This window comes from Streptopelia decaocto, assembly GCF_964273445.1.
Source record: "Streptopelia decaocto genome assembly, chromosome: 15".
NCBI classification, from domain to species: domain Eukaryota; kingdom Metazoa; phylum Chordata; class Aves; order Columbiformes; family Columbidae; genus Streptopelia; species Streptopelia decaocto.
Genome location: NC_138670.1, coordinates 10,229,904 through 10,350,511, shown reverse-complemented (window position 1 = coordinate 10,350,511; position 120,608 = coordinate 10,229,904). Strand labels below are relative to the sequence as shown.

Below are 120,608 nucleotides of genomic sequence, written 5' to 3'. Positions count from 1 at the left end.
TTACTGCCTTTCCTACTGAGGGATATTCAAACTCTGACGAGTTTAGACACAAAATACAGATGGACAATGAAACACCTGCAGCTTGCGCCAGGTCAGACCATCTACACATGCTCAGGATTCCCCTCCAGTCACACCAGAACGGGCACACAGCAAGGACCTGCCCCCACCGCCCATCGGTGCGTCCGGGCAGGCGGGGGAGTCAATACAAGGGGCAACAAGCAGTGATGGTTGCACAGTTCCCGAACAGGAAAACATACCTTCATTTCCTGGGAAAGCAAGGAAAGATGCCATGTGCTGTTTAATGGCCTCAGGGCCTTTGAGGAGAAGCTTTCAAAGCTCACTCCACACTTTTTGTAGAACAGAAAGACCAAAGATTATAGCAAGATCATGAGCATCTCACTGTCACGCAGAAACAAGGTTACCAATCCCAGCATATTCTTTTATTCACGTTTGAAACTAGAATAGCAACTAAACATTTGAAAGCATTAATTGTGGTTTTGCCAATTCTCCCTTTCCCAGGAGAAAAAAACAACAGCTCTACGTAGAGCAGTAGAGCTCAACCCTGACTCGCCACCCTCCACCTCCAGATGCTGGACAGCAGAGGAGACAGAGCCTCGGAAAAGATTTGGCAGCTTGTAACCTTTATTTTTAGTTTTTTTAAAATTATTTAAAAAGCATAATTAGAAACTTTCATTACAGACATAATCCTAGCAAACCAGTTAGACATTCCATTGCTCGACATATAGGAAACTTCACATCAGCACCACTAGAGACACACTCCCCACCCCTTCCAGTTGAATAGTCAGTGGTGAGAGCAGAGAGGTAACGGCTCCTGTACAGCCAGCTCTAGGAAAACACGAAAAATATATCCCACCTTAAGCCAGGAAGCTGGACACCTGGATTGGCGGAGTTCAATCCATGGCCACAAAGACCTGGACTCAAAGAGGACCAATCTTGCCATACAAGAGAACACTCCAGGCTTGGGTGCACCAATTCCTCATTTTATTGCATCATTTCCAGTAAATTCAGACATTTTATTTACTCCTGCCTGTAGGAAGTTACTCCTCCTTAGATCTGCACACACGCTACCACAGGAGTCCCAAAGTAATGGAAGCGGTGACCATCACGGCAGAGCTTCACCAGGCAGGTGTGAAGACCGACCAGCTCCCCCCTCGTGCACACACCACAGCCCACACCAGTAAGCAGATGGGATGGACTGGTGTCACCTCAGCCACCGCTTTCCACGGCCGCTCGAGTCTTACAGTGACCAGAGCTCACACTGTCATCCCAGCTCACTCTTATTCTTGGGTTACCAAGGAAAGATATGTGAAGAAAAGAGACGGGTGAAGGCAGCTGGGCACACACTCCCAGCACCTGAACTGATTAAAAACAAAAGTGTCACACATTCATTGTTTGCTTTTTTTAAAAAGTCTTTAAAGTGATTGATCGTGATGTGATTGTATGATTAGGGCTTTTACCGCAACCTGTAAAATCTAAAAAAAAATGCAGGCAAGATAAGTGACTAAAATTTAGCCTCTCCTGGGGGAGGAAGGGAGAGAAGTGGGCTGCTCCAAAGCCCGTGGACCTCGGTGAATCACACCCTACCGAACTAAGGCCAGCAACTCCACAGGGCCACGTCCTGACAAACCGAGTACGTCCACCTTCAAGGTCTTAAAGGAAGTCATACCCTCTATGCCTTTTAGTCATTTTAAGGAAAAATTCTTTTTATAATTATTATTTAAGCAATTATTCAGGCGCTGAGCATGTACTTTCAGCCCAGACATTTGATATTTTAGTTACACGCGCATACACTCTCCACCTTTAACTACATCTACTCAGGCTGATGAACTGAGCCCTTGTTTGCCCAGAGCGGCCGACAAGGACCAGGAAACTGCTGCTGAGCACAGCGAGACCAGTTTGTTTCCAAGGGTGATCCTCCACCACCACATAACCCAAGCAAGCAAGCTTTCCATTTCTTGAAGTTAAAGAGCAGTCTGCCTTTCTAACAGAAGAATCCCGGGAAAGATCCTGCAGCAGCTTTCATATTCAGACATCAATCCAGAACAGCTGGATTCATTTTCATGCCTTTTCTCTCTCAAAAGCTTTGCCACCAAAATTCACATTCAAGTTCAGATCATGTATTTGTGGACAACGGGGCAACATGAACAAGTTTGGGTTTTTTTGGCAGAATCACATGTTTTTTTGTTCTCAAAAGAAATGGACCCTCACTAAGGACCCTGGCAGAACCAGAAGCAGAGGTCAAAGGAGTTAAACTTTGCTTTAAACAAACAAACAAAAAGTTTTATCCAAATAAATCCCACTTCTGCAGGTCAGTTTGTTTTTCAGGATCTTGATACAAACTAAAGGAGAGCACAGTTACAGCTGGGCCGCAGCACAAGAAGGTGAAACCCAAGGACCCAGCCACAAACCTGGATCGTGGCAAACAAATTCAAGGCCCCAGCAGCAGCACCCGCTGCCAGCCCAGGGGCTGGTGACGTGAAAGCCCAGGCTCCAGCAGCAACACCTGCAATCCTGGTACCTAGAAACACAAAGCCTGAGCCCCAGAAAAAGCCTGGAACTCCAGGTGAAGCCGCAGGCCCCAGGGGTACCAGTTGCCAGCCTGGAGCCCAACAGAAACGAAGCTGGAGGCCCCAGGAAGCAGTTGCTGCCAGCCCAGGGCCAACTCGAATTAAGAACTTGGAACTATTTCTTTAAAAAGATGAACTCTGCAGTCCATGATTGGTTGACATTAAGAAGGCATAAGCCAAAGCGACAACAGGGAGGCGAGGCTGGTTAAAGCAATATACATTATATACAAACTCTTGGGTTAATTAGTCCACTTGGTAGGCAACGTCCTTTCTTGTCTACAAGGCGCACTGGAATGAGCAGGGGAGGAGAGGGGGGCAAGATTCCATCCGATACCTTCTTGGCACTGAAGTGGTAAGGTGCCAGCGCCTCTTGATAGAAAACATGGAGAAAAAAATAATCTTTAAATAACAGCACAAAACTGAGAAAGTCCTCCCAAAGCCTGCCCCAGTGGAATTGCCCGAGTCTAGCTGGAGGGGCTGATCTGTCTGAGAGCAGAGTCTCTGCAGCGGGGAAAGGGCATTAGCAGCACCGCTTCTTCCTTTTACTGTTCTTCGTTAGCTTCACCACATCGTTCTGTTGCTGCTGTTGCTGCTTTGCTAAGTTTTCTTTCTTTGCTCGCAGGACTAGCTCTGTAATGCAATTAAACATCTGCAAGAGAAACAAGCAAGTTCAGACCACCCAGGAACCCAGGCCAGCTTTTGTGGGAGTTGCTTCAACAGAACAGATATTCAATAATGATTCACAGGTCTTCCCCAATCCACTACAGGCTAAGCAAAAATCCAGTATCTTCCCCACCCACTCCCAAGCTAAATCAATCATCCCTCTATCCCCTTTCCATAACCAGTAAACAAAAACCAGTTGGTTTGCCAGCTGAGGCCAGGAGTGAAGACTGGGCAGTGCTCCCTCCTAGAAGCATCCTCCCTAGTGACAAAGGTTTCCTGAGCACATCCCTGATACGTCAGCACTGTAAGCCTTGTGAAAATGCAACGTCGGCTCCTCCACTTCACTTCCCCAACCCTTCCAGGCACAGCTGGATGCCTCTTCTTGACATTTTACCTACTCACAACTTGTACAAAGGATTCTATCTTTATTCCTCAATGCAAAGAATGTAATTCTTGCTTTTTCCCAAACCATTATCCCCAAATCATTTTATCTGTACTCTTCTGTGTATTATATTACCTCTTCCACATTAATATTTTCTTTGGCGCTGGTCTCAAACAATTGGATCTCCATCTGCCCTGCAAATTTATAGGCATCTTCTGTTTCTACCACTTTTCGCTCTGGGTCATCATTCTTATTCCCCACTAAAAAATGAAAGGAATAAAAAAAAGGTCAGTTTGGTACTTCAGCAGGTCAGCCTGTTGGAACCCTCTGCTCAGACACTTACCCAGTATTCGGCAGACGTCATCACAATTTTGATTAATTTCATGCAACCACCGTTTCACATTCACAAAAGATTCTGCACTGGTTACATCGTAGACAACAATGACCCCATGTGTTCCTCTGTAATACCTATGGAGCAGGAAAAGACAATAAATGTTAACTCAAGCTCTTTCTCTTTCACTTAGCTCCTACAAGACTCCTAACAAATCCCCACATTACAGCAACCAAGTGCCCCCATTTTCTTTCCACTGGGAGCCATTTAATTCTTTTACAACAGCTAGATCACACACCATTCCTCTAAACCTACAGAGTTCCCTGCTTGTTCAGCCATACAAGTAGGTTTCGAAGTCCAACGGCTGCTGTTTACTTCCTTGTTCAGGTTGTCAAGCCACTCCAAGATTAATGCTGTCTTCCAGGCACAGGAGCAAAGGTAGCGGTGACCCCAGTGTGTCCTCAGAACTGGCCGTGGTGTGAACCTCTGTGTCGTACAAGCCACAGCGAGTTTTCACAGTGATTTGGTTCTCTGTGAAAGATGACTTACAGACCGAAATTTCAGCAGATCTCCAAATACACTCAACCCTCAGTCACAACTCTCTTGAGCTCACAGAGATTCGTCTTGTTGAGCGACCGTGTTCTGATCACACCTTCCTACTCAACAGATCGACTCGATATGTGCATTCAAAGCACTCTGCTACCTTTAGCCATTAAAAATAAGCTTCATTTCAGTTTATTGCTATTAGTCTTGGGCAACCAGCACCTTTAAAATGTGATGAGCAATTCTGATACACAAGAAAAAAATCTGAATTAAAGTTCCAACATTATCACCTGCATGAACCTACTGAAGGCAGCCAGCATGCACACCATGAGAATGCTACACAAAAAAAGCAAGCTCCACCTTCTCTGTTCCCAGCCACATTCACAGGGCTACCAGGTATTTAGTGCAAATGAGGCAGCTTTGACCAAAAAAACCCAAACAAACCAAAAAAAGAAACAGTTGACAGTGAGGTCTTTGCCAGCATCCTGTTTTTATATGTTCTGTAGCTTTATTCTTTCCCTTTCATTTCCTTCTCTTTCTTATAAGCAATTTTAGGATTTCTAATAAAACAAATTCAAGAACTCAACACATTAAAATTGAGGATTTTCCCTTAAATTGTGACAGCATTTCTGGACCTTGATCTCTCACCACAAGCACCTCTTGCAGCACTGTCTCTTCCACTGCACTTTACTGATCTCCATTGTGGCCACTCTGGTTCTCTTTGATCATTCATTCCAAGTCAGTGAACACATCTTTGAACTTCAAAGCCTTTTAATCAAATCCGAATGCCCTACCTTAAGGAAGCTCTCAAAGCTTCGCCTCACTTCTGCTACTGATGTGCCTGAGCACTTTAAGAAGACAGGCAAGTATTTCTTCCATGCCATGTTTTACCAGTAATTTATGCTGTACATTCACTTTCCTTGGCAAGAACTCACTCAAGTAAGCATTATTTACTCCCAGACCATAAGAGATCCTGCACTTCCAAATATTCTACTCCATTTGCAATCATTTCCTTTAACAGCTTTAAAACTTGCTACAGCACTTCATTTGTGCTTTACTTTGTTACAAAAGCTCAACTTTATTTCATAACTTAGATCTTTTAGAAGGGAAAGTATTCCATAGCTTGAATCCACATGTTGCAAAAATAATTCATCCTCTCCTGACAATAACATGTACTGCACACAGTTTGTGAAGAATACTGGGCTTTGTGATAGCATTGGAAAGGGAAAGATCTCCGATCCTAACAACACACTGGATTTGTATACACGCGAACAATAAACTAATTATCTTCAAACTCTCCCATATCACCTAACAGTCTTTTAATTCAGTAACCGCCAGGCTGACCTACCACTTCCTAACACCGAGAGTTACATTTGCAAAGACAACACTCAGCTTTAGAGAAATGCGGTGGTTCATCTACACCTCCGCAAAGCTCCTTGGTTCTGCTGTGCACACCATAAACCCACGCTGGTATCCCTGCCACCCAAACCAGAGGGCCCAGCAGAGCACCCTGATGCTCTCACCCTGACCATGCATCTGGGTTTTCTTCTAAGCAAAGTATATGATGTCAGGGAGCAGAATAACACGCACCCTCAAAACACGGATCCCACTCCTGATGTGCCGTCAGCACAGTCATCGTTTGCTCTCAGGGATGTGGACTTTGCGTTCAAAGCTCCACAGGAGCTGGGAGCTCCTGCCATGAAGCGCTAACATTCCCAACCAGCCCACCAGAAATACCTTCCTTTGTGGCAGACAGCAACGCCAGACTCCTGCAGAGTCCCTACCAGCACACGCTGCTTCTGGTTTTGGAAGGGAAAACTGTCTCGCACATCATTCTAGAAAGGTTGCGAACCCCTCATCTACATTAAAATGTCATGACATGACCCTTTAGCAGCCCCAGAGAGAAGACCATGACTACCTTTTATTCTCTAACTCTTAAGCCACATAATACACATTTTTCTCAAAAAGCTAATCAGGTTGTTTTCTATCATTTGATAGATACAGCCTTGTGTCCTAGATAACATTTCAGGCTTAACAAGTACAGCAAAGATTCTCCAAACCCAAGTGTAGGACAGTACTAGAAAACAAAATCCAATTTATCCTACCCCATGCTTCAAATTTCAGAATGATGCAGTGCAGAATTGCTTTTATAACAAGTTGTAGGCTTTGGCGAGTAGAGAACAGATGGGGCTTTTGGCATTCAGGGAGGAGTAGGTGTAAATTTTGTGCTTTTGGCAACCAAGAGGTAGTTGAGGCTTTGACACCAGGGAAAGAATGTCTTATCTTCTGCCCAGCCACATTTTAGGGAAGATGGAGACCATAGACATGACAGCAGAAGAGAAATGAAGTTCTCAGTCTCAGCTTCCCATTCACAGACTAAACGATTGATACTGTGCTCTATATGGCAGGAATATTCTGGCATGTACCCTACAAACCTCAACAGCCACCACCTGCTCCTGTTGCTACAGATAAATACATTAATGAAATACAGAAAGAAAAAAAGTTACAGAACAGTTACTCATGTTTAGAGTGTCCATAAAAGTATCCTGTTGAGGTAAAAGAAACCAAATCTGACCTGAATGTGCCCTTGGATGCTTGGTAGGAGCCAACTATCTTCCATATGGCTGGAAAAGTTACCTCGCTCTACCATTTAGCTTTGGTGTGGAAAGGCTTAAGAATGCTAACAGTTAAGTTGAAACAAACACCTAACTTGCTTGTTCTACCTAGAGAACTATATTTCAAGAAGTTCAAAGACAAACTCACGGCCTTTGAATCATTACCTACTAATACTGCAGACGTGACACAGAAAATCTCCAACACTGGTTAACCAAACTCATCGTGTCCTTCAGCCACCTGCATTGTCCCCTCGCATCTCCCACGACAGCCTCTCTGAACAGAAGGGAACCTTCTGCCATTTGTTGCAGCACCCCCTACTACAAGATACCAATAAGAACGTTCTCAGATTTCCTCTAGTAAATGCTTCCCAAGATTAGCATCTGGAGTTATAATAACTACTTTCATGAAGCATGACGGTAGCTAAGTAATATTTAGAAGAGACAGAGTATCATTGACTGTATCAGTTCAGTAGGGCATGTATGTTCATTTTTCCAGAAAAAAAAAAAAAAACAAAAACAAAAAAAACCCCAACAACAATAACAAACACCCCCCAAAAACAAACAAACGAACAAAACAGATCAAACTGAAACAAAACACTAACAAAAAAACTCCTGGCCAACATGAAAGACGGGTCATTGGTTCAATCTAGCATGTTTTTAATACATCACTAGTTTGTAGTATACATGTTTCCTTATTTTTCATCGCTCTAGAATTATAACCAATTGCAGACACTTCTTTTTCATACTCATCTTTTTTTTTTAGGTTCCTGGAAGCACTTCTGTTGTCATAGGTCAGTTGACTAATCTTTTGACCATCATATCTGGTTTACAAGATACATGAATTCTATCCTTTCAAAAAGCCATCCCTCTCTTGAACAGGCCATTCCACACAAACGCATGGCAGAAAGTCCCTCTGCATTACTGTTCATCCTGAGCTACTGTCTGACAACTATTATAGCTTAAATCCTAAAGCCAGAGTCCTGAATCAGGACAGAGTAGTCCTACCTACAAGGGCAAATCAAGTATAGGAACTGGCTGTTCATGCATCTTAAGAATTCCTGCTAATACAGCTGAGTCCTGGCATGCTACATCTCTGGTGAATTTAAATCAAATTCAGAGTTTGGATGACATTCTATGCCAACCAAGTTCACACAATTTGGCCTCTCCCCCCACTAGGCACCAGCTACCCCAGTATTTCCACATTTAATAGACAGTAAAAACAACTGCTGCCTTTTATACTTCTCAGTCTGAAATTCTGACCTAGTTTATTTTTCCTGAGTTCCTATAGAATACTCCAGATCAATTTGATTTCTGTTTCTTAACAGTTTTATTATGCTTTTCAGTTTCTGTAGCACTAGTCAAGTAAGATCAAAATAGCACAACCTTTTAATGTTTCCCAATTTTCTACTATTAGCTTCCTACCTCCTCTACCATTTTGCAATTCTAGGTCTACAAAGCAGTACTTCCAACCTATTGCTATTATTACCAGATGGGCTCTAATTTCAGACTTCCTCGCCAGGCTTGGCTAAACATCAATCTGAACTCTACCTTTAACTGTAAAGGGACTTCCTGGTCTACAGTAATGCTGAAGGAACACCTTTCAATATTCTTAACCTCCATTTAAACCTCAGTCTAGTCAAAGACTAGAGAAATACTACTACACTGTTGACAGTGCACTCGCACTCCACCCATTATTTGGTAGCCAAGCCTTTTTGTAAGTACTACCATGGTAACTCGATTGGTCACTCAGTTTGAGATAAGCAAATCAGTTACAGTATCACTTTGCCAATAAAATAGATACAACTATTTCTAAAATCCAAATACTGTTATCTCCTGTTTTTACAGGTGATATGTTTGGGCCCAGAATGACTCTTGAAAGATACCAGCAAACACTAGACAGTCACGGCCTGCTGATCTAGCAGCAAAAGGAGTCCTCACCACAACGTAACCAGCATTCCCGAAGTGTTTTCCTCAACACTTCAAATGCACTTGGACACGGGAACTTCTTTGCTTCAAGTGGCACAAAATTAAAATCTTTCTTCCCTGACCATGGAAGATTCTGTAACTACCAGAATTAAAGCATCAACACTGGGGCCTTCACTTCCCCAACAGGAAAATATACCTCACTTTGGTAAAAAGCTATGCAAAAGAAAGTAGCAGCAGAGTTCAAAGAGGTCATGGCACAACTGCCCTCAAACCATTTCAGCTTCTCCATTTTAAATGCTAATTGAAGAAAAAAAAAAAAAAGTACATAAAACACTACACAAGGTTGCATTTGCAGCTATTCCCATTCCCAAAACAAAGCTCCCTTTCCTGATATTCCCCACTCGGTGCCGGCCACCACAGCGTTCTGAACCAGCTGGCATCGGCCCCGCGAACCAGCGCTCATTAACGCAGCTCCGAGTTGTGTCAGGGAATCTGAAAACAGGAAGGCCGTTTGCTGACTCAGCACTAATTGGGGCGCGCTGTGAGCAGGCTGTGCGCACAGCTGACGGAGCCGCAGCCGCATCGCTGCCCCCCCTCGCCCCTTCCTGCCCCGAGCTGCCTGCAGCGCCCAAATGAGAAGTGATGTCACCCACAGGAACCCTACGAGAGGCAGCCAAGTTTTTTTCGAGCTAAACACTTAAGAAACAATGGAAGTAATCCAGTAATATCCGTACAGAAGCGCAGAGGAAAGGGGCGGTGCACACCTCAGGTTCAATTTTGCCATTTCTAGCTGATTAGATGTAACGTGCATGCAACCAATCTCACTATTTTTATGTCTGAGTAAGTTAAGCAATACATCAGCTGAAAATGATTCTCCTCTCAAAACAAGAGCCAAAAGAGAAGTCAGTCACCAAAGACCAAGTGAACCATCTAGGCCTTTCAAGAATTATTTAAGTAGTCAAAGGAAACAAAAATTCAATTTCCAAGTGTATTTTTTTTCTCTTTCCCTAGTGCCACAGTGAGCAGTCCCACCTTCACTGCAATCCGTTTACACACATATTTTATTCTTAGTTCCCACCACGGCAGCTCTGGGTGCGGTTTCTCCAGGAACAGGAAAAGCTGTGCACACGCTGTTCAAAAGGACAATGAGCATGAAATTGAACTCGAACCAAGGAAAAGGTTAAATTCATGTGGGCGCCGCTTCAACAGAACTCCACACAAAGACAGCTTCTGAAATGCATTTGTCCTAGAAGAAAACTAAGTACTGGAAATCCTATTCTTCAACCTCAATCTACTCATTAGTTACAACACAGTGACGGAAGGTTCACGCTCCGTCCTTCTGCAATACAGAGGACTGGCTTCAGAGCCAGGTTTTCTACCATGTGCAGAACAGTGAAATAACTCCAGTTCTACCACTTGGAAACTAGCAGCAGAGGAGTAAGACACAGTAATCATGGAAATGCACAGAAGAGTGAGGAAATCTGAAATCCCAGTTTCAAACTTGGCCACAATATCACCACCAACACGATCTGTTGTAAAACAGTTGAGAGAAGTCCCACTGTACAGACAGCAAAGCTATAATTCACTAATCGACTGCAAAATAAAAATAACGAAACCATAACTCTAAACTACAAGATCCATACACTAAGCTCTACCTCGCAAAGCCCAGTTATACTCACGTTGATGTAATAGTCCGGAAGCGCTCTTGTCCAGCTGTGTCCCAGATCTGAAGCTTCACCTTCTCTCCATTGATCTCAACTGTCCGGATTTTAAAATCCACTCCAATCGTAGTAATGTAGCTGCCTGAAGAGAAAGCACGGATCAGTGAGAACCTAAGTCTTGTTCATTTTGGATGGCCCAAAGCACACTTTGGAATGCTATTTGGCAGCAGCACTCAGACTGGACAGGAGAACAAGGTTCCCCATATCTTTTTAAATGTCCTATCAGGTCATGCCGATCTGCATATTTTTATCTGCAGCTAATAACAGATAAAGTCACTTCTCCCATGTTACCCTTAGAATTTAAATCTCAGTGGTACAAAGTAAAATTATTCTTCTACCATGCTGGTGGTCAAGAGTAAGCATCCAAACGTCTCAAGAAACAAGGAGAATCATAGAATCATTTACATTGGAAAAGACCTTTAAGACCATCGAGTCCAACCATTAACCTAACTCTGCCATGTCCACCACAAAACCATGTCCCTAAGAAACTCATCTACACACTTCCTAAACCCCTCCAGGGATGGTGACTCCACCACTTCCCTGGGCAGCCTGTTCCAATGCCTGACAACTCTTTCAGTGGAGAATTTTTTCCCAAGATCCAGCCTCAACGTCCCCTGGCGCAACTTGAGGCCGTCTTGTCCTGTTGCTTGTTCCTGGGGAGCAGAGCCCGACCCCCCCTGGCTCCAAGCTCCTTTCAAGCAGTTCAGAGATCAGAAGGTTTCCCCTCAGCTCCTCTTCTCCAGGCTGAACCCCCCAGGTCCCTCAGTCGCTCCCATCACAGTTGTGCTCCAGCCCCTTCCCCAGCTCTGTTCCCTTCTCCGAACTTGCTCCAGCACCTCAAGGCCTTTCTTGGGCCCAAAACTGCCCCCAGGATTTGAGCTTTGGCCTCCCCAGTGCCTAGTCCAGGGAGATAGTCACTGCCCTGGTCCTGCTGGCCACACCAGGGTTGGTACAAGCCAGGATGCTGTTGGCCTTTTTGGCCACCTGGGCACACGCTGGCTCATGTTCAGCTGCTGTCGACCAACACTGTCAGGTCCTTTTCCGCCAGGCACTTTCCAGCCATTCTTCTCCAAGCCTGTAGCGCTGTCTGGGGTTGTTGTGACCCAAGTACAGGACCCAGCACTTGGCCTTGCTGAACCTCAGACAATTGGACTTGGCCCATCCAGATCCCTCTGCAGAGCCTTTCTACCCTCAGGCAGACCAACACTCCCACCCAACTTGCTGTCATCTGCAAACTTACTGCGGGTGCACTCAATTCCCTTGTCCAGATCGCTGATAAAGATATTTCAATAATGGAAATTCTGAGACAAAGCTTTGCTTTAAATGCCTGTGCAATCACTTATTTTGAATACAGTCTAAGTTTCCTCCCAATAAATTAGTTATGTCACAAACGTTAAGTGATTTAGCCACAATATTCAATCAATCTAAATCCCAAATGCCCAATGGGAAATCTGCACGGACTTACAGCATAAGCTAAAAATGAAACTATTTCTGGAACCCTGTAAGTATTTACATATTGCGGTACTTTCAGTTACAAGTGAAGATCAGACAAAGTGGCTTGTGTAGGCCTATAACAGGAGAAGCAAAGTTAGAATCATAACAGATTCCTAGTACGATACGGTACTTAGTAAATGCACAAGACAAACTCCTGGTCAACCAGCAGCACGCAAGCAGATCTTGACCATTTCACTTACTGAAGTAAACAAAACACTCACCTGAGAATGTATTGTCTGCAAAACGTAACAGCAAACTGCTCTTGCCCACACCTATGACAAACAAATACAGCAAAATCTTTGAATACAGTCATCTTAGGTGTCAGGTAACATGACAGTATTTTACCCATTCATTGCATTCTTAACTTTAACTAGGATCTTTTCTCAGCAGATCATTTAATACCATCCACCGTGACTATTTGTCTCAGCACCATCCTTGCAGACTTGATACAGCACGCTGCAGTCACTCCAAGACTCAGAATCCTTATTGTGGCAGCAATTACAGGGCTTGTTTTGGGTTTTGTTGTGGGTTTTTTTTGTTTGTTTTTGGTTTTTTTTGTCCCCTCCTTCCTCCAGCCCTCAGCACACTCCAAAACGGTAGCTTTTGAACTGTGGTCAGTTCTAAGAAGAGATAAAAGAGTAATAACTAAAAGCAAGTTTACGATCAGTAGACTTATATTTGCTGAGGAAAGATCCAAAAATGAGTGTGTCCTGCCAATTAACAAGCACTCAGGACACTGCTCTAAACTGCTCTATTGAATTCCACTTGCACACCGTGCTTAACACCACTGCCTACCCCCCATTCACTGATGCTGTTCTGAACGGCAGTGGAATTTGGACTACTTAGACAATCAGCCCAGGGTTTGGTACCATAAAGCTTATGTTATCATGGCCACAGTTTAAAAGAAACCTAAACCAAACAAGGGAGTTGGGAACCATTGTTCTGTATTGCCATCCAAAACAGGCTTGTTCCACACCTTGCAGGAAGGACACATACCTTTCTGAAGTTGCACCTTTCGCCAAAATGTTCCATGAAACATTTCTTTAAGTGCTTTGAGTAGCACTTCATCCAGGTTTTCCTTGAATGATTGTTTGCACCCTGAACACACCCTGGTGCAGAGAAGCATTTTTCACAGTGCTTCAAACAAGAAACTTAACAGACCCACTCCTGCACGCCCAACCAAGAGAATCTGGGTATCAGAATGTCTCAAAGTCATTATCTCTGCGTAACATCTCTGCTGCTAATGTCCCTTCCTCTCCCTTCCCTCCAATAAAGAAACTTGCTATAGCATGAAAAGGAAATTCGACTTCACCAGGGTGATTATCTATTACATCTTTTCGGGTAGAAGTTAAACTAATTGTTTTGATGATGTATAACTTGCAAGTTCTTAACAGAAGACCTGTGCAAAACACATGTGCACAGACTATACAGAACTCCAACAGTTCTCAGCTGCTGGCCTCTGAAGATAGCTACCAGCACACACACACAAAAACCCCACAAACCAAAAAATCTGCATGATTCCAGATGTCATTTGCAAAGAGTACAAACCACCAGACATCTAGAAAATCCATCCTCACTTCTCACTGTGTTACAAATCTTAAAGAAAGAAAAAGAATGCTACTAAAAAATACAAAGTTACAGCATGCATACACTGAATACCTCTGAGCCCAAAAAGGTAGCAGAGCTGTTCCTAAACTTTAATAGAAGACTGGTTATCTAGCAAGAGCTCGACCCCTGCAAAATACCAGTTGGCTAAGGTTAAAATTAAAAAAAAAAAAGTTTCAGCAAGTACTATGCTTCCTGATCAAGCAGCCTTGGCCTCCAGCTGAATAAAAAGAAAGTAGCTGGTGGAACCCACAGACTCGTCAGACCACACCACCTTCTTGAAACGCCAGTGAGCCCCAGGCTGCGCTGCAGAGCTGCACACAACCACTGCGCTGTCACACTGTCCACAGACACCGGCTGGTCTGCCCTGCTCTCAGCACTCGGGCAGTGTCTAGAGAAAAGAAATCTCCTGCATTCAAGGAGTTCTACATGCTCCTGACAAGGATCTCACTACGCAAACGCTGCCTCTGAGCCCCACTGTTCATGTACAGAGACACCACACTCTGCGTGACCCTCCACCTCCTACACAGAGTTATTTGAAGAGCTGGAAAGAGAAGACTGGCAGGGCCTCTTTGCTTGCTGAAGACATCAAAACAAAACAAATAAAAAAGGCCTACTGGCTTTGCAAAATCAAAATTAAAAGCAAATTTCTGTGCCATACCAGTCTCTAAAGCCCATATCTTACTGAATGGTAGAGTGAATTAAAGAAGCACATGCAAAGCACAGATCACCTGTATTAATTTTAAGTATTTGGCACAACTGAGATCACTGTCAGCTCTTCAAGATGACCTGTTCTAAAAACACACAAACCTACTACCCTCTTGACATATTTGCATACGGGGAAAGCAGATGAGATAGAATCATCCTATCCAGCATCAGTCCACTTCCTATGGCAAGGAATAAACATCAATAAACAAGGCAAGCAAACTGGTTTGTGGAAGCAGGGACAAAGCCTTCCTGTTGGGGTTAGCAAAAACAAAAAAGAAAAATCAATACTCAAACTACATAGTGAGATTTAATTACAACAACAGAGAGCCACAGGCAACCCAACTATTGTCACAACACTTTTTTCCTCTCACTATAGGGACTCCAGAAGACTCAGCTAAGAAATTTCATTTAATTGTTCCAAATGAGGAGAAGCCTTCCTCAGAGTTTTCACCATCCTGTTTATCTTGCCTGAACAGTTTTGAAACTCATCAGCAAGCAAGAGAGCTACTGCTCTATTCAGAATGCAGCATTTGGTTTTAATAATCCATAGGCTCCCAAAAGCGCCCAGGGTTCTAAGCTGTTTTGAAGCTGTTGCTCCTTCTTCCTCTTCCTTTCATATTTCTTCTTGCAGACACAGTTTAGTATAGAATAAAATAGTTTTACATACAGCTAAAGCTTCTGGAGGTGACAATTGCCAAGATCGTGCAGCATTACACTTGCACCCAAGAGCCGTGCCTCGCTGCATGCCGGGACCTGCTGCCTGAGGGACCACACCTCTATTAAAAGCAGAGGGTGGATGCCATCTCCTCCAGTTTATGGAAATTAAACTGTAAGCTGCTGGAGTGTTACCAACACCGAACCGGACTGAAGGCTGGAACCTTCCCAGTCCCGATTCTCATGTGCACAGACTAAAGTGCCAGACACAGGCTGAGCTCACACATCTCCAGAAGTTTCTGAAACTGCTGCAGAAGTATCCACCGGTTTATTTTCAAAAATCAAAAGCTACTTCTTATCCATAGCTATTTAGGTATTTGCATCCTATATGAGAATTAGGAGTACACAAAGCCACCAGCTCTTCAAGGATTTTAAAAAGTGACAAGCTCTAGAACCGGGACTTCAGGTTGAAGCACTACAAGAGTCTTAAAGAACAATTAAGATAATAAAGAGTATTAAAACGTAGTAGTCGCCACACTGGCAGCAATGGTCCGTAGGGCTGAGGAGCAACCAGTGCTTCCCATGGACGCCTTGAACCGCCTGTCACAGGGCAGAGAATTCCCTCCTCAGCCCGAGGGATTAGTGGGCGCCCCCCAAACCCGCGGCTGAGGGCCGGTGATGGCAGGAACGCCGATGCCGCCCTGACTTCTACGTGCCTGACCTGCCTTTTCCTAAACCTGCCCGAGCTCTGTACCAGAACATCCTGCGGTGGCCGGTTCCGCGGGTTCCCCGCGGACGCTCCCACAGCCCAACGCGCCCCCTCAGCCCGGGGTCCCCGGCCGGCCCGGGCACAGCCCAGCACCGCGGCACCGGCAGCGCGGAGCCGGGGGAACCGGCCCTCCCCGCCTCCCCCGCGCCGCCCGGCCCCGCCGCCGCCCTCAGGCCCCTCACGGCCCGGGCGGAGGCGAGGGGCGGCCACCCCGCCAGCGGCCTACCCGCGGGCCACAGCGCCCGCCCTCACCGCTGTCGCCGATGATGAGCAGCTTGAAGAGGTGATCGTAGTCCCGGGCCATGGCCGGGGCGGCGGGAGCGGCCGCGGGCGGCGGAGCGAGCGGGGAGGGGGGGAGGGGGCGGCGGCGGCTCCTCCGGGCCGGATCCACTTCCCGAACAAACAGCCGGAACTGACAGCGGTGCCGCCGCGCATGCGCAACGCGACGGGGACCGCCAGCTGCGCCGGCACGCGGCCGCGCGTGCGCCACCTCGCTCCCCGCGCGCATGCGCACACGCCGCGGGGCGTGGGGCGAGAGCGATGACCCCTCAGGCTCCGCGGTGGCCGCTGCGCATGCGCTGCTGCCCCCCCCCCCCCCCGGCACGCGGCCGACGGCCGCGCCTGCGCAAAAGGTGGAGCGGGCGAGGCGCCTCGTGCGCGGCGGCGGGGCCGTGGCGAGCCCGTGAGGGCCGGTCTGTCGTTCCCCTCCCCGGGAGCTCGTCTTCCTCCTGTGCTGGCGCACCGCGGCGGCGTGGCCCACCTCAGCTCCCTCAGGCGCTCGCATGAGGCCTGTGGATGCGGCAGCAGGGGAAAGCACCGAAGGCCTGAGGGAGCCTTGACGCTGCCTCAGCGAGGCGCCAAAGAAGCGAGTGCACAGCGACAGGAGCGGTGCCCCTCAGGGCCCGGCGGCCAGGTGAGGAAAACACAGTCCCACAGCAAAGTCCTGTGAAATGGGCAGGGGTGTCGGGCAGGCGCGGCAGTTCAGGCCAGGCTGGAATCAGATTCCTGGGGTTTTAATGCAGAGGTGTGCATGGGTATGGCTCAGGAAGGGCCTTGGTTTCACACACGGGCAGCTGTGCCTGTGCCATCCACAGCCCAGAGCCGCAGAATTTCAAATGGCACTCTCACAATTGCCCGACACACAGCCGGAGCGATTCTGCTGTCGCTTACACACATACTGACTGCACAAACTCCGTGACTGTGATCACTTCTAGGTGGAGACACTGCACAAGAACAGTGCTGGTTTTCTCTTTGATTATTTTTCCTACAAAAACATATGTTCTTATTGGTAATTCAGCTCCTTAGGTCAAACAATGCAGTGTGTTGGTCTAGAATATGTCAGTTTCTTAGGATTACTTCTTTTCCCAGTAACTAAGGTTTTCAATAGTTCATGAAATGTACTACAGTAACAAAAGGCAACATGCTAGGTATTGCTTGTATCTTAAAAATAATTTTGGTTTAGCATAGACTCAAAAAAATCAGCATGATTAATTAAGTTGATAAAGTTTAGGATTCATTGACACAAATACTAACATGCATTTGTCTCTTATATTAGAGCTTAACATTGACTGGAAAGCTATAGACTCCTCTCTGGATTTATACAATAGGGTTTAGTGAAGGGAAATAAGAATCTCTTTTTAAGGCAATTGTCTCTAACCAATTCTAATTTCCAGTATCTTCTCCATAGGATATTGTGGTATGGGTTCCACAGTTATATTTTCTGTATTTGTATGCAGTTCTTCTGGAAACAGATGGCTAAAATAGCATGTCTGGGTTGAAGTTTATTTTTTTAGCACATAACAATTGCATCTCCCAAATACTTCTGATCAACAATATGGCTAATGTCTGTGGTTGTAGTTATAAACCTTCCTTAATCTCAGCCTTCAAGAAGCATTGTAGCCTTCACAGCTCACCCCGTCCAGTCTCACACATCTGAAATCCACTGAGATGACCTCCATCGTGCATTTGCTGTGGATTTAAAACACCACACCCTATAGCTCATTCTGCATGTGGCAGGATGCAAACCCCCCTCTCTCCCCCTCCCTCCTTCAGTATGGAAGGAGTAGGCACATCTCCCTCTGCTACTTGAGGCTAACAGCTTCTTTTGTTTGGCCCCAGAGCACCCTGGCCGAGGCCATTAGGAGAAGGGAGTGCCAAGCGCCAGTGAGCTGCTGGGCACCTGCGGCCAGTGTGGGGGATGTTTGGAGGCTTCAGGGGCACCCCACAGCCAGTGTGGGGGTGCAGAGAAGCTTCTAGAATGCCTACAGTCAGATCTGATCAGCCAGTATAAAAAAACGGGACTCTCGTCGAGACTCCGCCCATTGTCGCAGGTCTCTTGGAGCACGAGCAAGATGCTGCTGCCGAGAGCCCCCCCTCCCGGGGATGGAGACTGCGCTTGCCTTGCCGCCACAGATGTGAGCAAAATTAGCCCTCGCAGGATTGCGAGTGTATTTATACTTTCCGTGCACATATGCACATGTAACTTTCCATGCTCAATATGAGCATGTGTAAAATTAATCCTCGCATAATCGCAGGTGTATTTTCCTCCCGTGCTTCCACATAAGCACGTGTAACTTTCCATGCACATTTGCACGCGTACTTTCCGTGCACATTTGCACGTGTAATTTTCCATGCTCAATACGAGCACGTATATAAATTATTTCCTTGCACAATCGCGAGTGTATTTTCCTCCCGTGCTTCCGCATAAGCACATGTAATATTTCGTGCGCATTTGCATGTGTATTTCTCCTCACAGGATTGCGAGTGTATTATAAATTTACCCTCGCAGAATCGCAAGTGTACGCTTTCCGTACTCACTACAAGTACGTGTATCTCTTTAAAATAATCCTGCACCGTCATTAGGCAAGTGTGTACTCCTCCCGGACTCAGAGACGGCTCCAGCGTTGTTTTGGTGAAGCCATGTGCATGCACACTGTGGACCGCCTGTTGTATTAGTTGCTGTCCCTTAATAATTTTCCTCAACTGATATCCGAACCTGTATTTAAGTCACTTTTGGAGTGCTAAAACCCTGTTTCTCACTGGTTTAATAGAAGTTGTTTTGGACCCTGTTGTCACTTAAACTAACCTCGGGGTGCCTCCGTGGCACTGCATTATTCATATGACATTGCTGAGGAGCAGGAAAAAGGCTGGAGTGTTACCAGATGTGAACATGCGTTATTTTACAGCCTCATGCTTACAGAAACCCTGCTGGAAAGCGGTTTGCAGCACCCCAAACCTAGCTTAGTGCTAAAGCAACTCTCCCCCACCCCACATGTCACCCACCCAGTGAAGTATTTGGGCAGCCCATTGTATAACCCAACACGTGCCCTGAGCATCGGGGTAACTGAGGGAGCTGCGTAGCTGTGGGGAGATCCCTTGAATACATTGTACAAACCACCAGCTCAAACCCAAAGTGACGATGACTCCTATTACCTTTATTTTTAAACTCAGGAAACCTCATCACGTGAAAAGTGTGAGACAATGTGCTGTTATCTAATAAAATGGACAGTACAAACTGTGACTTATCTATGAAAAAAAAAACCAAAATATTTGAATATTTTATACTTTCACATTTGTCTCATTTTCATTGAAATTTTTAGTGCCTTGTAAGTTTAAACATCTCTCATAAATTATTTTTTGATCTTCTTGAAATACACCCAATTGAGCTGTCACTCAGAGACAGTTGCGTGACAGTTCAAAGACGTTATTACAGTCAGTTGTGGGGAAAAATTATCTTTTACTGACAACTGGTATTTTTAAGACATTTGAAATGAGAAAAAAATTAATTCTTTAGTCTCCAAGTTGGCACAATCAATTTATCAGATCTCATGTTGTGGCAAAAATTATGGGTATTTTATTATATTGCAGTGTATAAATAGTTCAGTGGAAAGTAGCTATCAAAATCCAAATTCAGTGTTGTGCTCTGATGGAAAAATCAGCATATTCTCAATAAGCGCAAATGTTTACAAATATATAAAGGGTGAGTGTCAGGAGGATGGAACCAGGCTCTTCTTGGTGACAACCAGTGGTAAAACAAGGGGTAATGGGTTCAAACTGGAACACAAGAGGTTCCACTTAAATTTGAGAAGGAACTTCTTCTCAGTGAGGGTGGCAGAGCCTGGCCCAGGCTGCCCAGGGAGGTTGTGGAGTCTCCTTCTGTGCAGACATTCCAACCCGCCCGGACACCTTCCTGTGTAACCTCATCTGGGTGTTCCTGCTCCATGGGGGGATTGCACTGGATCCCTAACATTCTATGATTTTGTGTGATTCTTCTCTCCTCATGGTCTAAGCCACTCAGACTTACATGCAAGGTAGATTCTCCCCCTGGATACCACCCACCCACTTGAAACAACAAATCTTAATGCTCTGGCTTCTCAGGTGCAACCAGTTTCTGTGTAGTTTCATTAAATAGATAAGGCTTACTTAACTATTACTCTACATAGAATGCAAAGCTCATTTTTCCTTCTAAAATTTGCATTCTGCAACAAGATTTTCACCATATCCATCAAGTGGCATAAAAGGTATTAATAAATAAAAATAAACTTCTAAGAAAGAAGTATATGTGGCCAGATAATACAAAATACTGGTTTTGTTGAGCAGTGGAACTCGTTGACAAAAAAAAAAAATCTGTATGTTGGAAATGTGAATCCTTCTTGTGAAGCCTTTGAAGACATAAAAATAGAAGACTTCTCACACGTTGAACAACTAAAAAGCTGTCTGTAGTCAAAAATATTTTGGAAATTAATAGGAGTAATTACTTACAAATTTCATTAAATGTCATGTCTGGCTTGGTGTTAAGCCCTAGCTTGTCTCAGTTTTGCAAAAGATTTTTATAGATTACAGCGCTACCCACTCTACAAACCATATGCCCTAGAAAATGCAGGTCCAAAAAAATAAATCACAGTGTAAGCTTGTTGACAAATGAGTTTGCAAAAAGAACAGTGTACACCAGAATGGATCAAAGTCAGAGCCTTTATTAAATGTTCCTTCTTTAAACAGACTGCATTTAATCCCCCTTTCGCATTTGCAATTTCTAAGGCTATTTTAAATACTTCGTTTTACAGGGATTTTCACTCTTCAGAACCGTCACAAGCAGCAAGTTAGCAGTACGCAAAAACAATATGCTTTAATCACTGAGTTCTATTCCTGCTTCACAAGGTCTGTGGAAAAGACTGACAGTACTTCAGTACTGGATTTTTTGCACAGACCCGGGAAAGGAAATAGATGTCACCAGAGTTTAAGCCTGATGTGCTCTAGCCACATCTCACAGTTGGCCACAATTTACCATTATTGATTAGTATATCTGTTTCTTGCAAATTATCTGTTTCAAAAGGGGACCAAATTTTCAATTTTCACCTAATGCGGGTCTAATTAAGGCTATTCTGGTATATTTGATACTAAAATACTCTCTGGGAGTCCTTTTCATTAAATCCTGTCAGAATTATCATTTTCAAAAATGAAAACATTTAAAATAGGTGTTTGAGTTGAAATGCTGATGCAGCGGCCGGGTCAGTGTTTTCTTATCACGTCAGTATAGTGTCATCGATCTGTTCCTCCGAGTCCGCCTGGGCCGCCAGCTTCCTCAGAGATCGCCTGCAGCTTTCGTTGAGAAGCTCCAAGCTGGCAGCATCTAGAATCTTGGAAACCGACTGTGGAAGGAAGACAATGCCAATTAGCGAATGGAAGCGCCGTAAAAGCTGTATTTATCTAAAATCTTTCAAACGTACCAAAATCCTTCATCTGGTTTTACGATTCCGGACACGGGAACTATCCAAAAGTAGCTAAGACTTAGAAAAGCAGTCTGGAAATGGCTGTATGAAGTAGTCCATCCCAAAATACTCTCTCTAGCAGCACTACTGCTGTGGTGGGATTATACAAGTGACAAAAGTACTGAAGTCACAGTCCCAGCTGAGGAACTACAGCACAGTAAGTGCTGAAGGCATTTTGAAAGCAAGGCTACCACGTTAAACATGGGAGTTATGTTAAACACCTTGACTTTAGTAATACCACACTGTATGGTTGTACAGTATTAGTATCACATATTTATTCAAGGCTTTGCACAAGAATACTGATACAGGTTTAAATCCAAACAGGAATGTCCCACTCCGGCTATTTCCTAACAGACTGAGGCTCCTGGCGCAACACCAAACCATATGCAGAGCAACGTGACACACCTCTACCAACCATCACATTTTCTTCTGTCTCATACCTCAAGCACTTCTTCACCCGCTCTCATCTTCAGAAGGTTGACAATAGCTTGGTCGCTGTAGGCTCTCACACTGGTGTTTTTGTCCTTTGTGTTGTCCAGAAGTGCTTTGAGAATTGGTTTAATTGTTGGAGGATCCAGTGAGGGAAGATGGTTTTTATTTGCCCACCAGATCATCTTTTCTGCCACTAGCTTTATGTCACTGGATGAGTTCTGGAGACACTGAAGAAGACAAAGATGGACTTAAATGCAGATATACCAAGGACAGGTATTTAAAGCAGTAGTTAATATTTTTAATATTTAAGTCTTTTAAACTACAACAAGAAAACCGAACAGTTTTCAACTCACATGTACACATGAGATAAACTTGTTAGCACCAAGTCTGACTGAACTGTGTAACAGTAAAAGAAGATCAAACCCTGAAAACAAGACACATTTTCAAAATAAAACTTCTAAAAATGTGGGTGGCAACAGGGTCATAGGCTTCTGTCAACTCTCAAGGAATGACAATGACCACTAAGCGCCGCAAAAGCACCTCTAAAATACACTCAATCAGCAGCAACAGCCAAGTCAGTCTCTGGTTGGAGTATCAGGCGCATTTCAACAGTGGATTAAATTTTAAAATCTAAAAAAAAGTAGAGCTTTGTATTTTTTATTTAATCTCAACATATTTAAAACATGAAAGCTGATATCTGAATGTCAGCTGCATTAGTACTTGATAACAGTATGGTGACAATGGTGATACTTGGATTTTAATGCAATACTATGATAGAAATTAATATATAAATGTAGGATTTCAAACAAAAAGTCTGCTTTGGAGAATGATGGTCTGCATCACATCAGTTTGCATGTTTGGTAGTTTTTTAAATAAATTGAAAATAAATGTAAAGCCTGAAAATGTAACACATTTTATTTACAGTAAAGATGACAGGCAACGGAAGCAGCAGGTCTCCTGCTCTAGTGCTACTCCTATCTCCCTATCTTTTCTAAAACGTTAAAAACATCCAGAGGTTCTAATGTTTAAAATTCAAATCCTGTCTACCATGAGGGATACTTTCATGGGGAGGGAAAAAAACAAAACCACACATACACAAACCCCACAAACAAAAGAAAACCACAACACAAACCCAGAACACCCAAGAAAGAAAGGACTTGTGAGGTAGAATATTTAAATATATGTCAATTGAAAAAAGCATTAACTTCAATACTCTCTTAGCTCAGTCTTTGGAATATACTCCCTTTCACAAAAGTGGAAGTCAAGGAGACCTGCAGCAAAAACAGGTAAGAGTTGGTATTTGGTACATTTCTAGCAAAGGCCCTTTGACCTTTAGCAACCTTAAAAAACTGATAACTCCCCCCCACCTCTTTCCTCCTCTGACAGCTGTTTGTTTTGTTACTGCCAAGGAAAAAACAAATTCCTAAGAATTGAAACTTAAGTTTACCAAGGAAAGATCAAAAGTCAAATTTCCATATTACAGCAGGGGTAGTGGTATTGTATGCACAGCTGCAAAGCAGGCTGATAAAGTGATTCTGGCTGTATTTTGCCACAAAAAGAGCTATCTAGATTTTCATGGATCAGGGGATTTAGAGCTTCCCAAGCTAAAGCAACCAAGCTTTCAGTTTTCATGCTGGTTACCACACAGAAATTTGACAGAGAAAGCCCCCCTTGAGTTAGATCCAACAAAGAGTCAGATGACAGGACAACACCGCCAGGTAGCTCTCGGAAAATGTCTTACCTTGATGAAGAGGCTGGAAAGCTTTGGAGGCAGGTTCCCTCCTTCTTCCATGTGGTATTTCATAAGGAAGCCCATCCCTCTGATGCCACTAACTGCAATGGGAATCTTCAACATAAAAATCGGTGTTACTAGAGCAGAGTTCAGTGGCCTGTATAACCGTGCCCACAGACACATCGACTAGTGAGCTGCTGCAGAAGGCTACATAGATCTTTAAAAGCTGCAGCATGCAAAGCAGGAAAATACTGAATTAATATTACTGGGTAACGAGAGAACTACGAGCCATATGGAATAAGGTGGCAGGCCCCACAGAGCCCACAAGCTCCCTACAACAAATTACTCATTCAACCCTAGATTTAAGATCTTCCTCCTAAAATGAAATATTGTGTGTAAACCTGTCTCGTGAACAAGAACTTTAATAGGGGAACAGAAGCATAATTCCAGTGAAAGCTACTCTGCACGTGTAGATTATTTAATCTTCATCTCCACAGAGATCAGAACTTGAATCACAACAGTCATGTAATTTCATTCTAAAACTGCATCTAGCCAAGGGACAATCTTAACACAGCACTTGGGGATTTTTGTTCTGTCTGGTACCACAGTGAACTTGCACACCTTTTAAAACTACTCCGCACAAGAGCTTCCAACAGAACTGCCCCACTCTTGTGCAGCACTCACCCTGTCAGCAGTAGCATTGCTGAGGATCATCTCCTGGACGCTGTTGTAGTATTTGGGGGAACACAGCCTGCTAGGAGCAACGCTGACAGCCACCGAGAGAGCCAGGCTGCGGCCGTGCCTCACCATCCAGTCGATGCCAGAGACATCTGCTGCAAGTGGAAAAAAAGAACAGATACCCATTCCTCTTCATTTAAGAAAGCTTTTGTCTGTTTGTCAGTTCACTTCCACACAATGAAATAATAAGCAGCATCTAAAGCAATGCCTTGCTTCCTCCACTCCTCCCAAAAAACCACAGACTGCTAACATGCAACACCTCTACCAGACAGGAACACCACAGCAGATATGGAAACCAGACATAGGTGACTGTCTTGTTCAATGCTGTCCTGCCCACATCACTTAGTGGATGAAACAGTTTGGCATTGGAATTACACAAGCTTTGGCTCTCTAATATAAAAGTCATCTGTAATTTGAAAGCAGATAACATATTCCCTTTTTAATTCCATTGAGAATAGTCCCATAGCACTCCCAACCACTCTGAGTTCCTATAAAACTCATGCTTTAATCTGACTTAGAGGCAAATTAGTTAATTCTCCAAAAGCTTCTGAAGCCATTGGATGTGATCCACCATGAGCCAACCTAGGGTCAGTGTGTCATCAAAAGAAGCGGAATGGCCCCTCCTGTTCACCCTGCCTGAACATCCTGTCACCTCCCATCCTCTCTGTCAGCACTAGCGATCACTCAGCCGTGCTGGGACTTTCATCACCTCATCTGAAAACAAATAACCCCAAATTACAAGCACCACCCTGCGCTCGACTATGTACCACGGTGCACAGATGAACAGCCACGAGCAAAGAGAAGTACAAGAAAATCTCGAGTGGAGATGCAGGTTTAAGATAAAGAGGAGGAACCTAAACAATCACCAAGTTTGCCTGAACCAATTCCAGTCACCGTAAACAGCTTCACCTACCCAGTAAGTGCTGGTGGAGAACAGTGCTGAGCTCCTCTTCCGACAGAAATGCGCACAGCTCTGCCAAGCAGCCGGCCGAGGCCATGCGGGTGGCATCCTGAGGGGGAGAGGAAGAGAAGAGTAACACCCGCTGAGCTCAATACTCAGAGACAAGGAGCAAGAGCAGCAAGTGACAGGAGATGATATGAAATAGGAGGAAACATTTTAGTAGATACCCTTTCACTCCTGTTACCTGTGGGTTTCTCAGTTCCTAAGGTTTCTTGTACATTAACGGAACTTAAAGCCAAATCCATAGTCAAAAAAAGCCAGCAGAGAAGTGTTGGAGATCTCATATAAATTCTGATTTGTTAAATGGAGAAGTCATCAAGATGAAAGTGAATGTTTTAAAAGATGTGTTAAGAGTGAAGCTTAGGTTCACAGTCTAGAAAGTATGTGTTACTTCCAGCCATCTCTAGATGAGCTTATCTCTGTGATAAACTCACACTACTTTTCATTTAAAAGTGCCAGGTTTTGGTGTTTTGGCTGGCCTATGTGACAACCCCAGCGCTATTCCTCCCCACCCTGACACTTATTATCCAGTGGGAATTTTTCAGTTTTTTTATTCTAGCATGCCAACAGTTGCATGTCTATTAAAACATAACACAGAAATTACTAGGTGATTAATTTTAGTCTCACAGATGATACTGTTGCTATCTGTCATGTACAGAAGACCCTCTGTTAAATGTGGAGAGCTTCTTACTCATCGAAAAAAAATCTGCCGTTATCTGAAAAATATCTCACACTAAATGATAAACCCACCTGAGAGCCTACAAATGCACACATGTGCATATAGTGAAAGTACTGCAGGTTTTCTCCAAGATAAAAAGAAAATCCTGACTTCAGAGCTGCCGGTCAAACCCACATATATGGTTGCTAAGGAAACATTAAACTCACAGATTTTCAGAGTTACCAGTGATTGGCTACAACTCTCTAATTCTTGCACCTGACTCTCAGCTAAGACACTTCAAGGCACCAACAAGATCGATTTTACAGGACATACTCAGTTTAGTGAGTAATGCCCAACCACATGCTTCTTTATATAAGTTTCTTTCCACTCTATCATTAGTAATTTTCCCCAGAAGTTATTTTAGAAAATAATTCTGTTAGAAAGTTCAGATTTTCATTTTAACACTGTCCACAGCAGGGATGCTTTGCAGCTGGCTGCAGCCGTACCTCATCGTGTCCCAGCATCCCCAGAAGCACTGTGCTGATGTTCTTCCTGATGGCAGCATCTACTTTTGCACCAGCTCCTCGTGTTACAAACCGCAGGGCTTGCAGCATCGTGTCCCTGGAAGTGATCACAACGGACAGTCAGACACTGCCTTGCCCCAAAGAAGAAACTGAGCTCCGCATACCAGTACCAGTTCCTTACACAGCAGTTACACTGATATTCCTTACAGTTTAGGAGACTGATACTCTCTGCACTGCTGAAAACTCCATGATAGACAACATTTCCACGCTTTGTGTCTCTGCTACAATTTAAATATTTTCTGACTATTCAAATATTAAAAAAATTCTCCCATGAGGAAGTTAATTTCTTAGGGATCTGTGCACTTAGGATACAACAGCTGCATTACTTCAGGTCGGATTGACAACTGAAACAGTCTTGTATCTGAAAGTGAGCTGCAGTGGGTTGTTCAGGGCAGGAGAACCAGGCCGATGTGGAGCAATGCTTCCCCGAGAAACTGTCACAGCTCTGACCCAGGACATCCCTTCATCCATGTTCTTTGGTTTACAACCCTTGAGTAACAGTTAACACTGTTCAACTAATAAGTAAATATTACTCTCAGAACTAAGGGGGTTTTGTTCATTCATCCAAGCCCTTTCTTCCGTCCTTAGTTAGCAGAAAGGCCTGAGGTATCACCCACAGCTCACCTGATGGCAGAGTCATCACTGGAACGAATTCCATTCAGCAGCTCCGTGAAGAGAGGATCCACTTTGACATGGATGACGATGAGTTTACCAAGAGCATCAGCAGCTTTAAGGCGAACAGCACGGTTTGAGTCTTGTAGGGCTTTGGTGAAGGTTGTTTGCAACTGCGGCAAGAATGGTTTCAGGGCAATCTCAACCTGTACCAGAGAGGAGAGAAGGGAAAGTGGTGCAGTCAGGTCTGAAACAGCGGTTAAAATCAAAGCCTGACCTCTTCCGTAGCAGTTTGGTATCACAAGTAGCCCTTACTCAGATCTAACACACTGCTAAAATAGCAAAAACGTGAAACAATACTTTACCACAAGACTTTTAACTTTTTCAAATCTTATTTTCTGCACACTGACATACAGGAGTCATGCTGCAAAATTTTACACTGTCATGAACAACCTTTTGTACACTAAAGCTCAAAGATACATAAATGATCATCTCTGCACTTAATTCATAAAGATGGTGGACACAGGAGAGACTAATTACATGGTAGTTTTTAATCACCTGAAAGTGGGACTGACATTTAGCAATACTTCTAAGAAGCCCAGTGATTCAAGCATTGGGGCTTTTTTGATAGGCCAGGAGCTGCTGGGAGAATACAACCCAGTACCAGTGCCACACCGAAATATCAAATCCACCTGAGCTGTGTTTACACAAAAGGCAACAAATATTTCTGAAGGTTACCATGGCAAACATTCACAACAGCAGTCAATTACTTTGAATCTTACCTTAGCTAAAAGAAGGCTTAATGTTTCAAGCAGAGCCACCTTGACATTCCAGCTGAACCGATCTCCCAGGATCCGAATCAGTGGCCCAGTAATGCTCACCACAGATGGTTTAAGAGCTTCAGCAGAAGTCAGCTTAATAACCAGCCCTAAGGCCTTTGCTGCCTCCTCCTTCTGCTCTGGATTACCAGTTAAAACACCTTCCCGCAGCACCAGGAGTATGGAAGTCACTCCCTGTCACGAAGATGGGATAAGAAAGCTTAGACGCTAAGATGCAAAAAATGCGTATCTTATTTTTGCTCCCGTTATACACCAGATGCACAGACTTGGAGAGTTTCTCTCAATTTCCTGTTGACCTTCAGCTGCCTGCTTCCACATTTACAGAGCTACTTTTATTTGGTTTGATTTCATGCATCTATGCCTCACTAAGCCAGTTGCTATGAGAAAAGTGGTGGCGGCTCAGGCAATTTTTAAACCAGAGAAATTTGGCACAGAAGTCCAGCATTACTCCCCCACAGAATGCAGTGAGCAACCATGACTTACGTGCATAACAGAATTGTCAAAGATCTTGTTACAAAAGGAGTCTTCTGTGGGGTAACAGCAGCAGTGACCTACTAAAAGCCTCTCTACAGGTTTGGAATGCCCAGATAGTCACTGCTTCTAATAGCTGTAAAGTTGTATCGACCAGTTCCCCCAAAAGACAGGGTATTTTGGCTGTAACAAATCCATGCTCATTGTGGCCCTTTACCTTCTTAGGAATACAGAATCCTGGCACATGTTCGCCTTTGGCCTCATTCCCTACGGTCCGGATATCCCTGTGCAGGTCCTCAATGAGAGCAAGCTGGTTCGCAGCGTCTAATTTCTGCAGGAGAGAGAGGGAAGACAAAGATGAGGCAACCAGCTGTTCTTTGCGAATTCTTCTCAGGTGTGTCAAGAGAAGGCACCTGCTTCCTGCCTCCTCCAAAGACCTGGCTACTGGCTCACAAAGCTGAGGCCAAGCTCATCTTAGAAATCTCAAATCTTTGCAGCGTTTGCAGATATAAATGTAGCTTACAATCAGATCAGCAGGTTCGATTTAGACAGTATTTTACCAGTTATCCCCGTTTTCTCCTTGACAGGCATTACCACTGTAACCTTTTTCGGCTGCCTCTCACCTTGGTGATGGAATTAAGCGCATCCCAGCTCTCATTCAAAACTACAGGGTTGGTGTCATTAAACAGACGGATCAAGCCTGAAACCAAGCTCTTCAGATGACCGGTGTAATCTGCTTTTGTCTTGGAGCAGTAGATATTCAGCATGACAGCTGCTGCCTGTCTCATTCCCAGCTCAGGGCTGCGGGTAGCTTCAAGTAAATCTTCAGTTATAATTCTTTGTCCAGCGTCATCTTCCACAGACAGGATTACAGACTGGCAGTTTGCCATCTCCTAAAGAGTCCAAATTAACTTCACATTAACTCTCAAATAGAACAAAGCCAAATTTAGCCCCTGGCTTCCCCATGTTATCCACAGCATTATGTCTTGGAGAGATACTACAACATACCCTGCTTGCTAATCATTTCTCAATAAATAGCTGGTCGTATCACCATTAAAGGCTCAACTCAGTCCTGGAGCAGAGCTAAGTATATGACCAACTCTCAAAATCTAACAAGTGACCAAACTCTGTGGAACCCATTGCTGAGCAGGTTGCTTTCCAGCTGCAGAAGGGCTAATTTACAGAAATTAGAGTAGCTCAGTCTCCCCCATCTTACTCACCCGAGAGACTGTGAATCTTGTCAGATAACAGTTTTTTGATTTGGATAATTTAATGTTGTGCGTCATAATACTAATTACAAGCCGGTCTGTGGGTACATTAGAGATCTCCAGGTAGACTTGGGGCTAGAAGCTGATCTAATGGGCATCTACAGCAGACAGACAACAGGACTCTGTCACTCACATTCCTGATTCACCAACTTATTGTCTATCCGCAATCAGAACTCCAGGATGTTCTCTGGAGTCCAAGTATCAGATGTTTCGGAAAGCAGTAGGGGAGCAGCGCTGCATGCAAAACAGGAGATTTCCTCCCTTCAGCCCTTTAATCTCTCAGTCTTCTATACCAAGAATAAATACAAAGTTAACTAGACACTCTGGCAGTCCTCCAAGAATAAGTAAACTGAGAATTATATCTTGTTGCAGGCGAAAGAGACTTTTATGTGGATACAAATAGATTTGGAAAGCATACGTTTTTCGACTCACAATATGCCACCAGGCAAAAAGACTCATCCTGAAGAAGCTAATGGACCGAATTAAAACATGCAATCTGTGACTCCAGAGAACACGGGTTCTGTGCGGGGAAGCAAACCCGAAGCTCTATCTTGAGGCAGCCTGTCATAACAAAGAGCTGAGCCGTGCTACTTGCCAACTGCTCTTCACTGGTCCCCAGCTTCTCTTTCAGCGCAGACATCATAGCAGGCAGGATGACACCCAAGTGCCGTGTCAGAGCGTCCCCTGCCACCGACGAGAGGAAAGCCAGCACACGGGTGTTCACTGGGGGAGTAGTCAGCTAAAAAAGAGAAAAGCCCAAAAATATGAGACAAGCAGAAAGTTTTTTCAGAAGGAATCTCACTTCATCCACACCATGAAAAATGTCTAAATATAAACACATGACAACCCAGACGACAATATTTTGAGCACAAAATCGGAAGAAAATTTCAAACTACGCTCTTCCTTTTGGCATAACAGTCCAAAGAAAACTGGCAGCAAGCAGAGGAAAAAGCACAGTTCTGAAGTTTAAAATTTGTTCCCAATTTTACCTTTGGCACCAAATAAGGCAGCACCACACGGCTCTTGACAGCCATGACTTGTTTAAGACCATCCACAGCAAAGTCAGATGTCTCTTCATTATCCTACAGGGAAAGAGAAAGTCACAAACCTGAGAGATGATTCGTGACACAGCAAGTGAAACCACATTTCAAGTGACAGTTTGCCATGAGATCACATCACCAACACACAAGTCCTTCTATCCAAAAATGCTCTCATATTATCTAGCAAAAACCCAGACCAAGCTCTTCTGTCACATCAGGAAGATTTTCTGTGTCAGGAATGATGGCCAAGCAATTCAGGCAGGTGATGATGGCAATTCCCTAGCAGAGCCAGGGGGAGGAATTCCCAGGCCTGTGCTTCAGCCATGAGACCTTCCCTACCGATGGCTCCATGGAGGAGGCAAAATAGAATAGCCATTCCCTGCAAGGTCTGCCACTACAATCCTGCTTCTCCTTTAAGCCAGTTATTCAAAACCTGTCGCACAACATCACTAATTGAGCTGCTGACTAATGCTGAGCAATGCTTACCAGCTGCTTCAGCAAAAATGGCAGGATATCTTCAAGAGCTTGATGGCCAATTGTTGAGTGCAACTGTTCGAATGTTTTAGCTGCAGCCTCTCGGACTTCTTCCAGAGGGTCACAGAGCGCTTTTCTCACTGTAGGAACCAGGGATTCGGAGAAAAGCAGTACCTGAAGATGCAGAGATAGATTTGCAGAATGTCTAAAGCACAACAGACACATGCATCTCAGTAAAGTAGCTAAGAATGCAGAATTTGTACAACTGAAACTAAATTGCAGTTTGCTTGAAATATATTGGAAGAAAAGTAGGATTAATCAATACAAATAGTTGCAGAGCTTTAAGGCTACCTAGTGGATGATTTCTATTATTATATCTCATAAAAGTCAGAACTGGGCAATGTTTTAAATTTACCAACAGACACACAAATGCTTACATTTTCCTGAACAACAGCTCACGTTAGTTATAAGCCCTGAGTTCAGTCCATAAACCAAGTCCGGCACAGCTGTATTATTCTGTCTCAACTGCAATACCTGTGCCATAACATAGATACCTCAGAAACTGGAGATTTCCCCTTCCACATTTAACTCACCGCGTCCCTGCTGGTGGATTTCATTATCTCGCTCAACCCAATGCAGACTCCTTGCCTCTCATCACTCTTGTCTGACCTCAGTCCTTCTTCCAGAATAGGAATGATCTCAGGAAGGATCTTCTCTCCTAACTTTCGGACAAGGTCTCCTAATGTCCGTGCTGCAACCTGTCCCCAGAAATGTATTAATTAACTATTTTCCCGTTTTATAAACTTAAGAAGATGAACTGTGAGCAAATATTAACTTTTGACCATAAACCACTGTTCACAGTATAGACAGAGTAGTAGGAATGGAAATACTACTGTTGTAAGTAACCATAGCAAAATGGTTTTACTGTCATCACAGTTGCCGTCAGCAAAGAGAGAACTCAGACATACTCATGGTTTAATTAATTGTTAAATTAATGACAGCTTTGGAGTGATTTATAGGAAAGAATTATCCTGTGTTCTTCAGAAGTGAGATCACACAGTCACCTGCAGTAACGGGAAGGCATTACTCAGTTTCTCACCGTTCGCTTATCTGCACAAGTACTGGCCAAGAATTTCAGCAGAAGCCCGAAGAGCGTTGGCAAAATTTCACGCAGCGTGCGAGGAGTGTTTGAGACCACGATCTTCCAGACGTGCAAGGAGGCCTGACGCACCACCAGCTGCGTGTCGGAGCGGCCCATGTACAGGCCTGCCAGCACCCTGTTCCTCCTCTCCACACCCAGAGCACTAATAATAGCCTGCAAAGAAATGGCACACAATTGTATTATCCGCTCCTGAAACTTACAATAAGAACAAGACACACGATTACCCAATTTGCCTTTCCATCAGGGTTTCCATGCTGATTTTTACAAAATTAAACACAAAGGCACCAACAGACACAAATAGCTTTACCTTGTTGGACTGGGCTGTTCCGAAGTTGTCATCCTCTGAGGCAGTTTCTGTGGTCATTTTTCCAGTGACTCCTGAGATATGGAACAGAAGATCTCCAAGCAGCTGAACTGAGCTAAACCTGGCAACGGGAGCAAGTCAAGTGTTACAAACGGGGTAATTCAGGCGGTACCTGTCCAAATATGACAGTATGTCAAAACCAGACAGGAGCAAAATGCAGGGCAAAGAGCTGGGTCAGCACCAAAACGCTGCACGGGCTGGTACGTCAGAGCAGTCTGCCCACACCACTGAGGAGCTGCACGCTAAAAAGAAAGGGAAGGAACAAATTCCAAGCTGATAGGGGCTGAGAGAATTCCTGTATCAAAGCAATGAATCACGGAATAGCCTGGACTCTACAAAGGACTGAGACACCAGCATCGGTCTCAATCCAGGGGATCCTCACCTGGGATAGGTGCACTCATCAGCGCTCAGCTGACACAAACCTTTTAGTACAGCTAATTTTTGAGCCATTGCTACCAGCTGTGAGCACTCTACTGCACATTTCCACGCACAGGAGAACAATAACTTACTCAGCATTTTGAAAAATGAAAAACAATATAGGAGAGCTACATATTGCCACATCAACTGCCTTGGAAGTGCTTTTTGGAGTCACTACCAGAATTAATGATCTTGTAGGAATGTGCTGCAGGTAAACCTAATCTACGGCTGGTAGGGCTTTGCGGACTCAGTGCTAGGAGGCTCATATTCAAATCAACAAGCAAAAAGAGAGACTTGCTTTTGCGTCCCAGGAGATCTCTGCATTTGCTTGAGGAGCAACAGAGTTGAAATCACACCAGTTTTCCAACCATGGAAGAGAACTGTCTGGGGGTGAGGTGGTTTTCTTTTACCTTATCCTCCACAAGTCATCAAACAGGCCATCCTCGAGCTGCGGCAGGAGAAGCGCAATGGCAGTCTCGGCGTACATACTTATGATCCTCTGGCCAGCGCGCAGGGCCGTGTCCCGCACAAACTCATTCTCGTCTGCCAGTGCCTGAACAGGGAGAAAAGTGTCTGTGAAACTTTGGGGGTTTTTAAGCACAATACACAAAACCAGGTGGAGGAAAACAAAATGATGTTTTCTCTCTCAGCCATGAAAAGTAAATGAATGATGGAGTTGTGAATGCACAAAGGTGATTTCAAGAAATTATTTGTGACTACAAACAGAAGACAGCAAGCAAATCACTTGGCACACAAAATAATTTATAATTTAAATTCTTTTATATTTTGTACAGTCCAAAGCTGGACAAGTCTCTCCATGTCTCACAATTACTGTAAATGATGCTTAAAATACTCTAGAGCATTATTTTTATCCTCTAATAAATAAAACTCCTACGCACCTTAAGGATACAAGGAATGATGGGACCAACATAGGGAGTGAACTTGTCTCCAAAAGTAATTGGCAGGTAGTTGAACATCATGATATAACCGTCTCGTACATGAGGAGCAATATCCACTTTACTGGCAGTAGCTACAATCTCTGGCATAAGTTTCTCCAGCTTTTCTACCCCCAAACCAGCCATAACTTCAGCCAGACCTGGGGAAAAAAAGCAGGTAACACAGCTGAGAAACACAAAAAAAGAACAAGCTAATCTGATTTAATATGAGAAAGCTTGAGCTCAGTATTCAGCCACAGCTGTCCTCACCTTGAGCAGCACCAGATCGATCCACTGAGCTCTGCTCATATGTCAGTGTCTCCATCAGCCATGGCAACAAATCCTCAAAGCACGATTCTCCCATCCCCTTCACCATGGCTCCCAGCGCCTTTGCCGACACCGTACGCACCTGACAGACAAGAGGAACAGAGAGTTGCGAAATATCCTGTCAAATTCACTAAGACAGATGTGTCGGACTGATTACAGACCTACGGAAAATCAGGACAAAGTCTGACCCAATGCACTGAAATACAAATGGTATTTGTACAAAGGACGTACTTCAGGTACAGGATCCAGCAGAGATGCCTTCAGGCCGGGGGTCACACTGGGCAGGTAAGGAGCCAGATCCTGAAACAAAGAGCTCAAAGAGTAAGAACCAGATTCAAAACGAGAAAGAAACTGAAGTCACCTTCATGTAAAGGGCATTCAGCCCCTTATTACTAGCAACCATCCTCAACATCCTGAGAGTTTAATCAGTTGCTTTCACAATCTTGCAAACAAGCACACTGAATTGTTCTGCAAGTCCAGGAAACACCAGTTCTGTGCAGACCACTCAAAACCTTTTTTATGCTCACCCACAAGCTAGAGCCTTGTATCTAAGGAAAATCCAACACTATTAACATTTACACAAGGTTTAAAGGTAGAGATTATCAGCACCAACATTAAACACAGATCTTTCGCCTACAGCGAGGTTGTACAAATGCTTTTCAAACAAACCCTCGATCCATTTGTAAGCAGCTGATCTGTGTTTCACTGGTTCTGGTTTTGCTTGTTTGTTTGTTAAGGCATTTCTTATGTGGTAAAAATTACACGACCTTTTTGCAGGGATAAATCTGGTAATAACTAGATGACCAAAGTACAAAGCTGACAGTCTTAAGCACCTAAGAGTTGTCACGGTGTAGCCATTATTTATTCATTTACATACATTTGATTAAAGAAGCTTTGTGGATTCTAGTATTGTTTAACTTAACAGCAAAATCCCCAAACAAAATAAATTCTCCCTAGTGCTTGCTCTGTGATCTCCTATACAGCATACACAGCACACAGAGAGAATTTTTAGCCCCATACCTTCTGATCAGTCAGGGAGTACATGTTCCCAATGATCTGGGCAGCCATTTTCCTGGTGTCTGTGGAACGATCTTGAAAAGCTCTCTGGACGATCGGCATGATCAGCGCTAAGGATGGAGCATCAATGAAATGGACAAATTTGGTATCCAGTAGAGTCTGCAGGCACTTCTGGGTCTTCCTGGAGGGGTCAGTGAGAGCATCCAACAGAACTGGAGCGATTGCTGAACATTTTAAAAAAGGAAAGAAAAGATTTTATTCGTACATAAACCAAAACCACGTGTCAGGGTGAGCTTGTGTTCTCTCACGGGATACTGTAGACCCTTCTAAAGGAGCCAGAAGGAGAAGGACCGGGGGAACCCTCTTAACATCAGCTGTCAACATGGACAGGAGGATTCAAAAAGCTTTGAAGCAGACAGCTGCTGTTAAGCTTTCATGTCACTTTTCTAGGAGTAGTTTCATTTCTATAGAAGCCTGGTTTTAATCCTCAAGGTTGTGAACATAAACCTTGCTGTTATAAACCATGGTCACATCAGGACATCAAATACGCCAACGGTTCTTACCCAGGATCTCTGGATTCCGGATGACAGACCCAATCTGCCGCAGAGCTTGCTGTCCTGCGTTCTGCACCTTCACGTGCGAATCCGTGAGCACTTCAGTCAGTTTGGGCACAATATTGGGCAAGCAGGAAGAGAGCTGTTTGGGAGCACAGTATGCCATAGCCCCCAGCAGTTCCACCGATCCTGTGCAGGAAGGACACAAAAGAGAAAGAAAAATAGAAAACAATCAATACACACCATTAAAAAGAGGTATGAGGAGATGATCACATTTTCCTCAAACTCAAACCTAGCAGTTGGAGAACACACAGAATGTCTGAAATGCATTAAACTACTCTCTGCCTCTTAAAGACACTACAAACTATGTGTTTGGGGTATTTTTTGTAACAGGCAAAAGAAGTGGGGGAAGAAACTTCCAGTTTCTGGAGTATTTGGGGATAGACGGGATTAAAAACTGTCTTCTGAATCTGCTGGGAGAAAAAAGTTGCTCAAATGTGTCAGGGTACCCATTTTTATCTCAGAAGCTGCAAGTTCCACAGTTGCTTATGAGACAATAAACTATTAATATCACCGTCATCTGTAGAGATGAAGGAGTAAACCAGAGAACAACAGTGATGGGACCTTGTGGGATACTCTCAGTCACGTCTGTCAGATATTGGTCCATACCAGCTTTAGTTCTCCACGATTCCTCTTCTAGTGCTGCAAGAAGCGATGGCAAAACCAGCTTCACCCCGTGAGTGCTCAAGTTGCTCATCACGGCTTTGGCACAGTCATCTGCAGCCTCCAAGGAGAAGAGAACATTTACAAGCTGTGTCACAATGCGTGCTTTTTCCTTCCTCAGAGACTCAATGGGGACAAAGCCGTCATGTAAAATAGTGTCTAAGTACAATGATGCAGCTAGTCAAGTAGCTCCCAATTAATGGCCGATTAAATATGGTGCTTTCAGTTATTACGAAGATCAAATTGTTATTAGCAGTGTCTCAAGGGATAGGTCCCTTCTCAAATTTGCTTTGTTACAAACAGTATTCATATCTATTGCATTTCAGTTTTCTCTTAACACTCTATGTTCTCAGAAATTTAAGGCATCTTACCTCTCGCACGTACTGGTTCCCATCTCCAAAACAAAGCAGCAAGTGGGGGAGCACATGAACCACATAGGGCTCAAAGAGCTTTCCAAGCATGCTGCAGAGCATCTCAAAGGCAAACAGAGCCCCTACAGAAACAGAAAGGACACTCAGAATAAAATACAATTTCATTTAAAGATAAAATTTGCCAAATATCTGTAGAATTTCTCCAAAAGCACTTGGATCTCAGAGGTGAAAGTTTCTTGCCTTCTTGCACTTGTGACTAGTGCTGTGGTGGGGATTTCTGCTGTCAGAAAGGACAAGAAGCCCAGCACCATTAAAAACACGCACTGATCCCCTGAGCCCTCACTCAGGTAAGCAGAAATAAGGACAGGAAACAGCAGCAGCCAAAGGGACAGCCAGGCTGTGAGAGCCCCTCTGGACCGGCTGCAGGGGAACGTGTCCTGTCTCTCGGGGAGCAGGAGCCTCCCCAGCACCTCCCCCCATGAAAACATGAGGGAGGGAGCATGCATGTTGTCTGGGACCAGAAACCCTCCTTCCACCACAATGCAAACAGAGCAATTTTAGGACACTGTACACAATCAGTGGCCTCATGACAGACACTTCCCATTGCTTTCTCTGCAAACTTAAATAAAAGAAAAGTAGATAAACCAAGCACCGGGGTTCAGGTATCATTTGATCTGACCCCAGTGGTAGTAGGGATAAGAGAAATACTAAGTATTCCATGGGAAAAGCTTTTGTCCCTTACCCTCACGCCGACGGAAGTTCTTCTTGTCCTGGATAGCATCGGTCAGCGTGGTCATCATCTCCTGTTGCTTGAGAGAGAGGATGCCGAGGCCTTTCACCAGGCCTGCCAGCCCGTAAGCCGCACCTTTGCGCTCAGCGTACTTATCGGACTCTAAAAGCAGCTGCATGAGCTTCTGTATCATTCCTCCTGCATCCTCCTTAATTGCAGGCACCAGAGGTGGCAAACAGCTCGCCACTGACTCCTGAACCTGTAAAACAATCCGCCAGCTATCAGATCACAAAATATTAATCACCAACATAACTTCCCCCAAGACTGCACCTACAGTGACAGCTTCCCATCACCAGAGCTTTTTGTTCATCTCTCTTGACATTCCTGAAAGCATTATAGTGTTAACCCGCCTCTGCGAGGAACCTGAGGGCTCCTCCAAGGAGGCTCCTACCTGCTGAGATGGTGTGGACAAGGCTGCAATCAGTTTGCCAACAATTGGTTTCACTTTAGGGTCACTCTTGTCCAGATGTTTTGCCAGTGAACCCATGAGAATGACCACGCTTTGCCTGACAGCATCATAACTGGCATCAATAGGAGCATTTTTTAGGAATTCTTCAAACACTGGCAAGAGAGAGTTAACATTGTCCTGAAAAACAAAACCACAGAACTTGCCACCAGAGTCCACTCAGAATGCAATTTGCTATGCTCAATGGACTTGTTTGTTCTTCTCTGAGCCAACAAACTGAACAATTACACTGTATTTACAGTTCACTTCACGTGTCACATCACATAAAACCTTGCGCCACCCTCGCAGGCAACAAATATTTTCTGCTAGAGAGAAGTTAGCTCTTCAAAATCAGATCCCCCAAACCTGCCAGCATCATGTTCTGCCAGAAGCGACACAAGCTACTAGGCAAGGCTGCCAGCCTCAACTTCAGTGCCTGCTCTTTTGCTTGGTGCATTTGCAAAGGGAGAACAGAAAGATAAAATAAACCCCCCTGCTTTTCTAACAAAAAGAAAGAAAGAATGAATAGCACGAAAAATTTCCAATTGTCTCAGGCTAAAGTGCAGCGCTGTCCAGGAGACTGGCACACACAAGGAAATGAGAAGCTGAGCCACTTCCACCCCGCACATCTCCCCATCTAATGCTGCTGGAGAAGGGCTGGCCCTGACGAGAAGGATGGGCCTCGATTCTCTGAGTGGCTTCAGTTGAAGTAAGCCAATGATCAGCAAGCTTTCATGCTTTTCTTTGCATGAGGCCTGAAAGGGAATTCTCACCTCCCCAGGATTAAAAGATCTGTGGTCTAATTTTGCTTTTATTACTCTAGTTTTATACCATTTAAACTCTGGTCAATTCAGGGCTATTTCTTTTTTATAGCACCAACAGGGAAAAACTGCACTTCATCAACACTAGTCAATAACAGAACGACCCCGAATACGCAGAAATTCCTACTACATCCAAGTTTTCAGCAACCTCTGAGAAATAAAAAAAAATATCTATGGGCTCCAACACAGTATCTACATTTTCATTCCATCTTTTTCCACTGCTAGAGAGAGAAGTGTCCAGACTTACTTTGCCATGAGTGTTGAGCGTTGAAAGGGCTGCATCTAACATGCACTTCCTGACTTCGGGACTGCGATCGTTCAGCGCGTCCGGTACAAAGAACTGGAAGAGGGGCTTCACCTGCGAACTGTCCAGATGCTGCGAGAGCTTGTTGAGGGCCAAGGCAATGCCACACCTGGGAAGACGGTGAATTTGTGAGCTTACTGGCTTTTCACAGAATCTGCTTGAAGTCACAATCACATTTGCTACCAGCAATACATTACAAAAATTGAGAAAGAACCACTACAAAACCAAAGAGCGTCAAGTGTCCAACCTATGTGCGTTTCCTTACATAACCCTATGCTGCAAGTTCCTAAAAGGACAACAAACTTTCAGCCATATAATGACTTTTATCCCAATTAAACATTACAGATACATAGGCCAACAAAGACAGACGTTGGGATCACTTTGTCTGTTGCTAGAAAACAGCAGCTCCACAACAAGGTACATCAGCACTAACGAAGAGATTAGCTTAAGACAGGCAGTGAACAAGACAGTCCCCAATTAAACCTGTATAGAGTGTACAAGTCAACAAAAAGTAATTACCCAAACTGGAATTTATCCAGTTCATTAAGGCTCGCGCTGCTGCTCTTGAAACAATCAATTGCCCACGCAGAGACAGGAATACAGTAAGATAAGACAAAAATCAGACAGCCTGAGGGGGAAAAACTCCATTCTTATCAGAAGGACATAGAGAAGACAGCATCAAATATTTGATGGAACTGAGAGCATTTCAGTTCAGCCTGCCTAGCATGCCTGAGGGGCACAAATATTCTCTACCAGAAGGGAGCATAAAACCAGCAAGTGAATACAACCCCTTATATTTCTTTCTTTTAACACTCCCCTTTTTCTCCACTCCCTGAACTTCTAAATAAAAATCGGGAACATCTCATTTGGATGCACTGGAAGTGATGAGATCAGTCTGAGGCTGACTGTACCTTGCTTCCCACTGGTCAGGTGGCGATTCAGATATCACTCGCCCCAAAGCATCCAGAACCGGAGGCGGCCTCTGCAAGGAGAAACACGTCATCAGAATAACTTTCCCAAGGGCACTCCTGCAGAGAATGCTGCCAGCCGTACCTGCACAGAGGTGTGATACCGCTAGTGGAAAAGCATCATAAAAACCCAAAACAAGCAAAGAGCTGGGTTAGGCCTAAAATGACTTATCACCTAAGGCCTGTACAATGGTACCATTACTGGCTGACAACTTGAGGATCAAGACATTAAAGTCTGTGACAAGCTCAAACACAGCAACAGTGGGCTTCATGCACATCCTCAAGACAGATGAAAGGAAAAGCCATTAATAAAAGACACAAAATACAGCGCAAGCTTGTGCCTGTCAACCCCTCAGGACTTACGTAGAGCTTCTCCTGGTAAATCTCCGTCAGTTTATTCATGACCTCTGCTGCTTGGTTTCGATATTGAGCTACAGCTCTGGAAAGAGCTTCAGCGCCCGCTTGTCGCACTGCCTCTTCGTGGTAGATGACGTCTTTGATCAGCAGGGAACAGAGGTCAGGCTGCAGCTCCAGACCCATGGACTCCCACAACCTGCAGCGCACACGGAGAGCTGACGGATCAGCCTTCAGCAAGAGAAGCCGCCGCTCCATGCAGACAGCGGGGTGACCTAAACTGCCCTCCAGCCCCTGCCGGCAGAGCTCCCCGAGGGGAGAAGAGAGCTCCCCTTACAACCCCATCAGCCAAGAACAACCCTCACCTTCCTGCCAGCTTCTGAATCTCATCTTCCACATCAAACTTTACGACCCAAAGGCGACGCAACAGATTCAGTCCATTCTTTTCATCACTGTCTGGGGTTGGTAGAACCATTTGCAGCTCCATCAGGCCCTGAATTAGTTTAGAGAATCAGTGCAAGGATGTGATTTTAGAAACAGATACTGCAAAACACTTAAAACCTTTGCCAAGTCAAGCTCTCAGTGGTAGGAGGTGTCAAAATTCCTGTTTCCTTGCACAGCACACTGACCATGTGGACCAGGGACTTTCTTTTGCCACCAGGTGAGATGGTGAAGCTCCAGACCAGTGCTCCACCGGCACACTGCACAGGGGCACCTGGGCACTACACTGTGCTCTGGTGCCTACAGTCTGTTCTGCTTGCAAGTACAGAGGAGCCAGGCCAGTGAGCTAAGCTGAAAGTTGTTTCATAGGAAAGAAAACCAAGCAAGGTTTTTTTGATGTGTTCTCAGAAGTTACTAAGCCTGAAGCTTTCCAAAAACACTGGGCCCAGTGCAGACAAAGGAATTTTTGACAGCTTCTCTTTAAGACTTAAGCTCTGTGCAATTGTAAATAGAAGGCGTTAAATTGCTGTAATTACACCTGTTTTAATAAAACAAAGGTGTGGATAGACCCAGAGCATTTCTTTGTGCAAGATAAATCTATCACAAAGAGCATTACTGAGAGCTTTACTGTTCGGTAGCCACTGCCTCCTGCAGACACACTGCCAGAGAGGCATCACAGCTGAAGCTTTTCTTCATCAGTGTCACAGAAGATTCACCTCCCCAAAAATGAAGGAATTCAGTATGACCATGAATGATTCCCCCCTACCCTGAGAGCTGCATCTCGAACATTCATGCATGGAGATTGCAGGGCCTGTAGTAACACGTCGATCTCCTCCTGCTCCGCGTAGGCACAGCCGTCCTCCCCACTGCTGCTCGTGCACAGAGCCGTCAGTGCGTTGGAGGCCAAAACCTAAAAGAGCGAGGAAGTATTAGAGATTCTGCTGCTGATTTCTGCTGCTGGGCGTTTGGTCAAAGCAAGCACAGGATGGGGATTCGGTGCCATCACAAGAGAGGGAATTTTCAAAGACCAGTCATAAGGGTTCACAACGGATACAAGAACTGATGAGTTTGGTCCGACTCTTTCCCTTTTTGTTACTGACCTTTCTGCCATCTCATCCCTTAGAACAAACACTCCAGGGAGCGACTACTAAACTTGTTTAACAGAGTAAGGCCTTAGAGAAGGAATACAGTGTCACCAAAGGAAAACTGAAGAATACGTTTGCTGCAATAAACTGCACACAAAAGAAAGATATAGGCATTTTATCCCCAAAAGAATACCACAAACATATAAGAAAACTGGTAATGTATCAACCACCAGCCTCACAGACTTACACCAGGCAGGTGTATTTCCCTTAGATGCTGACGAAAAGCAGAATCCTGCCTGAGGTTATGAAGCCGAGGACTCACCTGTAACCGTGGAGAACCCGTTCCTATCACCCGCGTCAGCAGAACCAGCATCTCCCTCCGGGGCAGCAGCTCTGGGCCATTCTGAAAGGTTGGGGGCAGAAAAGGCAGAGGGAGTAGAAAAAGCTTTATGTGAGAGAAAACAATCTTACATTGTTAACTCTAACTTGCAGAATTCACCTGCTTTGCCTGGTTTTCACATCAGCTTTTTTATCCCATGCCTCCTCCGGACAACTGTCGCTGGCCGTCACCCAATGCCCACAGCTCCCGCTCACCTCGTCCAGCAGCACAGCCTGGCTGTTTGCCGATGATCTCAGCTGAGCGTGGACCGTAAGGATCTGCAGAATCTTGACCAGAAACTCCTCCTTGTCTTCACTGTCATGAGGTGTCTCCATCATAGCAGTCTTGAGCAGAGGGAAGACTAAGGAAAACGCTGGAGCTGACAATGGGGCAGCACCTGTGAAAAGGAAAAACAACCCTGTGAGCGCAGCTGATCCTCTCATGCCTTCATTTTATGATACGGACTGGTGTAAAATGTACACGTTGATAGTGTACAATGGATATGGATGGCTTCAGCCCTACGTTTACACACGCTAAGAGAGCCGAAGCATTTCTAAGCTCCTAGAAATACCCGGCCTGAAGGACACTGCCTCAAGGTTATCTGCATTTACTGCACACAGCCCATGTTCAGCCTGGTGAGGCAGCACACAGAGCTGGCACCCCCCATTTAGCCTCTCTCACTTTGCCACTTCACTTAACAGCAACACTAGAGCTCCAACAGTGACATCTGGCATTCCAGTGTTAGCTCAATGGCTGGACTTGATGATCTCAAGGGTCTTTTCCAACCTAAATGATTCTATGATTCTACTTAATGTTGTTGCTTGCTACACCAATGAGCTGGCTTTAATTAAAGTCACATTAGGATTCTGAATTACTTCCAGCGCTTTAACAGTGTGAAAATAACCTCTGTAAATGAAATCAACACAATTTAATGGATTAAAGTAGACACACAGGCAAAACTGAGGTTTTGTCTATCCTGGAAATACTTGCAGGAAGGGGAGGGCAGGACACAAAATCAAATCCATCACACAACCAAAGCTGAAATTAAATCTGTTCTTTAAAGTGCATTAAGTTCGTGTGCACACTCTGATAATTAAAATGAATTAAACTAAAAAAAGAAAAAAAAAAAAAAAAAAAGAAAAAAAAAGGTTAAATTTACTTCTGAGCAGGAGGATCCACACAGTGATCTGATAAAATTTAACTAATTCACTTTTAAAGTTCATCTGTCCCAAAGTAGGGACCCGGTTGCCAGTTACATTCCCTTTAAACTCTTCCTATCAACCTAGCTAACCTGTCATTCCAGTCATAGCTGGATTCTTCAGAACGAGATTCCTCTAGTTCTGGTGCAAGTGTCAACTACTCCTTGAAAACATTAAAGCTCTTGGATTCCTGTTGTCAAAGATTTTGCTCCTTCCTTCTCATAGCGGCTGAGCTACGGGACATCGCAAACACTCCTTCCAGTCTTCCAGTTAGTCCAGTTAAAATTCAAGTATTAGACGTCTCGGGAAACCATTTATTTCTACATCCTATCTGTGCTGTCAGAGAACGCCAGATTTTAAATCTCCAAGATGCAGATGCGGAGCACTGCAGACACAGTACTGCAGTATTAGTCAGCTTATGTAGGGCACAGAGACTGCAGAAGTAGTTAAAGGGAGAAATATTAAATACCAAACACACTGTGAGCTGCTAACGATTTCACTTGAATAGCTTAGGTAGAACCCTCTCCATTCCTGATGTGGGATTTTTCACTCTGTTTACTCAGTATCTGTTTGCTTTTACACTTTATCTTTTCGTTTTTTAATTATTGGCTGGATATTTTTAGGTTTAAGCAGCTGTGCCTCTATGTGCGGCAGGAGGAAGAAAGCTTTATCTCAGAAGATAAATGTTCTATTATCGCAGTAGCTGGTATTGACCAATAGGAAAAAGATTATAAAATGTATTTTGCCATTCCAGCAATAAATGATAAATTTTATCATTCCCATTATAAATGAGGTATGGTCTCTCTTAGCTTTCATGGTAATCTAAGAAATTAACACCTACTAAATAATATTGCAAGACTACACTCCAAAGAACTTTGAAAATGGAGAAAAATCATTTGAGAACACAACACGACTTGACCAACGAAGTGTTACAGAACCTACTTCCTTCCTCTTGCAGGAGAAGTGAAAAAGCAAACCAAAAAATCAGATATTGATTCAATATTCATTTAACTGTAGGAAATCTTGAAGGAGGAGGGTTAAAAACACTTCCGCTACTTCCCAGAAATAAGCCTAAAAATGGGTGCAAATGTTAATAAACTTGCACTTACTATGGAAATAAAGGACATGGTGGGGACGCTGAATTATCACTGAGAAGTTCAGCACAAAGTGCTGCTCGACATGGCCAAGTGCTGCTGCTGCGCTGTGACAACCACCTGTGCCACAGTCACACAACCCGCCACAGAACAGCAAGAGAACTCAGCTACTGGGGTAAGCGACCAAATGGAACCCTACGTATCCTTTTAAAAATTAGAAACCTTCTACAGCACTTTTGGCCGAGCTGGATGATGAACCACCTCTGTCACTGCAGTTCAGAAGCCTGAAGATGGCTTAAGCCACCTCTGCCTCCCTCTTCTGTACTATTATCTCCAAGGTAGTGCTAAAAGTACTTCTGCACCCCACCATGAAGCACATTCTAGAGCTGATCTAAATTAAAGCTAACCCAGTGAGGTTACACTGTATAATATTGACGCTTGCCTTCGTGTTGCAGAGTGGGAAAGAGCTGCTGCTTCTACAGCCATGCCAGAATAAAATATTCATGAACTGCAGCACTGCACGGCAAACAAGCAGAGGCCACGGGCGCTTCACTGCTGAGATCACACATAACGAGCAATTATTTTGTCTTTCCACTTAGTCTCACTGAATCACTTATGCTACGTGGTGTGGAAAGGTAGGAACTGTGCTTGGCAAAGATGAGCTTTAATTTCACTACTATTATTTCTGTTTGAACAATTTTAAGAAAAAATATTGTTATTTCTACAGTTACTACACTTGTAACATCATTTCTACCATTATCACCACAAAAAAACCTTTTAAGTTTCTTCATACTTATGAAGACTTATCCAATCCAAAAAAAAAAAAGAAGCTAAGCGACACCTATAAAACATTGTACAAACCATCAAAACCAGAGCAGTTCACAAAGTTACTGCCAGGGGGGTGGGTGTCAGAGGGATCTACAATCGTTTTTACCTGGCTCTCCCTTGCCTGTTCGGCCAGGAATGGTGTGGGCATGCAGCAAGCTCACGACTCTGTTCAGAGCAGTAGGCAGCTCTTCTTGGCACCAGGACTCATCTAATTCACATTCAGGTTTCATCAGGCGCAAGGTCACGTGGCTCACTAAAGTACCTGGTAGGAAAGAATAAAGAATCCATGAGAGGATTTCTTGAGAGAAAATCCCCAGGAAAACAAAGAATTATAAAACAAGAATTATAACAAAGCTCTGGGCAACAGCCCAGGCTGCAGAAGAGGCAGAGAGAAGGAAGCAAAGCCCTGAGGCTGACAGGAACAGCTTCCTCCACAACAGGGACATGTGTGAGTTCCCTTTGCAGAGTCTGGGGGACTCGAGCGCTTGAGAGTCCCATTGCGACCAACCACTACGGAGACATGGTCACAATGACAACTCCGTGTCTTTGGACCCAGACCTATCCAGCAGTAGGATCTCTGGAACATCACAGTCATTAACCCATGTGCTGTTCCAGGCTGGATTTTCCTCTTGGCGGTTCATGACATGGTCATGACCCACAGCTTGCAAAAGCAAGGACTTTCACCACCCTGCCATAAAAATAACACACCCTGCCCTTAAACAGCAACTGCAAACACTAACCAAAGGTTTTCAGTCGAGCAGGCATGACGCAGGAAGCTAAGGAAAGAAAAGGATTCTTAATCCTTGGAGCAGCCAAAGGCGATCGAAGAAGTGGCAAGAAGGAGCCAACAAGAGCAGGGATGTACTGAGTTAAACCAGGAGGCCGCCTCTTTATAACAGTGTCCAGAAGTCCCAGGGCTGTTTCCAGCTCATTATCAAGCTGTAAGAGAAACAATTCAAATGATTACCATAAAAAGTCCATCAGGAAAAGATCAAGTTGTTAAATGTAATTTCTAATGCAACAAACAAATAGGTTATTGCCAAATATTCTCTATGCTACTCCATTTTCCTTTTATCAAAATGATCTGGGTCACAGTAGCCACAGAGGTGCAAAAAAGACCATCAAAACTTACCTCTTTCAGCCGTTTTCTTATCTGAGACTCCCTTTCCAGCTGTGCCCGCACCAGTTCCTTCTGCTTGCTTGTCAGTTGTACCTCGTCCTTTATCCCTTTCTTCTTCTTTATTTCCTGCAGTAGAGAGCCATGGACATTATTAACCAGGAGCTATTAACAACACCCCCTCAATTAGACAGCAAAGAAAGCTGCACAGATTGGGCTTTGGTGCAATTTACTTTTAGAACAGTACCAAAATATTCTTCCCAGCCTATTACTCTTAAGTGAAGATAGAAAATGGAAATCAGAGGGTTAACAACACTTTAATGGTTTAAACTTGTGACAAATTATTTGTTATTATTAGAAAGAGTTGTCCAGCTTTTTCTACACTGGATGGGCATGTCATCCTCTCCAGAGCAAACACAAGTCAACCTTTAATAAAAGAATGCTCCAGTCAGCCTGGTACAGTCCCTTCCTTTGACCAAATTCTTCCCCCCACCAGTCTGGCCAGACTGAACAGAACTGCTGGCTGTCTACAAGATGGAAGCACCTATTTAACTACCAACCCTTACTGAAAAAGTTACATAAGATACCTCGAACAAGAGACGAAGAGATAAAACAAACATTATCAATTAGCAAGCGCGGTCACAAACAAGTAGAATGCCACATAAATTGATACAAACACATATATAAAATAAACTAATACATACAGATATAAGAGCAGATAACAGGTATCAGAAGCTCATGGAATCTTTCCCAGCTGTGTACACACACATGCCAGAAGCCACACAACAAAACAAATGAGACAGCAGTGAAGTTCTGACATCTGCCTTTCCTGCTCCCATCAACTCACCTCCTTCAGCTCCAGCTCAATGATCTGTTCCTTGAAGGAATAAGCTTTGTTCTCCCTCTTCATGTTAGCCTTTTTCATGCTATCCTGTTGAGCGCTGAGAAGAAAAAGCAGAGAAAAGAATCGGCACTGCGTGGACTAAGATCCAGGTACACAAATCCTGGAACTCCTGTCCAGAAAGAGCATCTAACAAATCCACTCACACACAGGCTGGATGCCAGCAGTGATCAATCCCCAGGTGCACTGAGAAAAGAAATTATAAAGCCTCACCTCTGTATTATAGATTTGTCGTACAGTTCTCCCTCTGGTGTCTTCATGATAGCAAATTCCTCTCGAGTAACCTGGCACAGAGCTGGATTCTCCATCGATGCCGAGATAGTGCTGATGAGCTGTGGGAGCACTCTACCAGGTGAAAGCAGAGACAGAGATCCCACTGCATTCATGGATGACTATCACAAAAACAAAGGAAAAAAACATTATTATCAGCATTTCTTGAAATTGTCTCCAAAAAGTATGCCCTGTTGAGACATCCCATGTTATGTTCTAATTCCTAACTCTTTGTTCAGTGGGTACTTGAATCTTAAACAGGATTCTACTCAGTTGCTGGTACACAGTCTTCCCTCTTAAATTCCAACTCCTTTGCACTAGAAACGTTCTCTTTGAACCTGCCTTTTCCCCACCTTTCAGACAGATCTCCTTCCTTATACACCAGTTAGTACTTAACTCCTCCAGAAAACTCTCCTGTTCTAACCTATCTCCCAAGACCGACGAAAGGAAAGCACAAGTTTATCACCTGGTTCTCCGGAGCATAGGCAGTGATCCTGGGTAATATGTCATCCAGATGTTTGGCAATGAAGTCCTTGGGATCTATCTTCATCTTGATAAGGAGGGCTGGCCAAAGACCCGGCTGCACTGCCACTAGCAAGAAGAATGAGCATAATAAATATGAAGCAGACTGCTAATACAATGAAACAAAAAGGTAAGATAAAAACCCCTGTATACTGGCCATGAGAGCGGTCTTATCCCCTCACTTACCTACAGATGGATGGTGGGTCACCAGCAGCATCTCCAGAGCCAGCTTTTCCGGCTCAAAGGAATCAGCATCGAGCCCTGCCACGCTGGAGATGACACAGAGCGCCTCGTGCAGGACACGGGGAGGAATGTATGTCTTTCCCAGCTCCGACAGCTCCCCTGACTCCATCACCAGGACCTCCTGAGGCAGAACCTGAGCGGACAACTTGTCATTAACACACCACACCAAATTTTCCTGAACCCTGAGCACACGTCCCCACAGTGACACCACTGAACACCAACAATCAGCTCCCTCTGTCAGTATCAGCAACCCAAAGTTTTCAAAGGAAACAAGGGATAAAGGGAACCGAAGCACAGAGATGACAGTGAAAGAAACACCAAGAACGGGGGCTACACTAGACTTGGCAAGCAGGGCTAAAATAAAATGAAAATGATCATTTTTGGCAAAGAGGACTTTGGGAAAGGTTGAACCAGCTGGCTGGGAACAGTATGCCCAACTTCTGCAGTCTAATTTTACCCAGTATCTTTTCAAAAATACTTCATTCAGGCTGTATCTGTGATATGGGAAGACGATTTACAAAGTCCCAGCCTTGGTACCTAATTAATGCAATTTAATCTATTATACGATTTGACAGGCCGCTTGCTTAGCAGCATGTCCAACCATATAGCACTCATTGTTCCCTTTTTTAATTTTCTTTTTATTTTTTATAATAGTTGCTACTGAAGTAATTATATTATGTTCATTTTAAATAGGCGGTCTGAGCCACAAGCCAAGGCCAAAGAACCAGGATACCAAGAAAGGAACTGAGCTTGGATTAGAATAATAGAAGGACATGGAAAATTGCAGCTTCCTCCCCAAATAATTTTCAATAATATGTCTTCTGTGTAGACAGGGACGACTAGGCACACCACAGACGCAGTAATATGCAGTAATCTAGTAACAAGTGGCATTCTAGGAGATTGTGCAGCTGGAACTGAATCATCTTAATCTCGTGCTGTATGTCAATACTAATGGCAAATCCAGGGGAGGGAGGTGACATACTAACAACTGGCTAAGCAGAGACGAGGCTTCTTGGCTATTGACTACTCACCTTATGGGAACTCAGAACCACTTTCAGCTCCTCCAAGAGCCCATATGCCAGTTTGTACCCTCCCAGAGAGGACAAGAGCTTCTTAACTGTTTGATGGGCTTGTCTTCGAACGTGCCAGGTCCGACTGAGCAGCACAGCAACAAGGGCACGGTGAAACTGTCTGGAAACAGAGAAATAAACGGTTTAGCAAGGGAGGCAGCTCTGCAAACCAACCGGACACAAACCACAAAGAGTTCAACGCTTTGTGCGAAGTCCCAAGCCCACCCTCTCCACTGCCCATGTGAACGTTCAGGGATCAAACACAGATGGGGAGCAGCAAGAGAACTCTACGTACTGAACTTTACTTTCCGGCAGCCGTTGTGCGTGATCCAAGAGCAGGCGCTCTGTCAGCTGCAGTACTGTACACATTGCTGTGGGAAAAGACAAATATTTAAAATAGCATGAGACTTCTTAAGGAAAGAGATTTTTTAACCTAAAAACAAACAAACAGCAAGCAGGGCACATTCAAATAGCTAACCAAACAGCGCCTCTACATAATCTTCTCAGTGAAGCCAGAGACAAATTCAACTCAGATCTGCCAGGACTAGAAACAGAACCAGAATTTCACAGAAATGTCATTAGCTAGACCCCAGCAGAATCTTCCTGACCACTATGTGTGACCCATTTTTGTCTAAGTCAACAGAGCAAACCAAATGATAAACACGATGCTCACTGCATCAACACTCTTAATTCCTGAGCGCTGCCAAAATGTCTTCAGTGACAATAAAACGTATATTGAATTCATACCCAAGGCATAATGCTGTTTGAATAGTAGCCTTGGTATTTTATCTCACACCATCTTCTGAGCTTTCACTGTCACTAGAACCTTTGGTTTGTGTACCAGTGTTCAACTGCATCAGTAAAAGAAGGAGCAGAAAACCCTGAAACATGGGGTGGGTTAAAACCCATATTAACTATGGTACAGGGGACTTTTGACATTCAAAGCATCCAGTAGTTTGGGGATGTTATGCATGGCAGCTGGATGTTTTTGCTTAAATAACCAATATCAAATCATGACAATATTTACTCTCAAAGTATCAGCGTTAGGCTTTGGAGCTAAGATCCTAAGGGAGCAATATGAAATTTTCCAAATCATGCTGTTTCAGGGTATTTGTAGCCTCGGAGGGAAAAGGGACGGATAGACACACTGCCTGCAGGAAACCGGGATCACAGCAAGCAAAGGAGAAAGTCTGTTCTTTCCCATTCAGAAAACTTTACCTCTTCAAAGCTTTGTACAAAAGATAAATGAATTCATTTCAGAGAAATTATTCACTAACTCAAAACTTCCAGTACAAAATGTAGTGTATAAACTAATGGTTTTGTTTGGGCACATTCATTTTTTTCAGTTTATCTTTAAATACCAGAGAACAAACCAGAGCATAGATAGGCTAATTTATAACCCAATTGATTTCCTATCTGTTATTACTCTTCCCCTACATACCTCAAGATTTTCACCTACATGTTTTCTTCTCCAGCCTTATTTTACTTTTTCTCATCTTTTTAATTTTAGGCTTCTCCACATCCCTTTGATTGGCTGCAAATATTTACTTACAAACTGGGACACCACGTAGATGCGTTTTGTATTGGAGGCTTTTACAGAACATATGGATTTGGAATTATAAATGTCTAGTAACTCAGGTTCATTAAAATAAATTAATTCGTTGTGATGTACTGCTGAAAGAGCACGATGCTCCTTTCAATCTGAAACTGGATCCTGCAAGGATCACAGAACAGGCCTAACAGCAACAGCAGCTCTTTTGAGTACTAACTAATAGAGCTGAACAGCAACTGGATACACAAGAACTGACACTTTACCTTCCTCGGACGCAGACTGCAAGAACTTCTCAGATGTAAAAATTTGTTTCTTCTCATCCAGAATCAGCTGCCAGAAACCACTCAGCTTAGACTCTGACAGGAAAAGAAGAGATGTCTATCAAGGGTGTTTCAAAACATGGCAGAACTCACCAGCGTACAGAAAATACAGCAGAAATTTGTCTCCTGAAATCCCTCATTTCTAGTTCTACTTCAGTTATAAGGCCTTTCATCTGTCTCATTCGGAACTATAAGCATGCCCAAAAACACCTGCTGAAAACATTTCTCTGACTTAGACTTGTGAAATGTAAAAGTCTGTTCCACCTTAATCTTTCCTAGGGCAACCCTTCCTAAAAATGAAGGAAAGGAGGAAACTGGTGTGTTGCTTTTGATAGAACACATCTGGATTTTATAGCCTGGCAGATGTATGAACTCGGTTCCTGTAATATCCTCTAACGGAAGACAGAATTCCAGTCCTCACGCTTTTCTAAGATGCTTTGTAAAAATACTACACAAATAAGAAGCAGTATTTTTAATGCATCAGTCAAGTCCTAACATGTAAGGTCTGGGTGAACGTCTTCGGTCAGAATAAAGAGGAATCCTGCCCTAAGCGTGTGGAAGCTGGAATTTGCAAAGCCATGGAAGAGCACGAATTCTTCACTGACATAACTGAGAGAGATGGGAATAAATCCTTCCCTGGTTTACAAAAGGGCAATGATTCTCTAGGCAGAAACAACACACATTGTCAAGAAGTGCTAACCCTCAGAACCTGTTAATACTGGATTCTACTAGATGTTTTGTGACCTTACCAGTTTGTCCCTCAATTACAGACATCCTGCAGATCAATAATGCTGCAGCAACTCCTTCAGTTACCATGGGAACCTGAGTACTTTGGGATGCTGCTTTTTCTACTGTCTGGATCAGCATCGGCAGCAAGTCCACTCCCTGTAATAACGTGTCACCTGAGGAGACAGAAAGCAACGAGTTACAAAACAACGTGGTCCTTCACACCACAGGGTATCAATGGTTCTTCTGTGGTCGTGAGACAAGGAAAGGAACCAGACACACACTGGGCAGACGCTGAATCTCAGAGTACTTGACACTCACTGCTATCATTGCACTTCAGCTGTGAAAAGCTAGGTGATACCCATTTGAGTCCTTTCCTCACAGACAAAACAGTCCCATCTCAATACAAGCTTCTGTTCATGGGATGCAAAATAAAACAGTAAATCAGTGACATTAAAGCAATGAGTTCAAAACACAGAAGTCTGACTTCAAAGACTGTGTTCACCTAAGAGAGAGAAATTCCTGGCAAGCTGTGACCATCTGTTCCGCAAACATTTTGTGAATGTTTGACACCAAAAGTTTAGAATTCTGAAGATCTCTATTTCAAATTTTTTTTAAGCTTTGAAGAGCCAAAGCCACAGATCAGGTGCCCAGTGTGCTGGGCACTATGTAAAACAAAAGCATGGTCCCAGAGCTAGAAACCTTACAATTTAAGCGTAAGACAAAAATAAAGCAACCAAAAATCACTTCAGGGGTGTACAAAAAGACAGCACAATAGGCAATGATGCTCATTATACAAGAAGACAAACCATCTTTATAAACTTGAAGGCAAAAGAGAGTTTAAGGAAAAAGCAAAGGAGCTCAGTGAACAGACACTGCCTTGCAAAATCTTTCTTAACCCACACAGCTATCTACTAATACTTATAGCAGGAAGCACAGAAATTGATCACTCCTCTCTTAAGCCACACAGTCAAGAGAGTTATTAATGGCTGCACAGTTTTACCTTTGAAAGAGGCCAGCATGCACTGCAGGTAGGCATGTCTCACAGCTGAAGTGGAGGTTTTAAGGCTGAAGGCTTTCTTGAGCCATTCCACCAGCTTCTTGGGAACTTCCGTGGCGAAGCGAACACACCAAAGAGCCAGGACAGAGACCGCATGGACCAACGTGCCTTCGTGGACTATGAAATAACACAAACACAAAGCTCATGTCAGCACAGCAATTGCGTAAGACATGGGAACATAAAACAGAAGGCAGGTAACAACATTGGGAGGAGGAAGGAAAAGAATGCACATGCTTCTAAGAGACACAGCACTGTCGCCATGGGGCTGCTCATCAAAACAGGGCAACAGATTTTATAACACAACAGGCCAGAATTCAGGTTTATTTATCCTGAATAATAGGCCATATGAAAATCCAGCTCAAAACAAAAGCAGCTTTGCAAACCAAGACCAAAGGAAAGAGGTCTCACCTTCTTGTTGCAGAAAAGGGATGAAAAGCTCAGCCACGGTTCCAGCCAGAGCTTGGCTAGAGGGCCCAGAAACCACATGGTGACTGAGGCTGCCAATCCCTGGAACGGCAGAATTCTCTCATTAGTTCCCAAACCACCACCACTTGCTGCAAAATCTAAAAACAATCGAGAACAACCCTTCACATCTCAGTCCTTGCACAGACATCTCTCCCTCTGGTCACTACATCTGGATGTCACCACATCTAGATGTCACCAACACTGCAGGACTTCTGCCTCTATTTTTTACTCAGGATATAGACACCTTCTTCCTTTCAGAAAGCATTTTAGCCTACCCGCCAACTATTTCCTTTGAGGAGAAAGTCAAGAACTGGCATGTGGTACCCAGCACGCCCTGTGACATTAACCACAGCCACTTTGGAATGACAGGCAGGGAATGCTAAAGGTTTAAGTACAGATCCTTTTCATTCAGCCTTCTGCTGATTTCCTCCACCAGAGAAGCAGCTTTTCTTCTGGGGTCCTCACCTGAGAGGACACTCATCTTCTGAGCAACAACTGTCAGCTTCCCTTCTGAGCCTGCCAACAAGAAACAAACGGGTGATGGCTTAATTACAGACAGACACTGGCTATGTGCTACATCGAGAATCATCTCTAACAATACAAAAACTCGTCCCACCAGCCCTGATCCAGGTTGAACCATCCCACCCCCCACAGGCAGCTAAAGACAACAGAAAACACCCTCCCCAAAACTCCTTGAAGTGAGCAAATCTTTATTTGTCTCTACTGCTTATCATACAATTTACTCACCCCCTAATATGGCAAAAAGGTGTCTGCCCAGCGACTCCACAGCAGAAGGATCACTACACTGGCGAGCCAAGTTCTTTAACGCCACGACTGCTTCATCCATCAGCTGCACACTGTTGGATTTCAGATGACCTAGAAAATAACACACAAGCCAAGAGTTTCTTATAACAAAACACATAAAATCAGCAAGACAAGGACATATATTTACATGTGGTTTGACTCAGCGTCTGGAACTGTCATGGGAACTATTCCAGTTCCAAGTTACAGCCTCGTCCTCCCTCCCACGTAAAACAACCTCTCCTCACCAGTCATCAAGCTGTTACAGGTACAGCCAGAAAGTTGAAGAAAGCTTTATTCTGAATTCCTCATTCCCACCAGAAGTTAGAGTACTTACTGGCCAGTCCTTTCACAATGTCTAGAGCATACTGGCTGAGATCCAGGTTCACAGATACGAGCAAGCAAGAGATTGCTGAAGACAGAAGAGATAATGGCATATTACATTTCATTATGGTTTTAGCATTTTAATACACCCTTTCCCACAGCTCACGTCAAGAGCAAACAGGGTCAATAAGGAGTGGGAAGAGTAAAACGCTGAAATTGATGCCCAATGCGCAGATTAATTCAGGGTATTTCTTAGCACTCAGCTGCGAAATTCTGTCCTCAGTGCAAACAGTAGCTATCACATACCCAGACACTTGGGATCACACCACAAATGTTGCTTCTCCACACCCAGCCCTCAGACAGGAGACGATCCTGCTGCTTGTGCTCACAGGACCAGAAGGACAGTCCAGAGATACAGCCCCCAACTCCCGACCTGCAGAACAACAGCTGACAGAGCAACACAGAGGGAGCACAGACTCACTTTCAATTACGTTCTCAGGGCTCCGTAGCAGCGATTTCTGCAGAGTGGGCAAAACTAAGTCCTTGAATTCAGCGTGAGACATGTACCGAAGGAGTGGGGAACAGCTGTCCTGCAAAGGGAACACACTGCTCAGCGCAGGACGTTGCACATAGGACAATAACACGAACGGCTCTGTCGCAGCATCTCACCAGCACGTGCTTCTGAGGCTTCATCTTGCTCATAAGAATGGTCTTCAAGTAGAAATCCAGAAGAGCACCCTAAACAAGAAGAAACACCAGATTACAGCCACACTGCAGCCTAGACACAGCTCCCCACACACCATCAGTAAGCCGGGCTTGACACCCCCCCTCATGGTCCTCCACAGCAGTCCCAGCCACTAAGCAGCAGCTTTGCTTCCACCCTCACACCAGACACTCCAGCAGAGACCAGTCAGTGCTCTCTGCTCTGCCCTCCAGCCCAGCGACCAAAACACACTGAGAGAGAAATGCCGCCTTCCATTCCTGCATCACAGGAGAAGGCAGAAAGCTGCAGTGTTGGCCATCTACATAAAGGCACAGGCCACAGCAAAAAGCCACGTAACTGGTACCTCCTCTAGAAATCTATCCCAGCTGTTTTAGGCAGAAGTGCATTATGACTGAATTGACAGAAAACGAAACCAGGAATAGATGCAAAGTACCAACCCCTTTGAGACATCTGTTCACCCCCCTTCTCCATGACCAGTGACACCACACACACACACAAAAAAACCCAAAAGACAATAAAACAGATTTACCTTGTATTGTTTAATTATATCCATTTCTTTCTGGACTGTGCAAAACTGCACGAGAAGTCCCAGCATTGCGGCGTAACTCTGGTTCGGTTCAAGACCAAGAATGACCGACAAGTACTGATCTGCCAGATCTTGGTTCTGAAGAGAAAAAGAGCACGGCACGTTAGCACAGCAGAACCTAGAACAGCGGCTGGACATGACCACGGAACACACAAATCACCTCCTTCCACAGCCTGTTCAGCTTCTTCACAGCCCCATCCACCGCCTGCTTATGGGAACCTCCCAGGACTTCCAATAGGAGCAAACACTGAACCTCCACCTGTCAAGGGAAACAGCCAAGAAAACCTTCATGCACCTGCATCTCAGAGAGTTCATATCAAACACAACATGTCATGTGCCAGTGAATCTGCTCAAGAAAATGTCCCTAGGTCAAGTTCTTCCAACAAGCTGCCATTGCTTCCACGTCACTTGTACCACTCTGCAGAACCATGCAGAACAGTTTTGGAAACTCTGATTTTGAAAACAACAATTGACATCAGATGACATCTCTTCTTGTGTTCCAGTCGTATTGCAAAGTGCTAAGAGCGTGGTCACAGGTTCAGGTTGTTAAAGGAGGTGACAACAAAGCAAAAAGCTACGTGACACTATATAACAGAATACCACAGGCAACTACTTCAAGGGAGGCGAAGGAACTGGCGCCACGCTGCAGAGCGCAGCGCAGAGGCACCGCTGGCACTGCCAGCCTAGGAACGCTGGTACACGCCACCCTGTCAGAGCAGCTCTGCGCGGGCGCACCACTGCCCACTCCCACGCTTTATACACCTCCTGCTTTCTCCAGCAAAACAGGAGATCAAAACACAGCAGAAAGCAAAGAAGATTGTCATGTAAACCTGGCTTTTAACCTTACATTATGAGTTACACTTGGAATTACTTGCAATGTTTCAGCAACTTAAAAGACAATAGAAATATTTAAGTCCTGATCTCCAAAGGGATATCTCTGCAAACGGAAACGAACCTACCAGTTTTTTCCATGTTTCTCCCTGTCTCTTTTCAGGCGTTGGAAAGACTGTGCGTGCAAGCAGGCAGGTCCAGGAGAGAGCCAGCAGAGCGGCAGATCCACTGCTCTTACTGTTGTACAAACGGGAGAAGAAGGTAAATCCACAGCTCCCAGCACGAAACTTACACCTACTAGTCCATAGCAGACTCATCTTTGCCCAGGTCAGAACACCATCCTATAAGCGAGGCCATGTTATCACAGAAAAATACAGCTAAAGTCTTGGCTTTTATAGGAAATAATGAGTCCTCAGAAGCTAAGTATTTCACCTCCTGTTTAACAGCACTCAGAACTTCTGAATGGCACAAAAGAGGCTAAATCTCACCTGCTGGCATGAAAAGCCCTAGCAGAAGAAATACCATTTTTGGATCTTCCCAGTGGCATTACAGAAGTGAGAGTTAAATACTTTGCCAACTGCAAGTGCCCAAAACTTGACTCAAGATTTCTCATCTGCTGCTCATCTTTACTGTCAGAGCTTCCCAGGCTTAGACTGCCAAATCACTTCTCAGCTGACACTCCCCCCTGGCACACCGCTCAGCTCTGGTTTCTGCTCACTCCCATCTTCTCCATTTCGGGTCACAGATCCCACTGAGCAGCTCCCCGAGCCTCCTCAGCCCATTTCGATCTCTATCGCAAAGAACGTAGGAAGTGTCCTTGCACACGAGGCCAGCCACCGCGCCTAAAGGGTGAATATCCTACCACTGCAAGCCTTTAAACCAGGATTGGGTATTTTTCTGAAAGCGACACTCTCCGCAGGCACAGCAGCACCGTGCTCCGGGGCTCGTACAGCGGAACAGCACCTTATGTCGCTTCTTGGAACCCCTGGTGCTCCACAATAGAAGAGCTGTGTGTTCCTTAGCTCAGCTTCAAGTTTCATTATCTCCCTGTCTATACTAGGGTCTTGAATTCCACCAGCTGAATACCTGATGGGTGAGGAAATTCCCTTTCCTAATAATTTTGGAGATCGTTTCTTATATAAAAGAGTTTGTTCCTCATCGCTCCAGATTTGAAGGTTAACAAAGGCAAAACCGTAACTCAGCTCCACAACACCAAGAAAGTCCTTCTACTTTCCCAGAAGACATGAGAGAAGTAAGAGAGGAACATCTGAATGGTCACTAACAGCTTTGTCTCTAAATGTTCCCAACCCCTCTGGCAAGCAGCAGCAGCAGCGTCATTCTGAACACAAGAACAACTACCAGCAACTCAAACCAGCTCCCCAAAGAGCAACTGATCCCGCACCTGGGGGCTCCAGCCTTGCCACCGATCCCCGACGACTGAAGCGACTGCAGGAGGTTCTTGGCGGTTGCATCGGGCTGGGATTCGGCGAGCTGCTGAAGCGCCAGCTGCAGGGCTCTGCGAGACGCTGCATCGCTGGGGAAGAACCACATCACCGTGAACATCGCAAAACCCACCAGCCCTACACACAGTCCTACACTCGCACCACAGACACGGCTCTGCCTTCTCACTTCAGCACTCGAGCTAATAGTTATTGTATCCTTCCTGTGCCAAGAAGAGGAGAAGTTTCTGGCAAAAAGCTCCATTCCCTCCCTCAGACGACAGAAGTTATGTCGGGGCTCTCCAGCAGGTTGCGGAAGAAAACACAGGTTCTCAACAGCTTCTCTACAACAGGTCATGACTTAATGCAATCTAAAAGTGTCTAAAAGCGTCCAAAAGAAACCTTGGTCTTGCTTCACAAGGACAGAAGCATTCGCTCCTGCAAACTGAGCCACAGGATGCAAGTCTTAATTTCAAAATTAAAGGTGAAACACAAGGTTCTGTAAAGCTTTTTAATGTCCAACCTAACTGAGAGCTAACTGCTAGACAGCATCTTTCAGTGTCACACACCTGTGACACCACATGCTGACCTGTCCAGGTGCTCCATACCAGTTTAACTAATAAAGACATAAATGCTGATAGATTAAATAATACAGCCCTTCTACATCAATTTACTCACCGGTATCGATGCAGAGTAAGGCAGAAGAGTTTGCAAAGGCCTTTCACTGCAGCCTCCGGGAGATCTGTAACAGATTGGATTTCAAAATATTATACATAAACCACTGAGCTGTTAATCTTTAGCACAAACATGAGTCACCTCGCAACTGAAATCAGCGAACCGCTCCCAGCCCCTACACAGCTATGAAATTGCTTTCAAGGATCACAGTCAGAGTTCTCTCTTTTTAACCATATTTTTAAAAATAAGGGTAACATTGGAATACACGCTATTCCACAGTCACCTTCAGAAAAAGAGAGGAATCAAAAAGATTTTTAAAAATTTGTTTCAACTCTTTTATTAAGATTATTTAAATTCTTCCATGCTCTCTGTCTCTCTACACACATATATGTACTATAACATTAACTGGAAAAGCACACATGCTACTAAGTGGAGCTCTGTGTTACCTTCAAAACCCATGCTTAGAATTAATTCTGAGAAAGCACAGAGTCCAGCCGCTGCCAGCCCCCTGCTTCAAAAAACTACCCACGGGTTTCACAGTGCCTTTGAAACCAAACATTTGAACATTCTCCTCCACCCCGGTAACCAGAACAGTGCCCCAAAGCTTTTACCTTTCCCAGAAATGCATCTTCCCAGCTCGCTGAGGATCTCTCTCCGTTCCTTCACGCTGGCTGTCGTCACCTTGACCGCAAACCTCTTCAGTGTATCAGAAATCTGAAACCACACCCAGAGGAAAAACCATCAGACTGCCTTCAATATCAGCACAGACACAACACCAGGGCGAGCAGAGCATGTCACCTGCCACTACACATGCTCTCAGTGACCGAAGGGGAGCACCGAGGGTCTGACCTGCTGGGGAAAGGGTCCCTGTCCATCGCACACCGTGAAGCCCAGAGAGCTGCCCTTGGGCTGAAGGATGATCGCTTGCTGTCTGTTCATCTGTGTCCCTGCCACTGCGCTCACAACCCGAGACATACATTTAACCCTCTAAAAGTAGGACAGAGCGAGGGGCAAGATCAATAGCGTAGAGCACGGGACCTTTAAAGGCACAAAACCCCTGCGCTTGAAGAACACTGAGGTGCTTTTCAGTGTGCATTACCCCCTAAGGCCCACACACCCCACAAGGGGACGTTAACTGCGGGTGACCCAGGGCTGGCTATAACTGCCCGTCCTAAAAATCTGATCTGTGGTTTCAGGTTGTTGACAGGTGCCAAATTCTGTACTCAGGCCAACAAAAGAACGAGCCATACGTGTCTATGCTTTCCCAGAATTAACATGCGCATCGCAAGGGTTTGTAAATCAGACTCGCCAGATCACGAACGGTTGCGCCTCTCTATCGAACTCCTCTGCGCTATCAGAAGTGCCCAAGGTTACCCAAGCAACACAAAAAATCCTTTCACACAACTGAATGTTCTTTTTTCATGCCTGCACTACGGTGTGTCTGGATCTGCCAGCGGGAAGGGACCGAGACCGCTCACTGAGTTTAACTCCTGTAAATAGCTTCAGTTTTCAAGTGGTATCAAGACGGTGAAACACACCGTCTGGAAAGACTGAAAAGTTTAAGCTGTCAGTGACTTGCCTCTTGAACTACTGAAACCATTTCCATCACCTCCAGGTTTTGCGAGAGGTGCCAGACAAAAGGTCCACGTGTGCTGAACCAGGCTCAGCCAGGTCTACGCGTACGGGTTTTCTGCATTCACATTACACAAACCACAGCTCTCCAGGAAAGGCTTTTAAAATGCAGCTCTTAAACTGAGCAACTTTCTATCGTAATAATCTTGACCATCTTTAGGACGGGCAGCAAATAAACATGCGTTTAGTAACTCATCAAAACTGTTCCTTCCTTCTTCAGGCAAAACTCCACCAGTTTTGCCACAACGGGACTTTTTCCAAGCACAGGAAACGCGGCAATTGCCTCCGATCTCAAGCTGCTCTGTCAGGTTTTTTGCTGAGACGCAGGGAGGGTAAATCCTGCACAGCAGCTCCTGGGACTGAGAGAGACCGTTCACAGCCTCCCGACCCGGTGACCACCTGGCACCCCGAGCTCTCCCTGAGCGGGGCTGCGACTCTGGGGGGTTGAGGCCGACCTGGCGAGGATGAGCGAGGTCGTTACCGACTGCACCCACAGAACCGGCCGCCACCAAAGAGCTCGTCTTCCTTCAAACCTTTCAATTAGGCAAGTTCATCATATGCAAACTCAGACCATGCTGCACTTACTCACGCTGCTTAATCACAAGCAGGGAGATGCACAAACAAGAAAAACACATTAAAATTATGCCAAGACTTTAGAAATTAAAAATCTAATCATGCATAACAATACAGGACTTGCCGGCAGCTTTGGGACTTACACAAATGGCACAAACTACGAGTCTCCACAGAGGAGCCACTGGGACAGGCTCCAACCACTTTTTATTAGGATATAAATATACACGATAAAAAGTTAGAACACAAGTGACGGTGCTGCAAACAAACGCGGTACCGGTACCAGTAAGAACCCGGTCCCGGAGGGCTGGGGCTGGCTTGGGAACACGCAACGCACCGGGGAAAAGTCCCTGAGGTGGCACCGCCGCGCCCCGCAGCCCGGGGCGGCGACACCCGGGCCGGACAACGCCGGGGCTGCCCCGTGCCGAGCGGGAGCCCCGGGACTCCCCGCCGCCGGGCGCACGCGGGACGCAGCGGGGCCGCGGACACCGCCCGTGCCGGCCGGACACCGGGACCTCACTCGGGAGCGGACGGGACCCGGCAGCCACCGGCCCTTTCCCCTCGGCAGCCGCTCGGGAGCGGCGGCTCAGCGCGGCCCCCGGCCCGGCGCTGGGCAGCGGGCGGCCGGTCCCCTCCCCGCGCCGGGCGCGCTCTCCTGCGGGCGGCTCCCGCGGGCAGCGCCGGCGCGGCCTTCCCGCCCCGGGCCGGCTGCCACGTCCCCGGCCGCGCGCGGTGGCCGGGCCAGCCCCGCAGCCGGGCCCAGGGAGCGCAGCGGAGCGGGACAGGCGCGGCCCGGACGGAGCTCCCGCCCCCGCCGCCATTACCGGCCGGACCGCGTCCCGCACTCACCTGCGTGTCGGCCGCCATGGCGCCGCCTGCGACCCCGGAAGCGGTAGCGACTTCCGGTGCGGGCCGCGCGCGGAGCCGGCCGGGGCGAGCCCGTCTCCATGGCGACGGCGCCGCGGCCTCGTCCGTCCCGGCAGCCCCAAGCCCCGCCCGGAACCGGCTCCCCCGGCCCCGCCCGGGCCGCAGCGGCCGCCCGGCCCCGCAGGGAGGCAGCCGGCACAGAGCAGCTGTCCCGAGGAAGCAGCAGCAGCCCCCGCAGCCCCGCAGCCCGCGGATCGCACTTGGCCCAGCCCCCGGTGACCTGCAGACCACACATGAACGTGTAAAATAGCTTTTTATTTCTCCGGCTGGACCAGCTCTGACACAGACAGGGCAGCTGTCCTTAGTCGAAGAGGCCGAAGCCCATGTCCTCGTCAGACTCCTCCGACTCCTCCTTCGGCGCCTCTTTGGCTGGAGCGGCGGCAGCAGCAGCAGGCGCAGCCGCCTCGGCCACCGCAGGGGCGGCCACCACGAACGCAGAGGGGTCTGCCAGGAAGGCCTTCACCTGCAAAACGGGAAAAAATAAATGCAAAACCAAAGCAAACAAACATTTTAAAGGACCGAACCTTTACAATCACAGAGGCAATGCCGCAGCCTGCCAGAGCCCAAACAGACGCGCTGATCAGTGCTCCCTGTGAAGAACCAAACTCATTTCAGCTACACCCAAGTGCGACAACCCCCGGGAGGAAGGAACGCCAGCTCATTCAGGTTTCTTCTGCCATTTGTCACAACATATGGAAGCAAAAGCCCCTTTTCAGGACAGGCCCCTCGCACACAGGCGGGTGTGAGCCCTTTCAAGCCAGGTGCCACGCGAGGTGTTCCTGTCGAAGCGCTTGGCTGTGTTTCTCGCCCCCCGGCCGCACAGCGCTCGGCCGTTACCTTCTCAGCCAGCGGGAAGGTGTAGTCGGTCTCCACCGCCACAGCCAGGACCCGCTTGTACCCGTTGATGATGGAGTGGGGCACAGAAGCGATGGTCGGGTACCCGATTTGCAGACAGACGCTGGCGACGTTACGAACACCCTGTGAGGAGAGAGACTCGTGTTTTCTGTGTCTGAGAAATCACCTGGAAAACCACAGCAGACCATGGCACATTTCTACACTGCCAAAGTAACGAGGGACGGTGTGCATACACACAATGCAGCTCCAGAGAAATCAGACAAGGATTAAAATGGCCTCAAATGCTTTTTGAGGTAGCTTCAGATGAAAAAGCCCACAGAAGGTGCTTCCTGACAGACAGTCCTGGCTCTGCAAGACCTCGCAGAAAATACCAGAGGAGATTGTTCATCCAGAGGCAGTGGTGGCTGCCGCAGCAGCGAGGCAAAGTGAGGTGGAGCAGAGCGGACCCGGCTGTGGCACCCACCTCCAGGAAGCGCTTGTGCAAGGTCTCCTCGGTGATGTCCAGCACTTCAGGATTGTAAATGCTGCCATTGTCAAAGACCTGCTGGATCACCAGCCCGAAAGAGAAGGGGGAGATGTTCAGCATGTTCAGCAGGGTGGCTTCACTGGCACCCACTTTGTCTCCAGTCTTGATGAGCTGCACATCGCTCTGAGGAAATGAGGAAAAGGAGTGAATATGCGCAAAGAAATTCAGGCACGTCAATGCAACAGGACACAAACACCCATTTCCAAGGGCAAGAGATGGAACTGAAGGAACAAATGAGCACAACAGGCTCCAAGTTCAGCTCCAGAAGCTGAGAAAGCCCCAGATCCTGCAAGCAGGTACATTTCAGCCGGAAGTTCTTCCAGCAGAGCTTAACCATGCAGCTGAGATCGCATGGAGAACTTAAATCTCCCCACACTGCAGTGCAGCCAAGCCAGACATCCTCCTCCAAGTTCCCCAAGTGCAGCAGCCAGACGATGACACAGTATTTCAGCACAAACAGCGCTTTACAGCTCTGCCAACCACCACAACCAGGACCCTCCACCCAAGGAAGAGCTTCACCACCAGCAGCACGCTGCTCACTAACCAGAATTTCAATGGTCCCTCTGGAAATCTTCGTGGTGATGCCCAAGGCCTGGAAAAAGGAGGTCTTCTCCGGGCCGAGACCGGTGTTCTGTGCCGGCACCGTCACGTCACAGGGAGCAATAGCGCCGGCACGGGCAGCTGCTGGCACCTGGAGAAAGAGAAAGGACCACCTGAGGAAATGTTTGCCTACCAGGTCCCATAGGATGGCAGCAGCTCCCTCCCGAAGCGTTCGTTCCTCCAGGATGGATGTCACTCAGGCACACACAAGTGACACAGAAGCTGAACCTGAGCCATTTGTCTAAAGCTGCAGGGGCCCAGCTCCCAACCCTTGAAGACTCCTGATAATCAGGTATCCCCCACGCAGTTTCAGTTTGACTTTTAATTCCGTATCAGGCCCAGAGACACGGCGAGGGCTGATCTCCCCTACCTTGTTAGCCAGCAGCATGTCGCGGATCTCGGTCAGATCCTCCTTGGTGAACACAAAACCCACATTCCCACGGATATGAGGCAGCAGCCTGAAGGAAAGACAATCCCTCAATTCCGCTTCTCAGACAACGTCTCCTCCTCCCTGAGGACCCAGGAGTACATTCAGAGAGCGTTACCCACTTTTCTAAGGCAGGGTTATTCTCCAGATGACCACGAATAGCTTTGCGCATCATCGTATTCTTCCCCATCAGCACAACGGCCTTCCCACGCAGGGACATACGGATCTGCTGCATCTGCTTGGATCCCACATTGTCTGCTCCCACAATGAAACATTTTGGGTAATCATCCAGGAGTTGCTATAGCAAGAAAAACACTTTAACTATACAAAGATATCTAGACCAGAGCAGCATTAAAACCTTAACATGTCAAAATGTAAAATCTGTCAGAAGCGTGAGAATGCTCAGCTCAAGGGCTGAACCCTTCATTGAGTTATGCCCTCAGACGAGTTATTTCTGGAACTGCCACCAAGACTTCTCACAGGAGCCTTTAAAACAGCCTGATCTGGACTGTGGTGATGTCTTTGTATTGCCATGTAACCGCTGCTCACGACAAGCTCTGGCACCCAGCTCTTGTTTAACCCCCCGCTCACACGCCCGCGCGGTTCCCGGCCACTCCCTGCGGGCCGGGATCGCCCCAAGCGCACGGGGCACAGCGGCCCAGCAGGGCCAGGCCTCCGCCGACACTCACGATGATTTTCAAGAAGTAGTTGGATTTCCAGGTAGCCCTGTCTTCCCTGGGCATCGCGGCGGTGCTCCAAGGATCGCCCGGTGGGTTTAAAGACGAGCTGGGACCTGCCAAGGAGAACCGCAGCTCAGGCGGGGCCGCACCATTCCCTTCCCTACCCCCGCCTCCGCCCCGGGGCTCCGCGCTCCCCGGCCGCGGCCCAGCCCCCGGGTGCGCCCCGGGTGCGCCCCCAGCCCGGCTCGGCCGCCCCGGCCCGCCCCGGCCCGCGGGAGCCGCCGCGCCGCGCACCCACCTCCACGAGGGCTCCGGGAAAGAAAGGCCGGAGGGCGGGCCCACCGCCTTTTATACCGCAGCTCACGCTCAATGGCAGCGAGCCACAGAGCACCCTCAGCTCAACCTCATTGGCTGCCTTCCACGTGTCAATCAGGGCAGGCCGCTCTTTCATTGGGCGGCGCGCCTGTCGCTTACAGCAGCGGAAGGCGCCGGCTGTTCAGAAGGCCCCGCGACAGCGCCCTCTGGCGGCCGGAGGAGCGCACTGCGCGCTCTGACCTCGAGTCACAACCCCCACCCCCGAGGGGGACCCCCCTTTAGTTCTGGTTCCTCACAAGCTGAAGGGCTACAAACAACCGCAAACACACACGTGAGAATTAACGGTAAAAATTTTATTAGCGTAACTGCAAGAATTTTAAATGAAAAAAAAAAGCAGAGTTAGAAGTTTACAAGGGAGAAATATACCAAATAACTGGCGACCCAGCATCCCCAGCCCACACGTGCTGTGAAACACCATCCCCAAGGGCAGCGCTTGCTCTGGGGGGGCTCTAAAGACCGAACCCGCCCCGTTGCAGCTGCCACAGCACCCCCCCAGCACCATCCCCAGCCCCATCCCCCTCCATCCCCCACACCACCCCAGTGCCCCAAAACTGCATCCGAAATCAAATAACAGGCATTTTGGATGTTCAGAGTGGCAGCAGCCACCAGCAGTCGTGATTTGGCAGAGCAGCAGCCCAGCGCGTCAGAAACCACGTCCAGGACCCGCTCAACGTCTCGCTCAGGAGGTCGGTGTCTCACCAGCTCCATGGAGCACTAACAGGAGCCCAGTTCCCCCTCGGGCACCCGCAGCACCCAGGGGCTCCAGCGTCACTTAAGCCTCAACTCGCAGTGAGGTAGGTTAAAGACTCCCCGGACAGGGAAACTGAGGCACAGGATTACACAGTCTGCAGGTGTCACACAACCAGAAGCATCTTCTCACTCGTCTCCAGCATTCCCGACGTGCTGCAGCTTTTGTCCTCTTAGCTGGGCTGAAAGTTGAACTTTTCAGCAACATTAAACACGCGTGACCTAGGAATGTCTGTTTTAAGTCAAATCGATTCCAAAGGTGAAAAGATGCATTGGAGGTTTTTCTTGCCTCACAAACTCCCCAGGAGCCACACTCAGCCCAGCTGACGCGGCTCTAGAGCTTCCACAGCTCCCTCCGGTTTCACAACCACAAACTGAGGTTCATTTGTACGGGGAAACCGGTGACAGAGTTTTGGTGACCCGAGCAGGGCAGCGAAGCACCGCGGCAAGGTTAGGCGGGACAGTAACCCGCAGGTCCCAGCCTAATGTCAGGCTGGTTTCTGACACAGCTGCCCCCGGGCCCCTAAAGCACCTGCCGAGCTGAAAAGCCGACCCAGACGTTGATATTGCTGCAGCGCTCTGGAGAAGGGATTCCCAACACCCGCGCTGCCTCGGCTGTGACCACAGAACGCCGTCGGGTATTTCAACATCGTATTTCACCTTCCACAGCACACTCCAGCCAGAGACCTAAAAATGCTTTAGTGAATGTTAACTAAGCCTCACAATAACCTCACAAATCCAAGCTAAACTGCCCCCATTTTACAGATGGGGAAACTGAGGCACGGTAAGGTTTTAGTGACTGGCCCAAAGTTACACAGCTAGTCAGGAGCAGAGTCTGTCTCTCCCAATTTCCTCTCCTTAGTCACAAGACCTTTCTTCCACAGGAGCGAAGCATCTCCTTCCCCAGCGAGCCCTGCTCTGGTTTCAGGTGCTGAAGAGGAGAAACCGAGGGCTCTTCCCCCCAACAGCATCATATCAAGACTCTCTATAACATCCTGGAAGCTGCACTTTGGGAGAATGGCAGGTGATTCAAATACAGCAGTTTACAATAAAAACCAAACAACACACCTTTGGGTGACCCAGAGGAGGGGAAAAAAAAAAAACCAAAAAAAAAAGCTATTCACAGTTCACCTGCCTGTGCTAAGGAAAAAAAAGTCACATTCCCCCCCCCCATAGATTCCAGCCCCTCCCAACCCGCAATAAAAAGAAAATACTGAATGCTAGTTAGGCTTAATAAAGCGTTGAGGTTACAGATGCAGTAAACCAGCACAACTGGCAGACTGCTGGGAACAGCACAGCTTGATATAAAAGTTGCTTTCTTAAAATCACTTCAAAACCAATTTCTGTGTAAGAGGATTAAAAGTAAATTAGATATTAATTCAAAATCAGTGTAGAAATCTACAGTTCTTATCAAAGACAGGATACAGTATTCACTTTGATAGTAAAACTCCAAGTGTGTCACACACACCTGACCCAAGGGACTTGTTATACCAGTAACAGTCGATATAAAAGGTTATTGCTCTAGCATCTCTCAGTAGAACGTGTTTAACAAGAGCACAGAAAAAGGAAATACCCAGGGGCTGACAGGTGTCATTAACAAAGAGAGGAAGAAGAAACGATGCAGAGTTTGGATGTTTTTTTTTTCCTGGCTTCTTAAACCCCTCCGCTTGTCCCTGCGCTTGTGACAGTTTCAGGCCAGATTAGCACACAGGTCACACTCGCTCAGGACAGGGGAGGATGAACGAGGCTGTGCTCAAACCTCTCTGCACCTGCTTTCAGAGAAGGGCTGGACCCTCCTGCTCTCTCCCGGGAGCAGACGCTGGGTGCTGACGGGGGTGCCTGGCACAGAACGTCCCCCCAGGAGCGCCCGTCGGTGCTGAGGGATGGACAGGGCTCACTGCACCTCCTGCTCCAGGGTGCTGAGGAAAGGCAGGGACTAACAAACTAGGGAAAAAAAAATAAACACACCCCACACAGTAACATCTTGATTCCTCTTTAAAAGAAAAAAAATTAAGTGGTATCATCTCCTTACAGTGTAATGGAACTGGAGAGACCCTTGCAGGGTCCCGGCTGCCTGCGCTGACGCTCTGATCTAAGTCACACACGCCCTGTGGCTCTGGTGACCCGAGCCAGGGTGGCACCGAGGTCACCGGGTGCCCTCGCTGTGCTGCTGCTCAGAGGGCAGGCACGCAGGCAAAAGCCTGAGAAAGAGGTGTCAGAGCAGAGGGCTGTGTTGTCTGCAAGTGTCACGATGTGCTCTGAGAGCTGAAAAACCTGCTGGCAAAGAGTCCTTCTGCCAGGAGGGGCTGGGTAAAACCTCCCTGCGGCAGCCCCCCAGCCAGACTCAGCTGTCGGTCACACGCACAGACACACGCACCGCAACAAGGGGACTCGGTCTCTCTCTACTGAGACACAGCAAGGGCATTTCCAGTTTAATGGTCCGTGTCATCTCTGGATCTACTGCCTCTCCGCAGCAGCAGAAAGCGCTCCCACCCCGCTCCCGCCCATCCTCCTCCCCTGCCTGGTAAGGTTCCTAAATCGCAGTAACGTTCAGAGAGACAGAACTGCCAAGGGGGTGGCAGAAAGATGCTTAGCGCCCATCTATGATGCCTCTAACAGAAGAGCTTGAGAAAGCAGTTCTGGCAGTAAGGCTTGTCGTTCTGTTCTTTGAAGGTTCCTTTGTTGAGCTGCTTGAGGCAGAAGGCACAGACAAAGTGTTCGGGGTGAAATTTCTTGCCCATAGCAGTGATGCAGCGTCCCGTGATCGGCTTCTGGCACCCCGAGCAGAGCGAGCCGCGGCGCTCGTGGTAATGCACCTCGCAGTAGGGCTGCCCGTCATGCTCAAAGAAGCTGCCGTTGACGAATGGCGTGAAACATTCCTGCAGAGGGATAAAGCAGAAGGGGGTGGGTTGTATCACAAGCTGGGGCTGCGGGCAGCTCCACGAGCCTCCTCTCTGCGCTACGGCACAACCTGGCTGTGCTCTGAGCAGGGGAACTGCTGCCTTTCAGCACTGCCCTGTTATCCAAAAAGCCAAATTCTGTCCATCAAGAAGCGTTTCCAAGGAAAGGCTGATGGATAGATACAAGCCACAAGCAAGGGAATTAACGATGCCCCTTCCCCCAGCTGGTTTCACTTCTACAAAAAAAATACAACAGATGAGTTACCATGTGTGCCCAGTCCAGAGAAAGGAGAACACTCCTTCCCCTGAGATGGGAAACACTGCAGCACCTTTCCCTTGGTTTTTTTCTTTTCCTTTTTCCTCTAATCTCACTCCAGCTTCCCCAGAACACGAGGCAGAAGCAGGGACCAACACAACCTTTCATACTTTCACACAGAAGAATTCGGATGAACGCGAGGCTGATTCTGGCTGAGAAAATGAGGCACAATTAATCTTCACAAGTGATCTCTCCGGAACAGCTGGCATTACACAGGTTCGCTTTCTGCAGGATTGTCCATCCTGAAACATCTCCACCAGGTACACACACGGCTACATGGAAAAACTGTTCTACAGGTAATGACTTTGAACAGAGAAGAAGGGGATACACCAGCTATGTCCTTATTAGCGGCCAGAGCTCCTAACCCCGCTCAGTGTCACACAGCTCCACACTGGGCACTTCAGAACCTGCAACACAAGCACCCACCTTCCCCGCAAGACTGGGAAGACCCCCCTCCTTGTACGAGTGCAAAACTGAGGCAGCAGGGTGTGTGGGACAGTTGAGGATATGGCCAAATTAATGGAACATATCAGCAGCAAGGCCCAGAGAAGCCAGATTTCCAGAATCTTGGTTTTGCTCAGGCCCAACACTATCCTGTTCTCTAGGGAGGACACACAACATCACACAGAGCTGGACCCTGACAGGTGCCCAGCAAACAGCATGCAGAGCCACAGACAGCTAAAAACTCTCAATACTGCAAAGAACACAGTTTGCCTGCAGCAAGTCCAAGACTTTTCTAATGCTGACAATTAGTTCAAGAAACAGTCTGCTCCCACAGTTAACGGGACAGCTGAAAAGTCTGCTCTGCTTTAGCAAAAACAGGAAGAGAATCCCATCTCATGTCCTGGAAGACATCACTGCTGCCCCCACTAATACTCACACTATGGCCGCAGGGGAAAAGAAAGCAGAACCACTGAGAGGAGTCTCAGTCTCTGCACAAAAGGCACAGCCCTCCCCAGCCCCGCACAGCCAGGACTGGCATCTTTGGGCTCCGCTCCCTGCACACCACTGCAGGAGCCACCGACAGTCCCAACAGCACAGTGACAGTGACAGTCTGCTCTGAGCATCGCACCAGGAAACAGCAGCTTGTGGTTCTGCTGCTTGTTCTGGTCTCTGCTTTTCTTTCCCATTCTGGGAAACACTGGCTGATTTTGCTTATCTCTTGGGGCCTGTAAGAGTTAATATTTGCAATGCTCTCTGAAAAAGTGCCAAGCATTTAATCTGCAGTATTCCTGTTTATTATGCCTGTTGTAAGGAGACTGCCACTATTTCACTGACTTGCATGTTTGTCTGAACAAGGTCAGTCTCATTAGTTTACATTGTCGGATGGAGCATGGGAGGAAGATCCTCAAAATCTGATTGCTGAGGCAAGTGCTTAGAGAGAAGCTTAGCTTATAATTATTTAAAGGTCACAGAAAATGTCTCTCTTTATCTGTGAGCTGCTGCAGAAGCCCATAACTGCAGCTGGGAACAGAAAGAGCAAAGCAGCTAGAATGTTTAATGTAAACAGGCAGAGGAACAAGAAGGTGTTTGGTTGCTGACATGTTTTTATCTCGTGGGGCTGGCTGCCCTTCGCTACCCCAGAGATGCCTTTTCCCCATAAGGGACCGGATGCCTGCGGGGTAGAAACGAGAGGGGTCATATGGCAGCCACAAAGGACCTTGGGTTTCTTACCCGACAGACAAAGCACTCAGGGTGCCACAAGGTGTTCAAGGCAGAAATGTAGTTTTCCAGGATAGCCCGGGCACAGCCTCCACACTTGGGAGCAAACATGTCAAAGTAGTCCTTGCGGCAGTAGGCTTTGCCGTCCTTCTCATGAAATCCTGCCAAGGGAGAAGAGAGACAAAGAGCATCAGCTCCTGATCTTTACCTATGATCAGCCACATTCTGCAGGGTAACCAGGGTGGGTAGGATCAGCCTTCCCTCTGCTGACACACAGACACAGCAGGCAGCTGCTCCTCATTCCGCTGCCCTTCCTGCCCCACGCACACACGCTCTTCCTCTCCGGGGAGAAAGGAAGATTCCTGCCACATCCTCCCCCCATAAGCAGCTGTATCCCTTGGAATTTCCATCTTCAGCAGTTCCCTGTCACCCCTCAGGCTGCACCCAACAGCAGCTCTGCCCTACACGCTTGTCTGCAGTTCAGGGAGAAGGCTCCATAAACCAGCAATACCTTCGGGTCCGAAGAAAGCTCCACACTGGGCACAGAAAAAGTGTTCAGGGTGCCATGTCCTGTCCAAAGCCGTCACCACTTTCTGTTCAGAAGAAAACACAAAGTGGAAGTCATGTAAATGCTGGCTTCAGCTTGGAGGTGAGTAAGGGGGCGTTGGATGGGGGGAAGAACACACTAAAGCTGGTGCTGACAAGAGCATGTGTTAAAACAAACTGTCCTTTAGAGAGCTGAGTCAATTCTCCCTGTCTCTGACTCGTTCAGGCTTTCCCCACTGTACACTGTTGGCTTTTTTTTTACTCTAAAAGGACCTTACACAATGCTTCCTCCCTTACACAGGGCCCCTTCCAGCTCTCAGGAGTAGCTCTGGTGCCTGTTACTACAGGCTACCCACAGACAAAAGCTGAGGAATCATTACTGGAATGACAGAGCAACGTGAGGTTCTGAAGGAACTTCAGTGAAGGTAAGAGGGACTATCCCCTCTCACTGGTGTAAGAATTTGGGCCAAGTTGTTTCCCTTTCAGAGTCAAGGCAAAGGAAGCCAACGGTAGGACAAGGGGTAATGGGTTCAAACTGGAACACAAGAGGTTCCACTCGAATTTGAGAAGAAATTTCTTCCCGGTGAGGGTGGCAGAGCCTAGAACAGGCTGCCCAGGGGGGTTGTGGAGTCTCCTTCTCTGCAGACAGTCAAACCCGCCTGGACACCTTCCTGTGTAACCTCATCTGGGTGTTCCTGCTCCATGGGGGGATTGCACTGGATGAGCTTTCCAGGTCCCTTCCAATCCCTAATAATCTGTCATTCTGTGAAAAATAGAAGTCCCCAAACAAAATCTTCCTTCCAGGACCCACGGGTGGAGTTTTTAACAGCCAAGCCTGCAGCAGCTTGCCAGTGCCATTAATCCCCCCCAGGAACTCACATCAAGGATCGGCCCGTTACAGTAGTAGCAGCGAGGGGAGAAGAGGTTGTGATAGTCCTTCTCGCAGTAGGGCTGGCCATCCCGCTCGAAGAAGTTCCGTGATCCGATCTCCTCCTGGCAGTGGGTGCAGACGAAGTGCTCAGGGTGCCAGGTTTTCCCCATGGCTGTAACTACCTGTTGGGAAGACAAATTATGAAGGACAACTCTACCTCTCTCTCCCCTAGACCACATGACAAGATACCAGCTGGAGGTCAGCGAGAATGACAAGTTCTACTACTTAAGTGAGCCCTGGACTGGGGTAGCATGAAAACTGAATTACCTATCATCTCAGGAGAGGGCAGTCCCTCAGGGGCAGGGTAGAGGTCACTGGAGGAGCTTACAGCGTACCTAGCCAGTGGATAAATAGAGTACTTCAGTTTCTCCAGCATCTCCAGTCTCTTCAGCCTCACGAAACAGCCCTCCCCTTTACTCCCAGCTGCAGCCCAAGATTCAGCAACGAGCCAGCACCTTCAACTCACCTGCCCAGCAATCGGCTTCTTGCAGGCTCCACAGACACCTTTGGCAACTGTAGCTACACCCAGTTTGTTCAGGTCAGACTGGAGACTTCCCAGCATGGTGTCCAGCTGGCTGCCAGGTTTGGAGGCTGTGGATGGAGGGGAGCCGCTCCCAGCTTTCCCCTGTGCCATGAACTGCAGGGAAGAGAAAACAAAGACTTAAGGTGAGTGCTGCTGCGCGTAAAAGAGAAATGTCTGCTGCCAGTGGCTGCTCTGTAGAGACGAGCAGGGGATTGCCAGGAGACAGCTACACTCTCTGCAGAAGCCGGCGAGAGCCTGGATCAAGTACACACACGTATTCTGCAGACACACATGGAGACCCTGGGATGTATAACAGCAGAGCTGTGAACTGAGGATTTGATTTTCCTTCACTGCGCCTACAGAAGTCACCAGCAGATGCCAAGTACAGTGCTCTCAGCCTCTGCCAAAAAATCTCCCTTTACCTCACCCGTTCTGACAAAGCAGAGATGCCATCCAGAGGGACCCTTCCCCCTGACCTCTCGCTAGCTCTATGCTGTTGCGCTCTCTCAGTTGTCACTCTCTCCTCTCTGACAGAGATCCCTCTCCTCTTCCTCACCTTCCTCTTGGCCAGAATATCTTCTCCCTTCCCCTCCCTTTGCACCACTATCTTTTTGCCAAGTCTCCTTTGCCCCCATCAGGCGGCTCTCGTCCCACGCCTGAGCCCAACAAGTGGGAGCAGGAAGGAGATGACTCCCGCTGTTCACCTACGGAGAGGGCAGCGCACCCACAGCCGAGCCCCGGCAGCCAGGACTGCCAGGGAACGCTGCCACGTCTGCTGCTGGGAACGCACGGGGCAGAGGGGAAAGGGACCCGCGTGCTTCTCTCAGAGGCCGTTCTGACACTCACACTGCCACGGTACCCGTGGAAAGGCTTCCCAGAAGAGGGGGAAGCTTTATGTAGGTGCATGACTTAAAAACAAAGTATACATTCTCTTTGGCCACAAAAGGCCCCTTTGCAGGTAAACTGCAGTGATGAAATAACACAGATTATTTTAGCTGACTTTGCACTGAAATAGCTACTATCAGGTTTAGAGACCCAAAGAAGTCCCACCCTGGGATACTGGTTTGGAGCATGATTTCTCTTATCAAGAGGACAGATTGAAAAGACACAAAATGCACATGTGTGAACACAGCACAGCCAGGGGAGCAGGGACGGGCCGAGGTGCCGCGCAGCCCTGGCAGAACCTGCCCTTCCAGCCCCAGGAGAAGCTCCGTTCCCCGTCCTGCAGCTGGTCACACTTGTCATCAACTAGTTTACTCAATGACAAACCCCAGTTTCTGCTTGTCTGTATTAAAAAACCCCTCATGCTATACATAATTTTAGCTGTTTTACACACTTAGCAGCCTTGCTTTGCATGCAGCATGACTCCCAACGGAGCCTAACGAGCAGCTTTTCTCCTTCCAGCCATCCTCATCACACCCCCATATCCTGAGCCCAAAACAAAGCCTCCAGCACGCAGCAGTGACTTGCTGCCAACCAGTTACAGTGAATGTCTCCAAAGCAAACCACTGCAAGGAGACTTGTCACAGGACAGCAACAACAGGCCTTTAGAAACAGCCAGGGCAGAGTCCCAGGACAAAGCCAGGGCCTCCCACACCACACAGCAGGAGGAAAAGGGCTGGACCATGTCAAGAGAATCATATCCTCCCTCACTCTAACCAGGGGCTTGTGGCCACCAGGCAGGGCAGGCACACATGCCACACACAGACAAGTGACAAATACCATCTGGAGAGAAAACAGATGAGATGAACTCAACGTGTAGCAACTGAGCACGTCAGCCTTGCCTGCAGGGACCACACACTCCTGCACCCACAGCTGACCTCGGAGCAGGGACAACCGCCTGCTGACACTGCAACTTCTGCATGGTGAGCCAGCCCGGACAGCTCACAGCTGAGTCCTCACCTGGAAGAGGTTTGTTTCCACCTCCCGCACACAGCACCTGCTGTTCACAGCAGACACCCAGCACAGCATCCGCATAAATTGGTCATGCAAAGGCCTTTTGAATTCCTGCCCTTCACCCACAGGGTTGGCCATCACTCGAGTTCAGTCAGGAGCTCTATGAGCAGCAAACCAGGCGCTACACGACAGCATCAACATTAACGGCACTGGGAGCTCTGGGAGCAGATCCCAGCAGCGTGTGCAGCACACTCAAGGAGCAGAAAAGCACACCATGCTGAGGAAACAGAAAGGAGGCCCTGCCTTCTCGGGGGAGCCCGGGGGCGCAGGAGCAGCCAGCACATTGGCACCGCGGACACAGGGAGGAACAGAGGTCACCTGGAAAGTACAACAGTGCAAGATGCAGAGGTGTTTTCTTGCTCACTGCTTGAGAGCTGCCTGTACACATAACACTGCACACCACTGCAGCTCATATACACTGAGAATTCCAACCATCCCGGAGCTACAGCCCTTCCCTGACAGGAGATGCAGAACACAGCTCTTGATCATATCTACTCCTCTCCAGAATCCACTTGCACTGTGGATCCCCGTCTAAACAGGCAAACAGGACGGACTGCTGATTTGCTCCTTCCAACACTGAGATTTTGCCATCTTTTACTCCCTCCACTCCAAGAGAGATTGTGGCAGGGGGAGTTGCAGCCCACATTTCAGAGCTACCTTCTTCATCTCAGAGGGAAATCACATCCCTGCTGCACAGAGTGACCGTCAGGAACCACGCACACATCGTCAGGTTATTGCACAGACACATATTGTGCAGTGCTAGACAGGCACGGGTGGGATTAGGTATTGCTGATGTCACTTCTCCTATCCAGCAGCTCACTACCAGCCTTTACCTGAACATTGTAGCTATTGAACTATCAAGTTGGGAGCATTTGTTGGACTGGAAAACACTACTGGAAAAAAAAAACACAAACCATAAGAGAGAAGACAGCCTGCACCTGTGGGAACAAAGTGCCATCCTCAGTCTGACAGCCAACAGAAACAACTGTCTTGGTGCCAGGGGTCCAGGTCTGGGGAGAACAGGAGTGCCTAGGATCTTCAGAAGGAGGGGTGCCCACCACAGAAAGCTCATGATAATCATCATCAGAAGTTTCCCACTGGAACAGAGGCTGGGGAGCCAAGCTGAAGGAAGAGGAGGAGACCAGACTAGGAGCTGGGGTAGATGGCACATGGGAAGGCTGAGGTGGGAGCGGGAGGAGAGGTGCAGAGCCAGAGGCGCGAGCGGGAGCAGCATTAGCAGAGACTGGCTTTGGAGCTTCTTTGGAAGGCTGGAGCAGGGGAGAGGCTGGAACAGAGACCGTCCTCCTCGGGGGTATCGGGGATTCTGGAGGAAAAACCACCTAGAAAGACAGGGAGGAAGAAGAAAGGTGAATAAATGTAAAGAGGAACCAACAAGCGCTTCCTGCAACAGGAAGGCAGGTTGTTGCCAGTATGTTTATTTAAGAGGAAAAAGCAGCAAGAGAGAGAAGGGAATTAGAAAATGTGCTGCTTTGAGCAGCTCAGGGAAGAGCGTCATCTCATACCCAGAACTTCCTGCACAGGGACAGTACTGGGGAAAACAAAGCACGCATCTGCAACAGGCTTCTCAGCGTGGTTTTAAAAATCATCCCACGTGGACATTTGCTGTGCGATAGCAGCAGACTGGCCAAACAGAAACCATCACCAGCACCCTCGGATCCCATTCCAATTCTTAAACATCAAGACTAGGACCCACGTGCTGGTTCCCTTTTCATGCCAGACAAGGCTGAGTAGAAATGTTAGTTCTTCATTTCCTGTTGCTTAGGACACTTGGAAAATCTGCACCTCCACGCAATGCTATCTGGACAGAGGGACATGCTGGAGCGTTCCAGCACACGTCCCTGCTTTCTACCTTCTCTACTTGCTGTCCACCATTCTGCTCTTCCCCCTGGGGCCTGGCAGTGATGATGACCCCCTCTGTCAGCCAGTCGTCCTGGCTCTGCCACTCCTCCTGCTCCTGCTGAGCGATGCCCAGTCTGTCCTGCAGCTCTTCAATCAAGCGATCTTGGGAGTCAGTCTTGTGAAATATGGCAGGACCTAGTTTACGCCTTGGAGAGAGGTCACGATACATTGGATGCACGTTTGCAGTCTCTTTTGTCCTCTTGATTAAAGATTTAATCTAAATGACAAAGGTAATAGTATCAGCAGAGAAGAGCAATGTCAGAGCAAGCCCCAAGATGCAACAGCACAAACTCAAGCCATTAGTGACAACCGTGAGCAGGAAGAGTGATGACATTTATTCCACAATGCCAAAATTCCTCTTGGCACAGCCCAGAACAGTGACTCAGTGCAAGGAAAAACCCCGTAAGGATAATCACAGCGGCCAAAAATAACTATCTAGAAAAGGGAAAGATTAACCAGCTGGAAGCCAAGATAGGAGCTGCAGCACGACCACTCCGCTGAGCACTACAGAAACCTCAGCATCATAAGGACACAGAGCAGCCTCTCTGCATTTGCCCTTTACAGGCAGAAGACTCTTGGTCAGAGATGTCTGGTGCACAAAGTGTACTCTGGTGCTGGAACACTCACAGCTCCAGCAATGAGACCTAAAAAGGCGAGCAGAGCAGAGGAGCTGCCATCCCAAGTCAGAAACATCCTCCAGTGGCATAAACAGCCCTTTGAACTTTTCAAAAGCCTCCATGGACTGAGTCTTATCCCGCTTAGGAAATAAAAAGTCCATTTCACAGGGAAGCCCCTACAAACTGCCATGTTCCGTGCTGCTGACTGACATGCAGAAGTAGTCACAAGATAAAGCAGAGGATTTCAAACTTCCATGACATGCAGCTGTCGGTCACATTGCTCAGAGCCGCGTGCTGTTAGCGTGGGTGAGCCCAGGCACGTTCACACCGCACACAGAATGTTAGAGCGCTGTCAGAACATTCCCAGCTACGACTCGTCCTACTCCTACATTCACTCAGTGCCTGCCTGGCCTGACGCAGAAATCCTCTCAATGGGTGGTTTGGAGACGCACGGCGGATCCCATTCAGCTTTCCCAATGTTTTCAGGAGATTCTGGAGCAACTGCAGAGCTTCTGAACTGCTCCTTTTCCTGGTCTCCTCTGGCTTTGTTCCTGTTCACTGTACCTGCCTTCCTAGGAGTTCTGTCTCTGCCCTGCCTCTCCTTGCCCAGATCAGGACACCCATCTACCTTGGCTTCATGCACTGCTTTGGCCTTCAGCTCCTGTCCTTGCTCCACTACAAAACCCAACTGGTTTTTAGTGTCTGGGAAGACATCCCACCGATCCAGGGCCACAACAGAAGGCTCACACACAGGATTCAGAACGCTGTCGTTCTCTGGGTGCACCTCTGGCACATGTGCAGACAGGTCCAGGGCCCACAGCTCCTCTAAAGCTGCTTCCACATCTCTGCTCTGGGAAGAATGGGCTGAACTGTCCCTGAATGCTCCCTGCTGATCCAGCTCTTTAGGTATCTGCCCCTTCCCTTGACCATTTAAAGTGCTTGAAATTGGCACACTTGAGATTTTGGGGTCAGTTCTCTGCTGCTTCTTCTCAGTCTCTTTTGCCAAATGGTTCTCTAGGCTTTGTGCCTCCACATTAGCAGATCTACACAGGAGCTCCACACGGGAAGCCGGCACAGCCTGGAAAACGTTTCTAGAAGGGTCAGGCTTTCTGCTGAGCCGAACCGAGCTGGCAGAGGTCATCTGCTCCCCACGAGTGGCAGAACCAGAAGAGACCCGTGGGGGGGGCACAGGGACGGTTTGTGGCAAACAGGACATACGTGGGGCAGCCGTTGGCACTGCCGTGTCCTCACTGTGACTTGCAGGAGGGTGTCTGGGATGGGACAGCACTGTTAAACTGGGAGGAGTGTTGCTGGAGTCTGCATTTGCTGAACTGGGAACCGGTTCTAGAGAGGGTTCAGAAATCAGAGACATAGTGGAACTAGTCTGCAATAAGGAGACAGAAGGAATAAGGAGAGAAAAAGATAAAGGCATAGGTAAGGAGAAGAAAAAAAAAGCAAAGAATTAAGCATTACAGCAATCATGACCTCCAAATAAAGACCCATGTTGATCCAAAGCGAAGAGTATGGAAGAAAATGAGATATCAAAGAGCAGAACCAGTATGACATTGTGCTGATCTTCACGTGAGATTACAGGAGATGAAGTTCTACAGCCATTGAGATCCTTTTCCTATGCCTCCCCCTTGTGCAGCTCCTGTGCTCACCTGCAGCTGTGATGGGGACATGCAGCAGCTGCTGGGAAACGCAGGAATGTCAAGACTGAGTAAAGGTCACATTAACTTACTCAGACACGTAAATTTTACATTTCAGAGCTAAAAAAAAGCAATCAATGAATAGAACAAAGCATGACATTTTCTTCTTGATACACTAATAAAATGCTCCAGTTGGCTGAGTACATGGCAATGAAAACAAAGCTGCGGGGCATTCACAGTGAGAGCAGATGACATGGGCTTTGTTCTATTCGCATCACTAATCTCACCTTGGACGTGACACGCACTGAGTCTATACGAGTCTGTCAGTCACTCCATGCTGCTGTAAAGCATTGCTTAGGTGGCTGGATTAGCCTCTTCCCCTTAGGCCAAATGCTTGACATTTCAATTGTAATAAAATCAGTATTAATTTTAATCCAAAATACACTCTAACAAGAGCAACTGATAAAGAGTCCATGGTTCTCCTTCACTTTGAGTCATTTAAAACAAAAGATCATGGGTTCTCCTTTCCCCGTTTTCAGTGGTTCCTGGCTGAGCTCTAGGGCAACAAACTGGCATTATTGTTTTTTCTTAAAAGGGAAAATTACAACAGTGGCTTGGACAAGTTCAGACAGCAGGTCAACCTAGAACCAATGCTGAGCACTCCCAGTTTTAAAATGTATCCACAAAGGATTTCCAAATCCAAGAGCTATTAATATAAAGACCTGCTCTGATTCTTAGTCGCTTTTTCCACAGAAGCCCTGAGAAGCTGGATGCTCATGCTCTGAGGCAGCAGAGCATCAAACCTCCTAAGCTCATGCATGGCATCTCAGTCTTTACTTACCTTTCTGGGATAATTATCAGGAATAAAAGGATAAAATTAACCAGAACATACACAAAATCTGCCAGAAGATGGAAGAGGCATACATCTTTAGCTGACTTAAGCTGCTGCCACCCCGAAGGGTCAGGAGCTGGTACCCACACCTTTGTGAAGTGCCAACAGCAGCGCTATGGGGGGACCACAGAAAGAAAAGCGCAATAGGGACCACAATTCATTACAGATGGCTCCTCCCCGCGAGCAGCACAGTAAGACCCAGTCACAGCAGAGCAAAAGGACTAAATAAGTACATTCAGTAGTTAAAACAAAGGGATTTCCTAAAATTGCTCTCCCTCTGTATTTTGCCTAAGCTGGGTTGTACCTGCATAAGTAACCTGGTTTTACACTGTGGTTCACACTCAGCTTCCAGGCTTCCTAAAATTAACTCAGTCATTTCCAAGGCAAGCCTACCATTTAACTCAAAAGTAAGTATATCCAGCATACTAAAAACATACTAGCTCCAAAATAAGAGCAGCGGCTAAACACTCAACAGTAATAGAACAGTTAAATACAGGCATCTAGCTATGCAGTGAGTAGGTATCGTATTACACAGAAATGGCAGAGGCTGAAAAAACAAGTGCATTAAGTAATCTCAGTGCCTGCTGACTGATGAGCCAGATAACTAAAATCAAATGGGTTCCGTAAGCAAAAAGAATGAGCAACTCATTAGAGCAGGCAAAAGATGATAAAAGGTTAATGTATCAGCCTGTAATAGCACCTTTTACTCTGGGGTATGAGAGGAATGAAACATCAGTGCCTCTGCTCCTCCCATCCCCACCTACTGCAACTTCCAGTCGTATCAACTACCAACTCCAACTAGTTACACACCAAACTTAGTTCTTCTGTCCTATTTCTTGCAGCCACACACAGCTCTGGCACTCAAACAACAGCCTTTCATCTTTCACCTTTACAAAGACTCCACTTCTCTCCCATCCTGGCACTGGTACAGACCAGAAATCCATTTTTACAGAGAAGCTGACACCACTCACTAGTTGGCACAGAGGAGGTAAAAACCAAACAAGGATTAAAGGGAAAATGAAGCAACCCAGAGTATAGGAAAAAGGAAAGTAACTATTAAAAACAGCCAATGACAATATTAACAAAAGGAAAATGATCACAGAAACCATGTTCTTTGTGCTTCAGGAAGAACATTTATACATGGATGAGTTCAATGCCTCACAAAAATGCTAATGCTGTGTTTATAAAGCCCAAATCTTGAAGTCTTGCTGCATATCAGTTTGCTCAACCAGAAACTAAGCCAGGAAGGCAGGCAGGCAATATTACAGAATGCAGCTCATCCCCACCATGTAGGTTTTACTGAAGTTGCACAAAGATTCTTAGGCCTTTTGCCCACACTGCAAAGTATTTGGACACCCACACTTAGAAATGTCCCCTCCTTGTACCTCACAAGGAAAACCTGTGCTGGGCGAGGTCATTCCCAGCTGCCAGGAGCTCACCTGGGAGCAAAGGCTGGTGGCAGCAACCACACCCCGAGCTTGTTTTCGGAGCCCTGATAAAAGCAGCAGCGACATGAGGCCGTAGCAGCCAGCTGCATACATGGGGAAGGAGCAGAGTGTGCCAGCAGTGCAGGGGGGGCTCTCCAGCTCCACAAGAGCACAGTTTTTCAACCAGATCGAACAGACATTTGTGGATAAACTGCACTCCACCCTAGAACCCAATATGAAGAAAAAACGGCCACAATAGTGTGTCAATATTTGCAACTGACTGAATACACACTGCAGGAAGTCTGGAGAAAACAGTGAGTAACTCCCAGATTCTCACCAAATGAGTCTGCCAGAAACAGCAGACAATTCAGTTCCGGCAATTGCAAGCGCAGTCCATCCGAGCAGGCGTGCGCGCTGCTGGGTTCCCAACTCACACACGTGGTCAGAACCCCAGGTGCTGTGAAGACCCCCATGAAACCATCAGCACACACCGAAAGTGCTCACGTGAATGGTGGCACAGAGAGAACAAATAGCAAAGCTGTCACTGAATGTCTTGTGCACCGCTCCACACAAAACCCCTCAGCTTGGGCTGCCCCACCTAAAGTTGTGGTAGGAGGAGAGGGGAGCTCAGCACAAATAGGTAACAAAAAGCACCGGCAGAATCTTCCACATGAGGAAAAAACAGAAAGTTAGGGACTCTCTTAGGATTAGAAAGCAGACTTGTGTATGTAGGAAAGGCAAACCCAACAATGAGGACAAAGAGAACATATTAGATATCTGCTTTCTCCACCTCTCTCAGAACAAAATCAAGTAGATAATTCAGTAAGGCTATAAGCAAACCAGTTGAAAGTAGAAGGTAAGAAGATAAAATATTTTTCATTTCGCTGTGACTATGAGTAAATGAGGTCTCATTAAAATAAGTTCCACAGTTAATCACCTACTGGAATAGTAATAACATAACTATGTGAATAAAGAACAAGTTACCCAGGGACATATATCAAGCGCTTCACTTATCAAGATGACCATGGGCAAGTTAATCCTGAGCTTATTCTATTATGTGATTTTTATGTGCTACTCATGACCGAAGTAGCAGTTCTTTTCCAATACAACAGTTTGATTTCCAAATGACATTCTGCAAAGTATTTGCCATCCTCTGCCCCCACAAGAAGCTCAGACTTTAATCCCATTTTGAGGCAAATAAGAGATGTTTTAAGATGGAAACCTTTGAAGTCTCCAACTGTCCAATGCAAAAGCTCTAGTGTTAAAAGATCCTCCCTGGGGAAAACACATCAGGGTAAAAATACAATCCAAAGAGGAGGGTCATCCCACAGAGCAGAAGAGCTTGGCCTGTGTCAGTGAGCAGACTCGTATCTCATGCTCCCCTACTTCTTGTTAAGTTGCAGCACAGCAAAATAATTCACTCTGTACCAAGCTCATTATCTTTGGCAAACAAACTGCAGAACCAAAGGAAAAACAGACCCCAGAACTGCCTTACCCTGCCAATGATGAGAATTTATAGCAGCATTCAGCACAAATACCACCATAGGCAGTTTCTCAGAGCAGGTTTGAGAGGTAGGGAGGGCATTCTGGAGACCAAACAAGGTCAGCAGACGTGGCTAATAGGCAAGAGAATGTGGGGGTGGGGAGGCACAAGATGAAGCATTAAGTTGTCCTGATAGGGCACCTTGAAGTCGGAGAGAGATGCCATCAGCTCATCCAGTTCTCGTGTAGCTGAAGAAGCAGATATACGGGTCTGCTGCTGACTGGCGGTGACCCGCTGGGGGCTGCTCACCTCCCCTTGGCTCACAGTGATTGCAGGGCTGACAAGGAACAGGAGAAAAAAAAAAGGAGGGGGGAAGCAAAAAAAAAAAAACCAAAGAGTGTATTTAAGCCTGGGAACACACTCCTAGACTGAAAGTCCCACTGCCCCTCCACACAAGCACAGCACGATGCGTTTCAGCAGCGCTGCCCACCCTGGCCAGCCCTCCCCAAGATCCAGCTTCCACAACACACCCAGACCCTGTTTTTCTGCTGAGTCTTAAAGGAGTGTGTACACACACACACACACCCCTTCCATTAAGGAATGGACAACCACCAAACATTCATTTTGTCAGACGGTGGGTATTTGTGATCAGCTATAAATTTGAGTTTGAGCAACCCACCTCTGATAAGATGCTTCTGTATTTTTTTCATCCAGTAGATAAAAGATCACCAGCATTTTCATGCATTTGCTTCATTTCCAGCCCTTTAGACAAAGCCCATCTTCTGTCTGTCACTCTCCTGCAGCACCCGTCCCTACACTACACTGTTCCCCCGACAGCCTGTCCTACCCCACCCAAAGCAGCAACCCCCAAAACACAACTCACACTGGACTCGGCACAGAGCTCTCCAGCTCATCCAGCAGGCTCTCCACGCTGGGACGCACATCTTCGATCCCACGGGCACCATTTCGCTTTGGCTTTTCTTTTGTAGGGGGTGCAGCCTTCCCTCCCACAGAGCTGCTGCTCTCTGGGACAACATAGTGAGGTCCAGTCACGCCAGGCAGTGAGGGGCTTCTGCTGGCTTCATCTTGAGAAAGGGGGAGCAGAAAAGAGTTGTTAAGACCCCTAAGTCCATACACACCTGTCAATCACAGTCAAAAGCAACAAACTTCCTAGAAACCTTTTGAAACATCGTTTGGGGTATTCAGAACTCAACAGCACAAGCGCCTGAGCAACCTAATTTAACTTTGAAACGTAAGTTAGGGCCAATCTTGAAGCTGGACATGCTTTGAGCAGGGTGCTGCACCACAGAGCTCAAGAGAGCCCATCTGTGCTAAATGAGACTTTCACCAGGGGCTGGAAGGGTCTCCCTCAGTGAGGCTGTTGGAAGCAAAAAGTTGGCTACTATTCTGAGAATCAATCTATCCACTCTTACCAAATGCCTCGCTGCTCCTTACCTGCTGGGAAGCCGCTGGCGGGATTATGTTGAACAGCATTGAGCTCCAGAAGAAGTCTGTCCAGTTCCGAGAGGTTGCTGCCCAGAGAGGAGCTGGTCATTGTGGGAGATGGTTCTGCAGACTTCTGCTTGTTCGGGAAACTAAAGATAAAAGGGAAGCGTGAAACTTCTGCATCGAGATACGGCAGGAGGATGGAGGGAAACTTGCATCGGGTTCACAAAGTTTACACATGTACTGTATTCTTTTCAAGCTGATGCTTTTAGCTCTGCTGGAAAGATGATGTGTGCTTTGTGAAATGACTACAATGCAGCCACACCTCCAGCTGTCAGTTACAAAGAAGAAGTATTGATGGACAGGACCTCACGTTGTAGGACGCTGTGCTGCACACCCCTGTAGCAAAGAGTTAACTGTCTGCAGATCCAAGACACACAGAACAGCAGCAGAACCATTAGCTTGCATTCAGGAAAATGACTTATTTCTGCTGACATCACATACGCAGCAAAAGCCTCTCCCCTGAACTAAGGGAGTGCAGGGCCAGCACGGACAAAGAGGCAAAGTACAAACCTCAAGCTATCAACAAAAATCGAAAGCAGCAGGTTACGTGGGAGCCTCTTGCAGCACTCAAGGTCTCTTTTCAAGTCCTCAAACCTTTAATTTGGGAAACTCTAATCAATTTATTAAAAAGTAATTTGAAACTTTTTCTACTGTGTTAAATACACAAGTCCTGAAGGAAGTGTAGCTGTGCACAAGTGTGTACAAAACACTGGTTGTAATTATTGCTTATCCTATATGGGTGAGCCCATTTATACACACAACTGCAAATTGTTTCAAAGCAAAACTCAGCACCAATGCAGTGGTTTTTATCATAATTACACTATAAGAGTCTTCCCATTTTCAATGGCAGGGAGATTATTTTTATTTTCTCCTAGTTTTACAAACACAGAAACAACTTCTAATGCTCTAGACGTTCTTATTTTATCAAAAGGGTACTTTCCAAATTCAAAATGGGAACCTCTGTCTTGCACGCACTACCATATTATGCTCAGAGTTAATACGTAACAGACTTTAGGACTCTGACACCTCCAACATCAGTGACAATTATGAAATTCCATAAGGGCAGTTATCTTTCTCTTCACACTGGAAAAAAAAAATGCACACATGCAATGTGAGGAGGGCACACCTCATCCTGACCCAAGCACACAATTCACACCAGAACCAAGCCATGCCAGATCCTTGTAGAGAAGGACTTATGGCTGTAATTATCTCCATTTTGTACTAATTGCATGCAACCATCTGAAAAAACGGTGATTATTGCCTCCATTGGGCCATCTCTGGACACGCCTGTCTCTACCCAGAATTAGTTTTGGTTGAAAACAGCTCTCTGCTCAGCAGAAAGAGCTGGGCACAGTTAGAACACACCAGAGAAACACCAGTCTCCTGGAAAAAGGTACCCAGACAGAGGGCACTGCAGAGGGACAGAGACAAAGGTCCAACAGCCTCTTCCTCACCCATCCCCACTTCAGCAGAAAGGTCTGTCCTACTGCACAGGCTGCTCCTCTGATCTCAGAGTAAGACGAGCTGCCTTTGACAGTATAAACAAGTTATCCAGCATCTACTGAGATTAAAGTTTTAAATTCTAACTTACTTGAAAATTCAAGTCATTGCGCATCCTGCTAGGCCACAGGTAACTGCGCTCCCTGCGATAACTGACCCTAAGGTCACCCACTTCTCCTAAACAACTTTTGGGTCGCTTAACAGGGGGATGGATTTGTCACTTTTCTCTGCATCAAATCCTTCACAACAGAATCCAGACCCTGTTCTGTCTGAGGGATCCTTAACCCCTTCTGCAGCTGAGCAAACCAAAGGGTCAGGTCAGTGTTTGAAATGAGCATGGAAGTTACAGTGGCCTCTTACAAAAGAGATGATCAGAACCAACACAGGGCAACATAACACACAGGGAGCACAGTGAGGCACGGCAGGCTCAGGCTGTGAGTGAGGCTTATCTCTTAAAAGGGACGAGGTACCTGTAGACGTGTTCCTCTTCACTGGCACGGGGAGAAGGAGAGCTGAGCCCGTCTCTGGAAGCAGAGGCACTGGAGCTTTTGGCACTAGAGCTGTATATGGGAGACTGGGACTGGGGCTGTGGAAATGAGATTTGTGTTGGGAACGGAGAACACAAAACGAACAGGTCCACTACTGCACTGCAACCCCACACGTGGACTGAACAGAACAAATCCCAGAAGAAGAAAAAAAAAAATCTGCTATATAGCTGAGCCAGCCTCTATCAGATGAGCTATACTAGAAACAGCTGTTCTCCACTTGCTTCAGATTTGCCTATGAGTCGCAGATTTGTGCTGGAAACCCCCAGCCTGCTTTCCACAGCCTACAAGACAGATGACTAACACTAATCTCATCACACTACCATTTTGTTGGAACAATGACGATGGGTTTCAAATTCTCTTTTGCCATTTGCTCCAACCAGTTAGTTGTATTAAAACCCCACACCTCCCCCCATTTCCCCACTCTGTTCACAGCCAAACTCATCCTCACATCTTGCTGTTCCCTCCCCTTGTTCACTTCCTCGAGAGATACTGCACCAACAAAACAAGCATGTGCCCTCCCCATCTGCAAATGTTCACTTACTTGCTGGTGGACGTATCTGGATACGTTGGGTTGCCACTGATCTATGGGGTCAATCACAGTGCCGTTCAGGGCTTCATTGGAAGGTGGCGGGGGCACAGGAGGTGGCACCGCAATCTCTTGGTACGTGTGGTTTCCAGTTGGGTAGGAGTAAGGCGTTTCTTCTGTTAGAAACACTGGCCGTTTGGAAATATGTGAGGTGGTGGATTCCAGGTCTGCCAGTAAAGCGTCTGCAGGAATGAGGGAAAAAAATAATGATTAAAAAAGGTTAAATCCTGAACTACAGAGCTTTTTTCTTTTGTCTCATTCAGGAGATCTGTACCAGAAGATCTTTGGGAAGATTTTTCATCTGGGGTGATCTACTAAATGCCCTGAAAAACATTATTGCAGCCCAGGACTGAATGGATTAATCAAACTTCTAATGTAAAGAAAACACCAAGAGTTAAGAAAGCAGCCAGAACAACTGCCAGACTCAGATTTTTGTCGTAACTGGAAAAAACAGGGACCAACATCAGGGACCTGTAATCTCCCTGCACCCCGCAGAAGAGCAACCCAGGAGAAACCTGCCCAGAGACATTGACACAGAGTAATTACAGGCCCCACATCATCACAGAGTCATTTATTGTGGCCGCCGGCACCAGTTTCTGCAGGAAACAAGGTGTTGGGAGGGGTTTTGTCCAAAGTCTAAGGTAGTGGAAGAAGCACGAAACTCTCAAATAAGTCCATTGGCACAGCGGGCGTATGTGCTTCAGTTTTCCTAACAAAAATACATCACACAAACAGTTAAGTGGTTTCCAGAGACTGCCAGGTGAACGCCATTTCTTCTCCTGGAAACAATTCTCAACTTGCTGGGTGGAGACTGCTCACAAATTCCTGAAGAGAAGAAAAACTTCCACCAGCTAGAAACACCATCGCCAGTGCCAGGTAGAGGAACCCACGTCACACAGTCAGCGCTTCTCCGAACTCTCAGAGCAGGAGAAATGCTCTCTCTCAGAGATGGGCACGAGGAGGCATTCCCACCTTCCTGGATTTCCCCCTGCCCATTCCCAAGCCAGGGCTCCTCTGCGGTGACTCACAGGGAAATCCCAACTCAACGGGCTTTCTGTGCCATGAACCCACCCTGCGGAGCCCACTGCAGTCCCCGGCGGGGGAAACTCCAGAGAGTAGCTCCAAGGCTGTGCTGTGCTCACTTTCTAAAGAAAGCCTCGCTGGCCGGGTGCCCGGCTCTCCACCAAGCTCTACGCACACCTCGTTGAGGCTATAAGAGAGCAACTGGACTGCCAGGGACATCAGCGCTCTCCATTATAAAAGCATCGGGACATACCTGTCAGGTCCCTTCAGAGATGTGGAATTCAGCCAGACAGCAGGGACACAACTTTGGTAGAATTAGGAGAGGAGGCTCTCAAAAAACCCCTTTGATCTCCCTCCATGCAGACCCAACTGTCTCTGGGCGGTCTCACATAGTAGCATTTGCCTTTCTCCTCCCATGCACAGCAGGTACTTGATACTCAAGTTTGGGGTGTGAAGGCTCAGCCTGCGCGTAGACATCCTGCGGCCTCCTCCAACAGCGTCACCAGGAGCCGAAGCTCCCAGGTGGCACCAGAATAGCAACTGAGCAACTACTAATGGCTGCGGAGCGCATGTGAGGGCACCTGCCAGCTCCAGGCCGCTTCCTGAGCACCGCAGACCACACCAGCCAAGGCACTTAGCAACCCTCCAAGAAAATGTATTGAAGGGTCAAATGGAGGACAGTATTATTGTATTACAAGACGAGGAAGGTGCTGCTTTTATATTCATCGTCTTCCACAAATCAAAATATCACCAAAAAAAAAAAAAAAAAAAGGCAGTCCTGCCCTCAGAGAACAGAACACAGCCATTAGCAAATTAAATACTGTGTTAAATTAACTCTATACACCTTTTGTGTAGCCAAGATGCTCCAAATCATTTAAGCCACAGGCTGCTTCTTAAAGGGGCCAAAACACCCCAGAAGCAGTTTCAGTGAAGGCATACAAGCTTTCTGCAGTTAGGGGAAAACGAACTTAACCTTCTTTTTAAGCAAAAGAACAGCTGGTGGATTCCAAAGTGAAAAAGGCACATACCTCAAGGGAACCGCTGAAGTGCTGCAGTTCTCCAGCCAGGCAGGTCCTGTGGCTGGAGGTCTGTGCACACAACCTCCAAGAAGTGCTGTCCCAGAAGGTGTGGTTTTTGCTTCTCCCCACCAATGACAAAGGCAAATCCAACTCCACCAGGAAGTGAAAACCCCAGGAGGGTGCTGGGCTCCTCCAGCCCTGCAGAGGGGACCCAAGCCCTTTATCCACCCTCCACCCTCAGCCCTCACTGCGGGACAGGCAGATGTAACCACCTCGCCACAAAACCCTCCTCCTGGGTCAGCACTCTGCTGAATGAACCATCACACAGAAATCCACCGCTTTTTACTGACAGCACAGAAGTGAGCTTGGCTACATTTGCTGGTTTACTCTTGCAGGTCCGCAGAAGAGGGGTCTGGAAATGCCAGGAGCACTCTGCCCCCAGGTTGTGAAGGAGTTAAGGAGAAGACATTACTGTTTAATGATTAACTTCCCCCATACCCTCCCCCTTCCTGACTTGAGCAAACAAGGCAGAGCTGAGGAACAGGAAGCGGAGGGAGGAGAAAAGGCTGGAGAGGAATCACTCGGTTACTCAAACTGCACTCCAACTTTACAACGGGCTGCGAAGCAGCTGCAGGAAGACATCCCTTCCCCGGCAGAACAGGGAATGGAGCAAACCAGGGGCAGGACAGGCCCTCACACGCCACTTCACAGCTGCAAAGGGCTTGCTCACCCCATGTTCTGCAAACCTATAGTCACCATTCCTCACGCCCCCGTCACACCCCCGCCCAAGGTCACTGCCATGACGGAGGGATGATCTTTCCTGTTCACGTCCGTCCCCACTGCTGCTTCCAGCCACACAAACTGGTCTCCCATGCAATCCCATCAGCAACCAGTTTCTTCAAGTTTTGTGGGACTGTGGATTTGCGCCCATTCAAAGGGTCCAACAACAGGCCCCAGACAGCACCTCATCCCACGATGTTCCAAAGCACTGTGCGTTTATTTAGGAGCTATGTAACTTTTTAACACTACCAGAAGACAACGTGAGATAAGAGATGTGGGAGAAGAAGGGACATTTAATAATGGAAGAAAGATGCATCCCTCTTTTTCTTTTGCAAAAGGGACCAGAGAGCTCTAACCTGATGAACAGTAAGAAGGATGCTGTGCCTTGGGCAGCACTTCACATTACAGTGCACTCACTACAGTGACCACTCCTTGAACAGAAATATTAAATACTTAAATAGAAATACTAAAGGTTTGATTGATTGATTGGGTAATGAAGTGTTCCTTCCCAAGGGGACTCCTGCGGGACAGTGCTGCAGGAGGTGTAAACCCTATAAATCCACAAGTGAGCCCATCCCAGCGTGGAGGACGCCGTGGGCTGGATCATCCCAAGGCTCTGATGCAGACCAGCTCACACAGCCACCCGCCATCAGAGGGCACCACGACATCCCTACATGGACAGAGATGAAACCCCACAGCAGCGGCTAACTTGGCAGTGACTTCACATCGCTGCTCACCCCGCTGAGGGGGGAACCCGTCCCTATTTTGGGCACACAGAAACTTTCTGCAGATCTTTGCGCCAGCACACGTTGCAGCATCGTGGGTGCTATCGGCCAGTCCTTGGGAAGCAGCCACCCACGCTGACCGCACCACAGTGTTACTGCTGCCCCAGACGCTCCCTAAAACACTGCAGACACAGCTCCAGGAGGCAGACTTTCCCAAGGTTAAAAGATCAGAGATTAATTTCTCTCTAAAGGACAGATTTAACCATTTTGTAGCAATGAAGTAAAGCAGACAGGGTCATGCTACATCCCCAAACCATTGCTCCTCCACAGGAGCATCCCTCCTTCCAACTGTCACCCCTGCAAGAACCCGCTAACACAACCCACAGACAAAATGACAACTCACAGACATGTGGATGAAGTAGAATCACAATCCAGTTACCAAATGCTCAGCCGGGCTTAGCCTACCCACAGGCATGGGCTGTGCATATAGAAACTTGTATTTTCCGCTCGATTAACAGTGTGCTGCTCAGTGGGGTGTGGAAGAGTGAGGGATATTTGCTAAACACCACCAGCCCAGGTACTCCTGCTTGTCATGGCCATGGTGCAGTCACAGAGCTGGTAAAACCCTCCCTCGCTGCCCGCTGCAGCACGGTGCGTCTCAACGTGTGCACACCTGGGTCCTCACAGGCTCCGGTGACATGGCCAAACACCCAGCAAAGCTGCAAGTGAACATGAGACAAGGCACAGGAGCAGAGAGTCCTCCTCCCTACCCTGGGCAACCCAAAAACAATGTGCTCAAGTGAAATGGCGTTCAAACCACATCCTCCCCAGCATGGGAGGACATTCGTGTTCACATTCAAGAGGTTTTCCGACACAGATTTTCCTGTGGAGGCGGGACAGCTAAAGAACATCACATTTGGTAGCTCTACTGCTATAAAGCACTCCAAGACATCTGAAGGTCCAGGTACATCAGGATGCCCCCCTCTCTCTTCTCTTCCTTTTGCCAAAAAACAATAGCTATGAAGTCCTTGGAATTCTGGTCTTCAAATCCTACACACAGCTCTGTATATACATCAAATATGTATGAGCGGCCCTTAATACTACCCGCATTGCTTTAAGGTAGTTCCCAGCATCTGCCAAAGCTCTGCTAGTCAGACAGCTTGGGACAAGAACTCTCAAGCTGATGTCCAGTGCATTGGATGGCTCAGAAAATAGGAAAATATCCCTTTTACCAAGAAAATCAGCGAGATGAAAGAGCAGGACAATACCTTCGGGTAAGTCCCACTTACCAGTTCAAGCTGCACTGAAAGAGTCATCATCTCCCCAGTTTTACACTGCACATTCCTGCGCTATCTCGCAGCCCACAGCTCTGTCAGGCCGAGAGCAGCTCAGCATTCCAGGGGCTCCGGCGGAGGCTCCTTCGCCATCGCCGCGTGTCAGCACTCGCTGTCCTGCGAACGCTGTGTCCTCCGGCAGAAACAGCCGCCCGTGCAGCCGCAGGGGCACATTCTCCAGCTTCCCACGCCCCAGGTTTGTCTGATAAAGAGCAGTAATGCCAGACTGGGGACCACAACGTGGTTCTGAGGTGCAGAACAGGAATGGATAACATGGGAGCCCCTCTGTACTGATGCAAACATCAAGCCCCTCTTCTATAAATCTGAGACACACTCAGCCGCCTTTAAATAGAGTGAAGTTATTAAAAAGAAAAAACATCTACACACATATCCCCATGAGTATCAAAACATCCTCTTTTGTTCACTTGCCTCCTTCCTGTGCCTTCTCTGCATCTCAAAAATGCTCCTGGATTAAGGTGGCACAGTGAAGCAGAATGCACCATGAACTAGTTCTGGAAAAACCTACATGACAAGGCAATGAAAAATTCACATTCACCAGCTGGCATTAAGCAGCTTTTTAATGCTAATTTTTCCTCAAGCAGTAAATAGTTTTCCACTATTCATAAGCAGCCTGTTTTTTTTTTTTTTATTTTTATTTTTAAGTGAGGCAATTTAGAGAAATGTAAATGTGCTTTCCTCTGTCAAGAAGCAGCCTTCTACTACTGAGTGCCCAGCATAAGTCCAGCCCCTGCGGGGGCTAGAGAGACAGAGCAAACTCAGATCAGCATTAGCGCCAGAAGAGAGAAAACCACCTCAGATTTCCACATGCAGTTCACTTCTCTCAACAACTGAGGATGAGCAATTAAGCCACACTGGCACAGCAAATCAGAGTGTTATCAATGTAGTAAGTAGATCAAAAGGATGGTGGTCAAATTTTCTTCTACATCTCATTTACTGCTGGGGAGGAAATGGAAGCATAACTGAGGCAAGATACTTCAAATGCCTCAGATATCAGCCTTTCATTTTCAACAGCTGAAAGCCACATCTGCGCATCCATCAAACCACACGTTGCCTGTAGCTCTGCTTCTTGCATGGGACATCTGGAAAGTGAGCGACACTGGAGACAGGATTCTCCATCCAGCCACCGCATAGAGCAACCGCTTTCAGCCAGCGTCCCATCTCCACTGCCACAGCACGCTGGGTCGGGTGAGATGTCCGAGCACAAAATACAGTATTTCCTCTAATGCAGCAGTGGAGAACAAGTGCCTGCACCTCCCTGCTTCTTCCGCACGCCCCTGTTTACCCAAATAACTAGAACTGCTACAAGTCTTCCTGGCTGAGGCAGCAGAAGGTTGCCTGATGATTGGTAAATGGAAATATAAAACAAGGTAACTGTAAGGACAGGTCTAAATGAGGATGTGACACGGACTTTACATGATAATCGTGCTTCACTTGGCCTAAGACAAATTGCAGACCCCTTGTTTGCAGAATGACACAGCACTCTCCAGCCCTTTTTTCTTAATACTTGTAAGATGCTGAATTCAAATCCTTGGGTTTTGCTGTCCCCTAAAAGAATGAGGGGAAAGGCAGCTCTAGAAATGAACCCTGAGACTGCAGACTCAGCTGAGCAGCCTCTTTGCCAAAATCCCTGAATCCAAACTTTAAAAATCTCGCTAGGTTCAAATCAGCCTTCCCTACCCCACCTCCAGGAGTAAAGGGAACTCCAGCTCACATACTGGAGTCAGCTCGGGGCGGTAACCCAATCCCCCGCAAGACAGTTTTACACTGTGAGTAACTGCAGAGGAATGGGGAGCTTGGGTATATTTATCCTATTAAACAGCCTTTGAAAAGAAACATTTGCAACGCTCTACAAGAGCGGCATCCAAAAGACTTGTTGGAGCCTTGCTTGTCACTGCCCTCCAGTGAGGCTGGAAGGAGCCCCAAAGAGCAGCACTGACAACAGGAACTCTTTTTAACAGCAGCTTTGACTTTTCTCAACAAAATGGAAGAGAATTACCAGAAATAAGAGGACCATGAACAAACAGGTGAATGCAGGCATTAGCTTCCAGGTAAAAGAAATGTAACAACAGGCTCATAAGGCATTATATTGTCATCAACGTTTTTAAATGCAAAAGGATCAGAGACTATAAAAGTAATAATATGCAAAGACTACATTCCAAATGAGACCTTAAACATTTGAAGTGCAATTAGATGCTCTTAAAATTCTGAAGTTCTCTCATTCACATACGTAGAATGCATGTAAAATAGCTTGGCTTACTTTCTAAAACATTTTGAAAAGGAGAAATTCAGAAGTTTTCCAAAATTTAACCAATATGTTGAGCAGGTGGCTATAATCCAGGACGTGTAACAACTCTCAGCTCTCTCGTCAACCAGGGGACATATTGTTATTTAAGACACAGGAAAATTCAAGACACAAAAGATAAGTCACGTGCCAGACCTAACAACTGCTGGAGGACCAGTACAGAGCAGCCACTGGTATTTTTACCTCCCATTGTCTAGACCTGCCTAGAGGAACTTCAGATGACACGGTCAAAAGAAAAAACAAAGCGCTTAGCTATTTTTTTAATGTATTGCAGTGACTGATGTTTATTCAAAGGCGTGCGCTTTCTCATCATCGAGGTATTGGTGCAAGTCATGCCCTGTGTCACTGCTTAATAAAAGAGAATGTCCAGACTAGTACCAATACATGATATGGTGAACGCTGATAGAAGACAATACGCATGAAAATCCTTGAAGCTTCACTTTTCTTTGAGACCAACGCTGCCCTCAGAATAAGCGAGACTCTGCATTTGTGGCACTGATTTACAAGGTTGTGTGGGTGCTTCAGAAAAGCTTAACAGCAAAGGCAATGATGTTTGCAGCCATTATGTCCAGCTACACCACGCTGCAGAGAGAAACTAAACAATAATTCATCCCGTGACACAGAGAATTGCTTTCAAAATCACGCGAAGGCAGCCACGGTGAATCCCATGGATGCCATAGCTTGCTTATAGCCAGCCAAACCAGCCAGCTTGCCCCAGCACAGCAGCCCAGGCACCCAGTGCTGGCCACGATCAGCAAGTATCTGAATAAAGCCAAGACTCTGCGCTGCGAGATGTGGTCTGCAGCATCCGCAGCAGCAGCCATTGCGGCCTCCTGGCCCCACCACCGAGACCAGCCCTGGAGATTTTGCCCAGAGCTTGTCGCCAACCAACTGGTCACAAGCACCATGCACCACCACCACGTCTTGTAAAAGGGTGTGCAAATGCAGCCTGTTTAAAGCACCGTCAGTAACTAGTTATCAGTAACTGCTCACTGCACGTGTGGGGATGAAATCCAAACCCTACAAGTGCTCTGGCTGTAGTTTGGGCAGAGCTGACACCATCACACGCTGTGCAAGGGAAAGGCCCAGCAATCTCCGCTTCCCCCAGCACGTAAAACCCACACTGCTTAGTTGTTGATTTGTTTGGGGGTTTGTTTTGTTTTAGATAAACTCGTTACATTTCTTGGAAGCATAGCTCCAGCCACTCTGTGTCTTGAGCAGCTTTTATAAAATGTTTAAAGAGAACAATGCCAGAATTTAGCCCTTGTCTAAAGTCAGTGACTAGAACTTCCGCTTTAGATAGGAAATTCCATACTTCCACCTCCAAAACACAGGCCAGGACACAAACTGTAAAATCCAGCCCCATCCTGCCATTAGTTGAAAGAAATCGCCCATCCTGCTGTCTGATTCCTGTAACTAATCTACACCTCAGATGGAGACGAGAAAAACCGCAGCCTGTTAAGGGGGCAATCAGGAGACAGCGCAAACTGAAATGCTCTTAAGTTCTGGAGACATCCCTCGCCACTACCAGCCACTTCACCTGAGCCTACATTGACATGGGTTTGGCTTTGCAGCCCCAGAATTACAATATGCCTCAGTCAGCAGGGCTGCACACCTTATGTACCTACTGGTGCCATCCCATTTGTGCCACTGAGCCTGAGAGTTAGTTTTTGACACAACCTACTCCTGACCATAAAATTCTGAAGGTGAGGTGACTCTGTGTGCTACAAAAGCCCAACAGAAGCTATCGCGTTAGCTCAGACCTGAGGGGCAAGAGGGTTATTTGTACACATGCTAGAAAACCATACAGGTCACTGCAAGATCCTTCCTGGACCTGGCCATACTGTTTCCCTTCCAATTAACACAAGCATTTCACCAAAACTCCGACCTGCCCTGTAACCTCAGCAATGGTGTATTTGTCAGCACGGTGGGGATGCCAAAGCGTCAGCATCACGAGGGCTCAGCGAGCTGCTGTGTAACCCAGCAGCGCGGCTTTCAAGGGCACAGAGACGCCGTAGGAAGACACTTGACCGGTTTGCAGCCCGACACCAGCAGCCCTGGGAAATCACAGCATCTCGGATCCACCTCTTGTCCTGTTTGATAGAACAGGCTGGGAAATCCTTCAAGCGCTGGCTGTGTTCACATCCTCGAGTTGGCAGGAAGGTAACCTCATCTTAACTAGACCCACAGGACATGAAATCATCAACGCAACGTGCAGGTTGAGAGACACTGCGAACGCCTCGAAGATCTGAGTCAGCACAGTTTCCTGGATGAAACAACACAAATCCACAGCCCTCTCTGGCCTCCAGTCCAAGCTGTGTGAAGGAACCACAAAAGATTCTCCTGTAGGACCAGAATTTTTCCACTTAGCTCTTGAACACTAAATTAGACCTCAGCTCAAACTGGCTGAGAGAAGTGAACCACCACCTACAAAAGAGAAACGCATGGTCATTCTGCCTTCCTCCGATTTCCTTAGAAAAACTTCGATCCCTTTTCTGCTACCTCAGAACGGTTCATTAGATGGCTGAGAAAATGCAAGTCTCACAAGGCACGTAACTGCTTACAGGGTCAGAGAGAAACATTCCTCAATATGTTACAGGTCTGGTGTGCATCCTCACACTGGAAGTGATTTGTGATTCAAATACCGTCTCCTTTCAGAAGGGATGTTCCTGATGCTCCAGAAAAAAAATTTTTAAAAGTAAGGTTACCAAGCCAATTTCCAAACAAAATATGATTTTAATATGTTTTTTCTATTTTTCAGCTGAAAAGCTGCTAAACCAAGTGTAGCCTTTTCAAGTTCCTCAAGTTAACCTAAGCTGTCCACTCCAGTGCCGTCCCTATGACATTCGGGAGCTGCCAACAGCACCTGGGAGAACAAACTCTCACTGGCACTGAAGATTTAAGGACATAGAGCAAAGCAAGGCCATGCAAATCCAGCTTAAACTGGCTGTTGTGTTCTTCACATATTGCCTCCAAGAGTACTTGGACGTACTAGCAGCACGGTGACATCTCTGGTTCCAGAGCCTGTCCCCTCCCAAAGGTGTGTCCTCCCATTTCTCATTTCCAGCAAGCCCTGGGGAAGGGGGAGGGAGGGGTGATTTCCTGTCGGGTACAGCATCCTCTTTTTTATAGCATGGCTTTCTCCACGCTTGAAGTGAAAAGAGAAATCTTACATTTACTTCCCTCTGTTTATAGTCCTGAGCAGCAAATGGCTCATGTCGGGAAAAAAAACACCCCATGCTAAGACCTGGTGCCTTAACCTGAATTTGTGCTCCAACTTACACTAAACAAATAAATATTTTCAGTTTCACAGCTACCAAAGGCTCCTGAGAATGCCAGATCCACAGCTACACAAGCCTTTGTGAGAAATGCAGCTGTGATTCGCGCTGACAAGATGTTCAATGTTTACAGATATAACCAAATGAGGCACGGGCTCCGAACCTGAAAAAAGGAAAAGGTGGTTAAGTTCTATGTAAAAAGTTGTGAAACTTGTTTATGAAGTTATATTTATAGAGGGAACTAACATTTTAAGGGTTAACCAACCACATAATGAGTGCCTACTAACGAACTAACACTTTAAGCCACATAATGAATGCCTAGTTTAGAGTAACAGAGTTTTACAGCACCAGCTGTAACCTTGAGGAGACAAGATAATCAAGATTTACAGCAAAAGGGGGCGCCAGTCTGGTTTCGGGCGACTTGGCGGCTTGGGTTCCAGCTAATTCATCATAATGAGCCAAAACGGTAAAAAGTTCACTGTGACGAAGTTGAAGGAGCCTTCATCCAAAGATCCCTTCTCAAGGCCACCAAGTGACACTGCGCAGGCGCAACAGGGAGGGCTCAAGGAGGAGACTATGGAAATGATTATCTGAGACTCATTTTAATAAGAAGCGGGGAAAGGTAATGAATATGTATAGGCGCTCCTGGGGTTATTATGAATATGTAATACCTTACTGTATTTAAGCACACCTCTTATTGTTAAAAGGTGTGTGTGTTGGGCGGAGTGAATCCCCCGCGCACCCATCACTGTTTTGCTTATGCTTTAACGAACACATGTTTAAGGAATACAATTAAGGATTTGGATTAAACCCTGTTTATTCATGGAAAAAGCACGAGTTATTTATTCCACCTTCAATGCTGATTCACAGACAGCCGACCCACAGCTGTGCGATGCTAAAAGAGAAAATAACCCCTTGTGCGGTTCCTTTCCAGCCAGATTCACTGTACTCTCAAACCGAGTCCTAAACAACAGGAAACAATTACCAAACATGGATAAGTTCAGTCAAAAAATTCTTCCACTGCTCTGTGAACAGTCTTCAGAAAGGTCAGGCAGAGTTTGTAAAGGGTTTGCAAGTCATAGCTCCAGCACGTCCTGCCACACGGCACGAGCAACGGCAGTTGGCAGAGCTCATCCCGTCACTCGTACAGCGTTTCAGAGCACAGAGCCGGGCTCTAGTTTACTGAACAGAAAAGCTGGAATTTGCATGAGAAAAGTTTGTGCTATGTCAAATGCTTCACATAGGCTTAAGCAGCCTTTACTCAGTGCTCAAACACATGCAATTCAGACCACCGTGATTTCACGTTACTGTCCCCAGACGACTGTCCCACCCACAAATTACTGCACTAACGGCAGAAGTTGAAGCCATTTTCAGCCACATTTTTCAGTCACAGCAGTTGACAGCTCCACACCCTAAACCTAAACCTCCACATATTCCATTTTATAACGATATAACAGGCTGCAACCTGCAGCAGCTGTAGACAGTGAAGTCTGCAACCACTGCACCTGAATTCCAACACGGATCACAAATCAGAATCCTCACACTAACATTCACACCACCTTGGTGGCCCAAAAAAATCATCTACCTTTCAGAAACAGAACTGATATGCAGCCCTGAGCGGCCCAACATAACATGGCAAGTCTGCCTTATATCAGAACAGAAAGCAAGTCTGACTCTCAGGCCTGTACTAAAAATACTTAAGTTGGAATTCCTCAGTCTGAATCCATAGCCTGCTACGAGCTCCACCTGCTACCAAGTCTTCTGTCAGAATCCTCTCCTTTTGGAAGCAAACAGACTGGGGTTCCTACGGGCGGTTATAGTTAGCCCTGTGAAAGACTACAAGGACCAACAATCTGCACAAATTAAAGAGTCTCCATCTCTCTCCCTGTGTGTCAACTGCTAAATTGGAAACAGCTTTGGTCTCCAAGGAGGGCAAGTACAGCCTCCGACGGGGCTCTCCTCCAGTGGCTCTTCTTGTGCAAGATCTATTTCTGATCTCCACATGACAGCAAATAGATCTTCAGGCATTTCCAGGAAGACCCACACAAAGGCATTAGCAAATGGCTGGTATTGACATGACCGTCCCTGGGAGGGAGCGAGTTGGCTCAGGCCAAAGGAAAGGACATTAGTTCTGTTCAAACATAGCAACGCTCGAACAAGAGTGAACTGGTATCCTGGCTGAGTTTGGTGGAAGGAACAGACTGGAGCGAGTATGAACATTTTACACAAGCGACTAAGTAGTTAATACCATCTCAGTACTGACGTGGGCTGCATTTCAGCAAACATCCTAGATAGAAAAAAAATATAAAATAAAATAAAAACATTAGTTGCCAATGCGCTAACGTTTTTAGTCCTCTCTCTATCCTTACATGCATGAAATAGTAAGTCAACCCTCCCCATGCACGTTGTAAGAATTTGTATTTGTTGCTGGATTCCATCAGAAAGTTTCTAGAAACCGGGATCAAAGTTCAGAAAAGTCTGGCAAGATCTGCTCTCCTCTGCCAAAACAACAACAAAAATTCACGAAAACCAAACAAGCAGCCACTGAACTGACTCCTCAGGGACAATTTCCCAGGGCCAAGGCTTGTGAGCAAAATCCCAACTCCCTTGTATTCCTGCAGGAAGAGGGGCTCAGCCAAGCCAGCTATCGGAGGAACCAGACCCTTCCTGCCGCATCAGCTGCAGCTACTCCACAAGCACTAGGTCAAAACACAGCGCACTGCCATTTTACAAACATCTGACAAACCCAGTACAAAGGAGACCTCCATTAAACAGAGCAAAGAGTCCAAGGACGGGTATAGAAACTGCAGGAAACAAGACACTATAGATTTTAAACCACAGCACTGGTAAAGGGAATAAACAGAAGCTCAAAACGTTTCTGGTCCCTTGGTTGATCAGTCAGGCAGACACCCATGGAAACAGTGCCAGGGGGCAGGAGGAACACTGGAGCGCTGGAAAGTTTATTATACCCTACAATTTTGCCACAGTGGATGCCACGCTGCTCTCTCCAAGTCAGGTACATCAGGTTGATGCCATTTCATTATCATTTTGCCAAAATTCATTTTGCCCTCCTTGTGCAATGAAAGGAAAGCCTCCCACTAGCTGTTATTCTTCTTCCCTAGCATGTAGAGCTGCTGGGAAAGAAAGTCATCCGTCCCCTCCAGGAGACTAGCTTTCTTCCTTCGGCACGAACATACGCTCTTTAGAGACCTGAACCGGGCAAGCCGCTGTCACATCTTCCCAAAAAAGAGACAGGCAGGGAATGGTAACAAGGACAAGGAGACAAGGACAGCAGCCTAGAGAGGAGAACACTGTTCATGTGCCAGCCCCTGCTCGGCCCTGGGCTACAGGACTTGGAGAACAACTGCCAAGCGCAGAGGTGTGCGGGGCACAGCTACTACCAAGCAACCCTCCACATGCCCACTGAAATGAGAGGAGACAAGGGCATTTTTTAGGGCCTGGGTGGAAACCATTGAGTTGAGATTTACATAACTGTAGGCAGCTGGGTCTGACTTGAACTGAAAATTGCCACCAGCAGCACTGAGGTTACAACACACGCTAATCCAGTGCTGGATAACTCTGAGCAGCTCCTAAGCAGTAGCTTAGTGCCATAAGCAGCCGCAAAACAGAACAGGGTGAACACACAGCAACGGTTTCCAAATCTTTGGGCGATGGCAACCCTCGTCTGCTTGCACTCCAGAGCCCTGAGGTGGAAAGGACAAGTGTGTAAGTTTGACCACTTAAGGGGACACCTTGAACAGCTGCAGAGTACTTACCACTCAGAGATCATGATTTGGGAACTGCTGATTCTAACCCATCCAGGGAAGGAAAACATGTTACATCAGCGTTTACATGGGAACAGAGCACAGGAGTTCCACTGGACAGTGAGAAACATGAAGGATACAGTTTCACAAGATACAGGAAGGAGAATTAACAGCCCACCACTGCCAAAAATGGAGAGGTTTTACTCCCTCTTTCAGACAAGTGCTGCTGCCACTTACTTGTGTGGGCTCTGGCTCTCATAAGACCCCTCTGTGAACCAGTTCAACAGAATATACACCCAGCCAAAATAAATTACTGTTTTCTTTTGGGTCAGAAAAGAGAGATGAGCACAGCAGTCAGCAGCAAGGAAGGGGTATGTCCAAACAGCCAGGCGAGGGAGCAGAGAAAGGTTAAGAATGAATGAAAGTAAAGCCATCCCCCCTTTCAGAAGCAGCAAGATGTTCTATCAGCCACCAGCAGGACCCACCTCAGACACCCCAGCACCTCACCCCTGCCACACAGATAACCACAGTCAATAATAACATTGATAAAGATCGCTACAATCCTATCCATCTGCACATGTAAAAATGGGTTTGGACACAAAGTACTGTCAGAGCTTGCACATTCTGAGTTAATTATCTGCCTTTTAAAAAGTAACAGGGACAGGAAAGCATGTGGACCCTATAACCAACAAAGGGAAGGGTAAGATTCGCACCGTTACGCAAGAATAGACATGAAACTTCAGAGAGGGAAAAAATAGCATCTTTTAAACAGTGGAAATCCTATCCAAGCAGCATAAACAGATCTGAATATAGACCCATCCAGGCAAAGTGCCAGTTACAAAATTTGAGACACACATAAAGATGATGAAATGAAGAATAGAAATATTAGTCTAAATTCTGAATTCATTAAAAGCATTAGAAGCACAAATTCTGCCCATGAGATGCAGAATGCCTTGGCTACCAGCAAAGGGAGGATTCCAGCAACAAAGAACCGGGACACTAAAGAGACACTGCAATTGTATCCATATTTAGTAGAGTCTTACACAGGCATTCCTATTCTGAAGGCTCTTAAATGGGTATAAAAATGCAGACTTGAGAGATTTAGTCCTTGAAGAGAATATTTTTCATTAACTCCAGCAACTTCCCATTCAGTAAGTAACAAGCATATCTCCCAAGAGCATAAATGCAAAGAACACTCAACAAATGCAAATCTAACCGCAAAAACCAAGGTATCTCAAGTTCGAAAGGCCTGTGCCTGTAAGGAGAAATGAAGTCCCAGCAAATCTCACCCAGATACTGGGGATGCCAAATAAAAGGTTAGTGTATTGAGATATAAATAAAGACAAGTTTAAAAGACTTGCTGGCTTAACCCGCCTCAGAGTGGTTGGCGGGTCTTTTCCCATTTTTTCACAAAAGGAACTTCTGTCAAATGTGGTATGTGGTTTAACTGGCTTGTTAAAAATCTAATTACTAAGAAAGTACTCTCAAAATGGTGGATTTTTCTTTTTCAGAAGTTCTCATTTCTGCAAGGGTTCTCCGCAGAGTGGGAGCAGACTTGGAAGCGACACCGAACTCTTCGTGAGCCAAAAAGTCTAAGTCAGCGGCAGCAACTGACTTTACACAAGCGCTGCCAAAAGCACAATGTAAACTCACAGAGCGGGGCGGGGAAATGACAGCAAAATATTTAACATTTTTCAGTCATGTGGATCTTAGTTCTACTTATAACTATAATAGGTAGAAAGTTTCAAAAGGAAGCTTTCAGTCTGATGAACATTCTCCTCAAACTCAAATATAACACAAGTAATTACAGACTGTGGGCAAGCAACATCTTTAAAAGACAACACAGTACAAGGGGCCAAGAAGCAAATGGTTAAAAATCTAATTAAAGCAGCTTCCTTTTACTTTAAAAGCAGCTTCTGGGAATGAAAGGAGGACGATGTTCCAGAAATGAATGTGGGAACTGGTCTACTCTGGGAGAAGATGTGGGTGGTAATTTGATGGAGCCGGCTGATGGCTCCACAGCTCTAGAGCTCGGCCTTTATTTATTTGTTTTCAGCAGTGGCAGAAGAATGTAGCTCAAGAATTTCACAATGTCATGGCAGAGGCCCACAGAAAAAAAGGAAATCACTAAAGCCAGACAGAAAACTAAGATTTTTCTTGAGCTGGAATATATTATAGCCAGTGGATGGAGAAGAGCTGGAGAATCTGCTTAAGGCTTTCTTATCTCTTCCCACTGTGAGAAGGCAGAAAACCTACAATTTTACCTATTATCTGGCATCACGACAGAAATACCAGTCACAAGCCTCTTGCTTGTCTCGTCACCAGCAAGGGGAATAGTGAGGATTTCTTTTTACCAAGAGCAGTATTAATAAAGCAATTAAACGCATGACAGCTTCTTCATCTCGGTGCCCTGCACAGAAGTTGTTGTTTTGTTATTAGACAAAGAAAAAATGTATTCTATCAACCAAAGGCTTTTACTTGCAAGAGACCTCATAACCACAGAAAAGTGCAATTAAAAAAAAGACCACGGGGAAAGTAGATTTTTGAGAGGTAAAGATGAGTAAGAGAGACGAATCTCCAGCGCTGACCAAAAATGGAAATGCCAGCAATACTGAAATAGCAGCAGCATGAGAATAAACTTCCCTTTTGTAGGTACATGAAATAAACCCTCCTTCAAATTACTTTCTAAAAAAGGGTTTTCAGCATGATCTCCGATTGCCCCTCCGCCAGTCCTATGATAAACGTCACAATCATCTGAGATAACCAGAGAGGGTATTTTGCACTAGTTCACAGCAGTCAAGATTCCCAAACCCTACATTTCTGCTTAGCTGAAAATTAAGTTGACTTCTTTGTCTCAACTCATCATATTCTACCCAGCTACACACTGAGCTAGGGCTTGGTAGAAAATTAATTCATTTTTCTATCAAGTACCTGGATGCATATATATTTTATATGGACATGTACCTACTCACGTCACTATAATCTCATTACTGTTGGGTACTTCAAAACTGATCTGGTCCACTTCAAAACCCACATTCACAACCTAAAGAATCAGAGGGACCAGGCTGTTCAGTTTACACACAATGTACAAAGACAACCTCCCCCACACAGGGGTGCAACTGCCCCCGTGCCAATATTCCACTCTTATCTCTGCAATAAATCCAAGCCTAACTGCTCAAAGCAGCTGGAAAACAGACTAAGTCCAACTCTTTCCCCCTCCCCTCAAAATAGAAAATTAAAAAAAAAAAAAGCTGTTTCTGCCAAGCAAGCCCTGAAAACACTGCATTCCATTTCATTAAAACAATTACTCAGAAGCCAGCCAAGAATTACATAAAGCTTCCTCCCTGCACCACCCCCAGCCCCTTCTCCTCAACCCTCCTCCCCAACACGCAAAGCGCTTCCCAGCCCCACGGCCGGGACACAACAGAGCGATTCTGCTCTGGAGAACGCGGCACCAAACACCTCCCACCGGGCTGCCTGTTCCATCCCTCATAAAGCGATTTTCAATCCTAAGCAATGCAATCAGAGCACCCCAGCAGATCTGGGAAGCCCTGAGTTTCATGCCACTGTGCCACGTTGATCCGATGTGGTTACAGAAAAATTAATAACCTAAGAGATTTTATCTCTAACTCGAATGGCCAAGGCTTTGAAGCCTGATCCCAAGGCAGAAGATGCTGGAGGCACCAGATTTAAGCAATTACGAAGTACAGGAGCAGCACGCCAGAGCAGCTGTGCTTGTGAGGCACTGCCCAAGGGAACTGCTCAGGAGAGCCAAGCGGCACATCTCAGATTAAACACCAGCAGGACAGATCGAAAACTACAAGTTTAGCGTTGTAAGAACCCAACAAACTCATCCCAAACTCCACACAGCCTCTCTGCACCTCCCAGTCTGACTGACAGCGCTGAGCCCCTCGCGTTTCACGGCACTGAAAGGCAGCTCCAGCACCGCTCACCCACCCACAACGCGGAGTTGGCCACTGATAAGAGGTTTCATGACATGGATGAAATGGCATTTCGATCCCTCCCCCAGCACTCCAGCTCTTTGCAGGGATCCTGTCTAACTGCTGGAGCTGCTCGTGGCCGGGCAGAATGGTTCCAGCTGTGTGTCACGCTGCCTCGCCAGACCTACACAGCCCGAGAAGAGTCTCCCGCGTAAAACCGTAACGAACAGAGGGAGAGCTGCAATCCAGAAATCCTGCTCCTCGGCATCTTGCTCTTGGGGACCACCCCTGCCCAAAAGGGTTCATTTGCCAGCAGCGACAAAAGACTCTAGTCCCAAGGCAGCTGCCAGCACTGGGGAACAGGGAGCAGCAAACATAACTAACGGTCAAACATAATGAGAAAACCATCATCTTATTGGAGCTCGCAGGGCACCAGTAACCCCAACTGACGGGCAGTCAGCAGCCTTGGGCACTTCAGTCTGACCCAGCTGAAGTTAGTGGCTCCAACCTAAAAGAAACCTTTTCAGAGAGAAGGCTTGAACTCATTTAGAACCATGAAAGAGGATAGAACAAGGGAGTATTAAGCTCCTAATCTGTGGCAAATCATTTACAGTCCTCCTGCCCATGACCTTTTCTACTTCTGGCTTTTTTCCCCTCTCTTGCTCTTAGAAAAACCCGGCCTAATCACAGTCCCTGAACCACCACAAACCTCCCTATAGCACAAAGTGAAATTCTCTGCTTACCTTGCTCTTCGGGGATGGAAATAAAGCAAGATCCTATCAGGCGTCTAGACAGACAGAGGATTAAATCTGTCTGCCAGCTCAATTTTGTGACAAAAACATGGGATTGGTTTATTCCTGGAGACCCCATACAGTTTGATTTACAACTGAACCATTTAAAGCACAATTCCCCATACAAAGTGTGGTTCAGAAAGTTAATTCCCTGGAGCGCCATTTACTTTTTTTGATGTTCTTCACATAATTTGCAAAATGTTAGAGGTTTAAACATGTGCAATAAACAATAAAAACAAGAAATCAAGCTACATTCCACCGCGTGCTGCCAGCCAGACGTGCTCGGTAGCTTACCCCGCAAAGCCACGTACTCCAAACTCGCACATGATAGCAAGATCAGTGTGAGAACTGGCATGAGAAACTGCATTTGAAGACTTCAGGATACTCATTTAAATAACTTGAACTGAACTTGTTCACAGTGTAGACACAGTCCAGCACAGGGAAAAAGGAGCCAAACAACAATGCCTCCCCTGCGGCCTGCCGGAAATTCTCCCGGATCCTCAGCTTGTAGTTGTCTCAAACTGCTTCGATAAATTTCCCATGTAAATTCAGAATAATTAGTCTGCTACAAGAAAAAGCTGCATTTGTATGAGCAGAAAAGGAGCTTACCAGCACAAGCGCATAACCTCAGTTCCTATAACTGAGACACTAACACCAAACTTGTTCCACAGCACTTGGGTGCCACAGTTGCCATTTCTACTTTGCTTCATCAGGATTTTAAAATGTACATGCACAGAAGAGAAAACATGGATTTTAATACCAGTAAGTCACAGGAGACCGTCCCCAACCAGCTGGTTTCTGCTGCAATGAGAATAAGCAAGAATGGGAAAAATAGCCAAGAGTGATATGAGAAAGTCATCAACCAACTCCTATTTTTACGGTTTCTCTTTAGCTCACAACAGCCATTGAATGACTTCACGATGCTCTGTGGTAAAGCAAAAGACTAGAGTAGGAATACTGTGGGGAACTTGAAAGGGAAAGGAAATCGTTTTGCCCTACTCACAGCCTGTCGTAGCAGAGGATGAAAAAAGGATGAGCAATCAGAAGTGTAGAGAAGGAACATTAAACGGGGCTGAAAAGGGAATAAAAAAAATTATAAATCTAATTTAAACTTGTCATCATAAGCTCTTCCAACACTGGTGACAGGAGAAACTTGAAAGAGGAAAGAGTTGCTATTCTGATATATTCAGCTGGAAGCTATTTCAGAAACAGAAATATCTCAACAAATATTAATCATACTTTGCAGGTAAGGAGCTATTATCCCCATTTTGCAGATGGGGAAAAAATATGTCTAAAGTCAGAGCAAGGTTTTGAAGCTGTGGATAAATGGTTACCTCAAGCCAGATGAAAAATAAGCCACAGCTAAAAGAGGTGGCCTCACCTATTTCCCAGCTCACTGTCCACGTGAAAACAAAAATGCCTTTCAGAAGAATCAGCTTGCTGATGGAGTCAACTGTGCAACCGTTACTGTGGACACAAGGAAAGGAGATGGGGGAGGTAGGATGCGGGGATACAACACACCTTACAGCAGCGGTTAGATCAGGTGCAACCAACTTGAAATCACAACTTCCACTTTTCTCTCCAACCCATTTAACTTCAGCCCAAAATGGGAAGGAACAGCACCACTCCTTGCGTCTACACTGCACCAGATCCAGTTACCTCACCGCAGGGCAAGACAGTTCACCTCGCTGATCCAGTGGCAAATCATCTGTTCAATTTGGGGGAAAAGGCTGGTTTTCCAAATGAACAGAAATTTGAACCAACTCACTCTGGAGCCTGATACTCACTAAGTAAGCAGCATGGACACAAGAGATGGGGAAGCTGGAATCACCATTTTTGGCTGCAATCGGAAACTGGATGAGATGCGAGGTGAGATTTTACAAACACTGAAACAAGAACAGGACACAAAGGTCTCCACGGTTCCCCGCCTAGCATTTTAAAATATAATAGCCTAGTGGTCATGACAACCTGTACTTCCAGGGCTTGATATTAAAACTAAGTTAGTCAGGACAGGCTAAAGTGAGCAAGAAACTCGTTCCCTGAACCCCATCTTCTTATCACAGCCCGGGGAAGCTTCCCACAGACAATGTTTCACTTTCAGGCAGCTGGAGCAGAAGAGCATCTTCATTAACAGCTTCCGCATCAGACAAAAAGGGACACAGAGGATCAGTGCACAAAGGGAGGCAGGCGCAGTTGAGACGCCGAGCAGGAAGCCGGGACCAGAGATCCTATTCATTCACACTGATTTTCCACTAGCACAACACAACCGAATCCAGAATCTGTCTGGCTGTCTCCAAAGCTGCAACAGATCCTGGATATCACAACTAACACATTAGTTCAAGTCAAACAGATTTGTTCTGTGGTCATGGGCAGGCTTTTCCCACCCTCTAATTGCACAGATTTGACTTAAGGAATTAATATGTCTGCTTTAGCAGTAGGTCAAGAAAAACAACTCCAAGTAGAAGTGCATCATTATTGCTTGTTCTACTGCCAGATTTCAGAATTTTATCCATGATTTCTGCAGTTTTACAGCTTGTTTCATATAATAAATACACTTCGAAAGAGGTGTGGAAAAAAGAGTCTGGGGAAATTAAAGTGTCATGATTGCCTGAGAAAGGAAGAACAAGCAGAGACAGAGTTAAACAAGATGTATGAGAAGTTACCCATTTCTTTCTCTAGGGGTAGCGATGGTGTCGGAGGATCAATTTTAACCAGGAGGGCAGCTGAACACTTGGGAGAAGTTGACCTCTCCCAGCAAGGGACAAAGGAGCTAAAGACAGCGCAGAGTCCAGCCCTTCCATGGAAATAGAGCACCAAGAAAAGAAGCCTCTCTCTGCACCGCACACTGCTCGAGGCAGAGGACTCCCTGTCTGAGCCGCTCAGGACAATGAAGTCCCTGTTTTACGAGGGGTCAGGACAGCTAAGTAGCTGAACCAAGTCAGAACCCCATTGTGCAGAGTATTAGTTCTGTTTACAGCCTTCTCGCCCAGCAGCAGGAATGACTCAGAAACCTGAGCCAGTAGAAAGCCAAGGGACCAAATTACTTTACCAGTGTTTTCCCCCCAATGCCATTTCCTGGGCGTAGCTGACCATAAGCAATTTCACACTAAACTTGCAGTCAAATAAGACCAAAACCCACTGCATATGACTCCCAAACTGAAGGAACTGAGTCAGGAACAGGCAAGCGTCCCCCTCAAAGGAGGGATGGACAGCATAACCCTGCAGAGCACAGCAATCTTCCAAATGTTAGGAGAGATGACAGATGGAAACACGTGCACAACCCTCCACGCTCCCATGAAAAATCAATGGCAAGATTGCTCCCTTTAAAGTCAATCTTGAGAGGATTAAGCCCTGAAGAGAGGGTGGCTTAGAGTTCTTAAAACAGAGGGAATAACTTTCAAAGTAAAATCTCTTGTGCCACTGAAGCTTTGTGCCCAGAATTCGGAAGCCACGTTGCTGAACAAATCTGCAAAAGAAAAATCCTTCTACAAGTGAGCAAGCACACCTAAAATAAGCAGCTTACAGTCTAGTTTACATGCACAGCCAAAACACTGCCATAATTACATCCTTCTTAAACAGAAATAACTTATTAGTAAAACACCTTTTACAAGCTTTAGTGAATGCTGGTTTGTTTTTGATTACAAAATCAAGTTTAAAAATATCTGGAGCCTTTAAAAACAAACAAACAAAAAAAAGCAGTAGAGAATCAAGAATCTCAAAGCCATCAAAAGAAAACTTTTAAGAGCAACACTATTTCTGTCAGGAGTTACCAAAGCTTAAAACAAAAATTTCGCAGTAGTATTTGCTAACAACCCCTTTCAGAAAAAGGCTACAAAAATAATTCAAAGGCAAAACAAACAGTATGTGACTAAAGCAAATGTAAAGTTTCCTTTCTCCTGCTCCTCTCACCATGTAATACATGATACACTACACAAATTAGGTTTCTTCCTCCGCAACCAGCAGGTCCTGATGGACTGTTCACACATACTACTTAGACAAGGCAGCAGCACAGAACCAAGAATAATTCAACATCTAATTCAATATCTCAAATTGTCTGAAGCAAATATGTGTGCTTGGTCACTTGTGTGCTGGAAGCCCAGCACGTAGCATTACCACACTGTGCTTTGATAATCCCCTGAAAGGAATGATAGCCCAGAGTTAGGATTTTCACTCTTTAGGAACAAGTTTTACTCCCCGTGCTGATTTACACCACCACAGAACGGCAAACTCATTCAGCAAGCTTCCTGTCCAACTCCAAGCACATCCGCAGAACGTGCTTCCTTAGAGAGATTCGAGGAAGGCAATCCGGACGAGTGTGGTCAGCTGCTGGAATCCACCACCTCCTCCCCCCTTCCCACAGCGTGCTATTCCAGTTTAAACACGGCCCCAGCACCGAGGGTCCTGAGCCCCAGGGGCTCCCCCAGCTCCATGGGGTGCACGAGTTCCGCCTGCGGAGCTGTGAAAGGTTTTCCTGTGCGATCCGTGCGCCCTAACGCCACTTCTTCAACACTGAGGGAGGAAAAAAAAGGAACAAAGTCTTTTTTCAACTCCAAATGAATCACCAAAGCAACACAAATCCGTTCTCACAGATGTTTCATAACCTCTCCAGCCCAAGCAGCATGAAATTGAGATACTTCTGGACCTCCATTTTACAGCAAACAAGGACACACAGATCAACTCCGTCAGCTCCAGCAAGAGCTTTTTGATAAATTCCAGGAGTTAAGAACAGACACACCAACGGGCTCTGAGAGGTATTAGCTCATTCCCAGCAAGGTCCATCAGACACTGGTCATTTCTGCACCACACAGATACAGAACTGTGGTGTGGAAACATCTAAACTGACTTGACTTCACATCACCGCTGACCCTGCAAGGTGTATTAGCTCAGGCTCAATGCTAAACTACTTTTAGGCCAAAACTGGCCCTGGAAGCGGCGCAGCTATATCCACATGGCATTGAGCCCGAACCAACAAGTCCTGCCCGACCAGCCCGACTCCGGCCAGAGCCAGCACAGACGCCTGTATCCATGGCACAGTTAATCCACAACTCAGATAATCCACCCAGAGATAATGAGGGAAGAAAAACAAACAACTCTCACTTCAGTTCAAAAGCTTGACTTATTTCAGGGCAGTTGTATCAGCACATCATTGTTCCCTTATGTATGCAACCCAGGGGGAATGGTTTTAGAAAAATAAGTGAGCAATTTTGGGGGTAACAATGATATGCAGAGGGAAAACAGCTGGTGTGTCTTTCCATTGTGAATTTTGTACATCAAAGAAAATATTAGAGAGGGAAAGGGTCCCACTTTTTTGTCCAGCTGCTCACTGTTAGATAATCAGACCTCGTCCAGTCTGAAAGACTGCACAAAAATTGAGACAGACACAGTGTAATTAAGACTTGGTGAAATCAAGTTGCTGAGACGAAAAGTTCTGCTCTAAAAATCAGATCACAGCTTTAACTTTTGGTTGTGCCAATACATTTAACACCTCAGAAGAATAAAACAGACACTAATTCAGATATTTTTCACAATTTTTTTTGCAGTTCACCTCTAATCCTCCTACAGAAGAAAGGAAAAATGTGTTGAAGCTGCAGTAGTCTATTCGGACAATGGGCAAGTCACACTACCACTGTTCGAGGAACGCAACAATTGCAGTGGGCACAGCACAGCCCCCATGGTTCGTTAAAGCACATGCTGATGAGACACTAAACTGGCCCTACACAACTCTATCTGTGTGCTCTCCTTGAAGGGCCACTCAGCAAGTCAATATACAGACCAGGTGAATCCTGTCCGGACTAGCAACACATTCCTGAACACGCTAGAAACTTGCACCAAATCTCCACGCGATAACCAGGCTGAGGGATGGAAAACATTAAACAGAAGTATCTCCACTTAGAGAAACAATAACTGTGAAAAGAAGCTGCAGTGGAAGTTCATTCTGTTTGCACCACCAGCTACCTCACCGGGGCAGAGGGTGAGGTTTCGCTCCCTAAGAACGAGTCCTTCGTGGTGCACCTTTCACCAAGCAGCCATGCAGCTGCCGGACTCTTTGCCCTCTACGTTTTATCATTAGCCCAATTCAGAGCCTGTTTTCTGAAGGGGTGACTACCAGCCTTATGCCAGAACTAAAATGTGACCTTTACGTCCAGTAATAAAACTGTGATATTCCTGGAGCATAACTTAACAGAAGGTCTGGTTTCTATTAAAGGTAGGATGGAAGTAATGGATTGCAGCCCCACCCCAGTGTCCAAGTTAATCAGTTTCATAAGCGGAACTCAGTCACCCTAATGTCTCCCAGAGTACAAGGGATTTTGGCAGATCCACCCCCCTCCCGGCTTGGTACCAAAGGAACTCAGACTCTCTAGATCTTTCCAATAAGCCCGGTTGCCTCACATTTTCCCGCTACATGATTTTGGAAGGTTTCAGCACACCTGGGAGAAGCAAAGGGAGGAGGATGAAGCGACGAGCCCGGCAGCACTTTGGGCAGGGGCTGTGCCCCGCGTACCCCCGGGGGCTCCCAGCGATCGCTCCATACCCAGCAAAGTTACACATCTCGCCCAAGAACAGGCTGGGGAGGTTGCGGCAGGGGAGGAGGCGGCTGCTCAAACCCGAGCGCGCTCCCCGCAGCTCCCGAGTACGGGACCGGAGGGCGCGTTTCCCGGCCGGGACAGACAGACACCGCCGGTCCGGAGCGCGGGCGGGGTCGGGCGGCGGCGGCCGCAGGGCAGCCTGGCCGAGGGGCCCGGGGGCGGCGCGGTCGGTGCGGCGCGGCGAGCCGGGAGGGCCTGCGCGCTCCGCGGGGAGCGACACGTCCCCGGGCGCCAGGCCCGGCCCCGGCCCCACGGCGCGGAGCCGCCGGCGGCTCTGAGGGGCGCAGCGTGGCCGGGCGGGCCGCAGGGGCTGCCCGGGGTGCTGAGGGGCGGCGCCCCCCGGCCGAGGGGACGCGGCGCGGCTCGGAACTCACCCAAGTCGTCCATGGTGCCGCCGTGCCCGCTCCGCCGTGCCCGCCTCGGCGCCTCGCAACTTTCCCGACCCGCCTCCGCGCGCCCCCGCCGCCCGTGCGCGCCCCCGCCGCGCGCCGCGCCCCGCGCCCGCTGCCCCCTGGCGGCCGCAGCGGGACCCGCCAGCCCGGCCCCGGGCGGGGACACGCGGCTCCCCGGCCCCGCTTGGCTGTGGCCCCGGTGTGAGGCCCCCGGGGTGGAAAAGTGCCCCGGGACAGCAGCGCCCAGGGGCCCGGTGCGGCCCCCCGCCCAAGCCTGTCCTGCCGCGTCCTGCACACCCGGACCGGGCACCGCCTGCAGCCCTGTGCGCATTGAGGCTGCCAGTGCCCAGCCTGCAAGCACAGCCCAGGGGCTCTCTCTCCTCGCTAGAGGAGCAGGACCCAGGCCAGGGGCACATCCCCCCGAGGACAGCGCTGCAGCCGTGCCAGGCTCGGCTGGGAGCTGCAGCCCCGCACTCTGCCTCTCCACGCCCTAAAAAATATCAAACAAATGGATGTTTCTGAGCCTCAGATGCTTTACCCGACCCACAGGGAAGCTGGGGCAGGTGAAACCCTTCCTGAACAGTTTTCCACAAGCTGTTGCCACCATAAAGGAAAGCCACCAACCACTTCTCCTTTGCCCTGTTAAAAAACATATCAGCCGGCCTGGATTTATCACGTGATGGTGCGTCTTGAACCACCATTTCCCACTCGCTTTTCCTTTCAAACCGCTACCAAACCACACTCCAACGCAGCAAAGTCCTCGGCCTTGCCCCAGCCACAGAGCAGCTCCACCCGCAGAGCTCGTGTTTACCATGGCGCTCCGGCCAAGTTGACATGGCAGCAAAAACAGTCGCTCAGCCCAAGTGTTCCGCTCCCAATCTGATGAGAGATACACCGAAAACTATCAGTGTGGGAACAGCAAACGATCCAGGAAACATGACTCTTGTTGCTCTTTTCCTTACAAAATTACTACCAAGTCAAAGAATGTTCCCAGGGCTGAGCAGTGCGTGTCCTGTTGTCTAGCCTGGATGACAGGATTGCATTTTCACAAGAACAGTGCCCAGAGAGTCAGCTGCCTGAAGTTTCCAATGCTTTACTTTTCACTCTCTAGGCACAAACACACCCAGGTTCCCCAGCTAGCACAATTCAACAGACACCATTATTTCCTGTGTTAAGACATGCTATAATGAGAGCGTGGAAATATCCCCTCCCTAGTCCCAGCCTACACTTGCAAATAATCATCAGCCTCCTGGAAATTCATTCCAGGTTTTACTCCAAATTCAGCATTTCTCAGAAAACGACATCCCTACATAGATCTAAGTACAACACAAATACAAGCAAAGACTTTCACCAGGCGCTTCACCACCAACACCAAGGATCTTGCCTGGCACTCCTCTTGCTGATCCCTAAGCAAAATTTAAAACACCATTTGAAGGGACTCTTACATTTGCTCAAAATGTGCACAGTGATGACTTCAGGTTGTGTCTCCCCAGGTGGAACAACATAAACATTTGCTGCTAGCATAGTGCACCTAAGGTCTTCAGCAGCATGTCCTTTCCTGGGATCGGGATATTTCTTCTAGCAACATAGGACAGGCATCTGTCTTGACTTGGGTTGTATTTTTACCTCTGCACAAATAAAGTGCCCACTGTGTGCTGGTCATATTGTAGCCTGGAATGCAATTTTTATCTTCAGCTTCCTACAGTGTCCTTTGGGAGTCTGGAAGCAAATGCAAATCAAGAAAGCAGTTTCTATTCTGTCTCAAGACTGAAATTAATGTGTCGTAACACCAGTTAGTTAGGATTGCACCCACAAGAAACAGGTGCTGCTCAGTGTAAAAAAAGAACAAAAAAAAACTCATTGCCTCTAAAGCTTTTCCTATGGCTTCAGCACTGCTAGGAAAGGGTCAGTGAGCTGAAAAAGCAGGGCTGGCACATGAGGTATACAATCCACTAGTAGTCTGGTTTTTATAACCAACCTTATTTTCATTTCATTGCAGTTCCCATAGCCAGGTGCTGTTCATAACTGTATTCTTCTTCACACACTGACATTTCTTACTGAAAACTGTCAGTCTTAACCCTCCCATGACAGCCTAAGGAGCAGGGGCAGGTTAAAACCCAAGTTGCTAAGACAACTGTTCAGTGGTGTGGGCTCACGCTAAACTCACCCAAACAACATTCACCCTCTCTTGTCCTTCCAGCACCCTGGAACTCCTTTCTTCCACCATCTACCTGCTCTCTGCCTCTGAAACTCTCACTGACTCACACACATCTGCTTGCTGCTCAAGTGCTGTTCTTATGCAGCTGCCAGCAGAAGCAGCTGCAGCTCCCCAGTGATGACCACTCCAGCAAACATTCCCAGCAGAGCAGCGTGCCCAGAGCAGCTGGCACAACTGAGGGGAAGCGACGCTGAGAGCAGCTACATCCCTCATAGCTGGTGCTGGATGGGAAGCGCTAGGGAATGCAGGTAGCGCGTCAGAGAATTACACGGGGCACCTCCTTTCATGTTTGGCCCTGTGACTAAGATATATTATGACTCAACTTATCTTTCACATAAGATGTGACAAGAAGTTATAGCCCCCAATTACAAATGGGAAACGGGGCTGGGAGCTGGAAATAGAGTCAGACAGTGAGTCAATATCAACTGAATGTCAGACTTCAGGACTTCCTGGCTCCACACAACCCATGTGTTTGGAGTGCTTGCTCAAGGCATCTTTCCTCCCCGTCAAAGCATCATTTACTAGTTACACACCAGCTCCATAGAAGGGTGGCGTAACCCACTGACCTCCACACACTTGACACTCAGAGACTAGATGGATTAACTGTCCACCTGTCCCCTTCAGTGCTGTAATCTCAGACTGGCTGCCAGAGGAGCGATTTCATAGCTCATTTCATAATATGTCTTATGAAAAGTACTGCTATTTAGAGCAGACTAAACCTATGCCAGAGAAGAACAGACATGAAGCTACACTAACGTGTCAGGCATGTTTAGAACTTACCTGTGCATTTTCCAGAGAGTGACTTGAAACTGCAGAGCGATGAGGATGACTTCATTGCAGTCTGTCTGCTGTGCTGTGCACATCATGCAAGGGGACGTAGCTCTTTCTTCAGGTGAATACATAAAAGAAAAAATCAGGCAGAGCTTTAGGCTTAAGGCAACAGCAGTAAATCTCTACCATGCAACTTCCTCATTCAGGGCCCAACTCTACACTTGTAAGGATCTGTTACAGCAAATGAACAACCTTGGCTTATAGCATAAGACACAGGACATTGCAATGCAGAATGGAAGCACCATGCCAGGGTATTATCACAGACAGTTTTAGGAGAAGAGACCATAAACAATCCAGTGATAAAACCCATACTTACCAACAAAGTTTATACAAATCAAGCAATTACATGCAGGGGTGGTGGACCAGATGACTTTGAAGGTCCCTTCCAACCCAAACTATTCTATGGTTCTAAGAAGTGCATTACTCACTGTAAACTACATATGCCTTTGGTATTTATCAACACAGATTACCCTGCCAAAGGGTAATGGCATCACTATGCTTCAGGTTTTCGTTTCAAATTGCTATTGTTAGCAATGAAGTGCAAATGCAGGGACAAACACAGTCTATGAGTTTTCACAGTAACTCTTTGGTCACTATTGTGTATAATACCCCAGCACAGCTCTAAACATTACATATAAACCTGGTAAAGAGGGAACATTAATGTTCACTACTTAGTTTTCTACTCTGCCTAGTTATAGTTTAAAACAGCTGCCTCGCTCAGGATCCTACAGGCAGGGTAGGAGCATCCAGACAGCACACACGACCACATGGAGAACCGCAGAGGTGACCTGCCAGCAGCACAAGCTACAGCTAATTGACACAAAGTGACAGGGGGCAGCTGCTTCCAGCTCCCACAGAGACTCGGCCCGGGAGCTGGTGTGCAGTGCTCATCAGTCTCCCTCCACGATCTGCTTCTGTATTAACTAAGAGAACAGCTGCAACTTGGAAATGGATGGAGTTTACCTAACTTTAAAAATAGGATTTTACACCAAACTCAGCAGCTGCTTTTTCCAGAGTAAAGGCTTGTAATTAATTTTACAAATAAGGTTTTTTTGGTGGAGTGTTTGTCTTAAGCAAGTGATGCCAATGGATACACGTTAACAAACCCACACAAAGTGCAAGTTATGGCACTGTCACTGAAAGCTGTTCCCTCATGGGTTTTGGAGCACTTCTAGAGATGGTCAAGCACAATTCAGATCCTCAGTCCCCCTCACTTGCTCCAGAAACACCAGCCCTCTCCTCACTACCTAAATTAACTCCAGAGAGGTCATGCTATTCAAACGATCCTCCTCAAGAGAGTTACTCAAGAAACATTTCTCTGGTACCCGAGTTCCTCTGCTTCCATTTCACAGAGCACCTCCTAGGGGAATAAAAACAACACCCTTTCACATAAACGTACCTTCAATTTGTTAAACCGTGGTTCTATCACTCTATAACTAACCCAGTGAACCTACCTACACAACCAAATCATGCCCTCTAAAAATCTCACCTCATCGCACCCTAAATCACAACGCTTATATAAAGATGCTTAGTCTATTTTTCACACCAAAATTCAGTCTCCGTAGAGACTGTCAAAAATTGCCAATGCCGACTATATTTCAAGTCGTCATGGCGGGGTATTGGGAAAAGTTTTCAATTAGCAATAATCGCGCCTCGGATTAACCTCATTGGCTACGATACTGCCACTGCGCAAAGCTGGCCCCCTCCTCCCGCCGCCGCCGGGCCTCGCCCCGGGGCCGCTGCCGCTGTCAGGGCGAGCCCTGCCGCTCGCCCGGGTCCCCTCGCTGCCGCCCCGGCAGCGCTCCCCAAACACCCTCGTCCCCCCTCCGCGCCGACACCGGGAGCGGGGCGCCCCGTTTTTCCCCCCTCCGTGCCGAGTGGCGGCGCGGCCGCAGAGCTTGCTGGGAAGGACTATGCAAAGTAGGTGTATGCAAAGTAGGCATGACGTCATCCGCGCAGCTCCCCGCTGAATGAGGGGCTCCCTCACCACTTCCGCCAGCCCGTCCCGGGGCAGCCCAGCCGGCCCCCAGGCACCCCAGGTCCGGCGCAGCCCGCTCCTTCCCCGGGCATCCCCGCCCTGCCCAGCGCGTCCCAGCTCGGCGCTCCCGTTTCCGCACAATCTGGTTTTAAGCACGTGAAATCTGCCGGCCACCAAGCAGCCCAACGGGCAGCGAGCTCCTGCACAGCCCCCTTGTTCCACGGGCATCCCCGCCCTGCCCAAGGCGCCCCAACTCCGTACTCCCGCTTCTCTCACAATCTGTTTTTTTACCACTTGAAATCAGCCTCCAAAGAGGCCATCAAAAATTGCCAATGCCGACTATATTTCAAGTCGTCATGGCGGGGTATTGGGAAAAGTTTTCAATTAGCAATAATCGCGCCTCGGGTTAACCTCATTGGCTACGATACTGCCACTGCGCAAAGCTAGCGCACAGCCCCGCCCTCCCGGCCCCCCCGCCGCCGCCCCACCGCCGCGGTCAGAGCGCGCCGGCGCGCCCCCGCGTGCCGCGCCGGCCCGCACCCCTGCGCGCCCCCGCGCACAGCCCGCGCTCCCGGTAGGGGCGGTGGGAGGGGGTTACCGGGAGGGAGGCACCGAGGAGCGGCGGCGGGGACACGCGGGGAGTGTCGGGAGGGCGCTATGGTAATGAGCGCCAGGGAAGGGGCTGCCCCCCCAGGGGGGCGGGTCGCCAAAATCGCCGGTTAAATTCTTAAAATCCGCGCTAACGGCCGAATGGTAGTTTAAGACTCACGAAATCGGCAAAACGAGGGTCGCACCCCACACAGCCGCGGCCGGCCGAGCACGGAGGATGCGCTTTTCCCTTGTAATCGCAGAATTACGCGCTGCTGTACACAGGGTCGGGCTCCTCTGGGCTTTAGAATAACTGTAAAAGGCAAGAAAAATGGATTAAAAATTGCTGCAATATTCTGAACTAATCAGCAAGAGCTATTTGGAGAATGCATTTGAAAAGCTGTCGTAATTATTAGAGCCCATTGCATGTAAAATAGGTGAGCACCTAGCACACCAGGCTGCTGCCGTCAAGTCCGGACCTCCTCCTATTTATTTGTCCTTCAGAAGAACAAGACTCACCTGGAAAAAACCCTTATTGCCAGGCAATTTGCACAGTTTATTGTGATTTGTGTCTTACTCTGCCCTGGGAGAGGTTTGGCCAGACCAAAGGAACAACCGCCCTCTCGTTTTTCATCCTTGTCCCCTCTGAAAGCCGACCAGAGATCACCTGTCCTGTGCGGACCTCCTGGCTTTGATCTGGCCACACTAACTGCAGCACAACGGGCCAGATTTTCATTATTTGTCCATCCTTGTTGCTGCAGGGCCTTCCCACATCTTGCTCCTTTTTTCCTGTCATCCCAAACATGCATAATGACCATCAGGACTGCTAGACAGGTCCATCTCTCCTGAGACCAAGTGTGGGTACCAGAGGAACACAGTCAGAGCGGGGTGAATATATCAGCCTGGCATCTGCCCATAGCCACCAAGAATTCACATCTCAGGAGATTCCTGA

General features: G+C 46.9%; 4 protein-coding genes across 11 annotated transcripts; all 4 read right to left on the bottom strand.

Annotated features, from left to right (window-relative positions):
• Positions 1–619: 619 nt before the first annotated feature.
• RAB35 (RAB35, member RAS oncogene family) lies at positions 620–16,407 on the bottom strand. The gene is made up of 6 exons (XM_082066225.1): positions 16,252–16,407; positions 12,485–12,535; positions 10,728–10,851; positions 3,977–4,101; positions 3,769–3,893; positions 620–3,237 (listed from the first exon to the last, which is right to left on the bottom strand). The coding sequence occupies exons 1-6, from the start codon at positions 16,301–16,303 to the stop codon at positions 3,109–3,111; spliced, it is 606 nt and encodes a 201-aa protein (XP_081922351.1). The 5' UTR covers positions 16,304–16,407; the 3' UTR covers positions 620–3,108.
• A 4,545-nt stretch (positions 16,408–20,952) lies between these two features.
• GCN1 (GCN1 activator of EIF2AK4) lies at positions 20,953–62,854 on the bottom strand. Of its 3 annotated transcripts, none has more exons than XM_082065901.1 (58): positions 62,832–62,854; positions 60,392–60,494; positions 59,784–59,847; positions 59,069–59,200; positions 57,795–57,903; positions 56,996–57,094; positions 56,779–56,913; positions 56,195–56,263; positions 56,007–56,115; positions 55,539–55,613; positions 55,148–55,276; positions 54,866–54,916; positions 54,344–54,442; positions 53,879–54,052; positions 52,899–53,051; positions 52,093–52,185; positions 50,573–50,648; positions 50,239–50,398; positions 49,151–49,340; positions 48,909–49,033; positions 48,386–48,564; positions 48,119–48,212; positions 47,287–47,400; positions 46,895–47,093; positions 46,261–46,416; positions 43,249–43,430; positions 42,977–43,057; positions 42,336–42,479; positions 41,494–41,621; positions 41,138–41,327; positions 40,718–40,788; positions 39,750–39,915; positions 38,628–38,822; positions 38,189–38,435; positions 37,447–37,568; positions 37,022–37,136; positions 36,362–36,541; positions 35,802–36,022; positions 35,013–35,081; positions 34,725–34,863; positions 34,419–34,615; positions 33,930–34,072; positions 33,046–33,163; positions 32,676–32,891; positions 32,170–32,334; positions 31,589–31,750; positions 31,052–31,144; positions 30,658–30,801; positions 29,418–29,687; positions 29,012–29,125; positions 28,267–28,497; positions 27,497–27,690; positions 26,795–26,909; positions 25,583–25,679; positions 24,616–24,764; positions 23,941–24,045; positions 22,208–22,426; positions 20,953–21,647 (listed from the first exon to the last, which is right to left on the bottom strand). In XM_082065901.1, the coding sequence occupies exons 1-58, from the start codon at positions 62,847–62,849 to the stop codon at positions 21,522–21,524; spliced, it is 8,013 nt and encodes a 2,670-aa protein (XP_081922027.1). In that variant the 5' UTR covers positions 62,850–62,854; the 3' UTR covers positions 20,953–21,521. The 3 variants fall into 3 exon arrangements, with proteins under 3 accessions (XP_081922027.1, XP_081922026.1, XP_081922025.1); XM_082065900.1 differs by lacking the exon at positions 62,832–62,854 and adding an exon at positions 60,630–60,850 and having other exon boundaries at positions 24,616–24,761; XM_082065899.1 differs by lacking the exon at positions 62,832–62,854 and adding an exon at positions 60,630–60,848.
• A 291-nt stretch (positions 62,855–63,145) lies between these two features.
• RPLP0 (ribosomal protein lateral stalk subunit P0) lies at positions 63,146–66,339 on the bottom strand. The gene is made up of 8 exons (XM_082066058.1): positions 66,296–66,339; positions 66,007–66,110; positions 65,440–65,615; positions 65,261–65,348; positions 64,835–64,981; positions 64,228–64,413; positions 63,747–63,887; positions 63,146–63,372 (listed from the first exon to the last, which is right to left on the bottom strand). Exons 2-8 carry the CDS (start codon positions 66,058–66,060, stop codon positions 63,211–63,213), a joined length of 954 nt encoding a protein of 317 aa, XP_081922184.1. The 5' UTR covers positions 66,061–66,110; positions 66,296–66,339; the 3' UTR covers positions 63,146–63,210.
• Positions 66,340–68,467: 2,128 nt separating this feature from the next.
• Positions 68,468–117,145, bottom strand: PXN (paxillin). 6 transcript variants are annotated; one of them, XM_082066217.1, is made up of 15 exons: positions 117,040–117,138; positions 88,040–88,266; positions 87,421–87,536; positions 85,397–85,536; positions 84,825–85,026; positions 84,143–84,278; positions 78,897–79,874; positions 77,824–78,090; positions 76,892–77,293; positions 76,197–76,271; positions 73,941–74,111; positions 73,423–73,596; positions 72,509–72,590; positions 72,010–72,158; positions 68,468–69,998 (listed from the first exon to the last, which is right to left on the bottom strand). In XM_082066217.1, exons 1-15 carry the CDS (start codon positions 117,092–117,094, stop codon positions 69,732–69,734), a joined length of 3,441 nt encoding a protein of 1,146 aa, XP_081922343.1. In that variant the 5' UTR covers positions 117,095–117,138; the 3' UTR covers positions 68,468–69,731. The 6 variants fall into 6 exon arrangements, with proteins under 6 accessions (XP_081922343.1, XP_081922344.1, XP_081922345.1 ...); XM_082066218.1 differs by lacking the exon at positions 117,040–117,138 and adding an exon at positions 114,853–114,892; XM_082066219.1 differs by lacking the exon at positions 117,040–117,138 and adding an exon at positions 114,024–114,096.
• Between the last annotated feature and the right edge of the window lie 3,463 nt (positions 117,146–120,608).

Bases quoted from the DNA above. Each gene is read 5' to 3' on its own strand.
- RAB35 (XM_082066225.1), bottom strand. From the start codon at position 16,303: ATGGCCCGGGACTACGATCACCTCTTCAAGCTGCTCATCATCGGCGAC. The intron at 12,536-16,251 runs GTGAGGGCGGGC...TGTTTGTCATAG, and splicing joins GCTCATCATCGGCGACAGCG to GTGTGGGCAAGAGCAGTTTG. The intron at 10,852-12,484 runs GTGAGTGTTTTG...CTTTCTCTTCAG, and splicing joins TGCAGACAATACATTCTCAG to GCAGCTACATTACTACGATT.
- GCN1 (XM_082065899.1), bottom strand. From the start codon at position 60,755: ATGTCTCGGGTTGTGAGCGCAGTGGCAGGGACACAGATGAACAGACAG. The intron at 43,058-43,248 runs GTGAGCGGGAGC...CCAACCTTTCAG, and splicing joins AGGCTGTGCTGCTGGACGAG to AATGGCCCAGAGCTGCTGCC. The intron at 31,751-32,169 runs GTGAGTTAAATG...CTGCATCTTCAG, and splicing joins AATCCACCAGCAGGGACGCG to GTACTGCTTTTCTCCGAATC.
- RPLP0 (XM_082066058.1), bottom strand. From the start codon at position 66,060: ATGCCCAGGGAAGACAGGGCTACCTGGAAATCCAACTACTTCTTGAAA. The intron at 64,414-64,834 runs GTTAGTGAGCAG...TCATTTCCTCAG, and splicing joins GAGGGACCATTGAAATTCTG to AGCGATGTGCAGCTCATCAA. The intron at 63,888-64,227 runs GTGGGTGCCACA...CTCTCCTCACAG, and splicing joins TGCACAAGCGCTTCCTGGAG to GGTGTTCGTAACGTCGCCAG.
- PXN (XM_082066217.1), bottom strand. From the start codon at position 117,094: ATGAAGTCATCCTCATCGCTCTGCAGTTTCAAGTCACTCTCTGGAAAA. The intron at 85,537-87,420 runs GTACCTCGTCCC...TTTTATCTTTAG, and splicing joins GAAGAGGAACACGTCTACAG to TTTCCCGAACAAGCAGAAGT. The intron at 79,875-84,142 runs GTGCCCTATCAG...TCCTTATTGCAG, and splicing joins CATCTCTCTCCGACTTCAAG to ACTAGTTCCACTATGTCTCT.